This window comes from Mchenga conophoros, linkage group LG7 (assembly GCF_057382185.1).
Source record: "Mchenga conophoros isolate Kocher_MC1m ecotype Shallow Benthic linkage group LG7, M_conophoros_male_GT1.1, whole genome shotgun sequence".
Classification (NCBI taxonomy): Eukaryota; Metazoa; Chordata; class Actinopteri; order Cichliformes; family Cichlidae; genus Mchenga; species Mchenga conophoros.
In genome coordinates, this window is record NC_140532.1 from 43,040,611 (window position 1) to 43,181,473 (window position 140,863).

The following is a 140,863-nucleotide window of genomic DNA, read 5'->3' on the forward strand; positions in this document are numbered from 1 at the left end:
ATTTAAGTAGTGAACAACTTTACTCCAGATTACATGAATGAGACTCATATTAGCCATTTACATCCTCAGAGCCGCACAGGATGCACAGTGAGGCCTTCTAGGAAAGAAATCACGATTTCACACCAGAAATCGCTCTAAACAATAATTAACAATCAAAGACTCTTAATCAAAGAGTACTAATAAGTCTGTTTACTCTGACAAACTTGTTTGTTTACAGTCTGCCTGATGAGATGTTTTTACTTCAGTATAGTGTATTTTTACTGTATTGCCAAAAGTATTCTCTCATCTCACCCTTGAGTGACATCCCATTCTTAATCTGTTGGGTTTAATATGATGTCGGCTCACCAGACTGTCGTTTTGTGCTACCACCTCTCAGCTTCAACTCTTGTGGGAAGGCTCTCCACGGAATTTAGGGGTTTATTTATTTATTTTTTGACCATTTTTCCAGGAGCACATCTGTGAGTTCAGACACTGATGTTGGGTGAGAAGGCCTGGGTCATAATCTCCGTTCTAATTCAGTTCTGTGCAGGCCAGTCAAATTCTTCCACATCAAACTTGCTCGTCCATTTCTTTATGGACCTTGCTGTGTGCAATCCTGTTTTAATAGGAAGGGACAATTCCAAACCTTTCCCACAAAATTGGGAGCATGAAGTTATTCAAAATGTCTCTTTATGCTGAAGCTCTAATAGTTCCTTTCCCTGGAATTAAGCTTGATCCCAACTCCTGAAAAACAATCCCACACCATAATCTCCTGGCAACCGCCAAACCCAGACTCATCCGTCACATTGCCAGATGGAGATGTGTGATTTATCATTCCAGAGAACAAGTCTCCGCTGCTCCAGAGTCCAATGGCAGTGTGCTTCACGACACTGCGTGCTGATGCTTTGCATTGGATTTCATAATTTAAGGCTTGGATGTAGCTACTCGGCCATGAAAACCAATTCCATGACTGCTGTTCTTAATCTGTAGGCCAGATTGGAGGTCTGAAATAAATGACATGGTGGGCCGAGTAAACACTTTTGGCAGTATAGTGTAGCAGATTTATGGAGCTCAACCTGCTTGTAGATGTTCATCCTTTGTTGTGTCCACTGAAGTGCAGAGCAGTTACATTACTTCTTTAGTGTAGAGAGAATCACAGAGAATGTGCGAGTAGATGACTGTAAAGACGAGGAGACAAGCAGATCTGTGGATTAAGCAGTCTCGTGGTGTTTCAAAAACAAGCACTGCAAGTTTTCTCTGAGTACAGACGATGGTTGGACAGCATTTGAAAGATTTCATCTCAGCAAAATATTGCCGTAAATTAAATCCATTATATTTCATGCTCAAGTTTATCCTTCTGTTATTGTGCTATGGGAAAACGTTTCAAGGCCATTCTCTAATAATTTATTTTCTATTTTTCATGCCTTGGTCTCTGATATAGTTTGTTTTTTCTGCAGAATTGTTTAGCCACAGAGGCTGTGAGCAGTCATGTTGGAAACTTCTGCTTGCTTTTCTTTGGATTTTGTGATGACATCTGTCATCTGCAGACAAGGCAACAAAAGAAATGCATTAGATATAATAAGCAACTGTTTAAATATTTGAAATCACCAAAGATTGCACACATAAGGAGTATAAAAGTTTATGTTTTACTGTTACCGTGTTGGTCACTCCAATCATCCAGTAATTTATCAAGGGAGATAATAGTGAATGAAATGCTTCATGAAATTGTCAAGGTTGTGTAGTATTTTTCAAGCCTGGGGTTTAACGTTTAACGTTATTTAGCTGCCCTCTGCTGGACAGATTTTATTGTGGTGATTAATTTGTAAAGAAAACATCCATCCAGTGCATTTAGGTATATGCCAGTATGGACCAAAATCTCAGAAATGTTTTCAGCAATATGTTGAATCTCCACCATGAAGAATTCACACAACTCCCAAAAGGGACCCAATGTGGGACCAGCAAGGTGTACCCAAGGAAGTGGCTGGTGAGTGGGGGGAAAGAGTTTATGAGGAAGGTCTAATAATGATAATAATAAACTGGGATTGCAGACTTTTGTCACACAGAAGCATAAAGCGCTGCTGGGACTTAGCAGATCTGATGGAAACTAGGAGATGGTGTTATTGGCGTTAAACAATCCTATCAGAGTTAAGCCTGCTGCCTAACCGACTATTTCTAACTAACACTGTCCAGACTGGCCTGCCAAACATTCCTCTTACTAATATCCACGATCCCCCGAATCTCTGAGCAAGAAAGACCCAACAACAAAATATTAGAGTCCCTAAAACTCCCTGGTTCTATCTGAGTAAATACATTACTTTCCAGCTTATTGTAGAACACCAACACAATCACTCACCAGCTATAGAAAGCATTTCTGTCTCTGTCATTCTTGAAATTAAAGACGTATTATTATGTTGACAGATGTCTTTCCTCTTTCTCTTGCAGCATTTGATCTAACTTGTATTGTAACTTTACAAAAAAAGAAGGGCACACAGGGTCAGTTGATCTTTGTGGTTGTGAGGCCTAACCTGCTGACACAAACAGTCCAGACAAGAACACTCCTAATTTGATCCATGACCCTAGAGTACCCTCAGCTGAGTTAGTATAACAGGACTAAGATCGCAAAACATTAGTAAGCTCATTACTGCTCGAGTGTATTTTGGCTGCATTTTCGTGGGCTCAGAGAGGATTACCCACTTACTTTACATGGCTGTGTTTTCAAAGCTGGAGCACTGACAAACATTCCCTATGTTTCTGTGGTTCGGTGTGCTACTTAACATCTTATCTTAGTCCGTTTAGGTTGAATTTTCTTCTTTATGGGCCAGATTTTTGAGCAGCATAAAGAAGGATGTTTTTCAGACATATTTTGTTTAGAAAAAACATTTATTTTAGCTTTCACATTCACACGAGACTCTGGAAGACTGATGTTTTCCTTTAACAGACAGTAGATGGATTTGAGAAACAGTGGAAGATCTCAGATATTCCTCTACTTTCATGTGTTCCTCATGCACATTCACTCTCACATTCTCCCACTTCTTGGTGTCAAACCACCTAGACTGCAGCTAGCTGGCACACTCTTCTGCTCCTCACTCTTTCTCTTAATCCCTTTCGATTCAGCAGGCTCCAGACTGCAGGACAGGTTGGAACTCTCCAGCCATGCAGATATCGTCCTGCTTTTGGCGGACGACACGCTGGATGGCGGGAGGAAGGCCACGGGGGTTCCTGGAAAAGACAAGGGCGTAGCCGTCCTCACAGCTGCCGTCTTCTTTCAGGGTACGGCAGGCGTAGGTGATGGCGTAGTTGTCGTAGTCTGTGTCAATCACCCAGTAGTTGTCGCCTGAGTTATAGAAAGGAGGAGTGTGAGGAGGAATGAGGGGATAAAAGAAATATACGGGAGGGTTCAAGTGTGCAGAACCAACCTCCACTGGACAGGTAGCTGGCCAGTCCTTGGTAGTTCATGAACATCTTGCCGGGTGTGGAAGGGTCAGGTACAGAGTACTGTGCAGCCATGTCAGCACACACAACCCAGAAGCTGCGAAACAGTGATACAAACACAAATATGTCTAATACTATATTTTACACTTTCTCTAAACAAAGCCTAGCTCATTGCATGCTTATCTAAGCTTACATTCCTGTATAAAAACCCTCTCTCTAAACTGTGTTTCTTCCTAATCCTTCCTAATCCTGAGAAAGCCAAGCCTGCAGCTAATGCTGTCCAGAATGTTCTTCTAAAAAGTGTATGTGTTTATGTCTTAAAGCTTTACTGGAACTCAAGCACCACGTGTAAGCTTTTCTTAACCGCTGACCTGATAAACTGAAGGTTCAAGTTACCTTCACCTCATCAGGTCTTACAGATAATGAGCAGATAATGAGATAATGAGTGTAATACAGCAATATGGATGCATACATCAACTGTGAGGGCAAAAAATCTGCACCCGACCTTTTAACTTACCCAAACAGAGTGACGCGTCCCTTGGAGGAGGCGGTCATGGAGCCATCGTCATCGATGGTGTACTCTGCTGAGATGTTGTCCTGCAGGAACAGGCCTTCAGGGTCCTTCTTCTGCAGTGCATACCACTTCCCTGCATACTTCAGTGAAAATGAAACGAGAAAAGCAAAGTCAGAAATTATCCTTTTGTTGTTCATCATTGTTGCTGTCTGTGTATTTTAAATTCACTCACCCTCTTGGGGTCAAAGTCCTCTTTCACAGAGAAGCTATCAACAACGCAGGAGGCAGACAGACAGCGTTCCACGCAGGACACCAAGACCAACAGCAGGGCAAGCTTAGAGGATCCCATTCTGTAATGAACTTATATATCAGTGTTTTCAGAGTAATCAAAGATTCAGTACAAGAGAGCCCGCAGTATTCATTGTAATAGGCTGTTAAATACAAATTTGAATGAATAAGTTCCACCGATGAAAGAAAAACATTTCTGGAAAGTTCACGACAACGCCTGGAGTCTGTATACTAAAATCGGAGATACAGTCAGTCAGATCTCATTTTACACTCGAGCACTATGTTCCATTCTATCATTAATGATATCATGTAAGACTATAGGAAAATGACTAATTCACAGCTATATATGTCCAGCTCACCACTCTCAATAATTAAACCTAACGGGAGCTGAAGGAACATAAATCACACAATTTCTGATCATCACGACTGACAGAATTAAAAGAAATTCCCGAAAAGTAGCTGAAAGGATATTTTTTTCAAATAAATATTTCAATGTCATACCTGTTTTGGGTTAAATTAGCAATAGGAGTTAAAAATAAGTTTTCTGTGTGCAGTTATCCACCAGGCTGGGTCTTGTGTCAGAAGCTGCCTTTATATACATGCACCACAGACAAGCTTATGGCTGATTTTCATTGCCTGGGACTAAATAAGGTGCTTAAATCTAGAGCTAATCCTGTTCGTCTGAAATCCTTAACGTAATCTGGCTTTTACCTTCAAACCTGCCCAAGACTTACTATAAAAACAATTAGACCATTATGTAAGTGACTGGAAGAGCTGTAAAACAAGACACATGCTGCCAACAGATGGCAAGTGAAATGTGTCTGACTGTGTGCAAAATACAAGCAGTGGTTGATTTTTAAACTTAGAGATTTGATAATAGTAATGAAAATGCATGTCTGAAATCCAAACAATGAGGTCAATTGTTTGGATTGTTTTGTCCATTTTATTAAAACCAGGAATCTTTATTGGGAGTTTAATTAAAGGACAAAACGCCAGGCTACACAATGAAGACAGAGGGAGACTAAAATCACTGTGTGACACCACATTGAAAAATTGAAAATTCCAAAATTTACTGGATTTTGATAAACCCAAAAAGGTATTTTATGAGGAAGCAGGTTAGTCTTTTCTTTTTAGTAGATAAAATAATGGCAAAAACAAAAGAGTTTGGGGTCAAAAAAGGGTCAAGAGGTCAAAAGTCAATTTCAGCAATGGAAAAGTGCTGTGTTAGCATAGTACAAATTCACCTGAGAAACTTCCGTGTCTGTTTAGGATGAGAAAACAAACAGGAAAGAATGAGTACATGCTCCCTTTTCCGACATGCATTTCTTGAAAAACAGCCATGCAGTAAGGAAATAAGCTCTATCTTAGATCCCACATGCAACATTTGTGTGTGAAGTGAGAGAAAAAGAACAACTTGGAGCTCAAACCACCAAAAAACCTATGTTTTTATCAGCTGCATAATAAAAATGTGGTCAGAAAACACTGATTTGAGATGTGAGCTGTATTCTGTTTTGCTTTGATACTTTGGCAAGTCTGGAAAGTGTTGTAAACAACTGAGATGCACTTCATTGATAAGCACAATTTAATGGACACTAGCTCAGGCCACCAGGCAGGAGAGGGTGAATAAAAGTAGACAATCTAGTTATGTCATCTTGTTTTGGCTGAACAATCAAGGTGTAATGCTCTTTAAAAAAGTCCAAAAATACTGATAGATGAGTAAAATAAGAAAATGTGCCCCACCTGTTAAAAAATATATATATTTTAAAGAATTTTGGTAATTTCAGAGAATTGGCCTCACAAGAGTACAAACTAAGCCCACAAGAACATACCGGACATCGCATTGTTATTCATAAACTTACACACAGACCCCTGTTTGTGATTTCTACTTTCCTGGATTGACCTTGGTCACCTGAGATTACTGCTGGCATTTTACATCATGTAATAATATCCACAGGTGTCTGTTTTAAAATTTACCTTAGTGTCTGTTTGTTTATATTCGACTTACTACTGTTACAAATCCTGTTTAATCCGATATCCGGTGAAAAATTAAGCAATCGGTGTAAACTAGTGCAGCTCCGAAAGTAAACAGCGTCTTCAGTGAGGACACACACAGACAAGTCAGTCAAGACAGCAGCTCTATTTTCTCCACTGACTGGAGGAATACAGTTTAATCCTGCTTGTAAGAACAGAAATAGATCCCTGATAAAAATACGTACTCTACACCATCGTTAAATTCCTATGTGAAGAAATACAGTTAGTTCCCTTATAATACTGTTGTATTTTCATTTAACCTTGAAAAAATCTAAGCGTGGTATATGTGTATGTAAAGGTTATGAAACTGGCCACAGTAATTACTAACAGTTAAAAAAAAAAACTGGTGTCATTGTTTGACCTTCAACTACTTTAAATCTCAAGAATGATCTTCAGGTAATTTTTTTTTACACTTCTGGCGTTTTGGTCTGTGAGCCTTTCTTTAGAGTGTGTAGGTCTTAGGCTTTAAGAGCTCTAACTAAAAATATGTTTTCTATCCTTAATGCAAGATGTTCTTTGTATAAATCTGAGGTTCCTTGTTTGAACAAAATGTTTTGATGTGACCGTAAATGGAAACAACATGGTGGCAATCTGGTATCGGTCATTTTGCTAATTTGCTACGATATGTATCAAAGGCGAAAGCCCCAAAATGTAAAAAAAAAAAGTAAATTTTTTTTAAAGTACTGGCAGCTTTGTAAAAATACTTTCAGTAGCCTGCAAAAAAATACAAATAAAAAATAAAAATGCAAAAAAGTGGAATAAACCCAAATCACCAAGCCTCAAACAATGGATGGATGCTGTCAATGATATCTACAGTATGTAGTGGAAAGTTCACTTTTAGCCCAAGAGGAGAAATCTTTATGAGAAAATACACTTCTTTTTTTCAGTGAACTCATTATGAACAATCCAGATTCATAATTCATTGAGGCAGAGTTGTATTGACTGATGTGCCCCAATATGTATGCTTAATAAAGACTAATAAAAAAAAAAGGAAACCCCCCAAAATAAAGAACAAAGTGAAAAGTATGGGGAAGTCTGTTAATCCTTTTCGGCAGCACATACTTTGTAACATATGCTTAGATAACCACTGCATGTGCCCACACAGAAGGAAAAATAGGAGACTTGCAGATCATGGATCACTCAACATCTTTCTAGCCTGCGTCTGTTGCCATCGTGTGGTGCATGGCAGGATTGCAATATAAGAAAGCTAATATGTGAGTAAATCTTTCAGTTTATTTTCATTTTTTCATGTACTAAACTAAAAGTCTACATCTTTGGTTTCATCTCTGTTATTGTAGAGTCTTTAGGTCACAATATAAAGCACATTGAGATGACTCTTGTTGTGATTTGGTGCTACATAAATACTATTGAATTGAACTGAATTGAATAGCTCGACAAATACTGAAATAGTAGTAACATTAATGACCATATGGCTTTTCATCCAGACCCATAATTAGGTAACATTTTCTATTACTTGGTTCATGATCAACACATGCAAAACAAATGACACTGACATCGGCTTTATATGTGCTTTGTTTTGCTAACAGTGCTAATGAAAAAATGTTCACATGCTAACAGAAGGTGAAAACAGTAGACATTACTATTCATTAGCATGTTGAACAATGTCATTGATTCAGTTCAATTTGTCTCTATTCAAATTAACAATTAGATTTATTTCAAGGAACTTTACATTATAAGCTGTTTTACTTGCTATGATTAGTGCTGTAGCATGCTGATTGCAGCTGTTAGCTTTAAGTGTTTGCTCAAGTACCGTATTAGAGACCACTGATTAGGCACAAGGAAACAAGTTTATCTGACCTAAAAAAGTTAAGAATAAACTTTGGGCTTTTACAAGAGGTCAGCTAAAAAGAACTAAATTCAGGATTTATCTGAAGTAAATTGGGACATACCTAAAAATAACACTGCTAGCTAATGTCTAAAAAATACTTGACCAAAACTAAACAAAGAATCATGGGAAACGACAAACAAGAACAACAAAAAAACAGTTAGTGTAACAGTTACTTTTAACTTAACATTAATCAAATCCAAACCAACCACATACAGAACATCAAAACCAATGAATTAAATCAAGGTATTTTGACAAAACAATTCCATTCCACCCCTGTGATGTGGCAACACTTGGTATATTCCAATTACCACTTCCTGTATTTATAGGAGCTCCATCCACTTCATTCAGAATATACCACCAGAAGCATTAACAGAGCCAGAAAACAAAATTATATATGTGTAATTTAGCCAGACTAAAAACTAAGATGATTCAAATGCGTGTTCAAGTGTTTTTAGGTGACTTATACTATACTATTATACACTATAGTTGTGTGGCTGATAATGTGGCCGTCTCAGTACTTCACAGAGCTGCTAACATGGTGATGGTGGGACGCTTTAGTTTGCTGGTCACTGTGTAAGATTTAAGCATTCATTCATATTAGGTAAACTAAAGCACTAAGAAGAGGAAATATGCTGGTGCACAAGTGAGCATGCATAGTGAGGCTCAGGTGAGTGCGTACATGATTCCTGTGTAGATGATACATGGAGTAACACAACCGGTGCACATCATACACATCCTTATCAAACTAAATCAATAAACACCTCCTGACCCTATCATGAATGTGCACAGATACGCACTCACACAGACACACACAGTACCAGTAATCTATTGTAGTGGAAGGAGATTATGTATTTGACCTTTTGTTTAAGATGTTTATGAAACCTTATTATAGACAGGACCTCAGTGCACTGAATCAAAGGATTAATTTTCCCACAGAAGCACACAGCGTCTCATTTTCCACTGTCTATATGTGCATTACAGGTTTAAAGACTACATGAGGAGAAAGCCAGAGTTTGGGTGCTGACCTCATCAGGCAGCGTTTTAACTAAACAGAGCTTATAAAGAGGAGGTCGAGATTAATGAGGAACTAAAGAGCTTTCACAGGTAGACCTAGGAGAGAGAGACAGAGAGAGGGAGAGAGAGGCAGAACTGGCATACTGTAACTGAAAAATATAACATATACAGTAGACATGAAAAGCAAAGGGTGTGTATGTAATACAAATATATATTTTATAATTTTGTAGATTTTATAATCATTTAGATTTAATAATGCAACAAATTTTTCATTCACAGCAGTGCAGAAATATGGAGACAAATAATATTTTATTTACTGATTTTATGTTTCATTAAAGTTTTCAGTAATCAGTCAGCTAATTAATTTGTTTTTTTCATATTTGTTTTTCTTACTAGTCATTTTTACTGTGGATCCATTGCTATATCAGCATTTACAAGTAAATTTACACATTTACAAATTGTGTTTATCAGTGGTGCACATCAATTTTGTATTAGCTAAATATTCCTAGTAAAATTGAGTAAAATTGTATTATTGTTATTATTTATATTTTGGACTAGCACAAAAGAGATAGAAAATATATTTATACTAATGATTATTAGTGGAGAATTTAAAAAATGTTAATAAAATAATAAAATTGCTATTTTAAACATCTGTATTGACCCAGAAATTTAAAAACAGGACCATCATTTCTGTTTATTGGTTTCAGAGCCTTTAAACCTATATCTGTATATCTATAATGCTTATATATTTAAACAAATGTTTAAATGTTTAAAACACCTCAATAAAAAAAACAGTCTGAGACCAACGAAGAAGACTCGCTGTTTTTTCATTGGTTTTTAAGCTTTTTATTATATTCTCCCCTCAGAATTTTAAAGAAAAGTTATAGTTATTGTGTATTAAGTTATTGTGCCACGATGCTTAAATGCGTACATCAACAAAATCAGTAATTAACAGCAAAAAATGAGCCAAGTTGAATTTGTAGTGCAATGCCAGCAGAAAACCTAAAAAATAATTATTCCTTTAGGGACCTGACAGTATATATTTTACTTTTGTTTTGGACAAAAGCACAATGGTGTCTGGATCCTTTGGCCTACATATCCCTTACTACATGATCAGCTGATGAGTTTAGTGTAGGCAGATCCCCACTAACCTTCAGCACTATCTGCTGATGACAGAGGGATTGTTGGATTCAGCCCGCTGCCTTCTCCTCAGGGATCTCCCTTTCTCAGTCTGCTTATCCCACTAACAAGAGGGGATTATTTTTTTTATTTTTTTATACCTGCATTTGAATGTGTCCACTTCTGTTTCCCACCTTTGTGTGTAGTATCTGGGTAAGATTTCTTTCTTTCTTGGGGGGTAAAGTTTAGAAAGTTGTCACTATGCAAGTGTTTCCTTTCTTATTTTGTCTTTGATTTCTAGGTGGGGAAGTTGGAGGAGCAGTGTTGGACGTAGTGGGAGCTCGATCACTGAGCTGAAGAGGGAGAAGACAGGGACACTTGGAAGAGGACAAGGAAGAAGCAATCATGGGTGTACAAAAGGAAGACGTGGAAAAGTTCCTGAACGGGAATCCTGATTTTGCTAAGAAGTACTTTGCCAAGAAGATGAACACCTCCACCATATCGAAGGTTTCAGGACTCCCAGAGAAACAGATCGACTTCAGCCAGTTTCAAGAGCTCAGTCAGGTAAGTTACAGTTTTATTTTTTGTTTATTATTAATATTATTTTTGATCTTTAGTGATTTTTCTGTCCTTTTCAAGATCGAGGAAAGCAAAATCATGTATGACCTGATCAAAGACATGCAAGAGAACATCAACATGGAAAAGGTGGTTTTCAAGATCCTGAGAAGAGTCAGCGCACTCTTGCACGCCGACCGCTGCAGCTTGTTCATGTACCGCCAGCGCAATGGCGTGGGAGAGCTCGCCACACGACTCTTCAACGTGAGCAAAGACTCCGAGTTTGACGATTGCATTGTGCCACCAGACTCTGAGATCGTGTATCCGCTGGACATGGGAATAGTTGGCAATGTGGCTCTGACCAAGAAGTCAGTTAATGTGAAAAACGTCAAGGAGGTAAGGAGGAGGGAGGGCTAATTAATTAGAGGGAAAGCTTAGATGATGAAGGTGTGATTCATATTAGATCACCACCAGGTGACACACAGTGGCTAGAATTAAGAATTAAATCAGTTATAAATATATCACAATAACAGTTTTGATTTATATTCTCATTTATTCTCTCCAATGGAAGGTAAAGGTGGTGGCAAGTTACCCATGATCTGTTCAGTTCTGTTGGATAATCTCATTGGTTGCACATGAAAGAGGCAAGAATGTCAAGATTTGTTACAGTCTCTTTAAAATCAGCCTCTTTAAAATCAAACAGCAGGAGCTGCCGCTGCTCTTTTCCTCACAGAGTAACAACAAAGTAACATTTTTGCACGTTTGCTTTCGTAAATATTCACATATATTAGATATCATACCCTAAAGCCTCATGGTTATAGGGCGAGTAAAAGAAAAGCTAGTCACACACTACACTTGACCACCTGAAGGTGTAAATCCCCTTGTCAGACATAATCCATTTATTTTCAGATCCCATGAGGCTCTGCTCTAGCTGTGGATTAGACACCTCTGGCATTTAGTCAGCAGGAATCTAAAACAGATCATTTCACTTTGATAGCTTACTTTTATATCCCTGTATAAACCTTATATTGTTATTTACACTGTTATATTTTAAAGGAACAGTAGCGTGCATCATACGTTTTGTAGTTTCATAATTAAATTGAGTTGACAAACTAATAAAAATGTGGGATTTGTGGGCCATATCATGCGTTCTTACCTACACACTTACCTCTTATTATAGACTCTATTTATTCTCTAATAAATCTACTCTTGGCTCCTGCAGAACTCTGCTGTATAAAAGTTGTTCATTGTCTCTATGTCACCGTGTTAAGTTGGAGTATTTACTATAAGTGTACACACATTAACTGTAGTACATTGTAAAAGTCTTCTGTCTTCAAAACAATAATCTTAAATGAATTTTTCTAGCGATGTATTCGGCTTTCAGTAAGGCCTTATGAAAGCCTTTGCGGTGTTATATTAATAATGTTTTCTGGATGAGCAATTACATGTCTATGTGCTCTGAAGGCATCTTTCCTGCATTTTAGAACCAGCACTTCAGCTCATTTGTTGACGAGCTCACAGACTACGAGACCAGGAATATTCTGGCTACACCCATCCTCAACGGCAAAGACATGGTGGCAGTGGTCATGGCTGTGAACAAGACCACAGGACCACATTTCACTGCTGAAGATGAAGATGTGAGTCCAAACCACAAAAGCACACGTGCTTGAACCACTCACAGTTGAAACTAATGTGCACAATTCTGTAAACAATGTTTTTCTGCTTTAAGGTAAAGACAATCAGCTTTAGACAGTCAGTCAGCCTTAAGATTGTAATTAAAGACAATTAGTTTCTTATTACAACTGATAAGTATTGCATGAAATATGGGCAAGGTCAGTATGTTCTCTGTTTAAAAAAAGGCACAATAATAAATATAATAATAATAATAATGTGATGTTGCTGATTATATTTATAGTACATTATCTTCATCACCCCTCGACCTTCATTTACAGCATTTTTTTTGTACCACAAATTTAATTCTGCCACTTATTTTTTATGTTATTTTGACCCCGTTTCCTCCATCCTCACAGCTTTTTTTGAAGTATATGAGAGTTGCCACTTTGAACTTGAAGATCTACTACCTGAGTTACCTCCACAGCTGTGAGACGCGTAAAGGACAGGTACAGCAATTTTAATGTGCTGTCTTTGATGTAGATACAGAAATATTACTGCAGTGTTACACTTGCACCATGTATTAACCTAATTTTCACCCTTCTTTAATGTATATTTTGCATGTTTTGTAGCTGCTGCTATGGTCAGCCAACAAGGTATTCGAAGAGCTGACAGACATCGAGCGACAGTTTCACAAAGCCTTGTACACAGTCCGAGCCTACCTCAACTGTGACCGCTACTCTGTTGGTTTACTAGACATGACGAAGGAAAAGGTGTGGCTTCTTTCTGTATCTTTGTGTGTGTTAAGCCGTATTTTTGTACCACCGTGAAGTTACTGACTCGTTCTCTGCTTCCAGGAGTTCTTTGACATCTGGCCAGTTTTGATGGGAGAGCAGGCACCTTACTCTGGCCCTGTAACCCCTGATGGCAGGGTATGTTCTTTTATTTTATTTATCTAACATTATTACCAGCACTGCCTTTGCTAGTAAATGTCTACACACTGCTTCCTCTTTCTTCCTGTTTTATTTTGATTTTAGGAGGTAATCTTCTACAAAGTGATTGATTATATTTTACACGGAAAGGAAGACATCAAAGTAATACCGTAAGTGGTTAGATGAAAAAATAAAAGAGATTAATAAAGTTTTAGTGAGAGATAACATCTGTTGATTTACTGCCTGTGTGTCTTATAGCAATCCTCCCGCAGATCACTGGGCTTTGAGTAGTGGCCTTCCCACTTATGTTGCTGAGAGCGGCTTTGTAAGTTTCTTTTTAATTACTTGCAGAAAGCTGTCAAACCAGTTTAACCTAATAAATATTTCCAAACTGATCAGGTTGTTCTCTTCCCTCTCGTAGATTTGTAACATTATGAATGCAGGCGCTGATGAGACGTTCAATTTTCAGGTAAGATATTGTAGACGTCACTGTGTAGAGAGGACGCTACTTTATTAAAAATAAACAGACAAAAAACAAGCAAAAAACAGTGCAGAGTACTTTCAGAGCAGTGGCAGTCACAGTGGTATCCGGGAACGCCCAGGGGTCTGTGACCCATAGCCAAGGTTTGTCGTAATTTTAAAACGTTAATATCTAAAACTTCAGTCGGGGTTTATCAAACCTGTGCTGCTTCTTCCTGGTTTATTATCCAGGTGACTAGTGGGCAAGAGGGATATCTGAATCAGTTATCATCTTTAAGTTATTCCAGGAACAAACTGGTTAAACAGAGAAAATATGCAGACAATCATACTAAGCTTGAATTTTTTTGAAAACACCAAAATGCATCATTAAACCAGACAGAATGATTTACTGGAAAATTAACATGATTAAAATGAAACCTGTTTCTTCATTATTATTAAGACCCCCTGAAGTATTTGGGCTACAATGTTTTAGATTGTATTTACAGTTCTAAGCTTAAACAGGCCACGCAAGATGTTCTGCTTGTAAAAAAAGCTAAAGAACCTTTTGCATGTAGACATATGTTATGAGGTCTGCTTGTTTCTTGTGTGTTGCAGAAAGAGCCATTGGACAGCAGTGGCTGGACAATAAAAAATGTTCTCTCGCTGCCAATCGTCAACAAAAAGGAAGAGATAGTTGGCGTAGCCACGTTTTACAACAGAAAAGATGGAAAGCCTTTTGATGATCAGGATGAGCAGCTCATGGAGGTAACAGTAATCTTCACAAAATCATTTAGTGCAAATAAAGACAAATACAGTCCCACCAATGTAATCTGGGAAGATAAAGTGTCTATATCTGTTTTATGTTTATGTGTGGAGTCCACTGCCGACACTGTTTGTGGTGAAGGCTGTACGTGTAACATAGATGGCCATCTTCTGATGATTTTCCTGTTTCTCAGGCTTTGACTCAGTTCCTGGGATGGTCAGCGTTGAACACAGACACCTACGACAAGATGAATAAGCTTGAGAACCGCAAAGACATCGCTCAGGACATGGTGCTCTACCACGTCAAATGTCGAGATGATGAGATTCAGAACATCCTGGTTTGTCCTGTTTAAATGTGTTTTCTCTCCCAGCTGTTAACTGACTGTAAACATTAGAGTATTTAGATGAATGACAATAGAAAAGGTTTCCAGCCTCATTTGAACTCCCACCTCACCAAAAGACATTGCAAACCATCCAAAAAGAACCAAAAAAAGCTTTTCTTTTTTGACAAGATTCACTAATTTTTCTCTTTGTAGGAGACCAAACTAACACTTGCCATCTTTGTACTTGGCGTTGTTGCCTCAGTTTAAACCTATAACATCAATGGTTTTTGTAATTTCTCCCAGTACACCAGAGAGCTCTATGACTGTGAACCCAGAGACTGTGAAGAGGACGAGCTCCTAGCTATCCTGGTATGTCCAACATGCGTATTCTGATGTCCAGCACATGAATTTGTCCCTCAATTTGGCATATGTTACCAGAAAAGTTTGACATTTTCCATATATGTCTCTTTTTCATTCATTTCCCTCACAGAAAAAAGACCTTCCTCCACTAATTAAGAAGTTTGAGATCTATGAGTTCCGCTTTTCAGATTTTAATTGCACAGAGATGGAGTTGGTGAAGTGCGGGATCCAGATGTACTATGAAGTCGGTGTGGTCAAGAAGTTCCAGATTCCACAAGAGGTAATGCAGATAAACACAAGTGTGCATCTTTATCTTCAGTTTGTGAACAGCCTTTTGGAGCTGTGTCGTTTTTAAATAGATTTAATGATTTGCTGCTCTCCTCTCAGGTGCTGGTTCGATTCATGTATTCAGTCAGCAAAGGGTACAGAAGGATCACCTACCACAACTGGCGTCACGGCTTTAATGTTGGACAGACGATGTTTACGCTACTGACGGTATTTCTTTAATTTTATTAACCTCCATTTACCTCAGCTTAAATGTATATCTTTATACACAGCAGGGCAATGTCTTGTGTGTCTCTGTGTGCTCAGACAGGAATGCTGAAGCGATACTACACTGACTTGGAGGTAATGGCGATGATAACCGCAGGATTCCTTCACGATATTGATCACAGAGGGACAAATAACTTGTACCAGGTCAAGTAAGTGCTTATGGGAACTTTTTGATTTCTCACAACAAAATAAAGAAAACTGCTTAAGGTTTGCAGCATTATATAGCATTTAGCAATATATTGTACAGTACCTTGTGCAATATAATTACAATACCTTGTAATCCGAGTAAAGAGATTCTCCTCTTTCTGAAACAGTTTGAATTTTGTCTCTAACACAAACAATTACAGAGTTATGGTCATTTAAAGAGTGCTTGTAAAGTGGGCCTGCTGGCAGGTCGATGATAAAAAGAAAAGTTAAGGAAGGAATTTTTGACATAGTCACTATATTAGGTTTATTTTGAAAGGGGGAAATGATGAGGTAAATTCTCATTTACTTTCCAGCAACGTGTTCTATAAAGTAATTAGCAACATGCCCTAAAAAGGAAAAAAACTACTGGCCGTTTAGCTTCGATGCTACTCTGCTGCATGTGCTGCAGATGTCACTGAAATGGCTGCAAATGGTGAAATCTAAGGCACAAATCAAGTAATTACACGATTTCTGAATTATGCCAAGCAATCAGCTTGTAAACAGAAACAGTGAGTCGTCATTGTTCTGTTCATTTGATGAACCATAGCTACACATATACACACACAGGATATAGTGATCCACAGTCATTACTACAGTGATTATGCATTCGCTTGTAGTTCAGAATGAGCATTAGATCATCTTAAAAGTTCACCTGCACATTTTAACCTTTCAGGAGATCTTTTGAAAACAAAAGGGGAAAAATGTGGTAATAAACTGAATGATGTTTTAAAAAGCCTGTAAATTCTTTTAAAATCTTTCATATATAGTAACTATTATGATAACCGACTTCAGTCCCATTTGAAATCTTGCTGGTATCTGAGGATTTTTATTTTCATTCAACAGATCTGGTAATCCTCTGGCCAAGTTACACGGCTCTTCCATTTTGGAACGGCACCATCTAGAGTTTGGAAAGTTCCTCTTGGCTGACGAGGTGAGTAACAAGACGCTAACGAGAGATTAGCTTAGGTTACTTGTATTCTTTATTCGGTCACTAATGACATTTCTTTGCTCCTCTCCTATGCAGACACTGAATATCTATCAGAACCTTAACAGGCGACAGGTTGACCACGTGATCCATCTCATGGACATCGCCATCATCGCCACTGACCTGGCTCTTTATTTCAAGTCAGTACTACTTTTCATTTGCCTGCCCTTGCTCCCTGACGATAAATGTCTTATTTTTCTAATGTTTTTACTGTCAAACTACATTAAAAAGTAGACAAACAGTAAGTAAATGATTCTTCTCCTTGCACCTTTCTAGGAAGAGAACCATGTTCCAAAAGATTGTGGACCTCTCACATACGTATGAGGATGAAAAGAAATGGGTCGACTTCATGTCACTAGAAACAACCAGAAAAGAGATTGTCATGTGAGTGCAGCTAACATGCACAGTGTTACTTGCTCCTGCACATTTCTCTGAGGCTGCAAACTGTTTTCTGTTTCAGGGCCATGATGATGACCGCATGTGACCTGTCCGCAATCACAAAGCCTTGGGAAGTTCAGAGCAAGGTGAGAAGCACAGAAATTATTGGTGTTGATAGTAAGCTGAGTCACAAATGAGTAAATAATGATTTTTGCATTATTTAAGAGCATAACCACGTTTGTATGTCTTCCAGGTCGCCTTGTCTGTGGCAGCAGAGTTTTGGGAACAGGGTGACTTGGAGAGGACTGTACTGGAGCAGCAACCCATTGTGAGTTTATTTACTGCTGGAGTGTATTTGTGCTCATAAAAACAGACTTATTTGTTTCACATTTAAATGTATAATTATTCATTTGTTGTTGTTTTTTTCATGATACTGCCAGCTAGATACAATGTCCAGCACTATATTTCCTAGCTTATTACAGATGTGTAAAGGGCAGAATAAAGTTGTAGTGTCTCTTCAGCAGCCCACACACGTCACTTTAGGGATCGCACTCATTATGTAGCTGAGCAGAAACCCACCTGAGGAAAGGTGAACTACTCGTACAGAGGCAAAGGACGTCATAAGACAAGTTTCAAGTAAAAAAATAAAGCTTTTTCAGACAAAGTGAAGTGACTGGGGGCGATCGTGGCTCAAGAGTTGGCAGTTCGTCTTCTAATCGGAAGGTTGCCAGCTCGAGCCCCGGCTCCGACAGTCTCCATCGTTGTGTCCTTGGGCAAGACACTTCACCCGTTGCCTACTGGTGGTGGTCAGAGGGCCCGGTGGCGCCTGTGTCCGGCAGCCTCGCCTCTGTCAGTGCGCCCCAGGGTGGCTGTGGCTACAATGTAGCTTTCCATCACCAGTGTGTGAATGTGTGCGTGAATGGGTGGATGACTGAATGTGTAAAGCGCTTTGGGGTCTTTAGGGACTAAGTAAAGCGCTATACAAATACAGGCCGTTTTTACTATTTTAAAGTAAAAATGTAACCATGTGTGGAAGTGTGTGTGATTAGCTACAGACTTGCACTGATTTCATTAATTATATGACAGTTCTGACTGCGCTAAATGTTTGTCCCTCCCACCAGCCCATGATGGACAGGAACAAGTCAGCTGAGCTTCCAAAGCTTCAGTGTGGTTTCATTGACTTTGTCTGCACGTTTGTCTACAAGGTAATAATGATTATTACATTCTTGCTCACCGAATATGTGCACTGCATGGCTCCTGTCACTGTTTCTGTGCAAAAACTAGGTTAGTCTGAACACATTTAAACCACTGGGTCAATTCTTCTTCTTATTGTTATTTTTTTTTATTATGTATTTGTGTTTTCAATGGAGCATCACCATCTCCTGTACAGCTCCCGTCTTCTGTGCTGCTCCATGCTAATTTTTCATTTCTTCTTTGCATCTTATCTTTAAGGAGTTTTCTCGCTTCCACCCACAAATCCAGCCCATGCTGGATGGCATCTTAAACAACAGGAAGGAGTGGAATGCCAAAAAGGAAGAGTACGAGGCTAAGCTCAAAGCCATTGAAGAAGAAAAAGCTGCTAAAGAGGCAGCGGCAGCCAGCAAAGGTAGGGTGTGTCTTTACAATAATCAGAACCCTACAAGGAACTGTTAAAAAGGTTGTTGACTCAGAGAGGCAGAGCACTGAACCCAAACAGGTGGAACAATGTAAAGTGCAAAAATAAAAGAAATGCAATGATTTGAAAGTTATTAAGTAATCTGAAGGTAGCACAGAGACAACCTTTCACAGTGCTAAAAAAACAAACAACAACAACAACAAAAAACCCCACTTTTAAATCGATACCAATTAGCCCAGTTTGGTGTCTGGACTGTTTAATACATGCAGAATTCAATGGATAGCTGAATATGCTGTGCCCAAACCTTCAAATATCATTCAGCATTAATGGGGCCTTCATAGAAGGGCAAGTTACTCACATCATGTGCACTAATCCATCTCTACACCGTTGAGCTGCATGCTGATAGTAAGCCAGGTTGAATCCTCCGTCTTTAGTGTGGAGGATTCAACATTAAAAAAAAACAAAAAAAAAAACAAGAAATAATGTCAGTTTTCTACTTTTTTTCCACCTCAGTTCATCTTGAATGGGTTCAGGCCCAGAGGAGGTGATAGTGCTTTTAATTTGCTTCACATCTGAAACACCAAACCTCTCTGAGGTCTCTTTTTCTACCTAACTATGTCATTGACTTGTCATGAAACTTTCCACCAGGTTTTCAGCCTTTCTTTGGTCTAACACCAATATTTTTGAAGTGTTGTGTCTATTTTTAGTTAAATATCTCGTTTGGATTGTAGAATGGGTTCATATATTAAAATTAGCCACAACACAAGTGATCATTTGGTTTCTAGTGCTTTAATTGTATACTTACCCTTTTGTTGAATATTTAATTGTTTAACAGCGGCTGCAAACAACCCCAGTGGTGGGTCTGGCTCCAAGACCTGCTCTGTGTGCTAATCAGCCAAAGAACTGCTGACATTCCTGGGGTCTACGAAGACACTCATGACAGACTGAGTCTCACCCCAGCAGAAACAAACAAAAGAAAAAGTCAGGGAGACGGATATATGAATGCACAGCCCTGTAGTAACTCTTCAGAAAAGGGGGTCCAGTCGGAAAAGGAAAAACCTGAACACGGCGAGATCTCCACCAAGAAGAGCAAAGCTTTATTTTTAAGAGGCCAGGTGAGCCAAAAATTAATTCGGATCAAGGAAAGACTGACCACATTTTGAAAAAAGGAAAAAATATCCTGCGATTACATTTGAGGCAAAATTGCTGCTTCCTGTCTTAAAATAATTGTACTTTTATGAATCAAGACTGAAGATGATTTTTGCATCTCGTGTTCCTCTGATCTTAAAAAAGTTTGCTTATCTTTAAAGGATTTGTGTTAGTGACAATGTGTGAATGTGTGTGTGCTTGTTGTGTGTTTCTCATATGTACAACTTTTTTATTTTTTCCCCAATTCTTCCAAGTATTTATTTACATGGCAAACATCTCAGGAGGACACAGCCTACATCTGTGTAGTAAACAATAATCCTGTACAGAAAGGGAGTGCAGTGCTTTTTTTTAAATGCTCGGGCCTCTTTAGATTATTTAAAATGTTTGGGCTTTTAATTTTCCATATATTTACTATTATAGTACTTTAGTTTTCACAGAACATAGAGTTATTGTTTAATCATATTCAAAAGTAATCCACTGTTGACTACTTCCAGTCACTATTTACAAATGAGAGTCTGTTTACTTTGTCTGCAGAGAGCCAAAGGTAAATGTTCGGTCGTGCTACAGGAACAGCTTTTAAAAAGAGTTTTACAGTGAACACTTATGAGTTCACAGTCAGCAAAAGTCTGTAGATGCTTATTCATGATGCCTTTATATTGTAAATATACAGTATGTGGTCTATGAGTGTGAGACGGTAGCCTCGGATATGTATTTTCCAAATATAGAATTATAAATGTCTTATTAAATAAGAGCGGGAAATCAGGTGGTCACACATAAAACTGATTTATTTGGTTGATTTTGTCTGAGATTTAATTAATTTTGCTCTGTTCATATCTGCTACAACATGAGCACAATCAAATACTGGGATCAGAAAGTTTACTCAAACTGCTTTAGAGGGAGTTGTACTACATCAATCCCTGATTGAAAGCTTCTCCCTGCACTGGACTCCTCCCAAATAGGACGAGGAGTCAGTCAGAGCTCACCTGCTCAGCATCAGGAAGAGTAACCATAATGACAAACAACCATGTGGCTTATGTGAAAGGATACAAAAGGAAAAGCAAGAACAAGCAAACGCCACACGACTGGTCAGGTTTCGAGACCCAAACCCAGGACTGTTGTGCTGCGAGGCAGCAGCACTAATCGCTGAGCCATCAGGCTATTCTTATAACAATCCCTGAGTGCAGGCCTCGAAGGCAACAAGGACACAGAGCTGTTTGAGACAGCATGAAGAAGCAACTGAGCTTTGTGTATAGACTTGTACATACCATCGCCCTTCCTGTAAATATAAAGATGCAAATATTTTTCTAGTTTGATGCTAGAGGGCCTTACCTTATTATTTATAAAGCACTAGAAAAAGAGTCATAAAGCTGAATAACAAATGCATTGTGCTAGCTTCAATTTACAAATATTTAAAGTGTTCCAGATATGGCACTGCTATGATAAAAATGCCTGTGTGATAACATTAGGTCCCAAATCAATTTAAATGTGCTTTGGATGTACCGTGGATGTTTTTTTAATAGACTTAAATTACTTTTTGGTCAGCATTTCAAAGCTTGCCTCCTCATGTGCTCCAAATGTACAATGATGACCCCAATAAAAGCAAGTGTATTTTTAACCGAGTGGATTTATTTCCTGTGATGGTGAAACTTACCAAGAGCCAACATTATTGTTGGAATCTGGTCATTTATTCATCTTCCCCTCATCCTGAATGCAGGGGTCAGTTAAGGCGCGTCCTGGCCTTAACTGACCCCCAGCCATTATGATTATAATGCAAGAACATGTTCTATATAATGCTATAATGCAATATGGAGTTCATTATGAAGGTTACAATATTACACAACCCACAAGAGTATTGAGGGATCGCTTCTGTCCACACTGCACTTTCTACTACTGGTCCCTGACCCCAATCCTAGGATTGCTGCTAAACTAGGCCAGGATTACAACCACGCTCCTCCTCCAGACTCAATTCCCACTGAAGGACAGGTGTACACACAAACACAGACTAGCTCGAGTTACGAAATGTGCATGTGTGTTTGTCAAACGCAACTAGAAGGTTCAAAAGGCTTAGTTCAAAATAAGAAGTGACAACTAATACGAGGCAAATTCAAAAAAAGAAAAAAAAGTAAAGGACACTTTATTGATTACATTGGAAATATTTATTGTTCAGCAACATAAGTCAGGAAATGGTTCATTTGAGGATGGTGTCAGAATTTGCTGCAGAGACAGAAAAAGAATGAGGAAACATGAATATGTTGGCATTAAAATAAACAAACCTAATTTCATGTGACAGACAAACAAAGGCTGTGTGTGATTCTGCGTTACCTTCAGAGAGTTGTTTGTAGATGCGTTCCTGCTCCTCTCTGGCCTTCTTCTCCGCTTCCTCAACCCTCCTCTCCTCCTCAGCAATGGGCTTCAGGTAATCTTAACAAAAATTACAGAGCCCATCACTAAGCATTCTTAGAAATCACAGTGGTATTCTTAAGACACATTACATAAGTGTATCTGAGCATAGATAGCCCTCATTTTCTAAGACTTTTGTGACTTCATAAATCCATCCTTTAGTTCCCCCTCCCCATGTGCTAAAGACATCTTCATGGAAATTAAGGGTGCCCTAAAGTACAAATAATCCTTGCAAGCACATATCCCTTCCTCTGTGACATAAATTTATTAATAAGCAACTCCTGGAGTTAGTAGTAGTTTTTGCAACTGTTTTTCCTTCTGTCATACTAGTCTGTGTCTAATTATGTGTGCCTTCTTACATGCTTCATTCTTAATATAATTTTAGTAATTCAAGAATTAAGGCGGCAACGTCCTGAAGCTTTATGACTTTCAAAAGATAAAGAGTTAAATGACTAAAGCAGATAAAATTATCTTAGAATAAAAAGAAAGCTTTCTATGAAAACTTTACTTTAAAGAAAATGTATGTGTTTTAAAAGACCCTGGAAATTTTAGCTAACAAAAGCAAAGTGGCTAAACTACAAGCATGAAGTCTCGGTGTTAGCAAAGGAGCTCAAAGCAGCTATGAGCTATGAGCAGCTATGAAACAGAGAAAAACAAATCTGTTGCACCTGCTTTTGAGCAACACCTAATCAGTTGTTTCAGTAAGAGAAGATCCTAGAATTCAGAATCAACCACGAAAACTGCAATTGGTGCATCTCCTGTTTAGGGTATAAATGCTGTGATATGTGGTACAGTAAAAAATAAAATAAAACCCTTGCATCTGTCACAAACAATGTACATTCCTGACTTTCTGTTCCAAGTTTTTCCTTTTACGCACTGACACAAACCAGTTAACGCATGCGCACACATGGACTTACCAAATCGCTGTTTGCCGTAGATCACGCCGAGTAGCAGGGCAGACCATCTGGCCGTCTGAAATGGAAAACATATGGTGTTAACAAACATGTTATCAAGCGAAACATGTGTGAATAACCAGCTAACCATGCGTGATTCATATGTCGCAGCTCACGCACGGTTATCTTGTTCATCTTATCATCTTGTTCATATCACATGAACAAGATGAACTTAATTTCCACAGCCTGTTCTGTCGTTACTGTCAATCGCTGATATATAACTACCATTTTATGCTTAATTCTGTAATTTCATATTTAAAAACATCGTGTGTGGTCACGATACCGTACAAAAACCTAAACGAAGTGCGCCAAATGAGCCGTGACAAGGGACGAAGTCCAGTTTTTCTCTGACCTTTCAGCATACGTAGTGAACAACAACCACAACACTATTAACTATTACTCAGCCTAACAACATGGCATGGGTATTACTAGTCATAATACCTGCCTCTGTCAGATGTGAAAGATGCCGCAGAAAGCAACCGTTTGCGAGGAAGCATTCACCTCTCAATGTCACTGCTAGCAAACACTAGCTAAGATGCTAATACATTAACTTCCATTAACGCGAGTCTGCGTGTATTAGGGACAGACTGTGGCTTAGACATATTTGTCCATTTACATTTACAGTAATAAAAGCTATACAAGCTACAAAATTAATGTTTTACCTTGATGAGCGGCGACACTGCAACGGGGGGAACCATGTTGAAGCTAGGATGTGACTTCCGGTCGAAGCGGAAATAGTTTTTTTTCCCTTGAAGCAGTGCAAAATTGGACTTTTAGCGGAACATGAAATGATAATAATAATAATAATAATAATAATAATAATAATAATCATCATCATCATCATCAACATCATCATACGTCAATGCAAACAGTGGGCTAACACAACAGATATAAAGCTGCAATGTCGTGCCAACTTACCACACGGACAAGGTAGAGTGCTTTAACAAGTTAGAAATAAATAATTATTTGTTGAATATCTGTTGCAAACAATATTTCGTTAGACAACACGGTTTAATTCAAGTTTTTCTTCCATTTATATCTAACCTTTTATTAATGGGGCAGTGTTTGTTTGATAAATCTCAGAACTTGCATTATGTATTTTCAGAGGACGTTTCCAAAAATGTGTAAGAGATACTGATTTGGTCCGTTTTAGTGTTTATTTCAGTTCTGTTTAGTTTCATTTAGTTTACACGTTTTTATTTAGTTAGGATTTACTTTATTTAAATGTTCATTTTATTTTTGTTTTGGGCAATATTTGTAAAAGTCAGTATTTATGAATCTTAGAATATACCATATAGAACATACCATAGCAATATACCAATATATCCAGACATGGACAGAAATATGTCAGATTAGTGTGCTTTCTTCAGCATATGAACAGTTATTCAGTGGTAAGCTTGGCTCAGAATGAAGGCCTGATAGTCAGAAATAACAGGAAAATCCAGAGTATCTGATAAACAAAAGTGCATTATACGTGAGTAAAACTAACATTTCTGATGATAAAAGCATCTTTGTTTTTAAAGTTTTTAAAGAGTTTTACAATGAAAACACTTAAATTGTTCACAATTTAGTGTTTCATTCGTAAGTGTTTCAATTGAATCACGTGGTTTAGGTGTTATGTACGTAGTCATGTGTCAGTACTGCCAGGTTTTTATTTGTTTTTGTGATTTGTGTCTCATTGAAGTTTGAATTCGCTGTAGTTTCTAATAGCTGCCACTAGAGGCTACTAATCCCCTTCTCCTAAAAAACAAATAAATAAACAATCCTTTGTTGACTCACCACCATCCATTAACCAGCCAAACTTACATTATTTAAGTTCAGAGGTACATATCGAAAGATGCAGTGCATATTAATTTGGGGTCTTTATTATCTTTCTCAGGTGTTGTCTTATTGCAACAACAGGACAAAATATAATGTGTTGAGAAAAAAATCCAAATAAATCAAAAAAAAAAAAAATACAGGAAGTTCTTCTTAACTTTCTATACAAACAGTACATCATCCGCCGAAAAGACAACAAAAGTACAATCTTTTTATTAGCTGTATACTGCAAATATTCTTAAATTTTTGCAAAATCTTTGAAGCAAATTCATAAATTAAAGCCCAAACGAGGAAGAAATGAAGAAAACAGACAGAGAAATATATTAAAATACTGTTGTTTGAACAAATATTTGACACATAGTTTGATTTAGAGCTTTTTTGGGGGGTGGGGGTTAAAGTATGAGATTGTATGTGGCTAGCCTGGCTCCAGCAGTTGGAGCCACCAACCACACATTTTTTTCTGTCTAATTTCGATGATATAAAGAAAAAAAATAGATTGACACCAAATGGCCATTTTATACCAACTCCCAGTGTATAGCAACAGTAAACATAATAAATAACAAAAGATGCAAATAAGCAATATAAAACAAAAAAGCTGGTGCAGGATGTTCTTTAATCGTTGTCGTAGATGCACTCTGAAATGAAAGCAAAACAATAGTTAAAATGTATTTCCTGTGAGGGTCGTATCCACAGCCAGACAAATAAAATAATTTTTTTAATATTAACCCACACTCAACACACAAATCAGAAGTACAGCTTTTTTGGTTTCACACTCTTCTACTGGTTTCACATTTGTTTGGTTTAGCTGTTTTGGTTATTTTGTTTTAATACACTGACACCGCAAAGTATTCGACATGATGACAAATGGATTTCGTTTACATAGTTTACAATTGATAAGTTGAATGAATTTCTTTTTCTCAGTGTTTTGAGTCATGTGTCTGCTGCTCAGGTCCTTCCCACTTTTGTGAAAGAGGAGGGAATACACAATCTTAACCAACCATCTTAACCATTAATAGTACTGCACTTGTTTTGCAGTCAGAGGACCTGGGCACTGTGCAGTCGTTGAGTCAACCATGAACTCCCAAAGTATTGTGGAGTTAAATATGAGGGTGTGTCAAACACTGTCAAATTCCAGAACTCAACCATATAGAAAGTCTGTGGTGGGACCTCAAGAGAGCTGTGCATAAAGAGCCATACCTGCAAACCTCAATGTACTGAGATTTGTGGGAGGGTTAAAATAAAATCCACTTTTTAAAGACTGCTCTGTCAGCAGTTATACTCCTAAAAGTTCAGCTGCACAGCAATGTATTCAGAACGTACCGTCTCCAATATCATCATAGATATCTCCATCGCTGTAAACAAAAACAAAAACATCAGTACTGCCAGTATGTTGTTTAGTTTCTAGCTTAGCATAAATGTGTGAATGTCTGTAGTACTTACTCCATAGCAATGTGGCTGGTCGATACATAACCAACTGTAAAATGCACATTTTAAGGGTTTAATGGTAAATAGTGCTAGGATTTGTTAATTGGGTAAATGGAGATCTTAAATATATCTATCAATTAATCAATATAATTGAGTAAATAGATACTCACACTTGCCGTCTTCATTTCGACAGATCAGTTTGTTATCCACAGCTTTAGCAATCACATCAAGGGCCTCTCCTGCTTTTACTGGCAGCTCTTTGCCACTCCATTTTTTATTTGTAAGATTGTGGATGACATTCACCTGGTACAGCACCTGTATTTCTCCTTCATACTGAAACAGATTTAAAATTTATATATCTATATATGTGTGTGTATATATAAAAACATGCGAAATAAGATAAAAGATATTGTAAGTGTGGTTGAAACATGTTAGAGTGACAAACCTTAAACTTCTTCCTGAATTCCTTCTCCTCCTTCTCAAACTTTTTCTGCTTCTTAGGGTCCATTTCGTCAACTTTGGTTTTGATTTTCCCAGGTGGAATACTTGATGGGAAAACAAACAGAAATTGGAAAGAAATAACAGCTGTATTAAGACATTTCAGTTCATGGATCTAAACAGGTTGGAGTTGATCTTAAATACAGTCTTTTGTTGTGAGGTTGATCTACCTGCTGATGGGAGGTGGGATAGGTGCATTTTGAGAGTCGACGTCATCATATATTTCCTCATCAATTGCTTGACCCGGCTTATCTGTGTTAACACAAGGAAATGGTCGGTGAGTATTGGATTGGATAGTTTTCACTAAGCCTGAATGAAGCTTTAGTTTGCAAACCTTTCTTAAAGGAACACCGTAGACATTATAATAAATGTTACAAAAGAGTAAATATAACAAGTATAACTCACAGACCATCACTATAGTGTTACAGTGGAAAAATACTACAAGTTAAAGTCAAGAAAGTGGGACAGAAATGGCAACGACACAATAGTATCAATATAAAGTTGAACGATCTTAGAACCGATTAGCCTCAATAAGCCTTTGGGTCCTAAAAGACAAACCAACCTGTACCAGAAAAACTTATGTGTGCATTAACGTCTTGTTATGTTAGAGAAACCGTGCCAAGTTGTGTTATTTTGAAATGGACAGTAAAGTGGTCAAATGAGTCAAATGAGTTATACCTGAATTCCCATCTGCTGTAAATTGGCTGGGTGGAGGCACTCTGGGACAACAGAGGAAAAGATAGTTAAAAAATATTATATCCTTTATATTGCTACAGTATCATCAGTTAAAAGTGTGTTAATGTGACTTAAAGCAGCCCTGATTAACAATCATATTCAACTCTGGTTAAAACATGCTTTTGACAGTGTTAGCTGTTAATACATTGATTTTTCTGATTGAGTTGTACAGCAGTCGCGCACATGCAAATTACTCCCAAAGATTAGTAAAATCACAGGTAGTCAGTGATCAGACACAAACATGTAAACGTGACCGTTAGACTCCAGCTTCTCAGACTGCGGAAGTTAAACTGCAAATTAGGACGTTTCAGTGTTATTCAGACAGAGGTGAAGTGTTTTTTCTGATGCCGATGTCGGGAGAAATCAAAACTGAAATGCGGCGTCACTGATAAAAGAGGAGTGACGGCTGAAAGATTAAGGATTAACAACAGTGGACAGTAGATCTGTGGTCAGTCTTACTACTGAGTGTATTTTACACTTTAGAGCTGGCAGGGCGTCTGTTTCGGTCAAACATCCGCAGGAAGCTGCGGGGCTTCAAAGAAGACCTGGGATCGAAGGGACTGGAAAGCCAACCAAGGATGTAATGATCTGCTCTTCTGTCATGTTTTCTGAATCTTTCCAGAGTGTCTTTACGTTTGCATTTACCCGTTTTTTTAAATAACAAAACCAGTTCTCACCTGACTTCTAAGTTTGGATCGACAACATCATCATATATTTCTCCTTCTTCTCCTCCTGGTAGAGGTGGTAGGACAACTACAAGGCATAAGAGATGTAATCAGCAAGATTTCATTGTGTGAGCAACAATATTATTAATATAATAATATATAATAATAAAATGAAACACAGTATTGTAAAATGTACCTCCTGGTCCTTTTTTAGTGCTGTAGAGAAAAAAAAGAGAGATATTAAATGAGAAGCAGGCCAACTTGGCTAACTTTGTTTTTTCACAGTAAATTGGAGAAGTGCTTCATGGGGTAACAGCAAGAGAGTAACACTGGAGTTGCCATTAGCGTTTCATAACCCTGACTGACTAGCATTTTCAAACGTATTATCTACGTCTGTGTCTGTGAAGAAGTGTTGGGGCCACATTAAGGACTCATCATTTACAGTTGCAATCCCGTACCTGTTATCAACTACATCGATGTCATCGTAGACTTCGGGTTCGTACGCCTGCTGAAGTGAGGCTCCTTGATTCTTCAAGGAGTTAAAGTCAATTTCTACTGAAGTCGTCTTCACGTAGCCAACTGTGAGAGCAAAATGAAGCATTGACGAGATGTTAGTGTTGCTCCTACAGTCAGCTTTGAAGCTAAAATAGTGACTAAAAATGGAAAAAAAGACCATAGATGGTGCATAGAGAGATAGCTGATCCTGTATTTGCTGATACAAGTGACAATTTATCCTGTCAGCAAAGAGTTAGAGTGGAAGGTGACGAGAAACTGAGAAAATTGAGGGGTAGATTGTGAACCTACTGGATCCATCCTGTGCTCTTCCCAACCATTTACCCTCGGGGTTTCCCTGGACTCGAATGATGTCCACGGGGTCTCCCTGCTTCAGACCAAGGTCAGTCTTGCTGCTTCGACAATCTGTGGATGCCTTTCCTTTCTGAAGGACCTCCAGGGGACCAACCAACTAACACACAACCATGCATGCACATGAATTCAAATGTGCACATGACAAATAACTTGGTTTTGATGACTGAGGTGTGACAGTCTTATTGATTCTACCTGAGACGTTCACTCACTTTGAATCTTTTCCGGGCCTCTTGTTCCTTCTTCTCTCGTTCCTTCTGCTCCTTCTTCTCAGCCTCCTGACGTTTTTTCTCCTCTTTGTCCTCTTTCTCTTTCTTCTTCTCTTGCTTTTGTTCCGCTGCTTCCCTTTAACACCAAAAGTACAAAGCATTTAAAAACAAAAGTTTTGATAGATGGATGGATAAATAGGTTTAAGATTCAGTTTTATTGGGTAAGAAAGGTGAAGAAGAGCTTTCAGACTGGGTGGAGTTTGTGACAGAAAGCTAACAGGAAGCCTTGAAGGGAACGGATTACAAGATGGTAGCGATGTATAGTTTAATGAGCCACACATCAATGCTGAAGATGCTCAGATTCTCACTGGGAGTAACAGGGATTGATTGTACCAATTTAGTCAAAATAAACCTGGTTTATAAATGTATATATTTTATGTTTATGTAAGATATTCTTAGGTTCTATAAAAACAAGAGCTTTATTTGATATCATTACCCAAAATATTCCAAGACTTCTGATGTCCCTTAAAAAGTGAAGTTAGAAAGGAGATTTAATTTACTCTAAGTTTGTCTGCTCCCTTGTTTTAATCGGTTAAAGTGCCACAGACCGAAAAGCAACAACATCTCATAGTGATGCAAAACAACCACTAGATGGTAGTGTTAATAAGGTGTGACGTGGACACAGCTGAACATTTACCGCAGACATTTTGAACTTTGGGTCTAAGCAGACTTATTTCATACGCAGTCCTCAAACATTGTGTATAAAAAGGCCAGTTATTCTTTCACACTTTAAAACCTAGACATCACGAGTGAGGTGTGGGATAAACCAATGGAGGTGTGACAATCTCTCACCATCGTTCATCAAGATCTTCATACATCTCTCCATCATCATCATCGTCGTCATTAATTTCCTCCTGGGAGGAGAGGACATAAAGCAACAGAAATATATAAGGCTATAACCTTAGTCAAGTTAAGACACGTTTAATTTTAGAGTATAAACTTTTCAACTTAATTATTTGAATTCGTTAAAGATATTTAACCTCCAGAAGTTCTGCTTGGACTACAAAAGCCTCTTTGAAGCAGACCTACAATCTGTCAAAAGTCATGTTTTTTTACCCATACGTTCATTTATAATTACTTCCAGGGCTCGTGTTATTTAGTCACTATTCTGTTGCCGTTTCCTTCTGTGGTACCACTGGTGGTGATGTGGTTTATTCTGCACTTTCACCTGCATGGCAATCTGTATTTATATGAGTGAAAGTAATTCAGCATGTCTCACCTTTCCTCTCTGGCTTGGGTGGGCTGCAAAAAGAGAAACAATAAAGCAGCGTTACAATGAGACCCTTTTGAAGCAGATATCACTATCTGAATTCATGTTCATACTGTGAAGTTTAACGTGCTCAATGCTGACTGTCAACTGTACCAAAAACATTTTAAGAATTAGTCTTTTTTTAAGTATGATATGAAAATACATAATATTTAGAAAACTAAATCTCTTTAGCTTCATGCTAACTTTTTCATCTTTCAGCTGCTGCCTTCAAGGGTCGCCACAGCAGATCATCTGGGTCCATCTCACCATATCCCTAGCATCTTCCTCACCATCTTGTAAACTTTCTCTTTCAGTCTAGCTGCTATCCTTCTGTCAAAAATCACTTGTCTCCATCGGCTCCACCCTGCCTGCACTCTCTTCTTCACCTCTCTTGTGCGGGTCTGTTGCTTTGTACGGTAAAGTATTCATGTTCACTGCTTCTGCTCCCTGCATCTTATCCTTATGCTAACTAATGTAGGTAAAGGTAGGTAAACAGTGATGGTGAGGTTGCACTAGAATCCACTGGATTAAAAAAATATTTTGGGATTACTCCAAAATGAAGCATTTAAAATAGTATACTTTATACTTAGGAATAGTTGAAGCCATAACATTTTGAGTTCTAAAAATATTCTTTTCTTCCTTTCATACAACTCCACACATTTTCAATGCCAATAAAATGCATTTTACGTATTTAGAAATTACCACTGTCTCCTAGCACAAAGTTCAGCTTCTTCTGTTTTCCTGTGATGTTAAAAAAAAGTTGTGCAACACTAGTTTTAGAGACTTAGAGACTTTTACTGGACCTGCAGATGGTGGTAGAGGCGGAGGAGAATTGGTCACGTGATCGACATCGTCGTAAGTGTCTTCTTGCTGGTTCCTAAACAGCAGGTTAGGATTTAGCTGTTATTAATTCGAGTAGCATTATCCAGATAATACACAGCATGTCCAACATTTATCACCGTGTTTCTGTTCAAACAGGAAAATGAAAAAGTGTGTTTAATGTGTCACTCACATGGCTCCAGGATGTCGTGGGGGCAGATTTGGCAGTGCAGGTGGTGGGGCTTGATTCTGGGCCACATGGTTGCTCGCAGCAATGGGTTTCTTAAAACTGGGACCTGCAGCAGAAACATGCAGTGTTGACGCTGTGTTAGCCGATTACTCTTTAGGTGGTTTTGCTGTACTTTACTTGCTTCCAGTGTAAATTTAGCACTTTTTAGACCAATGCAAATGAATTTCACCAACACTGTCTGACACCATCTCTGATGACCACACAAGACGTGTACATAAATAGATGGGTATCTATGTTTCTAAATGTGAAAAACTTCCATTTTTCTTTGAAATAGGTCTCTCTAATTTCTGTGATGATTATATATGTCAAAGAGTCACATCAGTCTCATCTAGACACATCGAAACTGGCGCAAAGATGGTCCTCTGTACATAATCTTCAGAGACTGTTGACGGTATGTGTTAATAGGACTCTGACTATGATCAAGAATAATATATAAAAAATTTCTGCAATGAGGCATTTGAATCTCCTAGAGTGTTTTTCCTGCTTAAGTAACCCTTGTCTCACAAGATTTCGAGAACAATGACCAATCTTCGTTCACTGTCCACATAAAAAAATGTCCCAGGAACTTTAAAATGTGACTCACGGAGTTTTGAGAGTACTGAAAGTAAAAGTGAAAATGGCTACGTCTTTATGGAGTCTTTTTTGCCATGAAATGTATTCAGGTGTATAATGTGTAATGCACAACAACCAGGAAGTAATTAACAGTAAGTGCTTCAAAATGGTGTGTCTGTAATGTCGGTAAATGTGTTTCTTTGGCCACTAAATTTGAATGATGCACCTAAAAACAAACTCCAGTAATGTAGGCGATGCGAATTATGTAAATCTTTATAACTTTACTCAAGATCAATATAGGATCACAAAAGCCATAAGAAATAAAGGAAAGAAAGTGAGAGTACAGTGTTATTATCCAGAGTTATTACTAGTGGACGCTAGGCAATGTGGTTTGGTGGAATGAATCTCACAAAACTGCAAAACTGTGATCAGAACATTGCTCTCTTGGCCTTTAGAATTCCAGCCAAGACAGCCGACCCGACCTCTGACTGGAATATATTCACGTATGTTTCTATAGACAGAGCCTGTCTTTAAAAAGGCTCGCTGGCTTGCTGGAACTTACTTCCCCATGTGGTGAAACAAACTCGGCTGTCAGAGTGGCGAGTGAAGTGGGGGTAGAAAAGAGAAACTGGACAGGGAACTTGCAAATAGAGGAACCTAGTGTCACTTTAGTCTCTTATGTGAAGCTCGGAAGAACTGCAGCATTTGTGTAAACACACTGAAAATACACAGAGTATCTTATGCAGTGCAATATTTCATGCACAAGCATACTTTGTGTATTTCTTTTAGGTCTTATAAGCTAAAGTATGCTCAATAACTGCTGGCCAAACACTGCCCACGTCACTGAAACCACACTGACTTGTGAAGCAACTTCTATTTCACACTTCAGAAATGCGTTAACAGATCCTGTCCAAAGTAGCATTGCGGGCGATATAGAGGAAATGCACTTCAACCAATAAAATAAGAGGAACACCTTCTTTAGACAGTCACGAGAGCTGCATGCTCTTGAGTGCCCCACATTAACTCTTACACATTTAACCCTTTTCACGGGGGTGGGGAGACTGACTCTGCTTCTATAGAGAGTCCATTACATAAAATGTTGCTGGGGCTTGTTTTCCTGCAAATTCTGCTGTGTTTAATTTGCCATATGTGTTGTATACAGATTGAGATTAGAGAACCAAACACCCATGAGACCAAACTGAAAACAAAGGATGTAAAATCAAACAAAAAGCTGAAGTATTTCTGACTGGGGGGGTGGGGGGGCGCACATGTGCATCCCTGCTGGCTGGCAAAAGTTTACTGCCTGAAGCTGAACTCCCTGTCTCACATATGTAGAGCATATTTTCTACTTTCTTGTACGTTAGGCCATACTGCAAAGCAATAAAATGTTCATTTTCATCTCATTTTGAAAAGCCTATTTTGTGAGTTTGTTAAGCATTTTTTTAGAGTTCTCTTTTGATAGAGATACACATGATCTCATCAAGATTTGTCAGCAACCACAGCGGTCATCCATTTTTTATTAATAAAAAACAAATCCAAGACCTAAGTTTGGGTTTAAATGCTGTTTTCTAGTATTTCTTAGTGTACTCTTTGGATATTCAGCATTTCTTTAAACTAGAAACACTGAACTGTTCATCTATCAAATAAAATAAGTTTTTTTTCTAGTACAAGTGTATTTATTTACTTTCAAATAGTAAGGTTTCTTGTTCTGTATTGAAAAGTACACATTCTAGTCTTGCAACACTTCTGCTGTCATCTTACAGTAATGGGTGATAACAGGTAATTAAAATAAACAACAAATATATTTACATCTATGTATATTTTTTAAAGTAAAATTCTGAACTCTCCTTCGATTCTGAATAAAGGAAGTAGCTAACGTGCTGGGTTAACTTTAGCTTCATGAAGGTGTGATCACACGTGTCTGGGACAACGTTAAACTGTGAAAGCATGCCTCCACTGCATACTTGTGTAGAAAACACCAGACTGCTTTTCATTTAGGTTTAGTATCTTGCCCTAAGATCCTGTGTCATGCAGACTGGAGGAGGGATCAAACCACTGACCTTCAACTTAGTAGAAAACCTGCTTGACCTGCTGAGCCACAGCCACCATAAGTGGTACCATATAAATGAAACTGAATTGAATGATTCAGTAGATGATTACATTTAACTTTTACAAATATGGAAGGCTGTCAGCAGGTTTCTGAATGCGATAACTCGAGAACAAAGCAACATAGGAGTGCCAAATTGATACAATTGTATCTACTAAAACTATTAGGAGTTGTTTAAATCTCAGTGACCTCGGCCTCAAGGTCAGGGGTCAGGGGTCAGAGGATAAGTTTCCTCAAAATCTTGTGAATGTGACAACTTTATCGTGGCTTGCTATACAGGTGGATGTCAGCAACCTGTCTGCTATCCGCCTAACTCAGTAATTCAGTCAATTTATGCTCACGACACCCTAAACAAACCAAAGTTTCAAGGCACACTTGTGTTCATATTTGTGAAAAACAGCATCTCAAACATTTTACATGCTCGTGGTGCTTCTTTTGATTACACTGTCAGATTAAAAGACTTTTGGTCATTTGGACCTGCAATAAGTTCCATTAGTTTATAACTTGCCTCAATAACCTTATCAGACCCTTACACACAGGCCAACAAACGGTCTTGGTTCAGATCCACCACTCTATTGAAGCAGGCCAAGTTTTCTCAAAATATATATTTGGCTTCTACGTGGCTTCCTTCCTTTTGACACCCTGAGCCAGATGAAGCCACAATCCAAAAGGCAATGACCTTTGGCTGAAACGTGGCCCATCTCTTTACTTTTCTTTGGGAGTTGACTCAGGATGAGTACAAACACCACATGTCAGCCACAGGTCTACCAATTATGGGCCAGATGTCAGATGTGTTATAACATTTGGGTCACATCATGTACATGCTTGCCATAACCCATATCGAGCATGGCTCATGACATTTAGCTCAGGGCTGGGCCACATATCACAACTAAAGGTGGGTCTTGATACATCATTTGGTCTCAGTGTTGCTAATTCAAGTCAATAACCTGGACTTATCTATAGCTTGTGTGTCATTGGGGTCTTTTGGGGCATATTTATAACAAGTACAAAATCTCTCAGCTTTGTGGTTATTTGTGGTTAATTATATTAATAGCCTGCCTGTGCAACGGTTTTGGTTGAGCGAAATTATAGTATTTTATTTTTATGTTATCCCTGCATAGTACTACTTTTCAAGTATATGCGTCTGTGCAGTGTACAGATCCAGAGTGTACTATCCGAGATTGCTAGTGTCAGCAGACAATTTAGCATCCAACCAAACTGTTACGCCTCTTGGCTGTATGTATGGCAAAAAGTCAGCATGCCACTGACCAAAATGATAGTGTGGCTTTGCGGTTACACGGACAAATCCAACTTACCCTCGTCAGAGGCCTCTGAGCCTCTTTTAATGTTCTCCAGGTTGACTTTCGGAGGTCGGTTAGGTTTAGCAGGAGGAGGACCCAGAGCCAAGCTGTTGGGGAGAGGGTTACGCTTTGGGCCTGATGAATTATTTCCGTTAACACCACCGCTGGCCAGAGGAGAGGGCTTGACTGGCTTCTTAAAACTGGGCTTCTTACTGGCTGGAGGTTTTGGAGGAGGAATGGAGTTAGTAGCTGTAAGGCCAGGTTTGCTGGTCCCACCACTCTCTGTCTGCTCAGTCTTTTCCTCCTTGTTGAACAGATTCTGAGCAGTCCTGAAGTTTGAAGTGGGCTTAGAAGAAGAGTTGGCCAGCGATGAAGGTTTGATCACATTGTCTTTGTTCCCTCCTGCCTGTTCCTCAGCTTGCTGCCGTAATTTTACAATGCCGCCAATCGGTTTTTGTTGCACACCAGGCAATTTAAGTGGCGCAGGACTGCTGTTTGGTGCTGCATTGTTTTCGTCTTTAACCCAGCTGGGCTTGTTGCTGATTGCTGGTGAAGGTTTAGGAAAGGCAGGTTTGGACTCAGACACGGTGGAGGTAAGAGGAGGTTTGTTGAATGGAGGCTTCTGTGCCAGGCTTTTAACTTCAGGAGCCTGTGATAAGGGTGATTTCAAGGGTGTCTGCTGTTTATTAACAGTAAAGGGTTTGCTGTTCGTGTTGCTATCATCCTGGATGTTGGCAAATCTGCTTGCCAAGGCTTTAGCTTTATTTGGCTCTTGTACCTCTGTGTCACTTTTAGTAGATACTGTGTTTTTTAGGAAACTTGGTTTTGGAGCCGTATTTACTGCACTGCCAGAGAGGCTTTCCAAGACTGGTTTCTTCTGTATAGGTGGGCCAGAGGAGAGGGTCGGGTGCAAGGGTTGTTTGATACGTCCAGGGGGCGCAGAGGAAGTCTCGTCAGTGCTTCCCCCACCTGCTTGGAAGCGAGCCATGATGGCCTTTACATCTGACTTATTGTCCTGAAGGGGAAAAAAAAGACATAAGGGGTTCAGAAAGTGAGTTAATAAGAATCCAACACCACAGTAAGGATCAAACAGATGTTTACTTAAAGAAGAATCTAAGCTAAAGGAAAATAAGACCGTGCTTGCTAGAACATAAATGGCTTCAGCAGAAAATAAAATCCAGACAGAGCAAAAAGGGAATTTAAAAAAATGAGTTGCTCACACTGAGCTGCCATGAAAGTTCAAATAGGAACAGAAAGTTTCATTTCCTCTCATTGTCCAGTCAGTAGAATTTGTGCTTTCTCTTCAGTTTCTCTTTCACTGCTCAATTAAACGGTCTTTTTTTCTCCCCAGTAATTTACCCAAGATCCCTCTCACACTATTTTTTTCTATGCACACATAGAAACTTAATGCACAGAGCTTTGTCTCAAAAGGTTAATCACAGGCTTTGTGGTTCAAACATGTTCAAATGACACTACATCTCAAAGTGTAGTAGTGGTTAGGCCAGCACCTTGATTGCAGCTACGGATTTGCAAAAGTGACCCTGTTTGTTAGTGTCTCTCTGTTAAAGATTTAATGTTTATAACAAAATATCCTCTGTCATGAAAATAAGGGATTTTATGTTCCTTGACTATAAGTATTCTCAGCATTTACAGGATTGTGTAATACAGGAACTTTGCAGATGACTCATGTCATTATTTTTCTATGTTTGGCACTCTTAAGCAATATTTGGAAAAAAAGAGACTATTTTCTGTCTTACAGTATTTTACCTTGAGAATTGCCAGCATTCAAAACACATCTGTTTCTGAGTCTGTTGCATTTGGCAGCATGGTGCAGTGGTTAGTATTGTTGACTCATACCTGGTATGAGTTCTGACCCTTGTGGTCAGGCTTTGTATGTGCATGTTCTGCCTGTGTAGGTTTTCTCCAGGTGCTCTAGCATAATTTCACAGTCTAAAGACATGGATATTTGGCTAACTGGTGGTTGTAAAGTTGTTGTAGGTACACTCTTATGTTGCCCTGTGATAAACTGGCGAGTTATCCCTACTCTCACATGATGTCAGAGTAAATGTGCTACATATGTCTGTACAACAAAAGCATCCTATAGGTTAAGATTAATAAAAGAAAAGATAATCAATCGAAGGATTGAGTGATTTTTCTTTTCTTCAGATGTTTAATATACTTGTCTTACAATCCCACACAATAATGTGGAAGTCTTAACATCAACTACTGCCCAGTTATTGTCTTCACTCCAGGTTTCATCATTTAAAAAACACACAATAACTAAAAACTTCAGACTAAAAAGAAACCCTTCTCTCAAACCACACTCTGTACCAACTTCCTGGTTTGTCACTGTCATAAACACAAGTTTCAAATGGCCCCAGTTTAAAAGCATTTATTACATGGACCTTTGTAATATACCTGTTTCAAGGTAGCTGCAAAATGGTGTTTACACTGGAAATAATTTAGATGGTCTGTGTTTTTAGAGTGGCTTTGAATGAATGAGGAGTTCAAATATGTGAACTGGAACAGTCGGTCTGTGAGTATGTAAAAGTGTGAGGCAGGAATAAGCTGCATTACTAACCTGAGGTACATTATTAACCACACTTTCATCCAGCGTCAGTTTAACAAAGTGTCATATATTTGGCTCGTGACCAACTAGGAGCCACACCTATTCTAATGAAGCTGGCTTGAGCAGGAAGTAGAGATAAGAGCATGAGGACACACAGCTGCAGCTATTCCTATGGAGCAATAAAAGCAAGGGAACACAATGCAATGGAAAGTGCAAATGCGCACCGCTATAAACAGAAACACTTAGCACACAGTGTTAACGTGCACTTATGTGCTGAGACTTAGACACAAAAACACAGAGTGAAGTGGAAGCTGATTTCTCTTGCTGACTTCTCATTGTAATAATGTGATATTGCATATGATGGCTCAGTGAGTTTCATAATCAGCATACAGTCCTGTGAAAAAGGAATATCACCCCATGGTTCAGTAGCTTGTAGAAACACCCTTAGTAACAATAACTAAAAATAGTTCTCTTCTGTATTACGTTGCAACGTTATAGAGGAATTTTAAAACACTGCTTCTGTTCATTGAAATTTGTGGGCATTTTTGCATTTGTATTGGTTTTGGATGCACAGCTCTCTTAAGGTCCCACCACAGCGAGGTTGAGGTCTGGACTCTGACTAGAGCATTGCAGTCCCTTGTGTTTTTTCTTTTTCTATTTTAGTCATTGTATGTGGTTTACTGCTGTGCTTGGCATCATTGATCTGTTTCGTGACCCAATTTCAACCAAGATTTAGCTGAAACTGCACATTTAATTCTAGAACACTTTGGTATACAGAGGACTTCATGGTTGACTCAGTGACTGCAAGGTGCACATGTCCTGTGGCTGCAAAGCAAACCCAAATCATCAGCATCATCCATCAATAAGCTTGAAAGCTAGTGTGAGCCGCTTGTATCAACATGCTGTTTAGTTTTCCCCAAGCATGGTACAGTGTATTATTATTGCCAAACATTTGCTCTTTGGTCTCATCTGTCCAAAAGGCACTGTTCCAGGAGTCTTGTGATTTTTTCAGATGCAACTTTGTAACCTAAGTTGTGCGGCTCTGCTCTTTTTAGAAAGAAGAAGCTTTTTCTTTCAGCCTTTCCAGACATGTCATACTGTAGCGTCTGAGAAATACACTTCCAGTATATTTTACTGATGACATAATGCCCCAGTACTGTACATGGATCTATCTACTCTGGCGACCCTCTCTCTGGAAAGTAAGGGAGTGACAAAAAGTACCAGTCTCAGTCTTTAAGATGATGACTTTAGTCACCACCAGTGACCATGGACCAGACCATGTAGGGAATTTCGAGTCTTTAAAAGCTACACTGTCTAAAGAACTGAATCAGCAGTGGAGAAGTGGATGGTGTTTTATTTGATACATTTGGACACATTTTATTCTGAAATGTGCATTCACTGTTATCAATGAATGCACATCCACTGTCAACAACATGGCTTCAGTGTTGAAGAGAGAAATGTCAGCATATGCTCTTTAACAGCCAATCTCTCAGTAAACTGAGAGAGACAGTGGGTGGAACTTCACTGCAGTGGTGCCAGTAACATAAAGCGTTAAATATGTTAACGCTGAGCCTGAAATGCGGTTGAATATTAAATCGGTAGAAAGAAAAAGAGGAAAGTTCCCTCATAATACTTCTGTTTTTTAACCGCGGTAAGCTATAAATTGCCCAATATGTTATGTACAGGATTATTGCAGTTGCTTCTTCTCGAGATACGGGTGCACTGCAGTTGCAATTTTGTAAAGGACCTGCAAATTTTGTCACATACCAGAAACACCTCTTGATAGGATAGCCATTTATTGCACTACAGCTCAACACAAAGCTGCCATAGTTTGTGTGGCACCTATATACTTCTCTGAGATGGTTCAAAGGTTTGAACCATAAATTTAATGCAAAGCTGTTTAATGTAATTCTAGCTATGAAAATAATTATATGTAAATAATCCATTGTTATGGTGCAGGGTCAATGCACAAATAACATAATAAGCACAGAGTCTTGGATGCTAAACCAGTTACTCCAAACACATTTTCTCTTTTAATGTTTGTTCTTTCACAGAAGCCTTGTGAAAAGTGACCAGCTGAGAAACGACAGAGGAAGAGGAACCACGATTTCTATTTACAGTGTGATGAAAAGTGCAGAGCAAAGGTGCCTTGCTTAATCGAACTGACACAAAACCCAGAACCACCAACCCCAACTGTGAGGTTGAACTTTTCATTTTTTACACAGTACGTGAAAAGAAAATTGGGACAAAAATGCTTTAAATAGCAAACTATTTTTAACGAGTTTAAACACGTGGTTTTAATTCAGCATTTTACTTTACTTAACTTTAACGATCACTGAAATGAATGAAAGCTTATGTTGACTGCTCAGAATACAAATATGACAACTCTGCTTTTGTCAGTGTGTACACATTAACTCGCTCAAGCAAATTAAAATGTACCAGTTTGTAATAATAATCAAGTATGGCTGACTTCTAAAAGATACAAAAGCTCATGCTATCCTGTCACGATAAGCCGTCTATAACACACATAACAACCATTCTGCAGTTTCAAGAGCAAGTTCCTTCTGTTAAACCCACAGTGCCCACTTAGAGTATTTCAATCGTTTAAAATGTGATGATTAATTATTTAAGTGTCTTAAGTTTTACTCACCATCTTGAGGAAGACTTTCCCAGGCAGAGAGCTGGTCAACGACTGGCTGGTGGATAAAGGAGAGTGTTTGTTCAGTGCCTCTGTGCGAGTTTCTGTTTCTGTCACAGAGAGAAAGGCACTGAGATAGTGAGTGTTGATAGTGAATGACAAAGAGTGTGGCTGAGCATTGAGCATGTATGTCTGGGGGGGGATGTATACTCCCGTTCTTTCAGTGACATAAGCATCTGTCTACAACTGACTACTTCCTCTCTTAGTAGTATGTGTGTTTTGTGTGACTGTGGGTGTCACAACTCCTGTTATCTCCGTGTTTTGATCTCATTGATTTGCCTATCCCTGGCAAATTCCCTGCAGTTTCCCACTGTCCTTAACAAATGATGTTCACTCAGTCAGAGGCAGGTCAAAATGAAAAAACAAACCAAAACAGCCACAGTCAAAACTGTTTCATGGCAACTGTGTTAAAGAGGTGTTATAGCTTGTATGATGAAAAGGTTTTTGGTCAGCAGTGCGGGAAGACAACAAGCCATAGCCAATGAACAACATTAGAAGACAGCACAGGAAACATTGTGGTCATATGAGCGGCGCAAAGACAAGACAAGCGTATAAGACCAGCGTACGTCCATGCTAGTGGCTCTTTGAAGCCTTAGAAGTGCTTTGAGCTAAAGCAGAGGTGCCACAGTTCATTTCACAGAGGGGCAAACTGGTAAATGACAATCACATAAAGGGCCAAGCTTATATATTGAATTTATCACATGGCCTCATGTACTTTATGCAATTGTGTTCTCACACACTTATCTTTAAATATGTGAGAACACTTTAGGTTTATCTTATCATGTTTTCAAATGATAAGTCAGTGGTTTTATGGAAGAAAATGGTGTTATTTACATGCACTATTCAGCCTTCTGACATGAAAATTGGCTGCATGTTAGGATTTAAGAATTGCAAATGCGCACAGTTTTTCTGTTGTGAGAAAGTGAGCTTTACAGCTTCACTAAAAGAATACTTATAGTACTAGGCTTCATTTAGAAAACCTCTGTTAACGCTTCATGGCTTAAGTTTTGTTGTGGGTGTGTAGATCAAAAATGGCAATGATGATTACAAATAATCTTGTAGGAAATGCACAAGGGTTGTCATGGTCCTGGGTCGGTGACCCAGCGCTTTAAGTTTATTATTATCATTTTCCAATTTATTATCATGATTATTATTATTGTTTGAGTTCTACGTGTTATATTCGGTCTGCCTCTGAGTCTGCATCTGTATCTCTGTCTGTCTATGGTGTCACCCCGTCTGTTTGTGAATCTGTCTGTTTAGTTCAATGTCTTGTCTGGTTCCATGTGTCTGAGTTTCCTGTTTTATTGTGAAGGTCCGTGTCGTATGTGAGTGTGCTCTGTTTACATTTCCCCTGTCTCGTCAGCTGTGATTTCTCCCCGGTGCGTTCCCCTCCTGTCTCTCATCCCTTGATTACTGCCATCTGTGTATTTAAGCCCTGTGTTTCTCTGTGTCAGTGTCGCATCGTACCCTCAACTTGCTGTGTGTTTGTAATGTCCTGTCCTGTCCTGTCCTACAGCACCTCGGTTTAGAGTTTTGTTTTTGTAAGTTTTATTTCGTGAATCATTCCTCCAGCAATAAAGCTGCGTTTTCAGTTTATTCCCATCTCCAAGAGTCCTGCAATTTTGGGTCCACCACTTCTGCTTGCCTGCCACACAGCCAACCATGACAAGGGTGAAGAAGTAATTTATGTAGTCTGCCACTTCATGAATTGTCTGCCTTCAGCATTAGCATTCTTCTTTTTTTGCCAGTCTTTATTAGCTAGGTTATTACTCTGCATATCCAGTGTCTCATATGTAACTGCAGGCGACAGCTACAGCTGGGTGGACCAAAATTTAATGAGAAGATGTAGTGATAAGTAAAATTTGTAGAGAAGTTTCAGTTTCAGCATGCTAACAGCTAATAAGCTCAATTTAGAACTGAGAACACACTCTGTATAAAGAGCAGAAAATACAAGTGTCAACACAGGCTTTCTATGTGAAAGTTGAGTAACTCCACCAGTTGAGGCTCATTAACCCTAAAGAGAGCTAAGCAGCCCCCTGGTGGACACCAGTATGGCATTTTCTATCTTATTTTGTAGTAACAATTAAAAAAAATTCATGCAACATAGAATTTGTACCCGGAATCAGAACAAGCTGTAAAATCTGGACAGACAGTATTTTTAATGATGGCTACACATATCTTGTTGCATCCTTTCATGTTTTGTAATTTGCTTGTTCCTTTTCTTATCTGTCCCCCTTCCTCCATTGTTTGACATTCTCTGTATTTGTGGTTACAGGCCTGACCAACCTGCTGTGTTTGTCTGTTGTTTCTTTTCGCACCAACTAGTCCGGTTGGTGGTCAGTGGGGTCAGGAGGGGTCACTCCTGGTAAAAGTCTGTTACGCCACTGTCAGTGGAAGCTCAAAGGGACTATTTGGATTTCTCTCCAAGGTCTCTAATCGACCTGGCTTCCTTTTCCTTGGAATTTGTGAGGCACATAATGTCAGCATGCAAATTTGACACAGAGACAGTTTAAAGTGACTTTCTGTCTTACTTCAACCTTCATTCTTCTTCTTCTTACTTATAATTCACATTTTGAGGTGAAGGCCAGAGCTGAATTTAGAGCCAGTTGTGTGATGGATGTGTTTTTCTTTTCACTTTTTTTGCTTTGTTATATTGTACCATGTTTTGATTAGACTTATTGTTCAACTTATTGTACATTCACTTTCTGTTACACATCATAGTTTAGTTACAACTATTCTTCACATCTGTTATATTATGTGGGACTACCTTTAGCATCAACCCTCATTTTTAAAGTAAAAATGCTTTTACTTTCTTTTCTATTTTCTTTTGTGATGTATAACCTCTATGTTAAAGGTTTAATTCACTCTTTTTGCACTTGCAGAGTCAATATTGCAGAGCCATATTATTGCATGTGAGGTGTTTGCTATTTTGGACACTTGCATTTGCTCTGAGCTAAGCCTGCATATCTTCTTCTTGTGTTGATTTTACTAAACATTGCTTCAGGATATATCTGACATGAGTTTCATTGTAAACATTTGCTATTCCCCTTGCTGGATCCCGGTTTGGTTAAGACCGATGGCTTTGTTTGTTAGTATTTGGATGAATGAGTCATATCATGTTCTGGTCACAACTCGATGTTAAACTTTCAGTGTTAGGACTTCTGAATTCAAGAAATCAGTCCATGCAGGCAAGTGAAGAACTCATGTAAAACTTTTGTTAACATCTGTATTACTGACCACGAGGTTTATGCGGCTCTTTAAAAAGTCATGGCTTAAATAAAAGAACTTCTCTTCTATTTCAATACTTTGTTCGTTTTAGTATCAGCATATTTCAGTAGAGAACCTTTCCTTTTTTGTACTTGCACAGTGGATGTGTTTGAAAGGTCTACACAGACATATTAGTAAAAAGCACCGTCTGCTCTGTCTTGAAATTACTTTCTTCCCTTTTTACATATGAAGTCAAAGAGAAAATTGCTTTTTTAAAGGGCAGTTGAAATGCTTGAATAAGACCACGCCATTGTCGTCTGCTTATCTTTTCAAATGTATTTATTTCTTGTAAAATATCCAGCTTATTATTGTACGATCCAGCAGATCATCATCTATACATCGACTTTATCGATTCTTATGAGTCCAGTTTTGAGGTCTCATTGGCTCAAGTCAAATCCACATGTTGATACTTTTTGTTTCATATTAAAAAATTTAGGTAGATAATCGCTTCTTCCTCTTTTTGTCATTATTCCTCGGATTGGCTGTAGAAGTGCATCATCTCTGCCCTCTCTTCATTGTATCCGTGGGAGTGTTCCTGCTCATTGCCTCCTCTTCCTCTGTCCTCCTGGCAGTGAATCCCCAGCCTCTTCTGCAGCTTCGCCTCCTGGAGGCGGAGCTCCATAGAGTCCACCAGGTCGTAGATGTTATCCAGGGACCACATAGGTGATGGAAACCATGTTTTGGGGTCACCATCCTTCCCCACAACCACCATGCTGAAATAGTCCTTATCGATCTTTAGCTGTTCCCTCATATTGTTGACCAAGTCAGGCGTCAATGACTCAACCTCAGTCTGACTGCGACCTGGGGGAAGGAATGGAAGTCATTTAAATTACACAAAACAGTGAAAAGCGAAAGAAACGAAAACTAGGATAACCCAGATACTTTCAGATTAGATAAAATATTATGACAGCTCAACCTTAAAACCACAGTCAAAACAAAACTTTCGAAAGCATTTCCTCTAGGCTCCAAAAGGGAGAGAGTCCCATATACTTCTATGTTGAAATGCTCGACTTTACAGCAAAAATAAACTTTTACTACCTGGAACAGAAACTTTTTCGTCCTCTGCAGCTAAATTTCCCCTTTGTGTCATCTGTGCTGACATTGATTTTATTTTTGCATTTTTAAAGGAAACATACAAAAAGGAGTCAAAAAATTAATCAAAAGCGCGTTTTTGTTTTTGTGCAGCATGTTTTGCTATTTATCCATTGGGATCATTTTTGGTCAGCTGTATAGATCTCTTTGCTATAATGAAGGGGGAACTCCAGGCATCAAGGGCCAGTGTCCTGCAGGTTTTAGATGTGTCCTTGATCCAACACAGCTGATTAAAATGGCTAAATTTCTTCCTTAACATGGCTTGAAGTTCTCCAGAGGCTGGTAACTAACCAATCATTTGATTCAAGTGTGTTGACCCAGGGTGAGATCTAAAACCTGCAGGACACTGGCACTTCAGGCCTAGAGTTCCCTACCACTGATGTAGACTACACCTGCCAACTGCATCTCCATCTCTGTGCAGGCCAAACCACATATCTACATGTGGCAAAAGGTTAGCAGTAGTGACAGCATGATAGAATATAAATACTGAGTGTGTCTTCCTCAGCTACAGGCTTCCTTTGGTTGACAGATGTAGCCTTTTGCAGTCCACAAAACCTGTGAGATCATGCAAGCCACATCAATCTTTTTTCTTTTTTTTTTAAACAAAGAATGCTCTTAAACCAAAATGTTTATTAAACTACCTACCTTAAAATATACAATATTACTAATGATTTCAAACGTGTATGCTCCATTACGTCTCATACACCTGGAATGCCCCACATTACCATGACGTACCATTTAAGGGAAATAACTCAACAGTTCCTGATGCTTTTTCTTCTGTTCCTATCAGCTTTAGCATGGCAAAGTGACGAATACCTGAGAAAAACACAAGAGAAGGTACATTTAGACTCATTAAAAGGGACACATTCAGCACAGATAATCAAAACGATCCCTTTTTATAAAGACAAAGAAATGATTTTTGTGTCGATGAACCTATTTAGCTAAGTGCCTGTCTAGCTATGGTTATATATTTCAAATAATATGGCTCTTGTACCACACAATTTTATAAATGCATAACATTTTTAATACACTAATATTCATATTATAATATTCATTGTTTGATTCTGTCATGATCCGTACAGTTTTGTTTAATGGTATGCTTTTTCAGGTCCGAATTTCACAACCATGACAAATCTACCCATGTCTGACTTCTGGCTTCCTTGTAACACTTCCTTGTTACCGCGGGTCTTTTAAAACACGTACCCAGGGGACATTCCTGTCCTCTGACAGCAGAGAGCTGCTGCTGAAACAAATAGTCATCCTCAGAGGGAGCAGAGATGAGCAGCAGTCTCCTTTTAGAAATGAACCTAGAAATGAAAAATATAGATTTAAACTTGGATACCTGTCAGTTTCATTCAGTCATTAGACCACCTTCTATAAAATGGAAGACCATAGATTCAATCATACTTTTACTCAGTTTTCAAATTTGAATTATGCTACACTTTATATCATGATTTGTGTTAATAAAATAGAAACAAACATAAACTTACACAGGAATCAATAAAGACAAATATGAAGAATAATTACACGATTTAAGATAAAGGTAGGAGATTGGACTGTGAAAGCTTCAGAGATCCACGCTCCACTAAAAAAAGGTCGCATTAACCACATGGGTTTTTTCACTGTTGATAATTTAAGGTGACGGAGAGGTTAAAATATGCTGACCCTGTTTACAGCAATCTTCAAATTTATTTTGAGCTTGTTTTGTTCTTAGTGGATGGTGCTCACTGCAATAAAAACAGATTAGTTATATTACCTGAGCAGTGGGTTTTCTACTACAGGCTGTCCCATGTCTTTAGAGCACGCTGGTGGATTCTTTCTTTCCTTCTCTTTTTCTCGGTTCCTCGAGGGAAAGTTGTCAATGTAGTCAAACAAAGCCTGGCTTGATGGTGGAGCCTCAAAGACTCTCTGGGGGGGAAGGATAAGAGCAGGTGAGGGATTAGATCTTTAGTCTTTATGGGCATACATAAGCAACTAAACAACAAGGAAAATGTATTGCGATACAACTGTATTATTTACAATTTTTTTCTTTTTTGGTGAATGTCAAAGTTATTATGTGACCAACACTTGGTCACATAATAAAGTTGTTCCCGATTACTTTAAGTGTTGCTGGAGTCATCAGAACTTTGTCTTCTCCATGCACCCTGGAAGTAGGTGAAGTTGTGCCAGAAATATTTGTTGCTATGAACATCAAAGTCCCATCTTTACCTGGTTAAATAATGGGTTCCTCGATGGGTTACTTTAAGTTCAAATATTGCAATGGTTTTGAAATATGAGTGTGTTGTCCTTTTAATCGCTAAACTTATCTGCTATCAGAAAGCCAAATAAGCAAGAAAAGGCCAAACTTGGAAAGCTCAGGTGAGATTTTCTTACACTGGCCTTGATGTCATAATCTGTGACAGTCATTGAAAAGAGGTCGGGCGACGACAGGCCGAGCTCTGCCCTCAGCAGAGAGATGGCCCCTAAATCCAAGAAGTGCTCTGCTTGGCCACTGAGTGGAGGCTCTGAATCTGGAGAACACACATACAAAGGATATAAATCAATGTGTGCACACACAGATGTTAGAGAAAATACCAAGTACACGTTACAGTGCATGCAACAAAAACAGCAATTATAACCACTATATCCCAAATCAGTGTCTCTGAACGATGTGTGAACTTGAAGACAGTGAGTACACAGGGCTTTTGTTTGGCTGTGTATATTCACCAAGTCCTCTTGTGGAAAGGGACTACTGTGTTAACTGTTAAAATGTAACTACTGAAGTATCACAGTGTAAAGGTTAAACTAAACATTTACTACATTCCGCAGTGCAAAATTAAACTGTTACTTCCTGGTACACAAGCTCAGAGAACTATTACATTTTGCTTAGCAGTAAACCTGAGCTGTTTATGTTATTCTGACTAAACCACTTCACTTTATTATTGTGTATTGCTATATGCTTTATTAGATACTATCTGCTTTTTTATGGCTGATGGGAACTGTGTATTGTATGGGTTAGTTCCCTGATGATGAATTCCACTGACTTTGTTGTGCTCTTGATTTTGTATTCAGCGTCATACTGAGGCTGAACTTTGTAGTTTTGAGTTAAATGTCTCAACGCACATTGACTGGATTAGGCTAGCATTAAATTTGGTTCAGTAAGGCGCCCGCTCACACAGGTCTACAGATCAGCCTCCAGATAAAAATGTGCATTCTCTAATCACTTAATGCATGTTTAAATATTCAGTCCTGCAGGTCTATAGATTGACGGTGACCCTCTGGCATATATATTTTTCCTGGGGAAAATATATATTCCCTGACTGGTTGGCAAGTGGTTGCAATCGCTTGGTGACGTTGGTGGCAAAGAGGAATATGGTGCTGCACCAAAACTCTCCTTATGATTTCTTTGGTTGATAACAGTTTGCATTGAAGATGTTGTCATTGCAGCAACTCTACTACCAACCACAGTGATCACAAGGAGGTTTTAGTTTCAGCACCTTCTGTACAACTTCTAGCAACCACTCTCGACCCAATCATGGAATACACATTTTTCCCGGAGGACGGGAGGTTGCTATGCCACGTCTCTAGGCCTATGTGACTGAGGGATAATTTATGTCCCTCTGAAGTTGAACTGCCTTACTTTACCTTCAACCATATGTTATTAATAAATGATATACTGATATGGTGACATATGGGAGTTAGGCTAAAATATTAATCGAAGGCTCAAAACAACAGTTCTTCAAAAACAAGTCCACAAACAATTGTGTTCAAAAGTTTACATACATTCATCATGGCCATGAATGTCATGGCAGTTGAGGGCTTTTCAGCGTAACTGGTGCTGAAGGTTCTACATTGTCTTAACTTGACAAGGCCAAGACCTATTAGGTTCTTGATTGACTACAACTAGTAGTTTCTCTTTTCCAGAATAAAAAGAATTTGTTTGATGCCATTAATTGGATTGACCAATATTCAGAACAATGAGAAAGTCCAACGAACTCAGTCAAGATTAAAGAAAGACAATAGGAGACTTAAATTAAAACCTTTTGAAGCCATTTCTAAACAACTGCAGATTCCAAGATAATTAACTTAAACAACTGTAAGTATGTGCCATCACTATGTGGAAGAAGACCCAAACTGTCACCCTCAATAACTGAAAACATCCATCCATCCATTCGCTTCCGCTTATCCTTTTCAGGGTCGCGGGGGGCGCTGGAGCCTATCCCAGCTGTCATAGGGCGAGAGGCAGGGTACACCCTGGACAGGTCGCCAGTCTGTCGCAGGGCTAACACATAGGGACAGACAACCATTCGCACTCACATTCACTCGCACATTCACACAATGGCAATTTGGATTATCCAATTAACCTATCCCCACAAGTTGCATGTCTTTGGACGGTGGGAGGAAGCCGGAGTACCCGGAGAGAACCCACGCAAACACGGGGAGAACATGCAAACTCCACACAGAAAGACCCCGGCCTGATGGTGGAATTGAACTCAGGACCTTCTTGCTGTGCGGCAACAGTGCTAACCACCATGCCACCGTGCTGCCTTTATCACATGATAAATGTTTTTATTTACACGTAATCCACGTTGAGAAATGGGGACGAGACAAACCAGAAAGAAGCAGACCAACACCAACAACCTCCTGTGAGTTTTGTAGGTTATTCCAGGCCATTCCTCACTTTGTACTCATGAGTGTCTGTGCTGTGCTGTTTGAAGAGCAAGCCCCATAGAAAACAAAAACAAAAAACTGAAATATCAGAATGACTATGACATTCATGCGCAGGGTTAGTGTGTCTAAAAACAGAGGTTAAAATTAAAATTAATTTATTAATAATCCATGTCTGTACACGCATAAGGCGTATACCAAGATGGCTATCTCTTTACTAACAACCTTAAGGCTTATAAACAGTCTGTGTATTTTACCGTTAGCTATTGTTAGCATGCTAAAATAGCTGGCAATAGGTCAACACCCACGGACAATTTTGTTACTGTTCAGTTTCTAGGAAGCACTATATTTGCCTTTGGTTGCATGTTAGTAAAAAACAAAACAAAACCAAATACGTGTTGGTTCAGTGAACCCTGAGAGGATTTGTAGTTTTAAAAGCATTCATGAAGAGAACCTAAACAAATGTTGAAATGCAAATACATAACTGGCAACAAAAGGTAAAAACCCTTCCTACCTAGGTGGTAGTGCTGAATTATAAGTGTGCCATCACTTCCCTGTCCAGTAATGGTTGCCACTGTGATCTTCCTTATAGCGAGTTCACAGCGATACTTCTCATTTTCCTCAGTCTGCTGGATATACAGTGTTGCCTCTCTGTTGGGTGTTGAGATCACCTTGTATGAGGCAAAACAAAAACATGAAAATTGGTTCAGGTACAGCCGTGAAAACACATGATTTAAATTCATTAACAATCTGGAGGCAAAGAGAAGTGCAACGATTAGACAAAAGGTCTTACCATCAACCTTCTTGTCCCCTTTAAACTGTCCAAAAACTCCTTCAGCGCTGTTTTATCCTTCTCACTTGCCTCTCTGTTGGACTTTTTCCCCCTTCCTTTTCTTTTCTTTCCTTTTTTCCCTTTGCCTATTTTCTTAGACCTCTGTTTTTCCTTTTTGTTCCCCTTTCCACTCTGACCAGTTTTATTTCCATTATTTTTCTCTACATTTCTTTTCTTTCCTTCTTCCACAGATGGATGAGTGCTGCAATACAATATATAAAAAAGTCACTTTGATGTCCACCCAGCACTAAAAACAGTATTTATGTGCTGTAAGCAGAAGAGGAGGCAAGAAATACCAGATGTGAACACAAATCAAAACATTCAAAGGCATACTCTTCACTCTGTTTCAAAGTCTAACAAAACATACTAACTTAAAAAGACATTACCTGTTTTTCTTTACTTCCTCATTGCTCCTTGAAACAGATGGAAGACTGCTCACCCTTGTTTTCTCCTGTACTTTAGAATTGATGGGATCATTGTTGCTCGAAGGCTTTCTCATTGTAGACGGCTTACGAATTACAAACCTCGACCGACCACTCAGTATATCCTGGATCTTACTCCTCAGAGCAGCTTTTTTGTCCAAAGGTGGTCTTCTTTGTAATGGCACCACAGAAGTCACATTTCCTCTCCTCTGAGGACTAAGTGTCATCTTTTTTCTTTTTTTCACAATCTTCTTTTTGGTGGTTTTACATCTAAAACATGGCATAGAAAACAAAAAATTCACATGTGTGTTCACTTGGAAAACTATGAAATCTTTATCTGTTTTTAATCATCATTTTTTTTAAACTGATGAACGTAAGTGTCAGGGATTGTAAAAAAAAAAAAATACAATAAAATAAAATGAGGGGGAGTTGTTTAGCAGGAAGTCTGGTGAGCAGATACTGCCCATGGAATAACGTCCTGTTCATGTCATGGTCCTGCGACCATGACTCAGTGACTTTGTGTTTGTGTTCCTTATTGTTATTATTCTCTTTATTATTCTTGGGCTGTTTTGGGATGGTTTGTGTTTTGGGATTTTAGATACTGGGTTCTGGGTTTGTGCTCCCTCTATTGGTCCCTGGTGTTAGTGTTCCCCTGTCTCGTCAGGTTAATCAGGTCCAGCTGTTTCCCCCCACCTGTGTGTGATTTCCCAGTGTCTCTCTGTGTACTTATAGTGTGTGTTTTCCTCTGCTCCTCGTCGCGTCGTCTGTGTTCATACCCTGTGAAATCCTCTGCGTGCTCTCCCTGCTGGTCTCCCTTCATGTTCAGGTTTGCCACTCCTTTGTGTAGTTTCTCCCAGTTTAGTTCGTCCTTAGTTCAGTTTTGCCATCTCCCTTTTATGTTTGGTATTGTCAATAAATCACCCTTCACGTCTGAAATAGTGCTGCGTTTGAGTCCTCCTTCCACTCTTCACACGGCCGCTGACCCGGACCGTGACAGTTCACCAATGAATCGCTTCACTTGTTCCCCATCGCTTTGTCAGTTGCTGCATTTGATATTCAATATTCTGGTTGTGTAGATTAGTCTTGCATATTTTCCAACCTTATTAGTCCATAGTATCCTTCTTTCCCATTGGTAGTTAATTCAGTCTCTCAGAAGTGAGTTTGACTTAAGCTAGTGCCCAACTGCTTATAGGTGAGTTATAGTTTCTGTGTTCTTGAGTCTGCTAGAGACTACTCTGATCTGAGTGACGTCAATTTCATCATCAGACGGTGAAAGCAAGGCGGTCATACACTTAAGTGACCGGATAAACTAATGAGACTTTTCTTTACCTGCATCAACTACTCAGCAGCCTCCAGGTGGAAGGAGGACAACCGTTACTCAGTCTCTGTAACTGCTAGTCTTATTTGTGTGCGTACGCCATATAATGGTCTAAAGGTCTCTGAAACTCTTGTATATAATTGTTTTGCACTGGGTACAAATATCCTTGCACATTTTGTGACTCTTCTGTACTTATTGTTTCTGAATTCACTGCAGGAGCCTGTCTAGGACTGTTTGGCAAACTTCCTGACACGTTCCTCTCAAAGCTCAGAAATATTACATTAATTTAATTTGTGATGTTGACTTGACCATAGATGTGCATGTCAGAGTAAATTGTTGTCTGACTCTCTCTGCTAGCCCTGCAATATACTGGTAACATGTCCAGGGTATATCCTGGCTGTCACTCCATGACCGCTGGGATAGGCTCCAGACCTCTATGACCCTGAACTGTGTAAGTGGAAGAAAATGAATTATTGATGCTAAACAGGACAAACATTTCACGGTGTACAGCTGAAAAGGAAGCATGATCATCATATATAGGACCTTTAAAATTAGTCATCACATAAAAATAAAAGTAAGGTAGTGAAACCTGAGGTGAGATCCTTTTCTGGTCATCTTCTCCAGCTTCCTCATGGGGAACTGATCGATGACCTCCAAAACGGCCTCGACACGCACCGGATAAGGGAAGCGCTCGCTGACCCGTAGGTTCTTCTTTATAACCAGCATGGTGAACTTTTGCTCCTGACATGATTGGTGTTCAACACAAATCAGAAACACATCAACTAGTAAACCACCAAGAAGCATTTCAGTTTAAAAAAGAATTAAAAACGCAATAACTTTTTTATATGTTGCCAAGAGTTTGAAATGAATCACACAGTTTATGGCACACTGGTTACTTGGCTGGTAAGCTCCAGGTAGTGCAGCAGTTTGGTAACCGTGTCGGGGTCCAGGTTCTCGACTGTGGCATCTCCTTGAAAAGTTGTTTTCTGGATCCGTCCCTCCATCATAGCATTCTGAATGATAGTTACAATGTACGTATCTCTTTCTGCTAAATGGCAGTTCAGGCCTTTCTGAGTAAGGCAGAGAAAGAAACAATCAAATAAAACAAGTAAAAATTGATGGATAAGCAGCTAGTTTAAATTTTTTTTTAAATCTGAAAAAAGAGTAAATAATGTGTATGTATCAGAATAAATTGCAGAGAAGTACTTGCTCCATTTCTTCTAGCTGTTTCTCCATCATACGAAGATATTGGTCACTGTGGGATGGAGCTGTTATCACCCACAGACGCTTTTTACCTGCAAGGGAAAATCGGTGACTGTAGGGACATAAGAACAGGAACATCTGCTGGTCAATTAATTCCTCTTACCTGCAAAGTCAGCCAGGAAATCCATCTCTGGAGCCAAGCTTGATGATGACTCTCCAACTTTTCTGTTATATCCATCTTCTCTGCTTTCTTCCAGCCCTAATCCATGTTCAATTCCAGGAGGAAGGTCTGAGTAGTCTCCCCAGTCTCGTACATTTGGGTCCAACAGTTCCTTTGGCTTACCGTCACCGAAGCCCTGCCATGCAGCCAGCAAACCCAGGTTGTTGAGGCTCCACAAAGCTGCAATCAGCAACAGATAGTGTGAGGTAAAAAACTGAGGCATCTTCACTGATGTTGCAAATAAATTGGTCTGGCGATCAGCTGGAACTGCTTAGCAGCTCATAAATCCTCATCTGAAGTAAAAATACATATGTGCAGTGTTGCTTTCACCACTGCTTGTTTAGAAGTGATGTGCAGTTATTTTAAAAAAGGGGAAAAAAAAGTATCCAGTTAATAAAACAATAGCCTGAATCCCAGTTCAACGCTCCACTGAAGGCTTTATGGTGAAAAACAGGTGGATCCAACCTGGAATCTGTAAAGGAAAGGGAAAAGCAAAGACTATCGTGGTGTTAACGTCTCTCTGCAGCAGAGAAACTGACTCGAGAGACACTCCTCTCCTTACACACAGACACACACTCCTGGATCGAATTAAACCCCAGACCCTTTAACAGGAAACTCCTGGAATTTTCTGCAACTTCAAAGCATTTTCTCCCAGAAAACTCTCTCTCCCTCTCTGTCCCACACACTACCATACTATTACACACACACCCCACAAAAAATAGTCATTGTTGCATAATTGGCGCCACACATTGTCTTTGGTTTGAATCTCTTCACCAGATGAAATTTCATTGTATTCAGCATGTTTGATTTACACATATGTCACTATCTGTCAGACAAAAGGATGAACTTTAATCACAAACTTTGTTACCGCACACATGATTTGTGAGAGGTGATTTCCTGGGGTTTTCCCAGGAAAAGGGCAAAGACAGTGAAGGTCATAAACTTTGGGAAGTTCAGGCAGTTCAGACCAAAGCCATTTGTTCAGGAGAGTCAAAGCTTTTAAGTGATGGGAAATGGCAATTACCATAAATAACCAAGACCACACTGCAGATGCCGATGTCTAGAAAAGGTCACACCAGTTCAAAATTGTCAATCTGAGACAAATGTCCTCACAGGGCAAGAGCCTTCTGTCAGGTAAAGGCACTCATCTTTCTCCAACCTCACAAAGCTTAAAAACAACAAAGCTAGATAGCTTACAACCACCTTCCTCTCATTAAAACCTCCAAATCTGACTTGAAATAGCTGCAATTTGAACCTATAAACCCCCAGATCTCTTCAAATGCAAACATAATCACTGAAATGGTGACAGAAATTCTGTTTTGCAGAATATTTAGAGCATTCTTAGTAGTGATCTTAGTAATTATTGTTATGTTCACTAACTGGGCAGTTTTTATTAGGTAAACATTGCTACTACTGGGTTGAACACCTTTTAATTCTTTGTGGTGTAGATTCAACAAGGCGTTGGAGTTTTTTTGGTCCACATTGACATGACTGGCATGCTATTACATGGCCAACAGCTTAAACTGACAGGGTGGATCCATGCTTTTCAGGCTGTTTATGCCAGATTCAGATCCTACCATATGAATGTTCCAGTAGAAATGGAGCCTCATCAGAACAGGTAGTCTTTCCAGTCTTCTGTTGCCTAAATACAGTGATAACCATGTGATGTGACTGGCTGATTAGATATTTGCATTAAAAGAGGTTGAACAGGTTTCCCTAATAAAAGTGACTATAAATGGCTTACTCTAGAATTATTGCCCTTATTCTATAAAACAAGCAAATATTTCATGTTTTGTACGATAAATCAAATGCAATTTTTTATATTATATAAATAAAGTATCCACATAAGTATGAAAACTGCACATTGTTAGTATTTTATATGTAATTTCATTTGTAACAAATCATTAGTGGATCTACTGCACATAGCGAGGAAGTGCAACAGGTAGAATTTTTTGTCAGATGGACTGAAAAACACATGCTTTGAAGAGTTATGACTTTTTAAATATTCTTGCACAAGTTTCTTTGCCTCAAAAATGGAATTTAGTGAGAATAGGGACAAAATAAAGACAATGGAAGAATGCAGGCTGTCAGTGCAATTAGAAGAGCTGTCTGTAGGGTGAAATGAAATACAATGAGAACCAGGTGCAGCCACAATGCATCCCGCTCTGTGGTCCTGATAAAGAGAACCAGATGATCACTGTGTATGAGAAATAGAGGATTTGTTCTGTTTACATGTGCTGTGCTTTAAGTGAATGAATGTGAGAGAAAAGAAGCTAAGAATAGCATAAACAAAGACACATAAAGAAGCTGCTATCTTGTTGTTTAAGTGTCAAAACAGGTCGTGTATCAGTTTTTGTAATAATGATACACAGTTAAAAGGTAAAAACAGTAAGAATTCACCTCCCCGTTAGCACAACAATGTGATTTTTCATAGCAAATACATCATTTAAGAGACAATCATGATGTCAGATTTCATTTCAGACAGTGTACCAGCTTACATTTACCATGATGAGAGATCTTTGGGTTAAGACCAAGAATAACAGAGTGAAAGCCTCCTTCCGCTGACTTCACAGCACCATTCATATTACACTTTGCACGAGAACGCTGAATTTCATACAGCTGTGCAGTCTCCAACATACCAAATGAAGCCCAGGTGTTGAGTTTAGTGTTTTATATGTAAGATTACAATGACATGCTAACATAATCAAATGCACAACAGCCTCAGGTCAGTATGAGGTCGCACATGATGACATCACAAGGGGGAGGACACGTATAACATCAGTCTCCAAATCATAAACACAGACAAAAGATTTAAATTTGTACAAATATATTTGTATGCATAGTAAATTGAGATAACTGACCTGCCACGATGAACAAAAAAACTCCAGGGACCCCCAACCTTCTGGTGACCACAAAAAACTTGTTCTAATCTGAATAGAAGAGTATTTTGGAGTCTGGATTGTGAAAAACATTGTCAGCTAGGTTTACTGAAAAGATAAACAACTCAAGGTAAACACCTTAAAAAAGCCCCTCACTAATATTGACCAAATCCTATGAATTGGACCTCTGTGTCTACCTTTGTGACATCATGAATTTTTTGTTTTGCTTATATGATGCCTAGTAGAGCCACAGAGAGGGTCACCTTAAAGCAAGGACATCCTAGTTATTAACAGTGGGCATGCCAAGTATGCAAAGTGCACAGCTGACTTTGTGACTATGTGAGACTGTTACATGTGCACAAATTAATGCACACAATTAAATCAACCTCAGTGCAAGTCTCAGCCCTGAAAGTTGGCCCTAAGTATATATTTTTTAATCCAGGTCCCCAAGTAAGCATCTGTAGACCCATGCAAAAGTGAATTTTGTAATGTTTACTCCAAATGTAGATGGGGCTTCTCATAGCTCAGAATGAATCTTTCTGGGGTAACCTGAGATATAAGCACATGTGGGTCCTCATACATTGCATTTTTCAGTGCTTTGAAAAAATATCCGACCTCTTCCTGCTTTTTATTTGCAGAAAGGAAGGGGTATATACTTTTTCACAGCACTGAGCATGCATTAATGAAACACAGCTGGCAATAGCCTATTTTTTTGGCTCAGTGCTACTTTGGGGAGACCAAGAATTCCTCTGTGCAGGAACAAAAAGAATGAGAGTATTGGCTGCGGGCTGCTTTATCCACGAAATGAAAGCAAATGCGAATAGCAACACAAAAACTGTACAGTAAACTCTATGAATCAAGCGGAGCCTCATATTTAGTAAACTGTAGTAGAGCGCGCCTCAGTGGGGCCATGCAGAGTTGCACCTTCAACGTTTTTTTATGCATTTTTCAGGTACATTACAGAAATGTGCTCATTAGTCTTTTCCAGCACATGGAAAGGCTTCACCATAACTTTTCGTCTGATTTAAGGCTGTTAAGGCTGTAAATCTGATGACATATAATATGTGGAAAAGTTATCATAAAGCATAAAAGGAAACGTTGACAAGACAGAGAAACGGCACTGACAGTAACAGCGCAACATGCGCCGCCTGATATCCTCTGACGCATCTCCCGTGGTCCAATCACGTCTCTGTGCCGGCCGCTTCTCCTCACTCCTTCCGGGTCGTCGCAAAGTTCGCCTGTGCTGCACAGAGCCGGGGACTGTCTTCAAAGGTCAGTCGAGTTATCAATCGTTAACCTCTCCACTCTCGCTTTCCACCATACATTTGTTTCGGTTTGCATTTCTGCGAGTGTGCGAGGGGCCTTTTTGACTCACACGTCGCCTACATGTATGAATCAGAACCATATGACTTTGTATGCAAGCTAGCGCGCTTTATGTTAGCTCGGGTTAGCTTCCTTACCCCCCCCCCCCCCCTCCCCCCGTTATATATTTTGTCACGGGTATAGACAAAAAGAAGCGAGCAGCCCGCCTGGATTGTGAGCGTGTTGTCTCTTGAGTCGCAGGGGAAGCTGTGTGAGAGCTGGCCCGCCTGAAATGCGTTTAATGCACCAGCTTTTATGCTCCAGATTCTTTGAATGACACCGCTGTGTTGTTGTTATTGTAAGGAAGCCATTGATATGTGGTTTTGTTTTACTGGTGACTCACGAGGTGGTGGAAAGGTTAACGGTGCTCAGAGCGGGTTAAGCATAGAACACAAAGCAGCAGACCCAAGCAGCTTGATGATGATGTTGGTGGTTATTTTTATGTATCTTTAGCTAACTGTTAGCTGAAACTCAATGACGTGGTAGTTACAGGTTAAAAAAAACAAACAAACCCTCAACTACTGCCTTTAAATGATCCACAATTAACTTTTATCGACCTTTATTCGTGTTGTTATTTATTTATTAATTCATACACGTAGTTCAGTTTGCGTTTATGTTGCCACGTTTCATTCAGGCCTGTTTAACTTCAGCCTTGGTTTACTGAGGACTGCTCAGCTTTTGTGCTCCAACTGAATGCCTGAAAAATCAATAATAATGATGATAATAATACTACTAAAAATGTCTAGCATGAATATCCAAACAGTGTATGCACATCCAAGGCTGTACACTGAGAGATCCCATTGTTAATGAGCTTCTTAATTATCAGTAAACATCAAATGACTGTTTTTTGTTTATGAAGTTGTACAGTTTGGTTTTCTTGGGTAGTTTTTGAATATTGTTGGTCATATGTGGCCTGTTACATTTTCACTACTGTTTAACTCTAGATTGAGAGCTTAATTCAATAATGAAATAACAATAAATAACTTAATTTAAAATGTTTGCAGGCATATTCATTAATGTGTCTACGCTATGATTGTATGACTGTATTTAGATTTAATGATGTATTGATTGCTGTTTATAATTTATCACTTGTGTTTTTTGTGTACTAAGACATTGTTATTAGCTCTTTAAACTTTTTACAAAAAAATTACGAACAGCTCAATTAATAGCATTGATTGCAGTTTACACAGTAACTATATTTTCCACTCACAAAGGTGTAGCAGCAAATAATATGATTTTTTTGCTTGACAAATTACTTGAAATATTGAGGATTCCTCAGTTCATTGAGTCCCTTGAACGCCACTCTCTGCACTAATGATTGGTGCATGTTTTTAACCTTTACTCAAGACATAAAAAGTGGCACAGTAGAGCTTGTAGCCAGTGCGGTCTAGTTTGAACCCTTCTGCACCAGCCTCCTCTCCTAGTTTATCCCAGTCATATTATCTTCTTTTAAAGCAAACATACTACGCCACATATGCTGTTTACTGCCTTTGAATCATTTGGTTTGTTGCAATTAAAATAAGTGATTGTAGTTCTCTGTGGCTTTATTAGTGCACAGTTAGGTTGATATGCGATCAAACAACGCACTCATAATAAGGTGCTGAATTTTAGTGCAGCTATGTGACCTGTTGCATAAACAGCGGTCACTTGCATGTCCTTGATGTGCAAGGGAAGGACAGTTTTCTGTGAAAGGATTTGGCATGTGTGTAGTTGGATTCTAGTTCTGGGATCGAGAAAAATATTCAACATGCTTGTTTTTTCCTCTCACTTCACTTCAACATAGTTTCATCCTGCAGTTCTTCTTAACCTCTAACCACCCTCCCCTCTCTCTCTTTTCATGTCTCCTCCCAGGAGGGCTGTTGTCTGTCCTCTATAGCTCCTCCTGCAGTGTGAGTGTCAGGTGTGTGTGCGTGCACCATGGCTAGCCTCCTCCGAGTTGTGGCAGCCAGCTGCTCAGCGCCTGTGTTCAGCGGGGTTTCTGCTGTAAAGCTGCAGAGTGGCCGTACCATCAAGTCAACATGTCTGCGTTTTTTTAGGACCCATCAAGCCCTCGGGCGATGTGCTAGTCCAGGTAAGGCACTGCACAGTGAGGAGCGTAAGTTAAAGAATCATTAATGCTATAATCAGTGTGGTGTGACTCTTTGTTTTATTGACTGTCTTCGTAATCCATAAAATGGGCAAGGTGACCCAGGCCTGGAACAGTGTTTTATTGCTAGGTGTAAGCTTTTGTGACCTAGTGTTCCTATATAAGAATAATGCCATGAAATTCACAATTATGTATGATTGGTCATTCTTTAATAGCAGGCTGGGTTTTTCTGCTGTTTCATTGAGACATGTCTTTGAGATATAGGTAGATATTTAACCGCTGATAGCCACAGGAGCAACACCACCTGTAGCATCCATGTCTTTTCTCAGTGTCAGGTGTACAGCATGAGTGTTACAGGTGTCTGCTACGCATTATATAAAACAGATAGAGGGTTATTCAGTTCACCTTAATCACTGTTGCAGCATTCTATTCATTCATTCTTGCATGCTTGTTTTGAAGGTCAGTGTTATGAAATAGTTAATCCAGAGGACAAACTTCAGTCTCATCCAGCAGTTTTTCAGTTTGGAGTTTTGCTTTAGAGTCGGTGTTGCATACTGTTTAAATATCATATAGTGCATAACCCAGTTTCAGGGACATTCTCAGTTTGAAGGCTCTGAGGCAGCAGGTGTGATGACTGTGAAGCCAGTACCAGCTGGTTAGAGGAGCTTTATGTCTGCGTGTGCTGGTTTCCTTTGCTTCATGGTGACATGGGTTGATTTTCTACAGTTCAGCTCGCTCCAGTAACAGCTGGCAGCGTTTATTCTGGACACACAAGTGTCAGATTATGATCTCATGTAGGAGGGGCACACATGCTTACGTGTGATTATGCTTTGACCTCCAGAGAACCTATATACTCACAGCATAACCTGAAAGCATGTGTTTACGTGAGACGGGTTTTGTTCTTTAAAGTGGACAAGATCAGACTTTGCTGCATGTTGTGTATGGTGTTGGCATAACTTGCAAGCAAGCTTACAGACATAACTGACTGTGGGATTAGAGTTAGCAAATGAGCACAGCATGATGTTTCTGACTTCTTTTGTAAAATTGTCAGAGAACTGCTTCAGCACTAATCTAAAAAAATAAAAATCACCGTAATCTTATTTGTAAGTTTTTATCTCAGCCCAATCAATGATTATAATGTCGCTGTATAATAAAAGGCTGGTTTGCCGTACGTCTAAGCATCCCCTCCTTTGAAACAACCCAGGTCTGTCAGCCTCTCAGCATTTCCTCTTGTCCTCATTTCCAAGAAAATCGGCACAGTGTAAACATGTTTATTTAAAAACAACAATCACGTGCCTCTGAGGGTCTGCCCTTTTCAATGTTTCATTCATAGGGGAAGGTGTCGAGGCTGCAGGCTCAGGGTTTCAGTCGTGGAAGCTTTCATTGCTCTCACAGTAACGTAATAAGTTATCTTCAACTCATAAGACTATCTTCACTTGTCTTGTCTCTTGTGTCTGCACCGGGTCTTCCGAGCACGTCTATGTTGCAAGTGTTGTTGATATGTGAAGGGATTAACACGGATCACTTTGATCATCATCATCGATCTATCCGTATGTTTGCAATCGGACTACATTAGTTTAGTTTGTTGAAAATGTCACGTTACATATGGGGTAATTGATTAGGTCTTTAGCAAAAAAAGGTAATCAACAGCCCTTGGTCACTGCTTTTAGTGAATGGATTTATCTGCTTTTGTCTACTCAGCGTGCTTATTCAGAGCATTTTATTTTGGTAGATAGGGTTCTTATATCAGTACTGACCTTTGATTTATAGACCATATTCACATGGTTGGCTCAGAAAAATAAATTCTGAGCCGTCTTGTGCTGCAACGCTTCCTGTAAAAGTGGCCATAGGATGGGTCACTGCAGCAGCAGGAGCAAAAAAGAGTAAAGGTTCATGTGTATGGGTTGAGGAGGCAGCAGGAAGGAACTGCAGTGGAATTTCCCATAGGAGCCAATAAAGCATGCGCCTGCCTGTCACTTGAAAAAGAAAGTATTATAAAAAGACTCTGACGTTTTCAGTTTGTTCTTTCTGTTGTTTTCTTTTCAGTTTCTCTTTTGCTACTAATTTATCCCTTGTTATTCTCTCATATCATACTCCCCTTTTTATGTCACCATTTGAATCAGTAAATGATTTGATTAGTAAATGAGAGATTCAAAATAACTGCAAAACTGATGAATTTACCAGCAGTCCAAGCTGTAGTTTGTGTTTACTGCTAATTTGCAAATGTCACATGAAGAGAAAAATCTTATCAGGAATGCAAACAAAGGCCGTTATTTATATGTTTATGGTAAACTCAGCTAAGTTGTCCTTTCATGTAGTAGTAGCAAAGATCCATAGCATAAGCAAAATGTTGTGGCTTGTTTATTGTCACTATATCTTTCTGCTGTTTTGGAACATGGCATCTTCAGTCGTACAAACCCAGAAACACACTGCACATTTCTACCATCTTTCTTCATTAAGGATTCAATATTTATTTATTTCACCTTAGCTTTTGTAGCTCATTAAAAAATTTCCTTCAGTTTGTGAGTTTCACCAGATCATTTTCCCCTCTCTAGGTATTCCATACAAACAACTCACAGTCGGCGTTCCCAAAGAAATTTTCCAGAATGAACGCAGAGTGGCGCTATCGCCTGCCGGCGTCCAGGCACTCATTAAACAGGGTTTCAATGTTGTTGTGGAGTCCGGAGCTGGAGAGTCTTCCAAGTTCGGTGATGAACAGTACGCCCAGGCTGGAGCAACAATTAAAGACCTCAAAGATGTCTTAGCCTCTGATGTGGTGGTTAAGGTAAGTCTTAAATAAAGAGAGGGTGTGTTGTGTAGAGAGGGAAGAGGAGGCCACAAAAGGCGGTTGAATGAAACCTGTGCCAGAAATGTATCACTATCTGACTGACTGGTTAAGAAGAGGTAATGAAGGATAATAGAAGGAAGTGGGGGAAAGGAAGGAAGTCATAGTTTTGATGATGACAGCAGCTTTTGGCGTGATGTGTGTCTTGTGGTGTAAGTGTAGGAGGATGTGGAGGGATGACAGAGTATGTGAATGCAGGGAAAAAAACATGTCACTATCCCAAAACAATTAAACTGTCTGTCTTCACGTCAGACATGGTGGTTGAGGATGAGAAAAAGGCAGCGATTCTAAGAAAATGAGAAGCAGCTTCATGCTTTTACAGGTTCTTATTTGATAATCATTTATAATTAAAGGTTTGTTATTTTATAATCTAAACTAATATGAAAGTGGAAAAATGTCAGAGAGAAGTGAAGGTTGCTGTGGATGACTTACTTTAAACACAACCTACTGGATCCTTACTTCCTTGGATACTATACGTACCAGTATGGACCTGAGTTTTAGTACATTGGTCACTCATGAAAGAGCCTTGGTAACTGTAATATACTACTGATGAAACCAGTGGGTGAGTCTGGACTGGAACTGATGGTGTTAACTTCATAGCATAAAAAAAGTCAGAACTAAAAAACACTAAAACTAAAACACTGCACTGTAGTTGGCTGATGTCGAAGAAAAGGTAGAAATATACATATCTATAAAAATATAGGAAACACTTGCAGTACTCTATAGTAGCTTTGATATATACTCTGGGATAAACTGATCTCGATAAGATCTGATCAGTTATTTCTGGTCACACTACGTTCGTTTTGAACTATGTGAGCTTTGTCTGCTTCCAGGTCCGTGCTCCTATTTTCAACCCTGCTCTGGGTGTGCATGAGGTGGATATGATGAAGGATGCATCTACTTTGATCAGCTTCATCTATCCAGCTCAGAACCCTGAGCTGATGGACATGCTGTCCAAGAAGAAAGCAACTGTCCTGGCTATGGACCAGGTGCCCAGAGTCACCATTGCCCAGGGTTACGATGCACTGAGCTCCATGGCAAACATCGCAGGGTATGTTCACGGTGCCTTCAAGGCATGTATTGTTGACTGCTTGCGTCCAGTTGAATGATCTGCTCCTGTCTTCCTGTACTCTTGTCTTATAAACAAAATGTTGAATTACAGACCCAGACCAGAAAAAGGAAAACATTTCTTCAGATGTTTTAGCAACTGCTCAATTTTTCTTTCTTTTTTGCATGTAGCACATCTATATTCATTGTTTTCTTTGTTATGAATTCCCTGTCTTTTCAGGTACAAGGCAGTGGTGCTGGCAGCTAACAGCTTTGGACGGTTTTTCACTGGACAAATTACAGCAGCCGGGAAAGTGCCTCCTGCAAAGGTGTGTAGTCTGAGTCCGTGTACTTTTGGAGGTAGCATTTCTTTTATTTAGAAGGTATGCGTCTGTGAATGTGACTCTGCCAGTTTTAACTTTAAGCATGGGCCATAACTCTGGTCATCCTTAACTAGTATTTGTACGCCTTCTTTAATAGGTGCTCATCATTGGAGGTGGCGTGGCTGGGTTGGCAGCAGCGGGCACCGCCAGAGCCATGGGAGCCATTGTCAGAGGATTTGATACGAGGTTAGAAAAGTTATTGACTGTAAAATATTATTTGTTATTGTTTTTTGTTCACCAGCTAATATAGTCAGTATTATTAATTTAGTGTAGAACTAGCGGCTACAATGGCAACATCTAATATCGCAGTTAATCACAGCGACAAAGGCGTTGTGTCTCCTTTGGCTTTTTCACAATAAAAGCTGTCTTTGGCAGTTGAACACTTTGAAGCAGCAGCAGTAAAAAGCTAAGAGAAAAGTGAAGGAAATGTGCAGTAATGATGTAAAAAATGGGATAAAATTATGACGCATGCCTTCTTTCCTTTGAGTTCCTTATACCTGCTATACATGGAAAATTCAAAGAAAACAAGGGCTTTGTAAATGTAAGGGCCTTCATCCCTTCATATACTATACCGTTCAGTTTTATAAAGTTAATTCTACAGTCATGCTAATTTTCTGTGTGCAGTGAACTTGCTGTCCTATAGATTTTATTTTACAGCAGTTAAAGTCAGCAACCAGATCTCGGACTTGTCTAAGGAGCTTGGAAAGAAAAGCGTCTGGACTTCTTTGAGTTGCTTGAAGAGAAAGAAGTCCAGACGCTTTTCATTCCAAGCTCCTTAGACTACGATGACCTGGATGACTGAAAACAATCACAGACAGATCTCTGACTATTTGCAGACTTTGTAGACCTAACAGATAAAGTCAAAATTAAAGCCACTATTAAGCCAGATTCAGTCTGCAATCTGTCTGCGATTGATTGGGGTCCAGCTGGCATACTCTGTTTGTGATAATATAGTGATTAGCTGTGATAAATTCAGTCACAACCTCATCAATAATGGGGACGTAGTTGGTGCAGTTGGTAACCATCTGAGTCACGTTCCCTACTGCAAAAACATGCCAACGATTGCATCTGAGAATGGCTGAGTTGTGCTCATTAAGGGTGTTGTATGCTTAACGTCTGGTTGACCAGCTTGTCGCCACAGCTACTGCACAAAATTCAGTGCAATCACTAGACAACCACCAATTTTGTTTTTCCTAGTCACAAGGTTGGCTTCCTATTTTTACTCTAGTGTGACTGAGACATTAACACATGTTATTGCTGTAACACAGTATTCACAGTGTGTTTCTCTTCAAGTTTTATGGACATACAGTGTTTCTCATATTGTACCACATAATCATTTTTAGAAGTGATTATTCTTCTGATATTTTCATGATTATTGTTTTTCTTTATTGAATGTAGTGCTTGTTATCTCTCATATCCCAACTTGATATCTTGATTTGGGTGACAGTTACTTTATTTTCATGCACAAAGTGGAAAATAAAGTTCTCTGATTTCAGAAGGCAGAACTGCTAAATGTTTGGGACTTTTTCCTTTAACAGAGCACAGGAAGGATGGTATTTCCTTCAGTAAATGGTTACCAAATAGTTTTCCATTAAATAATATATTAATCTTTGCAGTTTTTATCACACGTGTAATGTGCTCTCATCTGAGATTTCGAAATTACTAGTAACCTCTCATTTTCCTCTCTCCTAGAGCTGCAGCTTTGGAGCAGTTTAAATCTCTGGGTGCAGAACCACTGGAGGTGGACATTAAGGAGTCAGGAGAAGGCCAGGGAGGCTACGCCAAGGAAATGTCTAAGGAGTTTATAGAGGCAGAGATGAAGCTGTTTGCTAAGCAGTGTCAGGACGTGGACATTGTCATCAGCACTGCTCTTATCCCTGGTATGCAGAGAAGCGCAGTGTCAGGCAGAATAAGAATGTTGGCTGTGGCCACGAGCCCTGTCCTCAGCATCAAGGTTGCATAAAGAGATTTCTCTCCATTTGAAATAGGATTTGAGATGTGTATTCTCGTCTCAACTCTTAGAAAAGTGCCCATTAGCTCCAATAATCTTTTGGTTTTAACAATTTTTAAATGTAGTGTGGGCACAGTAAGCTTAACTGCAGTGACTATGAGTTACTTGCTGGGTTATACTTTGAGATTGAGGTTCCATTGAGGCTGATGTGATATGATACTTTGTAAATGTGGGCACATTTTAATCATCTTTCCAGTGATGCATTAATAGCCTAGTCTTTCTGTTTTAACAATGCAGGTAGGCGGGCACCCATCCTAATCACCAAGCCAATGGTAGAAAGTATGAAAGATGGCTCGGTGGTGGTGGACCTGGCTGCTGAGGCAGGTGGAAACATTGAAACCACAGAACCTGGAGAGCTGTCTGTATACAAGGTCAGTGCATACACTCTTCAGACGTTCTCACACTTAAACAAAAGGAAGTTTTTGTTTGGTTTTCTTTAATTGATTGGCTTAGTTTAATTTTTTTAAATATTAATTTTTTTGTTACAGGGCGTGACCCATGTTGGCTACACAGACCTACCCAGCCGTTTACCAACTCAGTCCAGCACTTTGTATTCCAACAACATCACCAAGTTGATCCGGGCGATCAGCCCTGACAAGGAGAACTTTTACTTTAATGTCAAGGACGAGTTCGACTATGGGACCATGGATCACGTTGTCAGAGGATCTGTTGTCATGGAGGTATGAGGTCTTGTGCAGTCCAAAGCCAAACGTGCTGGTATCGCCAATGTGATCTTTGGCTGGGTGGACATTTTCTGCCTTTTCTCTGGCTGTCCTTACCTAATATTTTCTAGCTGTTCTTTACTGGTCCTTTCCATCCATCCATCCATCTGCACATGTTGTAGGATCATGTCTCAGTCACTAGATGTCACTCTTAGCATGCATTCTTCTTGCATCATAGTCTCTATAGAGCTGCAAATGAAGCAGTGTCCTCTCATTACACCAAACCCCAAGGCAAATTAAATCTTTATGCCACATGATATACTCTAATTTCTATGTTATTTAAATATTGCAGTCAGAGGTTCTCATTTTTGCTTTGTCTAATGATTTACAAGCAACGCTACCATCAAGTTTATTTTTCACCTCCTGTTTATGGAATTCTTCTAAGAATTTTAGGTTAAGCAAAGTTAATGCAATAATCAGCTGAAATATTGACTACAATATGGATGTCCGTATGCAAACCACACTACAGCTGCTGCAGATTTCTTCAATCCATGTTTTTTAGCACAGGAAAAGAGAGATAAGAGATTATTTTGCTTATATTAGTCTGTAATCTTATTCACTTCTTCAAAAGAGCAGATTTCAGAGATGAATTAACTCATATAGTAATGGTCTTACAAATGCTGCTGAAACACAGCAATTTTTTATTGTACCTGTCCATTAGCTTGCCTCATTGATCTGAACAGTTAAAAGGGTAAAGATTGACCATTCGTGAGGGGGGTCAGGGTAGAGCTGCTATCCCTCCACATCGAAAGGAGTCAGTTAAGCTGGCCTTGGGCATCTTACTGGGATGCCTCCTGTTATCACCATCAGTGAGGTCTTTGCTTGGACTGCTTTCATGATAAGTGTCATATATTAAATTCATAACTTTGCACCGTTTTTTTTTTTTTTTTTAAATCAGACAAAGATCATCACCAGCTGAGCCATAAAAATGGTTTGCTCTTTTTGTTTCTCTATTTGTCACCTCCAGAAAGGAAAGAACCTGTTCCCCGCTCCTCAGCCTCTCAACGTGCCCGTCGCAGCGCCTCCTAAAACGAAGAGCGTCCAGGAACTGGAGGCAGAGAAGGCTGCACAGATTTCCCCTTTCAGGGCCACACTCACCAGCGCTGGGGTTTACACTGGAGGTTGGTTGTTGCAGATAACTGTGGGTGTACCATTAAATTTAGATTTAGGGTGGAGTAATTCAACTAAAGTGTTCTTTAACACAGTTTACTCTCATATATTTTAACTGTCATCAAAGGGTCTTAGGGGAGGTCGAGGTCTTTCAGCTTTTTGTTAACAGTTGGAATGTGTACAGGAGGCGAGAAGTGACAGAGGCAGGTTACAGATGCACACACCGGCACCCTGTTAGTGTCAGGAAGTGTGCATTGTAAAAACAGCATCACGCTGAGTGTTGGTTTGAAGTAGAGCTGTGGTGAGGTGTTCCTATGGTGCCTCTGTGTCAGTGCAGCACATGTAGTGGATGCGGTTCACACATTGTTTAGGTGCTTGAGTAGTTTCCTACTTAACACCAACACACAACTACTGATGTTAGCTCCTCTTAATCAGTGTGGACTGCCTGTAAATACCCATTTATCTGCAGCCATTTAGATCATCATGGATGTGCATTCAGTGTGTAAAAGAATAGTCGCCAAAGTAATAAAATAAACTTGTCTGCTAAAGTGAAGGGAATTAGGACAACATGGGTGGTCAAGTGCCCACCACATATGCGCCCTTTATTTTTCCAGTTACGTATATTTGAGATTAAAATGAAGACAGAACTGTTTTCTTAGACTTAAGCTCCAACATAAACCAGTCCTGACAGTTTCAGCTCCTTCTATAGAATATTCCAGGAAAAAGAGCCAGCACATTTAAAACACTTTCTCCACCTAATTCTGTGAATAATAAATAGGAGCTTCTCAGTAGGCATACATTTTGCATTTCACTCTTAATGTGTCCTTCAGCTGTGCAGTCAGAGCTACTCTACTTCTTTTATTTCCTTAACTTCTCTTCTCTCTGTGCCAGGCATCGCCACCCTGCTTGGTCTGGGCCTGTCAGCTCCCAACGCTGCCTTCACTCAGATGGTCACCACCTTTGGTCTGGCTGGCATCGTGGGATACCACACAGTGTGGGGAGTCACTCCTGCTTTGCACTCTCCTCTCATGTCTGTCACCAACGCCATCTCAGGTCAGTTATTTGCAATGTGTCTCATTACAGTTTGTGAGTTAAACTTCCCATAACGGAAGTCATTTTTCTGTCTAGTATGAATGAAGTCATCGTTTCTCCCCATCTGTGTAAGCACAAATCACAGATCCACACAGTGCCTGATTTATAGCCGCGTGATACACATTTATCACGTTTACATTTCTAAGAATAATTGTAATTACAGACATGAATATTGATGTTTCCTTATTCAGTCTGAATCACACGAACCGGTAATTTTATGCACTTCTTGACTGGACGCTGGATGTTTTAACTAATAAAAAAAGAACTTTTTTGAAAGTTTGACTTTAAGCTGTTTAACCAAAATTATTAGTCATGTGTACTCACAAGTGTCATTAATCCCCACTGACACCCGTACATCTTTACTGTCCAGCAGAGTAGAATTTACTGAAACACAACATCCTCTACCTCGTGGTATATAGATATAGAATAGCAATACATTAATTAAAAAAAAAAAATAAAATTATATATATATATATATATATATATATATATATAAATATATAAAAATAAAAGCATTAACCTTAATCTTTGATCGATCACACCCAGCTGGCTGCTGTAACCCTGCTGTTGCCTTTTTGCCCTTCGTTCTAAAACTTTCAGGATCGAGTTCTTATTGCGGCTGCTGCTTAACACAGAAGGGTTAAGAGGTTAGAGAGGTAAATGGTACGTGTGTGTTCTCACAGCTTTGATCACTCCACAGCTACACACTGAGGTAGGAAGGAGGTAGGAAGTAACACGCCGTTGGTGATCTCTGAGGGTCAGGGAAGTCTTTTGCTCGTTTACTCGTGTGCACAGCCGGACATCAGAGCTCGCCTGCAGAGCCAAGCAGTGTAATATCTAAGAGATAGTTTTCACTTTCTTTGAAATTTTATTAGCGACACCTATATATCATTTACCCTTCTGTGAAGTTTGTCCAGTGCTGTCTTAAATGAGATGGCTCGAAAAGGCACATGGGGTTCATGGGGTTCGTCGCTTAATATTGGTAGAACTTGATAGATTTCCCGTAACGTTTTTTTGTTTTTTGTTTTTCTTTCCATCTTGTCTGCTCCCTTCACCTCCTTTCCCCTCTCACCTTCCTCTTTGTCCAGGTATTTTTTTCCTCTCATATTTGGCAGTTTTTTAAAAACCTCTGTCACTGACTGTGGTTATGGAAACAGTGAAACCTGCAGAATTGTTGTTGTTGTGCCAGGCATCATAAAGACACACACACACAATAACTTACAGACATTAGGGAATCATGTTGGAATTTAGGGTTGCAATGAGGGACAGTTTTATTCTTTTCAGGACATTATTGTGTTACAGCCAGTAGTGACTCCGACTGGTGGGTCATCTTAGATTCTTCAGATACTGGTTTCACATCCAGTGGCTCATTGAAATGTATCTTCATATCTGGTGACTTATAATAAGGCTTTAATCTACTTGAGAGCCCTGATTTACTGCCTGAAACCTAATGTTTGATACATAGACACACACACAGGGCGTTAGGCCACCCAGTGCAGACATCTGTTGATACCTTACAGTTTGCATGTGTCCACTGATGCCTATTGGCTTGCTTTTGGGCTTATCCGTTCATTAAGTTGGACAGGAATGTCTTTGATCTCCACCTACAAGATGTAACTGCATCTGTTTTCTTTTCTTTAAAAAAGAAAAAATCAAATTCTCATTTTCCCCCCTTTTTCCATTGTTAGTGACTAGTTGCAAGGAGTTAACTAGTTATTTGCTGTCCTCCTAGTGACTGATCAGTTTATTCTGTAGGTCCAGTTTAGTTTTATTTATTTAGAAGTATTTCAGAACAATTAGCTCAAGGTGCTTTCTATATTAGAGAGAAAACCCCAGCAGTCACATGCACAAGCCCTTGGAGATGGTGGGAATGAAGAACTCCCTTTTAATAGGAAATCTCCAACCAAAACAGGCCTAATGGCACTTTTATCCTCGCTGTTAACCCCATCTTGTTTGTTTCTCCTGTGAATACTGCAGCAGCGGCTTGTGTGTCATTGGCGAGCATAAAAAGACGTCGGTTTTATCATAACAGTGGCACACAAGGCGACCAACATGGCGGGTATACTGGAGTCTTAAGGAGGGGCACATTCTTGCCATGACTAATTACAGCATGGACTTTTTTTTTTATTGTGCAGCTCAGTTCCTGTTGACAAGTGGCAACATTGCTTTTGTTTGTTTTTTAGGGTTAGGGTTGCACACATTATTCATTGATCAGGAGCAGAAAGAAGTAAAGACCGTAGTGCCCTAATGTAACTCTTTGTTGAGTCGTCAAGGCTTCTAACATCAACATATATATGTTGACATTAGCTGTAGGTAAAACAAAAACAACACACACAAAAAACCTCCCCTGAGAAAATGCAAAAAAAATCCCATTCAGATTACGTTTAGGAAGTGGGCCCACCTGGTAATTTTATTTAACCATTTAACCATAACAGATACCCATCTATATGGCAAACAAAAGGACAATAAACATTAAAATGAGTATGTGACCTAAAAAAAAAAGTAGAAAGAGGGAAGGAAACTTGAAGAATAAGCTTGAAATAATCAAGGCCATGCTTAATACGCTGCAACTTAAAAGCTAAAAGTTTGTTTGTTATCAAATTTAAAGCAAAGTTGGAATTCTAAGGATATTTTTAGATATTAAAAAAAAGAAAATACAGTTAAAAAAGGCTGTTAGTTAAAAGAGGTGAAAGCCAAAGAAAAATGTAACACACCTACTGGACGTATATACTTGCATCTCAAGAAATTTGCATGTGGTATAAAAAAGTTTAAAACTATTTGGTTGTTAAATTTAAATAGTACCAACTTCAATGTATTATGTAACTGTTGCTTGTTAAAACCTCAGTATTCAAATTTGACTTGCTTACATTGTATTAGTATCTGTCGGTCTAGTTCAGCACACGCAACCACATTCATGCAGAAGACCGCTGACTTGACAGATGATTGTTATCAACGACCAGTGTCGAGGCTGGCTGTTTGCAGAATGCTGTAGTAAGCAAATTAATGGAAAACTGACTGGATCAGCGTGGTTGGAAAATGTGGACAGTTACAGGGATCATCACTAGGTTACATACGTAAATACAGAACATGGATTCAGTTTGTGTGAGATGTATACAGAGTGCATACGGTCACTTTGTTCATGAGAGTGTAACATTAATCATTATTAAAAGAAGATTGATTAGTGGCACCCTGACTCATTTTTTGCTGGTTTCTGTGGGGTGATTAAAAACCAACTTTAAAGTATTAATGCTCCAGGTTATCCTGCAACAGTGGTTTCTATTTGCGACAGCTAATTTAAAATGAGGTTGTATTTACATAAATACAAGTGGCGAAAGAGTGTTTGGCAGCTTTAAAAGTTGAAGCCGACATACAGGCGTGTTTATAAAGCTGCATTTTGTCTGAGAAAAAAGGAGGTCAGACTTCCTTTTTTCCTCATTTGAAAGTCCAATCTAACACTGTTGACTTCAAACACACAAACACACACACTACCTGTTAGTCAACCAAAATAGCACACAGTCACAAGCCCATGTGAATGCAGGCTCCAATGGTAGTTGTGCATTGCATCCTACTGCCTGTAAATCATTACAGGACTGATGTTATCGAGGTTTCCTGAGTCTCTTTTGGTAAAAACGCACACACTCTTTTCCTTTCCATCCATTTTTTTTTATCTCCGTATCTTTTTCCTATCTGGAAAACAAACAGTATTCCGAGGAAACTGTCTGATTAAACCAAATCTAATAAGTGTCAAGATTAACTTTTTATTTTTTCGACAACTGAATTCATGTTTTGAAGTTCTGTGCTGTTTTTGTGACATCTTCACCAAATTTTTTGAACACCCCCCCCCCCCCCCCCCCCCCCCCCCCCACTGTATTATGTGTATTATGAAAGCGTAGGTTCATGAATACTGAAATGTCTGTGGTCTACAGGTCTGACGGCTGTGGGTGGTCTGTCCCTGATGGGAGGGGGCTACGTCCCAACTTCGACTGCTGAGACACTGGCTGTGCTCGCTGCCTTCATCTCTTCGGTCAACATTGCTGGTGAGTCACCCTAACACAGACACCTCACGGTAACCCCTGCCAGTTACAGCAACCCAGAGCCAATAATATATCATCTTGGGCTGAAGATTGAGGTGTTTAATATTGATTGTGCAATAACATCATTTCAAACCCAAGTTTTGCAGCTGCCCTCTCTGCCCACCTGCTCAGCCCAGAGTCGGTGGCTCTCGCTCGGACCACACACATCCATTCCTGCTATTAGCCTCAATAATTTCCATTATAATGACAAACTGTTCCTGGAGTCATTATAATACTCATCGCTCTGTAATAGTCCTGGGAAAAACAGAGTGTTCCTCCAGGGCTGAGCCATGATTTAGTTTTAATTTCTCCTATTAGCTCACTGCTAGACACCAGGACAGACTTTGATGCAAGCAAATAAACAGTTGACTTGCATAACAGATACATTTGGTTTGTTTGTTAAAATATACTGATGCGTCAGTTGAGTGTTAGAGATGCAGAGGGCATTAAGTGGAATCTTACCACAGATCAATCATTGCTTTCAAATGCATCACTGTACAAACAACTTTTTAGCGCTTTCACTTAACTTTGCTCTTTCTTCTGAAATACCACAGCCTTCATTGACATACCTACCAGTTATTTTTTTAATGTTCCCTTTGAGTTGGGTTCCTCAGACATATTTCATAGCAGTATACCACATTACCATAACCCCATGGGAACAAACTTAACACGCCATGGAAACGGACAAACACAATAAAGACAGAGCACAATTAGGTCTATGTAAAATGTGAACATGCTGCCTTATCAATTCCATCTGTTAGCAAAAATCTGAAAAATGCCTGAAAGCTCCAGTGTGGTGGTTGCACTGCAAGAAGGGTAAAAAACCCAGAGCTACGTTTTTCTAAGCTACCGAACTGAAAAAATAAAACCAAAAACATGCAAAACTGGGATTCTGATATCTGCATGTTCAACAGGCACTTTCTTGCTGATAAGTCAAATATTCAAATGCCTCTTTAAAGCTAATATCAACTAATTGGCCAGTTTATTACGTATACCTGTTTTACTGCTCACTAAAAGCAAATTACAGTAATAGAAGCAAGTAGCAAGTAAGTATTAGTAGTAAATAACTACTTGTTACAACCAAAGTACGCAGAAAAGTATCAAGAATGAACAGCACGTCATATCTTGAAACATATGGGCTTTAGCTGCAGAAGATCATACCAGGTGTCACTCCTGTCAGCTAAGAAACAGGAAGCTGAGGCCACACTTAACACAGGCTAATCAAAATTGAACAACTGACAATTGGAAAAACGTTGCCTGGTCTAGTGAGTATAAAAAAGCTCAAACTGGTGTCTTGAACAAGAAAATTGGTTCACTGTACTCCATAGTGAGCAACTGTGTGATGATGTCATGTCAACATGGACTAGAATCTCTGAGGAATCTTTCCAGCACCTTGTTGAATCTGTGGACCAAGGAATTAAGGACCAACCAAGTATTAGCAAGATGTACCTAACAAAGTGGCCATTAAATGTAGTCATGTAAGCGAAGCAAAAGCATTTTGACATTTTAAAGATTGTATAATTGATGTTTTAACATTTTGAGTATTTAATTTGTTTGCTATCACGTGATAGCACGATGAGCTTTTTTAACAGCTAGTTGCCTTTTTCTTAACTTTATTAACGGGTCAAAGTTTTTACTGGTCTTGTGAAATACCTCATCTTTTACTGAAAATAACAGGCTAAAAATGTTGTATGTACATTCTTTGGTTACCGGCAGCATTCCCAGCACAGTATTTAGCAGATGTTATCATGGTGAGGTGCTAAATGAAGTAAGATAAGCAGTGTTTATCAGAATTTCATAACTCTGTTATTGCTTAATCTGACACAGTAAATCAATATTATGCTGTCTGAATGAGTTCAAGCACAACTCTTCCAGCATGAGTGTAAACTCTTAATCTTGTTTATAGGCTGTTTTTCTTGCAAGCTTTCCAAATATAGTGCCACTAGCCCCATTTTTGGTTAAGAATTACCCCCAAAAAGAGACCAATACTGGCTCAGCCCATACACAGACGTTCCTCCATATTAATATACAGTTAGATCCATATATATTTGGGCACTGAAACAAGTTGTTTTTTGTTTTTGTTTTTTTTAAAAACCTGTTTACTGAAACATATTCCAATTATAGTTATATAATGGACATGGATATGATGTGTACACTCAGTTTTCATTTGAGGGTGTCTACGTTCAAGAGGTGTAGGACAAAAAATGAACGACACTCTCCAGGAGGTAGGCGTATCGATATCTAAGTCTACAATAAAGAGAAGACTGCATGAAAGTAAATACAGAGGGTTCACTGCAAGGTGCAAGCCACTCACAAGTCTCAAGAATAGAGAAGTTTGACTGGATGATGCAAAAAATCAAAACAAAAAAATCCCCAGCAGTTCTGGAAAAACATTCTTTGGAAGGATGAAACAAAGATCAACCTCTACCAGAACAATGGCAAGAAGAAAGTATGGAGAAGGCGTGGAACAGCTCATGATCCAAAGCAACCACATCGTCTGTAAAACACAGCAGAGGCAGTGTGATGGCTTGGGCGTGCATGGCTGCCAGTGGCACTGGGACACTAGTGTTTAGTGATGATGTGACACAGGACAGACGCAGCCGAATGAATTCTGAGGCGTTCAGAGACATACTGTCTGCTCAAATCCCGCTAAATGCACTAAAATTGATTGAACAGCGTTCCATAATACAGATGGACAGTGACCAAAACATACAGCCAAAGCAATCCAAGAGTTTATTTGAGCAAGAAGTGGAATATTTTTGATTGACCAAGTCAGTCACGTGATCTTAACCCAGTTGAGACTAAACGTCCATGAGTTCAAGACTTCAGACTGTTATTGCCAGCAAAAGGTTTTCAACCAAGTATTAGAAACGAACGTTTTATTTTCAGTTATTTAATTTGTCCAATTGCATTTGAGCGCCTAAAATGAAGGGATTAGGCTTAAAAAATACTTCAGTTCCTCACATTTTATGCAATCTTTTTGTTCAACCCACTGAATTCAAGCTTAAAGTCTACACTCAAACTGCATCTGAGTTGTTTCATTTAAAATTCATTGTGGTAACGTACAGAACCCAAAATTAGAAAAAAGAAAGTTGTCTCTGTCCAAATATGTAACTGTATTGACCCAGTCTGGTCTGGAATAATAGTCGATTATTAGTACATGTTTTAAATGGGACATTATGTGACTAAAATTACATGTACGGGACAGAAAGAGATGCTAACCTCCGATTCACCCCTCTGTGTATTAGTGCATGTGCATGTACGTGGCTACAGCCATGCCAGAGGGGAAAAGGGAGGCATACATGCAGTAATGTGATCTTGTCCTGTAAAGCAGTAAGACACTGTCTGCTCCCGGTTTGACACTTTTGAGGTTTTCTACTTGAAATATTTACCCTGACATAAAGTAGACTCATTAAATTCCTAACATTGGTTATTGGGCTTGGCAACAAATTTTAGCTATGGCCTATAAAACACCTGTTAGTCTAAAAATGTAGAAACTGTTTTTCAGGTGCGTCAACTATTTTTACTCTTTTTCTTCTTCTTCTTCTTGTTTTTAGTTAAAGTTTTTTGTGTTTTTCTGTATAAATGATTATTTTGTTAATTTTAATTGACTTAGCAGTTGTCAATATAAGTGTCTTCATTTCCTCATCAGGTGGTTTTCTGGTGACTAAGAAGATGTTGGACATGTTCAAACGTCCCACTGATCCCCCAGAGTACAACTACCTCTATTTGCTACCTGGTGGTGTCTTCGTCGGAGGCTACGCTGCTGCCCTGCAGTCTGGATATAACATTGAACAGGTGAAAGAGGACATTTAAGTTGTGTCCGTTAGTTAAAGTGTTTTCATGTTTTCTCACTGAAGCTATTTTCTTTATCCATGTGCATTGATGCAAAACAGCTCATGACTATATAAAAGTCCTTGAGACCTCCAAAATGTATTCTTTGATTCCACAGATGTTGTGCAGGAACTCTAAGTAAAATCACTTGGACTTTTCTTTTTTTTTTCTTATTCATCCTGTGGTTCCTTAATCCTTGTCCACCCTTCTTTTCCATTCTCGCTCTTTCCCTAACCAGATGATGTACTTAGGCTCAGGCTTGTGCTGCGTTGGTGCCCTGGCTGGCCTTTCTAACCAGACCACAGCCCGTCTGGGTAACACTTTAGGTATGATGGGAGTCGCAGGCGGGATTGCAGCCACTCTGGGTGCCCTCAAACCAAGTCCTGAGCTCCTGGCACAAATGAGTGCAGCCATGGCTGTGGGTGGCACTGCTGGTGAGTCTGTTTGCATTTAGAGTTGCAAATAAAAACTTTAAAATTACCAGGATCTCAGTACTGATTACTGATGACATGCAGTCTGATATTCATCTAAGTCACAAATGGAGATAAAAACAGTCTGAGTAAAGCAATGACACAGAGACATTTGTCTTTATTTAACATGGTGAGTAATAAATTACACTGCAAGCTTAAAACCTACTAATGTCTGGTGTTCAGATTTAAGACATGAGATTTGATGCGTGGGCTGCAGGAGGTGCCATTCCTGTAAATAAAGGCATGCAAAGTCTGCTCCTCTTAAGGAAAACCTGCTTGGCATTTAACATGCTTTGATTGCGACAGCTTTCACAAGATCTTAGAAGCATTACTGAGGTAAAAAGAAGTGGGAAAGGCTAGAAAACTACAGGGACCTGAATGTTCATCAGTCTACAATGAGCCAAATTGTTTTAGACGTACTGCAAAGATCATCCCAAGGTTTCAGTGCAAAAAGAGGTAAGCACAAGGGTAGCAGCAAAACACCTGCAGACATCTTCACACACACACACACACACACACACACACACCTTGCAACAATATAATGGATATATATCTAAATGAAATAATGAAGCTAAATTGTATGAAGTAACTTTGTCAAGGCAGCAGTCCATAACCTTGAGATTGGGAGAGGTTGGGTGTTGCAGCAGTATTGATGCAAAGCAACAAGCACACAAGTTAATTAGCACCAGAAGAGCTGGAAGACAATGAAACAAGATTCAGGTTTTGATTAGGTTTGACTCTAATCCAGCTAAGATCCTGAGGTATGACCTTTAGAGGGATTTTTTTGATCTTGACATCCCGGGAGTTTTGTATGAAGGAAGGCTCCACTGTTCCTCGTCAGCATTCTGCATGTTGCAAAAGCACTTACTGGACATTCTCGATTGTTAAAGGATGTTCCACAAGTTACTGAATTCAAGAGTTAATGTTTAACTCTTTTCAGCTTCCACCATAACTACTTAATGTGTTCAATTAAGCAATGAAAAGCACAACTATTTGTGTGTTAATTAGCTTAGTCAGGTTGTATTCAAGTTGATTGAAATCATCGTAACTCCAAATGATTCACAAACTCCCTTCTTGCAGCTGTGCATAGATTTTAAAAGATCGACTTGTCCTTCTCCCCTACACAGAAGTAGGAATGTCTCTTGACTCCAATATATTGAATGCGGCTTTTGCATTGTTTGCATGTATTCTGGCCTTGGCTACATTAGGTTAGCAGGTGTGTTAAGAGCAGTGATATTTACATCATGACTAAATCTCTGCCAGACAAAGCAGATCTGTCAGAATGGTCAGCATCACACATTACTCACTTTCTCTCTCTTTGAGGATTGTTTGATCATTTAAATGCTAATTGTTCCAGCCACAAAGCCGAAACCCAGACTAAACTATCCACACAGACAATAATGCTGTTTTTCTTTTTAACCCCAGATACGGGAATGTATTTCACACACGCACATGTACAGAAAGTGTAGACCAACTCACACACACGGAATTTCCCCAAGCAAGCCTCATCAGCAACACCTGGCTCTTTAGATGAGCCCACTTCCCAGCAGTCCTGAGTGCATGTGCATGTGCTTGTGATTTGCATGTTATTTGTGTGTGGGTCTTTCAGGGCCACTAAACTTTATTTACTTCTTATCTCTCCTTCTCTCTAGGCCTGGCCATTGCTAAGAAGATCCAGATCAGTGACTTGCCCCAGCTGGTGGCTGCTTTCCACAGTTTGGTTGGCTTGGCTGCTGTGCTCACCTGTGTGGCTGAATACATGATTGAGTACCCACACTTCGCCACAGACCCTGCAGCCAACCTCACCAAGATAGTTGCGTATCTTGGAGCCTACATCGGTGGAGTCACTTTTAGCGGCTCTTTGGTAGCATATGGCAAACTGCAAGGTGAGAGCTGCAGTTGCATATACTAAATATTGAATGGAAAAGAAACATTTACACTTGCTGATGTACAGGCACACTTTGGAATAATGCTGACATGTTATTATAAAGCATATTTATTACACTTTTGATCATCCTGGTTGCCAGAGAGGAGGCAGATACAGTCCATCATGAGATGCTACTTTTAGGTGCATGATACATATTAGGAAAACCATGGATCTGGGTCAGCTGTGATCTGTAAAGCTACAGTTAATGTTAATTTTGCAAAGCTCTTTTTAGAAAAATATTTTTTAAGCTCAGATGTGCTCTTTCTTTACTTTCTTTCCAAGAGCCAGATTAGAAGATCACTGCCAATCTCGAGTCTCTGCATTAATTCTTCAACTGGAGCTGGGAGTCATTGAGCTTTGCTTAGCATAAACACTATATAAGCAAAAGTAAACTCCTTGTTTAAGTTAATAAGAAGTCTTAATTATGGGTGGCAACCTCAATGCCTGAAAAATGAAGCTGGTATGGAAGTGCCAAAAAGTACAGTTCTCTTACTGGCCACTTGAGGCTGCTCCTAAACCACCTCAGTCTCCAGAGACTTCCATGTTAAAATGCCCAGCTTACAACAGTTTGGTCCATTATGGATAGTTTCCCGCTTCATAACAACTTTGTACTGAGTGAATCCGTTTAGATACTGTTAAGGCCAAAAGTTAGGGATGTGGTTTCTTTGGCAGATGTGCCAACACAGAGTGTAGATGCAGATAGCTTGAAGCTAGGTTTCACACCTGCTACTCAGATTTACTGAACTAGACTTCTCAGCCATGCTTTTGCTGTTTGGTAGGAACAAGTCATGTGGATTACAGTGTGGTACAGACCATCTAGGAAGTTTGTGTTTTAGCTTCAGTGAGTGAATTCTTGTATTTTGTTATTGCTGTGTTGTTTCAGATAAGCAGACATGTGTGCATTGCAACTTACTAACCATACTTGCTAGATAAGAGAACTTGGAACTGTTTTCTTCAGGTACCTTCTGACTATAAAAGTCCAAAGCGTTACTGTTGAGACCAGGTGCCATCACGGCAGCTCCATCTATCTTTAGTTTCTAGTTCCTGTCTGAATACTGCAATTCGTTTAACTCACTTCTTGTTTTTGTTATAATTGAGATGATTGAGCCACGATCGAGTTGGCAGTTCGTCTTGTAATCGGAAGGTTGCCGGTTTGAGCCCCGGCTCAGACAGTCTCGGTCGTTGTGTCCTTGGGCAAGACACTTCACCTACCTCCCTCGCTTCTGTCAGTCTGCCCCAGGGCAGCTGTGGCTACAACTGTAGCTGCCTCCACCAGTGTGTGAATGTGAGAGTGAATGAATAGTGGAATTGTAAAGCGCTTTGAGGGCCCCGAAAAGTGCTATATAAATGCAATCTATTATTATTATTATTATTATTATTATTATTATATTTCATATGTATGGTAAAGTTTTATTTGCGATTGTTTTTCCTAAACATGACCAGTTAACTGACCTGCAATTATTTTTTGACATTTGGAGGTGAAAAATGATCAAAGAAAAAAAATGTTATCTTTATTGATTAACAAACTTAACTCTAACCTGCATCGACTATATGCACAGACACACATATGCACACTTTGCTGCCAGCTTGATCATACTGTGTTTATCCACATAAGGAAGTCTGCTGCTTCGTGTCACCGCTGCTAGCTGTGAAGCGTTAAAAAAGAAGCCCAGTTCATCAGGTTCATGTGCTGGCTCCAGTCCTTGTAATCACACTGTAATTTCCATGTTGACTGAAAGTGTTTCATAAGGACAAATTATGCATCTACATGGCATTCAGTTAATGACAAGTCTCAAGTGGTGGTTGCGAAGGAAGAAATCTAAAATGATAAATGTCACACATACAAAAAAAAGCTACTGCTAGGAGTTTGAGTGTACACCTAACAGATTTTTTTTTTTTGTTCTCACCACTTTTCTCCACATGCAGGTATGTTGAACAGCGCTCCTCTGATGCTCCCCGGTCGTCACGCCCTGAATGCCACTCTTATGGCAGCAAGTGTCGGTGGGATGATTCCCTACATGCTGGATCCAAGTTACACCACAGGCATCACCTGTCTCGGATCAGTGTCTGCTCTCTCTGCTGTCATGGTATGCTGTGTTTATGTATGAAGTCTGTTTTTTCGCTCTTAAAAATCACAGATTGAGAAGTTATTTCATACCGACAGACTGGACATGATGGTAAAAATTTTCACGAGTGGTGAAAGGGCATAAAGAAGTCAAGAGAAATGATGCCAGAGAGGTGTAGAAAAGAGACAAAACGAAGGGATTTGCTCATAAATGTCAGGAGGCTTTTTGCACAGGAAACCGTAGCTGCCCAGAAATTCAGAATGGAGCAGAGAGTTGGCAGTGGCCAAACTGCTGGGTTAATATTCTCCACTGTCGTTAAGCTTAACGTTTGAAATTCTGTAGAAATCAGAGACAGACATCTTCAATGCAGGCATTTCTCCATAGCAGTGTCAAATGTTAAGCATGTGACAGTGAACAATAACAATAAACAACAACCCCACCTACTTTTAAATCTATTTTTTACTGACAGTCTTTAGATTTACAATTAGCAATAGTTATATTCTATGAAGTTAGACTTAGGATCTATAGAGAAGCGTTTTACAGTGTAAATAATAAAGGAAAGTGATAATTGTTCTCTTTAGAGAGTCTTTAGGCCTTCAAAGTTTCATTTACTGATGCTGAGTACTTTATACATTAAGTGAAGCCAGGCAGTACATGTTAAAAACGGAAGAAATTTTATGCACAGCCGCGTGTTGGAGTTTCAGTTTTTACACGTGCCAATCCCCCTAAAAACATTAGCATGTCCCTGGAGAAGGTTGATGGATATCATTTCACAGTCTGTTTTATATTTCTGTCCTCTAATCAGTCGTTCAAATACAGTATAATGCATCATCTACTGTACATGTGTGCGTTTCTTAACACTTCTGGATCCTGCTGAGGCTTTCGTAACTACAGTTGGCTCTTATTAAACGAAAGCTGTTCAGATGATAGCGGGAATGGAGGACAAGAAAAATTTGATTGTGAAAAATATGTCTAAAACTAGGATGATGTTTTTATCCTTTGAAAATAAAATGTTGTTTATTTAATTATTACAAAACACTAAGTGGACAGGAGTTTCATTCTAGTATATTTAAAAGTTTGTAAGGTTTTGTTTGAATGTGAGTGTCTCAACACTAGAGTGCGACTATTGCATATATTACATTACTTAACCTTAATCCTAACATTGTAACATTCAGACATTAACCTAACAAATTATTAGTTGTATTTTGACAGTCGGATTTTATGGATTAGCACCTACCAAGGGAAGTAAAAGAAAGAAACATTAGTCTTGCTCTGTGTGCACACTGCTGAGGAAGGACAGAGATGTTTTCATTGTGTACCAATCTCTGTATAAACTGTAAAAGTCACACTGGATCCTGCTCTGCTCTGTTTCAATAAAGCACCAAGTTCATGTGCAGTATCACGGAGCAGGAATGTGCAGGGCTCGGCTCTATACACTCAGAGTGAGGACTAAGTGTAGAGTTGACACGACAGAGCCCAAGTTTTGGCACTCACACACGCTACAGGATTGTTTGGTCTGTTGTTCGGTGGCGGCTTATGATGTCATAATATGTCATGCATAATGAAAGTTTTGTGGTTAGAAATTAGATATCATTGCCCTGGAATTAAAATGACACAATGCTTTTTTTCAAGGTGTTACAGGTGTATACACACCACAAATGGGTCATTGTAGCCTGTTGGTATGTGGTTGCTGAGCAACGCATTAAAGCTACTTTCAGCTGCTACTTTGTCACCTCGGTGGGTGGGTCCATATCTGTTCTGGGGTTTTTTTGGTTTTTTATACCAGATGCTCTTCTTAATGCAGTCCCAAAGGGATTTGTGTCTCCTCCCAGAGTCAAACCCGAGATGTTTTGTTTGTTAGGTAAATGTGTAAACCACTACATTATGGAGCTGCTGCACTGGCTTCATAATATCTGATATAGACAAGAAACGTCAGGGGCCTTTGTGCCAGTTTTAGCTACTCAACTCCTGATTGTGTTGGAGGAATTTGCAGTGATGATTTAAGAACTCCGCTGCTGCGCTGCTGTATGTTCGCAGCACAAAGTTCTAATATTGGCACATACTGGACAACATATATGCAAAAATCGCGGCCAATATCATTCGACAACGTCAGCAAACGTGTCTGTCACTTGAGCTCATAGCTGCTCTCAATTTTGCTGCTCTAACGAATACTTAAGATGATCACAGGAGTGGGTTTAACCACACATTTCCTACTCCTTTCTTCCAGGGTGTAACACTGACAGCAGCTATTGGAGGTGCTGACATGCCGGTGGTAATCACCGTACTCAACAGTTACTCAGGCTGGGCCCTGTGTGCCGAGGGCTTCCTTCTCAACAACAACCTGCTGACCATCGTCGGAGCTCTCATCGGGTCATCTGGAGCCATTTTGTCATATATTATGTGTGTGGTGAGTGGAGCACAGACTCAGCATCTCATGTAGCAGATAGTTTAATGTGGTTTTTCCTTATCTGTCCACCAGGAGGGACTCTTAACTTTTCCATTATAGCAAGACTGTGGAGTGGCTTTTCTAAATATTCCGGTCACAAATGTGTGAAATTCATTGCCATGTTTTGTTTTAGACAACAGCGTTTAGTGTAAAGTAAATATGAAAGAAAGTATCTTAATTTCCCCCCCTCCTCTAGGCCATGAATCGCTCACTGGCTAATGTGATCTTGGGAGGCTACGGCACATCTTCCACCGGCACAGGAAAGCCCATGGAGATCACAGGGACACACACAGAAGTCAATGTGGATCAGACTGTCGAGATGATTAAAGAGGCCCAAAACATAATCATCACTCCAGGTAAGACATACACACACAACCCTATACTCACACTGAGGATTTTATGTGAGTGGAAAAATACAGTACTTTGACTTTGCCAGTCTCTTTTTTGCCATCATTAGCACAGTGTGTTCTGTTTATTTAACCTTTTGTTAACCCGTGTTACATCATTTTGCTGGGTTAATTGACAAGTCCTGGTGGAGCGCACGCGCACGAACACACACAAAAGCACATGCACACACACGTAAACCCGCTGTTAGGTTTCTGTGTGGTCGTCAGTGCTCGTAAATAGACATTCTGCAGTGCAGCTTATGTATGCAAGGTCAAAGGGGGAAATTAGATGGAATGAGGCTATGTTGGTTTTTTTGTTGACAATTCAAATACCACACTCCAAATTGGCTTCTAGTTCCTTTTTCAGGGTTAAAGAGTGGGTTCCAGTCTTTGTTCCAGCTATATGATTTTCTTTGTTTCACGTGTTTTCAATATTTGTCTAGATATGTGCCTGAACCTCCCACCTGGACTATAACGATTGTCCTTGGAGCTGCTGCTCTAAACTCATTATTGTGTGGCCCACTGACATTTCGGTCCCCTCGTCTAGACTGTTGTTAACCATTCGCAGTTCCAAAGGGTTGTTTCGCTCACGTGGGTACATGTAAACACAGACCAAAGGCATCTAATCTGCAAACTGGTGATTCCAGTCACAGCGCGGAGTGCCTGTATACAAAAATGAAGTCTTCAGAGGAAACCGCTGCAATTTACAAGAATTGCAAATTAAAGTGGTCACGTGGTCAAGTGAAAAAGAGGTGATCCATGGAGAGAGTGGCATCCAATTTAGGTTAAACCATCCCACCCCCGCTTCTTTTCTGGGAATAATGGCAGATGAACAGGAACACGCCTGACAGCTAAAACCAAAACCAGCCCCCCAAAAACAGATATATTTTCTTAGCCTTTTCTCAAAAATGTTTCACAAACAAATCAACACCAAGACAGGATGAATAATAAAATACCAGACATTTCTTCAGTTGGTCTGTTATTACTTATTTCCTGCTCCATATTTTGAAAGGTTTTGAATGATTTACATTTCAGAGTAATAATCGTTTCTCTTGTACTTGGACCAGCTTCTCGGGTCATTCATTGCTGTCTTGTTTAAACCAGCTTTCTTCTGATTGGCTTCCCCTCAGAAACAGAAGGTTTGAACAACAGGTGGGTGGGGCTTCTGTGCTAATGGCCAGAGATGTGTGCTTGAAATTATCATATGGAGGATATCTCCTCTCTTTGACATCATACAGACTCAAGAGTAGAAAAAACTGGCTGAAACCAGGCATTTTGGGCAGCTTCCAGCTAGTAGGGACACATGCTGGACAATATGAGCTTTTAATAAGTAGCAATCAGGAATAATTAGGAATCAGTCTACTTGAAAAGATTCCAGCGCAAATACGATGATTAAAATCATTATCGTTCGCTTATCTGAAGTTGACTCACCTTGAAAGCAGGCGAGGTGAGTCAAGGGTATTCCAGATGTTCTTCTCCCTCTCACAGTTCTCCATCTCAAACTCTACTCAGGCCATATGATAATATAATCTCACCAGTGAATTCTGGTACTACTTTGGGATCTTCTTCAAGTTTGTCATGCCCAGAAAATCTCCAATTGGAGGCACTGTGACATCCAGATGTCTTGGCTCCTTACTCTCTCTTTAAGGCTGATTCTAACCACCCAGTGGGGGAAATGCATTTCGGCTGCTTGTGTTCTGGTCATTACAAAGATCTCATGATCATGGGTGAGGGTTGGGACGTAGATCGGTTGTTAAATGAAAGCTTTGCCTTTTGGCTTGACTCTCTCTTCACTGTGACACTCTGTTACATCTCCGAAATTACTGCTAAAACCGTCGCCGATCTGCCGGTCCAACTCCATGTGCTCCATGTTCCTATCACTTGTGAATAAGATCCCAGTCCTGGGAACTGAAATCCATTAAAACAAATTATAAAACAATCTGTTGAATAATTGGCCGTTTTAAACAACATCAATCAGCTATCCAGACTTTGTTGCAAAGTCTGGATGTCAGCAAGCTTCTAAAATTCCACTTAGTGTTAAACATTCAAACATTCTTAATCTTAGATTTGTTTTCAACTCTGTAGTTTTATAGTTTTAAGGCCTTTTCACTGCACATGTGCCATTTGTCACCTGTGATGACAGGTAAATGTAAAACTTATACAGCCAGACTGTTTCCACTGGAGACAACGCTTCATATGTCGCTGTACAGAACCCAGTACATTAAAATGTGCAGAACAATCGGAAATTTAATTGCTAAAACATGACAATAGCCAGAGTATAGAAGTAATATTTTTTATGGCTATGCCTGCATAACTCACATCAGCCAAATGCATGGTTTGTTGAGCTGTGTGAGGCAGCAGTAGTTTGGTGTTGTTTCTCTGCAACAGCTTTCAGTCAGTGCCCTTGTTTTCATTTCACCAATTCCCTCTAAATTGAAGCTGTCACAGTCAGTTTGCCTGACATCTGTGGAAATGATTAAGACACTGCCCCGATAAACACGGTGCATTCTTGGCATTCATCCGGCTCGTGTCTTCATGGCCTGGGTCCACTTGTTGTTCTTATACGAGAAGCTCCACTGAGAATTTTGGAAGCGCAGAGGGATACAGTAATTTTGACAGAGGGAGGCAGAGAAGTGAAAAGCGCTACATTTTTCATTTTTGAGCTGGGTGGCAGTGGGTCAACCAATTTTCTGGAGATTTTTTGGGGGGTGGGGTCTCTGTTTGTCTCCAGTAGAACTGTCATTTTGATTGGTGTGCTGTAACATGAAAGTTTTTGACTGGTTGTTGTGACAAGGTTAGTAAACATCACCGGACCGTTTGACATGTGTTTGTGTGTGTGAGCAACAGCGTGAGTTTAAAAAAAGAAAAAGAAAAGAAAAAATCAAGTAGCATACTCCAGAATTATTATCAAACATGAGATAAATCCAAGGCTGGGAGGCAGAAGTACTCTGTGTACTGAGTTTTATGCTACATTGACATTAAATGTCAACATGAATTTATGTAAGAAATCTTAAAATGACAAAAGCAGGATATTACAAGGAAATAAAGTGGGTTAAAAAATACTCTGTTTTTACTCTTTGGTCATTCAGTTCATTTTCAAAATATTTATATTATTGGTGAGTCATTAAAGCAGCGTAATTAGACTGCAGAAATTAGATTTGAAGATTAGAAGATTGTTTCAGTCACAGAGACTGAGTGAGATGAAAGGGATTTTACAAATAAACATTCAGGCGCTGTGTTGGCTGCCTCACTCTAGCTACGCTCCTTTCCTGCATGTGCTTTCTGTAAGCTATATAGCTGTAACCACAAATATGTTTTGGCTAAATGTAAAGGGTTTGTTTGTGCTGGGTATATATAATCATCTAATTTTTGTTGTCTGTTACTGCTTTGAAATCTATTTCAGGTTACGGTCTCTGTGCTGCAAAGGCCCAGTACCCCATTGCGGACTTGGTGAAGATGCTCAAAGAGGCGGGCAAGAGTGTCAGGTAAAGGAATGATAAAGTTGACTTTTTTAAAAGTAGATTTAATTTGTCAAAATAAACTGCTGCCAAACGACAACAAAATATACCATCAATTTTGTTTATGAACAGGATTTTTATGGGTTGTAAATCTTGAGCATCTCTAGGTCATTTTCAACATGGCTGCTACTTTTAGATCTACTTTTCACTTGTGCCTCAGTGAGAGGCACCGAACCTCCTTTAGTGCATCAAAATCAAAATGTCCCATCCTTCTAAGTGATTTCCATTTTTGGAAGTTCCATTGAGGCAAATCAAATGAGCGAAAATTATATTTGTAGCAAAACCCTCCTTTGTTTTGAGTGCACTCTGTGCCACCACATGATGACACACACCACAGTCCAGTTTCTTCAGACACCACCTGGTCTAACTCCTCACCTGATGTGCTGCCTTTGGCATTGGAAACGAAGAACATTTTAACCGAAAGCTGCTGGAGGCTCAGTCCCAGTGATGATCCTCTACGGGAAATTTGGGTCCGTTTCGAGTTAAAGCCGATGTTCGCTGTGCACAAGTTTAAGGTCTGTGGTGATATCACATAACGGGCAGTGCGTGCGTGTGTGGTGGTGAGTGTAAGTGGTCAGATTTGGACTTCAAATGAGCCATCTAAAAATGGTAGCTGCACTGGAAGCTGTTTGGGTATATCGATACTTAATGTAAAAGTTATACTACGAAGGACATGACCAACAAGCGGAGACTGACAAGGGCAACAAGACGTAGTGGGCATGTGTGTGTGGTAAAAAAGGAAATGCGAAAGAGAGGATGCGAAGGACAAGGTACAGTGGAAGCATGTGTAATTGTCCTGCCTCTGTCGTTTGATCGTGGCTCTTGCAGCTGCTATTGCTTAGAGCATTTGTACTTGATTAGAGGAAAGTGGGTGGTCAGAGAAAAACAGAAAAAACCTCCTTCACTCTGATCTCTTTCTTTCATTTTTTTAAACTTTGTTCTGTATTATTAAAACTCTTTTTTTGTCACTTGTTTTCTTACTCTTTGTACCTGCTTTTGTCACCTCTTCCGCTTGTCTTTTTCATCCAGCCTCCTCCTTTTTACAGGGTACTAGCAATATAACACTTGGCCACAACTTCTGCTCATCCAGACCAAAACTACTGTGTTCCCCACTGTCGTCCTGTGCATGCAGACCGTATCGAAATACACAAAAGGCATAAACTGACTTGCTAATTCACCCCAGAATCAGCGGGCCATCTGCTGTCTGTATCCGCCGAAGCTCATCAAACAAAAATAAAAGATCAAACCTCCAAATAGTGGCCAAAGTGATTGGAAGGTTTCAGAAAAGGAGAACCAGCCACCAGTATTCAGTGGCTGGTGCTAATTTCCTACCATGATTACATTACATGGCTAATTGAGTTTGAGAGCTGTGTATGCCCAGAAACACACTCAACACATAACACTGGTGGGGGAGTGCAGTAGGTGTGTTTGTGTGGAACCAGACTGTAATCACACTCATCAACTCCATTTGTCCAATTCTCTTTGATTTAAGGAAGTTGATGGCAGTCAAGAAGAACTACGAACTAAGTTTGTAGTAGGTGGGACTGATTTGAAGTATTCATTTTAATGCATTTTTTTTCACCCTCAGGTTTGGTATTCACCCGGTTGCTGGCCGCATGCCTGGTCAGCTAAATGTGCTGTTGGCTGAAGCTGGTGTCCCGTATGACATTGTCCTGGAAATGGAGGAGATCAATGAGGATTTCCCTGGTGAGAACTAGTTATTTCTGTCATTTAAAATCTGTACATTGTCATTAATTCATCCATAAATGCTGCTGCCTTTTTACAGAGTTTACAATCAGACCCATTTATATTTACGAATGTAGGGTTAAAAGGATAGTTTGACTTCTATTGGAAAACCTTCAAAGGCCTTACATAGGTGAGAACAGAATTATTGGCCCTCTCATGAAAACCAAAAGTATTGCCCACGTGCTGTTACAACAGAGCAAGGAATTTTTAACACAGCTTTCTAAGCATCCCAGTTTTATTTTGGATGCTTACATTAGTTTTAGTTTGCACACAGAAACAAAGTTATTTCATAAAAACTACCAGGGCTAAAAGTATTATTAGCTGTTGGTCAGCTGTGTGTCCTTTTTGGCTGGTAACAGCCTGCAATCGCTTGTTTTCATTTTTAACAAGTCTCACAAATGTCTTCTGAGCAATTCCAGCCCATTTTTATTTAGTGACTCTCTCAAACGCCTTTAAACGTGATGATCTTCAGGAATGGGTCTTGACCTCCAGTTTATCCCACAGATTCCTTCCACACTGATGAGATTCACAGTTCCAGGCACATTAAAGCATCCCCAGAGCATAATAGTCCCATGTTTCAGTATTAAATGAACAAACAAAAATGAGTGGGTAAAGTGTTTGGTATTTTACCTAAAAATAAATAAATTGATGTGAAATAATGGAGATGTGTTCGTACATCCTATCAGAAACTGACCTGGTCCTGGTGATTGGCGCCAATGACACAGTTAACTCAGCGGCCCAAGAAGACCCCAACTCCATCATCGCTGGTATGCCCGTGCTGGAAGTCTGGAAGGCGAAGCAGGTGAGAAATCTGGCGCATGCATGAGTGATAATAAGATTTATCCTGAAGCACAAAAACACGAAGAGGAACAAATGGAAGCGTTAACAGTTCGACTGTCTGCACCTGCAGACCTGCTTCATTTAAAGACGCACACAAACCTAAAGAAGACAAAAACACACATGTATAGACATATAAACCCAGGCTCTTACAGACTGTTGCAGTTCCAGGTGCAGTCCCATCCTGATCTCATTACTGAGACTGTGTCCGTGTGGAATATCAACATTTGGAGCATCCCACTGGCACTGATCAGAGATCTGTGATTTATACAGTGCTCCCACTAGTTTCCACACAGGAAATAAAACAGGACATTCTACCTAACCGCACATGCAGCGACACACATACAGATTTTAAATCACTATTTTTTAAGTGCTCAATTACACTTTCATCACACACCACTTTTATAATTTAAATAATCTTTGGCTTTGACTCAGAGACTCATTCTTACTAGGAATTGCCTACTAAGAAACTAAGGGTAAAAGTTGGAGTGTTTTTAGCGTTTTTCAACCAACATTTCGTTTAATGGACCATTTTGAAATTTCATTGTCTAGACAACTACTTCAGCTTAGTCCTCCAATTTTTTTCTTTGTCATAAAATTCATAGTGGTCGGAAAATAAGAGAGAACACCATCACCACTTTTAAATATCAGTATCAACAGAAATTTCAGTTTCCTTAGATTATTTTGGATTTGACACCTGAGAAATATGAGAGTGAAGTTGAATGAAAATGTGTTTTGTTTGTTGTTTTGTTTCCATAAGCTTGAATATCTGTCAAACCATTCTCCTAATTTGGACTGTTTTAAACGATATTATGTTCCTTGTATATGAGAGGCTGTAAATAAAATATCATCCCCCTGCCTGCAAAAGTTTGCTTTCTGCAGACGTCCAAATCTGCTGTCAGAGATTGGGGATTCAAATATTTCAGAGATTCAAGCATCCATAATTCTGTGTTAATTGGAGCTACAATCCTTTGAGTCCAGAGCCATAGTGCCGTAGATTTACCCTGAAAAAGATTGCATCACACAGAAAGCAACTTTAATCTCTAATGGTTAGATGAGAAGTTTTTTGATCCTCCTTCCCTAGTTGCCAGATTTGATTCACTGTGACGTTCCAAGAAATTCAAGTTGAACCTTTACCATTTTGATCCATGCACGTGGCATGGTGCAGATTTATGCGCTATAAGTCGTGCGGCAGTGCCTCAACCATTGTTAATGGAGGGATTGAATGGAGAAGATGAGGAAAACACTTTTTGCAGATGGTCCTTATAAACTTTTTCTTCTGTTTTGTCATCTGTTTGTTGTCCAATCAGAAGCTTACCAGCCTGTGTGAATTTGTCTCCTTCCATAGGTGATTGTGATGAAACGCTCCCTGGGTGTGGGTTACGCAGCTGTTGACAACCCCATCTTCTACAAACCCAACACTGCAATGTTGTTAGGCGATGCTAAGAAGACTTGCGATGCCCTACAAGCCAAGGTCCGCGAGTCCCAGTAATGTGCCCCCTGCCTCAACCAGGCACCTCCGCTGAGAGCACACACATGGAGAGAGAAAGGACAACAACAATAAGGCTTAGTTTTTCCAAAAGTATTCCAGCATTCAGTTCATCTTTGTCCAATTTGTAACGCAGCCAAGTGAACAAAGATGATTAATAGGGTAAAAGCTTTTCTGCAAACCCTTTCTGTGATCTATAAATAAAAGCAAATTTGCTTTTGCAATCAGAGCTGAATAATGCAGATGATGTAGATTTATCATTTCCTAATGAGGTAATGCACAACTCTTTTATTTCTAGATCTTAAAGAAAGGGTTTGTCAACTTTCTGCATGTCTTCTGTTTAATAAGGGGAGCAGCTGACAGCGAGTCATCTTCATTACAGAGACGTATATTAATGTAAAACAGCCACAAATGTAGATAAGATGTTAGAGATGATGCATTTCACTGTTAAGGTGTTTTAGAAAATAGCCAATAGCTAAAAGAAATATTAGACTTGGATTGGAATTTAAAAAATATGATGGTGAATCACAAGAGGAGGTATGACAGACTTAAGCGCTAACATTTTACCACCCTGTAAAGATTCCTCGCCCCTTTTTCCCCCCAATTTGGTTTTGTTTTAGTCATGTGTTCCCTTTGATAGATCTGCTCTTTTTCTCCCCTGTACAAGTAAAAGGGAAAAAGGCAGAATAGTGCAACATTTCAGTTCCAGTTTTATACTGTATTGGGAGATTTTTTTTGTATTTGGTCTAATAATTATTTTAGAAAATGTCTGTATTTAGTGCTGTTTTGCTTTTTCTCTTTTCACTTGAGTGTATCTCGTGACCTTCCATCAAGAAAACAGCTGAGAAAAAATCCATTCAGACTTCTTCCGTCAGATGAGCAATGCAATAAACCAAAAGGATCTGAACGTTATGTGTGCCACCACAGCTGTGCAGAACGCTAGTGAAGCCCGTCTCACTCTTACAAACACTCTGATAGCCGACTGGATTTTTATGATGTGTTTGAGCCAGATGTGTTTCTTCTTTCTGTGTGGTTCAGATATTACAGTACACTAAATGCTATCCTGCTGGCCTTAATGGTAAAGAAGGTTTAGTTTTTCTCCTTTTAAGTGAATGTGGCTCATCCACTCCAATGCGTGCCCTCATTATTGCTCTGCGGTGAAATGAAGGTTTGTAAAGTAGGGCCATATGTCAGTCGGCCTTGTTGCGTCGAGCCTAAGCAACTAAGCAGTTATTTAATTAAAATTGTTGCCACGATCCAGCAGATATGAGGTGTCCGTTATCATGAAGTACTTCTAAAATCTTTATTTCTTCCTTTCTTTTATTAAAGTCCAAAACACAAAAAAAGTGCCAAATGGCCCCTCGAATTTGGAAAGATTTGCGTTATGAAAAAACACTTGAGTAGATCACAGACCGAAAAAAGATGGCAGCTTCCACTTTCTACCTATTGTGTCACAACTGAGTCACGTTTGAATGTGCTCCATTTATTTTCTGCTGCGGTTGCACTGCTGCAGCAGATCAATTGGCAAGAATGTATATTGTGGCGTAATTTGAACTAATATGTGAGCAGTCTTCATCACTTTGTAATCTACAAGTACTGTATGCATTAGTTGTTATAGTATCATCCTGGGACCTGATATGTTGACAACTGTCCTACCTCTCCATGAAATGGCCAATACCTTTCCACGGGACCTTCACCTGACCAGTCACCTATTACATAATCAAGCACAGGATCAGGACAGACAAATTCCAACCAAACACAGGACCAATAGCCTTCTGTTTTGTGTTTATGTTGCATTTTTTTTAACCACCTGACCTCAGTTTGCTGCCAGCATGTTTGCTTCATTGTGCAAGTGTAGAGCTGCACATGTCACTAGTGCTCATGAGGGCCTATCGTTCTCACGTCTTAGCTTCCACAAGGAAATGCATTCTTTGTCTGATATCGAGCAAATTAAAAGTGATGGAAAATCTTGATAATTCTGCTAGTATCCCTCCCCCCTTATGCCTGTTGTGTTTCTTCTTCTTTTTAAGGAAAGTATTTTTGTAAAGAGGCAGGGCAACAATGAGCTTTTAAAGTTGTACAACGTTTCAGTGCACCATGTTATGGAGACGAACTGATGAAATGTACTGTGAACTTGTTTTTTCCCCTCTTTTGTTTGTCATGGAACATTTTCATCCCTAATAAATCTGTATTTACACAAGTTTCCTGAAAGCGTAATTTCTTCCCTGACGTACACTTAAAGGTGAAAGGTGCAGTTGAATTCCCTTAAAGTAAACATGCTGATCTGCAAGGATTTCCCTGAGGTCCGCCACAGCTGTGAGGCTAATGGTACCAGCCCAATCTTCTATGGCAGAGTTGAAAACTAAAATACTTGCAGCAATTAACTAAATGAAGGATCACAAGCTGGAGGAAGGAGTTTTATCCACACACAGCCATTGTTTTAGATTTAGTTTTAGATTCTGTTACTCCAGCTCACCATGCTGTTATCACTTTTACACTTACAGCACATGTTCATGAGATTACATCGCCTTTGATATTCCATTTGTGACCAAAACAAGGAAACGCTGCATTTTGAAGCTCAGAGTGTAATTAGAGTAAACAAATATGTCATCTTGGAAAAGTTCAAACTTCTGTTGGGTGACATATTAATCAATGCATGCTCTTGTTTTTTGTTTTTTAATCTGTTTTCTCTTGACTAGATAAAAGTCCTGTGCAGAACTAAGTACATGTGATGATTCGGTAGCTGTTAGAACCACCTTTAGAATAAAAATTGAAGTAATCAACAATGTGAGAGATTTTTATCACTCTTGCATTAACATTAAATAATGTGCAACTCTCTTAAGGCCCCATCAGAGCATTTCAACCTTCACTGGGTTTTTGTAACACCTTGTTTTTTTGTTTTTCAGCCTTTCTGTTGTAGATTTGCTGCTGTGCTTGGAATCTGTAGTGTGACCCTGTGTGACCAAGATTTGGTTGTTGGACAGATGGCCTCACATCTGACTCTAGAATCCTGTGGCAGGACTGCGTGAACAAATTGCAAATTGCCCAATTGATAGCAAAGTGTCAGGGTCCCCAAATCGTCACCCCTGTGCTTCACAGATTGTATGAGATGTTTGTGCTGATATGCTTCGTTTTTCACCAAATGTATTCAGTTCGGTCTCATCCGTCCAAATTTGTTTGGACATTTACTTAGAAGTCTTATCCTGTTCGGATGTCTTCTCCTGGGAAGATCAGCAGCTGTCTTGAATGTTTGTGGATAATATTTCTCATCGTAGACTGATGGCTGTCAAATTGTTTGGGATTGGCCTTATAAACCTTCCCAGATTGATGGGCAGCAGCATTTTCTTCTCTAAGATCACTGAAGATATCTTTCCAACTTAGCATTGTGTTAACACACATCTGAATGCTGCACATTAGCAAACAGCTCAAAGCAGTGAAAGGGTTTCCTTTGTATTTATTCATTTATTTATAAAGTATTGCTGAAAAACATGACTAACATTTTTGTGTTATAGATAATAAAAACAGCATGAAAAATTTAGCAGCATTTTTGCTTTGATTTTTAAAGCATGAAAGGAAACTATAAAGACAAATACATGCTTAAGGCAGCGCACTGATCGCTTCAGATGATAAGATGGTAGAGTTCACGATAAGATATGATACATTTCGTGATGATACTAAAAGGAAGACAGCCATAAAAATAAGACACTGAAATACAGCTGGGAAGTGACGTAACTCCGGCCACAAACATGATTCAAATTGTTGTTTTCCTTTAAAAATTAAGGTATAAACAAAGAATAGTCCTGGTTCTCTGAATGGCAGCGGGTAGAAGATGAGCACAATGGGTAGGAAAGCCACTTTAACTCTAACTTCAAGGTGTCCCTCTTTTGCAGAATGGGATTGCATGAGTCTGTGATGAGGGTTTTTACAATGACTGAAATGTAAATATCAGGCTGTGTGATATTTTCACCTACAAGCGGCACTTGATTGCTATTCATCAGCAAAGAGTAAACTAGAGGCACTTAGAAGGGGAGTGGTACCCACATAGATTGAGTTGATTAAACTGTAGATAGATGGACATGGGGATTGCATGTGTGCATGATGAGGGTGGTTTCATCCTGTAACAAGTGCCACTCAGACAGGCTGTTATCTGGTTGCATGCTTGAGGAGATCTAAGGAGAGCTGTCACTCCCAGAGCACAGGCTAACTGCTGTGATAATTATAAAAGAACAGGTTTGGAAATCACTGTCAGGGAATTCCTGCATGTTTATGTTTGTTTGTTTGTTTTCTTCTTGAATGCAAATAGAAAGTATTTTTCATATGTCTGCAACACGCATCAGAAGGACTTCAGGTCATTGTAAAGGTGTGCGTGTGTGAGAGTGTGTGAGAGAGGGAAGATCACTGCAGAGGTGACAGTCTCATCAGCTGAAGTAGGGACACGCTGCCAGTATTTACTCAGAGCGCAGCGTGTTCCAGACACAATAAACCTCCATCCTTCCTCCCAGCAGGGATAGTCTGCCCTCCTTGGAAAAAAACACTCACACACACAGACAATTTGCTTAATTTGTTTTTCTTGGCCTTGCATGCGATTTGATGTGGAAGGTATTTAATTATTTATGACAGGAGTGTGTTTTGATGAGAGAATACTTTTTAATCTTTTATCTGAGAGAAATCGCAGATAAGTAGAAGTATCACAATGTGAATCTCAAAAACATTTAAAATATGGCATGCAGCTGAGATGAAAATAAAATTAGATAAAAGCAGTCATCATAAAGCTTGTCCCTCAACACTCATTGTTTTATCTTGTTTTTTTTAGTCCAACGCTCATTCATTACATATGTATTCATACGAGCGCATGTTTCCACCTTATCTAACACTCTGATGGATACATCAGGGGCAACTCAGGGTTGCCCAAGGATACTTCAACATGCAGACTGGAGATTACTTCCTGAGCCACAGCCCCCTCTGCCCCCAATTTTATGAATAAAATTATAGCTTTGTACTTTTGTTTGTATTTCAGTTTAATGTTTATTAGTTTCAGTTTAAGCCTTTTTCATTGCTATAATATGAAGAATATTTATCAGAGGCATGATTTCAGATGGATACCACAATCACATAGCACTTTTGAAAGCGGCTGACTCACAGTCAAACATCCTGAGTCTCAAGAAAACAAGATGCTCCATGAGCCAAATGTAGTGTAAGTACTGAATTGTCTGTATATAATTATGAATGCATATAGATTAGACTGATTGTGTATACATGCTTGTAAATAAGTATATCCATGCGTGTGTAGAAGTGCTTATTCGTGAGCAGCAATGTTCAAATACTGTTTTATTTCTGTTTTTCTTTTTAGTTTTTACTTTATTTCTTAACTGTGTGAGTTATTATGAAAAAAGTCTCTTGAGGCAGGTTGTTTGACCCAAGTGACAAAAACTACGACTAACAACATCTCCCGTGTTTATCTTTATTTGAACTAGCTGGAAAATATGGTTTCAGTTAGTTCTCATTTTTATAAAGTCTAGTTTTTATTTCAAAAACTTCTTTAAATCATGGGGTATATCGATAGTCACATAACTTACAATCTTCTGGCATCACATTCAAAGTGAATTGATTATATCACGTGGTGAATCTGGCTGATCTTACTGCACAATGGAAACGAAAGGCAGACTGCCTCATGCCCGACAAAAGTTCTCGCAGTGAAAAGGAAGCTTATGCTGCACACAGATCTGAGTTGGCGTGTGTGTCTGTGTGTTTACTTTCCTCTGTGCAATAGACAGATATTCTCTTGAGTAAATGAGGCAATCTTGTTGAAAGGCATGTAAATGTAACTGTGTGACTGAAGGGTTATGTGGATGGGTCCTCCAGCATAAAGTTGGGCTGTGTCATGAAACCTTTCCAGAAAGTGTGTTTGACATGTCTCGCAATGTGGTAATCTACTGATGTGCAAATAAGGACAAATGTGTCACTTGTCCACACCCTAAGCTCACCACAGACAGAATTATTAAACATTTTTAACTGGAATCCCAAATCAGAGCAATATGTTCTAACTGGCTCGTTAATATTACAGCTTTGCTACAGGAGAAAAAAATGAGCTCACATACAACTACCTTTGAAAGCTTTGACACAAAGCTAATTGTGTTAAAGCTTTTATTAACACTTCAAGTGGTAGTTTCTACCAGTGTTATCCTATAGATGAATAAACTCCAACAGCACCGCAATAAATGTACCGAAAAAGAAACTCCAAAAATAGAGCAAACTAATTAAAAATGTCAATGGGAAAAATCCAACATTAAATTAAAGCTACTCATACATGTCCATGCTCAAGTCCTTTTAGATTATGTAATTTCAAATGTTTGTGTCTGTAAATGTGATGTTCTTTTTCATTAAATTAAAACAATAGGATGCTGTCATGTTTTAGGTGCATAAAGGCTAAAATCAGGTTATTTTAGCACGTTGCTAGGTGGTTGCTAGGCATGCTGACCCCATAATGTCTGATTTAGATAAGAACCTTCAGGGGCCTAAGATGTACCTGTGTGACACATTTGGTTGGCCACGTCTTGATGGTCTAAGAAGAGTTTGCAGCCAAAGAAAGCGTGTGTGTGTGTGTGTGTGTGTGTGCGTGTGTGTGTGTGTGTGTGTGTGTGTGTGTGTGTTAGAGCAAAAACAAGGCATTGTGAAGTGAATGGTTGCTTGTAAATTCAAACAGACAAAACAAAACAAAAACAGTAGATATAGTAGATGAAAGACAAAGTTATCTACCATCTTAGCACGCCTTACACTTTAAGTGGCCCTCTCTCGCTAAGGTGTCCTTGTAGAATTAAAAAAAGGTTTCATAAAATATATTCTTCAGAAGCTTTTATTTTTATTTTCAAATGAGATAAGCCACTATCTGTCCAGTACAGGCTGTAAGCTAAATCAAAAAGGAGGTGCACAATGCTACACTATGCAGCACCAGTCTTCTTATATTTACAGATAGAAATGATAACGTGTCATCAGTTGCTGGTAAGATGTACCAGAGGAAGCTCTTTCATCCTTGATCTTGGGCATGTTCCCTCTTCTAATGTCTAATCTGATCGTCCTAACAGCTTGTTTGGAGAAACTGCGCTATTGAGCTGTGTTTTAAAAGCCCCCAAACCCAGGCCTCTTGGATACATCGCCTCATGAACTTACACAAACATACGCCGTGTCTGCCCCAGAATGTCCTAAAGTCGCTTTGACTGTGGCAGCCAGAGATGGATCTACACGCACAAATCTGGCTAGCGACCAAAACAACTGGCCTCTTTACTCTTCAGTTTGATTGCTGTTCAGGGCTGGTTAACATAAACACTGTGGGAGTGTGTCCTTTTAAGCTGCTTTTATTGTCCAGCTGCTTCTCAACTTCTGGATGTAAATTGTTGAGAGGTTGGGATGGAGGGATGAGAGAAGAGGAAAATAAGGTGGGAGTGAAAAGAGGTTCGAACTGGTTACTGTAGTGGCAAAGAAAGAGGGGATTTTCTCATAAGTACGACAGTATTCATTTAGATTGGTGTGTGTGTGTGTCTCTTTGTGTGTGTCTGTGCATCTGTATGTGTGTGCATATGAGCCATTAAAGCATCACAGAGTTCAGAGAAACAAATTGTTTATTGAAACATCTTCCCAGACCGCTTAGCTTCAGTTTGTTATGGTCTTGTGGCTAGTGGAGAGTTGCAGGAGCAAAAAAGAAATTCAAAAAGAAACAAATTGTATTTACAGTGAATGGTGAAGGAAACCCAACCTTTGCAAATTAAGCAGGAATTTACTGAAAAAAAAAGCTTTGCTGAGGTAGCCTCACTGAGTTGGAAATCCTTGAAAGTATGTCTGCTATGCAACTTTCGTATTTTTCACCACGATATTTATCCAACTATCCATTTTTTTTACTGCAGACTTTTCTCTCTTCTGCCACCTACTCCAGTTCTTCCGGGGGGGACACTAAACTGCTCGCAGACCAACCAAGAGACATAATCTCTTCAATGTGTCCTGGGTCTACCTTGGGGCCTGTTCTCTAAGCATGCCTGAAACACCTCACCCAGAAGGCATCCTGATCACATCTCTGAACCACCTCAATTGTCTGCTTTTCATGTGGAAAAGTACTGGCTCTACTCTGATTCCCTCCAAGCTACAAGCTCCTCACCTATCTTTAAAGGAGAGCCCAGGCACTCTTCAAAGAAAACTTTTTTCTGGCGTTTGTGTCTGTGATCTCATTCTTTTGGTCATTACCCAGAGCATAAGTCAGGGTGGAAAGATCAGCCGCTAAATCGACAGGAGTACTCTATGTGCCAATCATGTGTTCTCTTCTCCCCTCGCTTGTGAACAAGACCCTGAGATACTTGAACTTTTCCCCTTGGAACAACAACACATTCCCAACCCAGAGTGGTCACTCCACCCTTTTCCAGCAGAGAGCCATGGCCTCAGACTTCGAGGTGCTAATTCTCATTCCAGCTACTTCACACTTGGCTACAAACTGTCCCAGTGTAACCTGGAGGTCATCGTTAAATGAAGCCACATAAACTACAAAAAGCAGATACACAATCTTAAGATCACTGACACACTAATTGTTTTGACTGAACCTAGAAAGTCTGTCCATAAACATTATGAATAGAATTGGGGACAAAGAGCAGCCCTGGCAGAGTGTAACACCCATCAGGAACAAATATGACTTGTTGCTATCAGTTGTGACAGTTCTTGCTTGACTAAAACATCTGGATTATGATAGACTCTCTGAAACACACTAAGTTAATAAAATGCACTTATAATTGATTGAAGTCACATTTTTCATTGTCTGAATAATAAGACTGTTACTAAAAAGTGTACTAATAAATATAGTTGTGATTTTATATTCGGTTGTTGGGGTTTAATATTTGACTAATTATTTTCAGCTTATTCTTGCATCCCCATTCTTTTTTAACTGATTCTCCATTTAGTTACTTCCTGTTTATTTTGTTTGTAATTTGTCTCTTGAGTCTTGCTGTTGGTTCGACTTCCTTTGTTTTAGTCTAAATTAGTTTCAGCTGCATCTTGTTAAACTGATGTTTCCATTTTCCTTGATTACATCATGTATGTATATAGAGCCCCAGGTTGCCTTTGTCTCTCGTTTGTCATTGTTGGCGTTTCTTTGTTGTTGTGTCCCATGGACTCAACCTTTTTTTTTTTTTTTTACCAACAAGCTTGTGAGTTATTTTGCCTGCTTTGGTGTCCCCTCAATTGGGTCCTTTTGTCCTACAAATACTGACAACCGCTCTGCTGCCATGTCCACTTATGTAAATATGATCAAAGCTAGATTGGCAAAAACCGTGAGCAAAATAGTAAGTTATGTTTATGCTAAACGCATCCTAGTACAGGCCCTAGCTGAGCGACATTTTATTTAGCACATTCCTCCTTTTCTTCAATTTTTAAAATCTACTTATGCATTTATTGTACTTAACTATCCTGCCTCACAGTCATTTGACATTTTGGGTTGAAGAACAAGTCAACAATTTTGCACAGGCTTTACTGCATGGTTAGCTAGCTAGCTAACTCAATACGATAAGCTTGAGTGATGTGAAGGTTTTCACAACAGCGTAAAATATAGGGGTACTTTTAATTTTCTTTTCAACTCTGCATACACAAGACTCAACCCAGCACAAACTCTCTCTTGCTCTTGCTTGGTGGCAATATTCACATGGGTGGTTCATGTCAAGATGATGCCCACAACAAGGCTAGGACCCAAGATGTCCTGGGGAAACATCGCATTGCAATGAGGTGATCTGCCTCTGCGAAGGTATGTGGAGGCTTGTGTGTGAGAGATTTAGTGAATGCTGCTTTAGTCAGTCTTCTCTGTTTTATTCATTTTTGAAACAGCCCATCTCATCTGTCTTTGAGTTTTTACTGATCTGACACCAAAGCAAAGCACAACCACTCAGATCTAGGATTTATACCTGTTTATAAAAATATTTTCTTTACACTAGAGTTCCAGCCATCAGTTGCAATACACCTCTGATCTTGCAACAGACTGTACAGCAGGGGTAATCTACAGATTAATCTACAGGCAGCAAAAAGCCCCAAAATGACCTTGAAGCAGACATGAAGTAAACTGTCTTCTTAAAGTGTCAAAGAAGACATCTACAAGACACTTATATGTGAATAGTTTCTGTACACCTTTCTGTGCAGCTGGGGTGGGGAACTCTTGGCCTCGAGGGCCGGTGTCCTGCAGGTTTTAGATGTGTCCTTGATCCAACACAGCTGATTTTAATGGCTAAATTACCTCCTCAACATGTCTTGAAGTTCTCCAGAGGCTGCTAATGAACTAATCATTTGATTCAAGTGTGTTGACCCAGGGTGAGATCTAAAACCTGCAGGACACCGGCCCTCGAGGCCAAGAGTTCCCCACCCCAGCTGCACAGGAAGGTGTACAGAAACTATTCACATATAAGTGTCTTGTAGATGTTTTCTTTGACACTTGACATCATTATCACATTGCGCTGTGTGGCAAAGAAGAAGACAGTTTACTTCATGTCTGCTTCAAGGTCATTTTGGGGCTTTTAGCTGCCTGTTGATTAATTCAAATCTTCAGCTTTATTAATCTATTCAATTTTATTTACTACAATAATACAAATGTACATGGATTTGGCAATAGAAATCTTTTAAATTTGCCTCACCAATCCAGAACAGTGCACCCTGAAGTAAAATAGTTCCCAGAAGTTCAGTTTTCAAGGGGTTTTAAGTCTCTCTTTCTCAATTTTCAATGAAAATTGAGACCTTTTCTGGAAACGAACATAGAACTTGATTATAAAGCATTGCTTAATTGTTAAAACAAAATCAATCATTAATGTCTGAACCATTGTTACTGTTTGAATCGTTCTTCCAGAAAGTTAATGGTTATTACCACAATTAGTAGTACTACTATTAAAACTGGCTCTATTACTAACACTTTTGTTAATGCATCTTTGATGTATAGCAGTTTGTCTGCGATCTGAGTCATAAGACAGTGGTAATAAAATCAGTTGTAGCTGTAGCTGCAGAAAAATCAGAGTGGCAGATGTGTAATCATCAGGAGAAAGACAATATACAAATCAAGGTTTGAGCTGTAATTGGCTTAAAAGCCTCTGTAGATACTTGTTCCAGAAATTCCTGTCATAATGAGGCCCTTAAGCCTGTTTCTGAACAATCCCGTCCCATCTCATAATATAAAACATGGTTTTCATGTTTTCCACTTTCTGGCATAATTGAAGCAAGATTTTTATCATTTTGTTGTAAGAAATTCCATGTATGTGTAACAGAGTCATAAATAACATTGTTATAATTACACAAAATGTGTTCTAAACCCCCAAACTTCTCCTTTTATACCTGACTTTTAGGACCTCCAAGCCTGTAGTTGTGTTCATTATCAGTTAGAGCCCCTCCTCATTCTTTTCTTCTTCTTTGGTGCAATACTATAAATACAGTGTACCCCTTTTGCCTCTCCCCTTTTTCTACAATTCCCCTGTGGGAGAGGTGGGTGTCATTTCTTTCCAGCACCTTAAAGCACACATAATTCATATTTAACCACCCTGATGTTTATGATTGCGATTTTAATTCAGTTATTGTCATTATTGAGCCTGTTTTTGTAAGATGTTATAAGTGTGTAGTATGTGTGTGTCATAAATGTGTTTTAGGCGCCATAAATGATAGCATGAATATGTATTCCTTGCTAGCTTGGGAGCTGTGGTGGGTTGAGCTAATCCTCTTCCCCACTGTCTGTATTTGGTCGTAGGAGCTGGAGTGGGCAAATTATTTACTTGGAGGTCTTTCTTTCTTTTACCTTTTTTATCAGGTATGTCAGATTTCATGTTGTTTTTGTTTTATCTTATGTCAAATATGTTACGTGTAAATGCATATTTTATGTTTAATGTAAAAATAAATGCCAGCCCTTTTTCTACAATTCCCCTGTGGGAGAGGAGCTGGAGTGGGCAAATTATTTACTTGGAGGTCTTTCTTTCTTTTACCTTTTTTATCAGACACAACGCAGAATCACACCGGTTACATATGCATGAATTACTATCATGATCATTCTTATTCTTATGTGCACTTAAATGTCTTGTTGTATATTGTGGTTATTGATTTAACATGTCACTAATGTTTTTTTTCCAAAAAGGTGTCTGTCATCTAAGATGGCTTTCACCAGAAGGGGAATTTTAGAGTTTTCATTATGAGATGTTCCAAGAAATGAAAGAAAAAAATAAGTTGAGTGTTTGGGAGGTCTCAAGCTTTCATTGGTGGTTTGTTAGAGAGATAGATACAACAAGTAAGACTGGAGAAAAAGAACAGATAACTGGGACCTAAAAAGAGGATATCTTCCTCTGTACACCCCCTCTACTTCCTCACCTTTACCCCCTCTTGACAGTGATGTGTCTTCTGACACTTCTTCTTGGTATCGGCTTCAGCTTAGCTTTGTTGGTGAGTGCAAAGAGGTGACTAAAAGACTTGGAACAAAGAATAAAGGAATAAGTTGAGACAAAGGCTTGTGTGGAGGAAGACTAAAGAAAAGAACACTGTGGATGTGTGCATGTAAGTGTGCACATGTTTGAGAGGAAAAACCTCTTCAATGGGAGTCGGGTAACCTCTTCAGTGTCAAAGGGCCTCATCAGCAATGCACACAAGAGAGGCTGACACAATGGAAGAGGGAACGAAAGCTAGATGGGGTTTCACAGCCGAGGCAGAAAAAGGAAAACATTGTATCTTTTCCCTCCCCGTCTCGTTTTTTTCGCAGTCACTTTCTGTCTCCTTTTTAAGACTACAAAGCCAAAAACACCTGAGTCCCCTATGTGGTTTATTTGCATGTCTGCTCAGTTAGTTGGGTGAGAGAGAAACAGAAGCAGCCAGCATACTTTACTTGCCTACCTTCCAGACTCTCTTTGAATGCTCTCCAGCTGTATGGTGGTCTATTCAGTGATCAGTGGCTCACATGAAATGTTTGATCATCCCAGTCTGAGTGGATATCTGATGAAACCTCTATGTTAGCAAGGAAGAGACCCCGTGTGTTGGCTTGCTGGTATTTTTAGCTCATATTGGTGTTACACATAATTTCAAATAATGGCAACTAAAATGCAACAACATCCTCTTTTTATCTGACCAAATCATCTTAAGATAAAACTTCTGTTAAATATTCAGCACAAAAAGCAAGACAATATGTATTTGGCTGATTATTGTTTTGTTGGAGCAATGCTTCTTGGCAATCCTGGTAATCTTAAACTCTTATACTATAAGCCTTCTAATTTTACACTTGCATGCTGCCACATTTGTAATGAAAATGCATTTGTAGGTTGAGTAGCAGAGTTGAGTATGTGGCTTGGGAAACTGCCAAAAACCTTATTCTGACTAGTTTTGAGCTATTATTGCTTCATATTGACACTGATTTTCCTGCACTTCTGGTGAAAACTGCAGTATTATCACTTGAGGGCAGAACTGCTGACAAAAGATGGTGGACATCGGAACTGCATTTCAGTTCAGTTACCTCACCTTTTGAGGTCAATTTCTATATTATCGAGTTGGTAAGACCATCAAACAAGAAAGCTGGGCAGCTGAATGATATTGCAGCATATGAGCAGCCTGCCTCTAGGGGAACAATATAGGAAGTACTGAAACCAGCAACTAAACTTTTAAAATGCACGATATTGCCAAAAGTATTTGCTCATCTGCCCTCATGCACATATGAACTCGAGTTCATATGCATGCAAAGGGTTTAATATGATGTCGGCACACCCTTTGCTGCTATAACAGCTTCCACTCTTCTGAGAAGGTTGTTTAAAGGTTAAAAGGTTACTCGTGGTGCTTGTGGGCTTTTCATATCCATAGGTTACTAAGCACAGGGTTGACATGAATGATTTAGCCTACTGTAATTAGTGAATGTAAGATAACTTAAATTATATATAATCAACTGTTGCTTGCCTCTTAATACTAGTAGTAAAACATCCTTTGAGTGCTTGTGTAGCAAGTACATAAGCTAAAATAATTTAAGTTGGTTATGAGTAGTTGGGCTAATTCAGAAGATATCAGATTCGGCTCTAGGAGGTGAGTGAAGTACAATAAACATACAACCACAGATATTGTGATTACAGTTATTATTTATAGTGAAAATAAAGTGCAATTACCAAATACCAACATTTACAAAATCTGCAGACAGGAAAAGATAAAACATAATTCAAGCTTGTAAAATATCCGCTGCACAGCGGTGCAGCAACCTCGTCCAACCTCTGGCAAACAATGTCCATAAAGTTTATTTCATGATTGATATAAGTCCAACGCGTATGACAGTCTAGACAGGTTGAAATTGGAAGTATGATGATCAGCACTAAGATTCCAAGACTGAAATCTCGGAAGTGAGATTTAGGGGACTGAAAACCAAGAGGGGAGAGTGTAGGCCGCAGCAGCCTCCTACCAGACCGCAGGAAGTTGTAGCTGGGGTTCTGGCTCGTTGGGCCTAGCTCGCCATCCAAAGTAGTGGTGTCGCTGTGGTCTCTCCAGGGCACCACTAGCCTGCACATTCACTACGTGCGATGTCACATACGAGCCCCCACGCATCTACCCACGGCGGTATCAAAGTACTGTTGCTTCCATCCGCTAACGCCTCTCCCCCGCGTCCTTTTCGAGGCGACAACCCGGAAGGCATATAATAGTGCCTCGCGAATAGGATTGGTCACAACAGGCACGTGCAGCCTCGCGGCGTGGCGTGCGTCATGACGTGCGTCATGACGCGTCGCGATGCCTTCACGGACACACTCCGGTTGGAATTTAAGATTCCGATTTAGTTATAGATTCAGTTCTTTTTATTTTTATGTGGGTTACATCCTCCCCGCCTTAACCATGCACGTCCCGTCGCATGTCAAATGCTAAACAACGTGAACAGACGAAGGACGGCTAGCATTATGGCCCAATGCATCGGAAAGACTATGCAACATCGTTTGGACAACGGAAATCAGAGGATTACCACGAGTGAAATAGTGAAGTCGATCAGGTGGTGCTCTTTGCCGTTGTGAACGTCTTAGCCCGTCACCTATGTCAGTGTCCTGCTCAATAACACTAGACTCTTCAGGAGAATCTTCAACAGCAACGACAGGAATGTTGACAAGTATGTCTCCATTTCCAGGTAAGTTTTCAGGTAAGCTATCTCTGTTTTCAGGGTGACTTTCAACAAGTTCAAGTAGGATGTCTCCCACATCAGAGTCAGATTGCCCACCACCAGACTCCACTGCTGGAGGAAGAACACTAGACACAGAGGCTGGTTCTCCTTGCACTTCCACTTCAACTGAAGGATCCAAAATCAGTGGTCCTAGGCTCCCACCGTCAGATGAATCTGGAAATTGATTCTGTTTTTCCACAGTGAAGTGCAACGTTGGAGGATTAACATACAATGAAACCAAGCTTCCTGTGTCCTCATCCTCAACCAGAGGTTCTGTGAGTGAATTTAAATCCGGGTTCTGCTGCCGAGTTCTTTGTCTGTGAGGAAGTGATTGCTCTGGTGATTCCAAGTTAACCTCACTGTCCGTGAGGAAGCCGCATGGAAGGAGGAGGTCGCGGTGAAGGGTCCGCATAGGTCCATCGCTGTTCTCAGGTTTTACCTTATAGACCGGGAGGTCCCCAGCCCGATGGACAACCACATAAACTTCTTCCTCCCATTTATCTGAAAGTTTATGCTTCCCTCGAAGGCGGACATTCCTCACAAGCACACGATCACCTGGTTCCAATGCTGATGGTATCACACGGTTATCAAAGCGTTTCTTATTTCGGTCGGCAGCCTTTGTAGCGTTACTGGAGGCAATACTGAAACTTTCCTCCAATCTCGATTTGAGTGACTTAATGTACTGTGAGTGACTCTTTTGCTTGGATTCCCGCAGTGGCAGATTGAACGCCAGGTCCACAGGTAGACGAGGTGTTCTACCGAACATGAGTTCGTAAGGAGTAAACCCTGTAACCTCGTTCCTGGTACAATTATAGGCGTGAACCAGCGATTTCACATGCTCTTTCCACCTTGTTTTTTGTTTTGTCTCCAAGGTCCCCAACATTGCCAGCAACGTCCTGTTGAATCGCTCCACTGGATTTCCCCTCGGATGGTAAGGGGTTGTACGGCTCTTCTGAATGCCTGCAAACTCACACAATTCTTTTATTAGTCTTGACTCAAAATCTTGCCCTTGGTCGGTATGGATTCGCTCAGGAATGCCATAATAAATGATATAATTCTCCCATAGACACTTCGCCACAGTTCTTGCCTTTTGATTGGGTGTTGGAATGGCAACAGCGAATTTAGTGAAATGGTCAGTCAGGACTAAGATATCACGAGTGCCACTAGTGTCAGGCTCAAGAGCAAGAAAATCCATGCACAAGAGCTCATTTCATGATTGATATAAGTCCAACGCGTATGACAGTCTAGACAGGTTGAAATTGGAAGTATGATGATCAGCACTAAGATTCCAAGACTGAAATCTCGGAGGTGAGATTTAGGGGACTGAAAACCAAGAGGGGAGAGTGTAGGCCGCAGCAGCCTCCTACCAGACCGCAGGAAGTTGTAGCTGGGGTTCTGGCTCGTTGGGCCTAGCTCGCCATCCAAAGTAGTGGTGTCGCTGTGGTCTCTCCAGGGCACCACTAGCCTGCACATTCACTACGTGCGATGTCACATACGAGCCCCCACGCATCTACCCACGGCGGTATCAAAGTACTGTTGCTTCCATCCGCTAACGCCTCTCCCCCGCGTCCTTTTCGAGGCGACAACCCGGAAGGCATATAATAGTGCCTCGCGAATAGGATTGGTCACAACAGGCACGTGCAGCCTCGCGGCGTGGCGTGCGTCATGACGCGTCGCGATGCCTTCACGGACACACTCCGGTTGGAATTTAAGATTCCGATTTAGTTATAGATTCAGTTCTTTTTATTTTTATGTGGGTTACACTTGGAGTAGAAAAGTACTACGTAACTATCAGCACGTTAAATTTTTATTTAAACTAGTAAAATCTGCTTTAATAGGCTTTTTTTATCAACTAAAAGGTTTCTCTAAGTGAAATTAGGAAAAAATTGAGAAAAAATATTACTAGCACTCTCTAACACGCACACGCACACACCACTTGCACTCTCCTTTGTCCCCTGTCTGTGTATTTTTACTGATTTTATTGTTTTGGTAAAGTAATCACATGCAGAAGGTAATTGTTTTAATAAAACACTGGTTAGCGCATTAGCAAGTGCCTCAGTTTATAGAAGTCTCAGTTGTTTCCATTCTACAAATGCCTTCACATATTTGAAACATAATTATCATCTGGGATTAATCGCGTGAAGTGAGAATTTTAGAAAGTGCTGACAGCAAATATTGCCTCCATGAGCCCAATGCCAGAAAAACTAAAGAGATTTTATTTTGGCAGGAAGGTTGTTTAGTACGTGAACTCTCCCTGCAAAGTTTTGATTAACAGCCATTTGTATTGTATTAAAAAAACAATTTTATTATACCTTCTACTGGAAACAATAATGTAACAGCTCTGCATTTGACTGCTGATTGGGAGAAGAGATGAGCCTTCATTTGATGTGACATTAATTCTCGCTCTGCATGGTGGCAACAGAGAGAGGATATTTGCTCGGTGGGTCATACGTTTTCTTTGACAGTGTAGACTGACTGCAAACAGACAGCATTAATACAAAGCAATCAACATCATGTCAGCGAAGCAGACACGAGTAATATATGACAGACTGCGAGTAAAAAGCGCAGCGGTTACATGGTGCCAGACAACAAAACAAAAAGATGCTGTGCTCTGTTAAATGTTTCCAAAATGTTCATAGGATCCAGCACTGTTGGGCCGTTTCGTTCATCCTCTCCGCTTTTATTATTTGTGCGTACATGTAGAGAACGGATGCACTGATGCCAATTTCTCTCAGACCAGCAGATGTTTCAGTAAATCTGAACCATGTCAGAAGAGGATTTAGCTCATCCCTTGCTCCATAGAGAGCTGTCATCAATGGATCTGGTCTCATCTTGAGATAATTCAGTTTTAAGGTAGTGGATTAACAGGCCAACACCGCTGTCTTTTCTGTGATGTTAGAATACCTAAAAACTCACGGCTAGCCCCTCCTTGTGAACACTGTACCTTTACTGATAGTAAAAATAGAGGTTTTACTGTAAAATTAGCAATGCCTATCAATTTATATTTAGCCGTCCCGTGAAGCTGTGAAGAACTAATGTACATATTAGTCATATTCTGTCATTTTTATACTCATTTGTAGTCTACAGCACTTGCAATTGTAGTTTTATGCCTGTTTGGTTGAATGTGTCTGCACATAAATTAATCTAAATGTAACAGACAGGGAGTCTGAAGTCTCCTAGGAAGTCAGAAATTTTGCATGCTGAGCTACCTCCCCAACTTTTGCAGCTGTTTTGACGTTGTTGTATTTCCTAGCAACTGCTGTTGTTGCAGTTGCACCATGCTTTTGAAACAAATTATCACATTGCGCTGTGTGGCAAAGAAGATGTTGATGATGATAATGATGACTAGGGTAAAGGAAGGCTCAAAAACAGACACACCGGCATGCATAAATAAACAGAAAGGGAGAAAAATGGTATTGAAGTAGGGGAACCCCTCATTAGTGTGACAGTGCAATGAGTCAACTCCCAGGATGGCAATAAAACTTAATCTAGTGAGCTTTTTTTTGTGAAACTCTGATGTGTTTGTGCAGCCAGGCCACACACTGCAGCAGTGCAGCTCAGTCTGCCAAAAAAACACTCCAGAATAGGAAATATTAATAAGAGGCCGTGACCTGACTGTGTGTGTCCGTGCATGTGAGCATGTTTGAAAGTGTGTGCCGGATTGTATTTGTGTAAATGCATTTGCGTGTCTTAGGATTTTGTGTGCGTGTGTGAATGTTACAGCATCTGAATGAGATGTTCCTCAGCTGTTGCAGGGTGCATGAGAAACAGCAGAGCAGCGCTAAACTGTACAAATGAACAGAAGAATAGAGCTTGTTTATTTTACTATGCCTAATTACACTTATCCTTTAGTTGTTTCCTACTTATGGTCCCAACTATGTTCTGTTCAGCTGAGTTTTCTCTTTTGGTCAGTTTTCTGTTTAATCAGTTATATTTCAGTCCAGCAGGTAAAAAAAAAAAAAAAAAAAAGACTGTAGTTAGAACTCTCATTTTGGGTAAAATGATTGTCGACAGAGCACACAATGTGAAGCACACAGGCCTAGAGACAACAACTGTTTGCTAAGGAAACGGTGTATTGCTTTACTGGCTGGTAAGTGGTTGCTTGGTGAAATCAGATGTTAAAGCCATGGAGTCATGGAGGCCTAAAGAGGGATCAGTAATCCAGTGGCAACCAGAGGGAAAAATGTTAATTCTCCAAGCATTTGGCGAGTAGTTGTTGGCAGTCACTGGTTCCAAAGAGGTGTACGGTGGTGCACCAAAAATCTCCTTTTTCCATTTTCTGTTTCTCTCACACTTTTTGAAGTTGCACTAACACTTGTCATCAGTCTTGTTTTGGATTGTTTCCACTTGCCTTTCCACTTATTATTATTATTATTATTATTATTATTATTATTATTATTATTATTATTATTAGGAGATATACGTCTGCTCTTAATTACTATGCTGGTTACTTATTTATCGATATGTCCCACAAAAAATTTCACGATTCCCTCCAGCCCCTACTGGAGTTCTTCCAGTTAAACAGTGATAACACTGAGATTTTCATCTTTGGTTCTTCCAAATCTCCATCAACAGCAAGTTAAGTAATCTCACTTTATATTTTAAGGCTTATGCATGACAAACAAATTTTTATTGTTGTCTTAAATACAGTAAACATACATAAACTCAAATAATTTCTGTCTCTTTTGACATGTTTGCAGATGGTCCAGAATTCAGCAGCAAAATTACTGACCGGCAGAGATGGGCAGCAACGCGTTACTGTAATCTGATTACTTTTTTAAAGTAACGAGTAAAGTAAGGGATTACTGTACTATTACTACAATGTGCAAAAAATAGGTTTAAACGTTAAACTAATTTTTTCAAGTCAGAGAATGGTGCATATAATTTAATTTTTGCTTGATGCATAAAGTTAAAAGATTAAAACTGATAAAACAAGTTTTAAAAAAAAAAGACTTTTTCATTTGATTACATTTTGTATGATGGATTATGCAGAAAAAGTAGAATTGGGCTGAAAGATCTATCGCTTTATCACCTCTTCAGGTTGTAAATCGTGTTTTTAAAAAGTAACTAAGTAACTAAGTAATTACTTTTGAAAATAAGTAATCAGAAAAGTAACAGGATTACTTTTTTGGGGAAGTAATCAGTAATTAGTTACTGATTACTTTTTTCAAGTAACTTGACCAACACTGCTGACCAGTGCTTTAAAAATATATGTATCACTTTAAGATTTTAGTCAGTTTTTTTCAAGGCTCTTAGTACGTATGTCCCAGCATATCCCATTTGTTCACATTCAGCTCCCTGTGCTGTTAGACCTACTGGAAAAACTCTCAAAAGGTCACATCTCAAACAGAAAGGTGACAGTTGTTGCTTCATGTTTGTGGAATCGGTTATAGCTTCACATAAAAAGAGCACCCTCCATCTCTGCTTTTAAGTCCAGGCTCAAAACCTAACTCTCTGGCCTCTCCATCCCATTAGTCTCCTACTTGCTTTGATATCTGTAACTGTTTGTTCCCTGCTGGTTATTGTTATTGATATGTGTCCCATTACTGTTTACTCTCGAGGCCCCTTAATCTGTATGTTTTCACTTAGTATGTGTGCATATAAAGATATAAACATACACATATTTTGTGGCACACACATGTATAAATTGAAGTTTTAAAATTCTCAAATAAGGAGCATTTTCCACCTAAAAGCGCTGATTGACAGCTTGTCTATCAGCTCAAACAGACTTTAGCTTGTTTAATTGATCAATGCAGGTTGGGGGGGGGGGGGGGGATCATGTATACACACAGAGTGTTTTAATGTCACACTTCAGCTGTTTGTTTCTCTGGTGAGGAACAGTCTGAGCAGTTAAAAACAATGAGTCCAAAAAATAGACACTGATAGAGACAAAGAGATACAAGCCTAACCAGCAGCCCTGGTGTTCCAGCTTTGATGTGTTACTTGCAGCAGGTCTAATTTGTTTTTTGAGATATCCTGATAGAACCGAGTTAAAGCATGTAACTCTGCACCTTACAAGGCTAAGAAGCCTGAAAACCTTTATATATTTTTTTCCTGCCTTTGGAGTCTTTCTCAAGAAGAGAAATATTGTTCTAGCAGAAAGTGGTCCATTTGATTTTGATTTTGAGTGTGGTTTGTCTTGCTGCCTGATAAAATATGCATCGAGATGGATTTGTCTCCAGTGTTCTGGTGACAGGCTGAACCCAAAGACCACAATCGATTCTTGTTGGCCTTAAGATAATTCTTGACCAACATTGTTACACTTGTCTTTTAATAACACTTTTAGAGTCAGAGGAATTAAACCGTCAAGCCTGCTTTAGATGCGGTATTCTTCCAAACCTCCAACAATGCACAGCAATGGAGTGAAGTCAGTGCATGCAAACTCGGTCAGATGCAACACAGCCATTGTAAGGCCGAACATGGATGCACGGCTATTCTAATTTTTTCAGTATCAAATCTCAAAAGTTCTGGTGCTGGCTCAAGCAGACTGTTATGAAGGCATAAAGAGGATAGACATAATCAGCATGTGTTATTGCTAAATTTTGGACAATTCTTTCGAGATATGTGAAAATGAGCGAACCTGTCCAAGCACTAGAAATGAGATAGGCATGACTGTGTTGAAAACATTTTTGAGACAGCAGTTTTGAACTTGTGTAACAAGCAGGAATATGATATTTCACAGTATGTGATCATTGAAATGAAGTACAGTATGAGGGCTGACAGAGCCAAAATATGATGAACAGCATGCTGAGCCCCAGGCCCTAAAAACACATTTAAGAATGAAATAATGAGAAAGAATGTCATGTTTTACACTGGCTTACACTCATGTGCTAATATTTCCAGACTTCCAGTCTCTGCTTTACAGAATGCAGTCAGCTGTTTGTCACTGTAAGGACTATCAATAAAATCTAATAACTATTAGGCAAGACCACCGTTTATTATTTGCTGCCAGATAATTTTTCCATCATCCGCTCACATTAGTTCAGGATGTTTATTCCAAATTTTCCACACCTGAAAGCTGATGCCTTTTTCCTCATTGTTTTCCGAAACAGATGTGTGTGTGTGTGTGTGTGTGTGTGTGTGTGTGTGTGTGTGTGTGTGTGTGTGTGTGTCCCTGTAAGGGTACTTTATCTTTGTTTCTGAACAGACTAGGTGGAGTTCCTTTTGATATGTTACCTCTCACACATTAGCCTGCATGTGCATGAATCAGGCTGGGAGTATGAGTGTGTTCAGTGTGTGTGTGCGCACTGATGTGTGGGAGTTCCCTGATTACCATGTAGTCAACAAAGGTATGTTTGCTATCAGTGCAGTATGGGATGAAAGACTACCCAGGAACGTGCATCATCATCAAATCTTAACTAATGACTTCGTGATGGTAGTAATAGAAAATACTGACTTTTAAATTCAGTCTGTATTCATCTGTTTCTCTATTTTCTTTCATGTACTTTACTCAATACAATAAAACCTTTTCTTATTTACAGAGCAGTCAATCTATCTTTACCCGAAGTCATCCATCATCAGTACATCACTGCTCGCATTGCAACCAATTAGCAGCTGGAGGCATAAAATCCTTGTGTTAGTGTATTGCAGGTTATTTCAAATGCAACTAGTTGTAATTAGAAAAAGATGAAAATAGAATGCAGTGCTTTTCAAATCTAATTGACCTCAATTTTATTCACAATTAATACAGATGTTTAAACTGGGAGTGTGTGACCAGTTTAAGTAAAACTCCTTTTGAATTTGATGGCAAAAAATAGGCTGGACAATTAAGTGATACTAAAATAAAAAGATGGAGGAACATTTTGGAGTTAATTAGGTTAACTGGCATCAGGTCAGTAACATGAGTACTTATAAAAGAGAGGCAGAGTTTCTCAGAAGTACAGATTGGTCACCAAACTGCAAAACTTGCATCTTCAGATCTTAAAATTAGGGAACAATTTCACAATAATGTTGCTCAACATAATATTGTAAAGACTTATAGAATATCTCATCATCTACAGTACGTAACATCATCAAAAGATTCAGAAAATGTGGAGAAATCGCAAGGGATAAGGCTGAATATCAAAACTGGTTGCCTGTGATTTTTGGGCCCTCTGGCAGCACTCTGTTAAAACAGGCATGGTTCTGTCATGGGAATCAGTGCATAAGCTTAGTAAAACATCCAGAAATCATTGTCTGTGAACACAGTTCACCATGCAATCCATAAAGACATGTTAAAGCTCTAACATTTAATAAAAGGCCCCAGTCGTGAACAGGATCCTCTCGGCCAAAGCTCATTTAAAATGGACTGAAGCAAAGTGGAAAACTGTTCTGTGGTGGGAACAACAAGGACCATCCAGCTTGTTATCAGAGTATGGGGGTGTGTTGATGCATATGGAGTTGGCATCTTGCACATCTGGAAAAGCATCTTAAAAAACTTAAAGGTATAAACAGGTTTTATATGGGCTCCCATCCAGGTCTCGAATATTTCTGCAAGGCAATGCTAAACCAGATCCTGCATTTATTACAACAGCATGGCTTGATAGTAGAAGGGTCCTGCATCATAAAAATGAAAAATACACCAATGAAGACCCAGGACTGTTGAACAGCTAGAATCGTCTATCCAACAAGAATTAAACGCCATTCCTCTCCAAAGGTCCAGCAGCTGGTCTAGTTAGTCCCCACAGGTTTACAGACTGTTGCTTAAAAAAGAGAGGATGCTACACAGTGGCAAACATGGCCCTGCCCAAACCTTCTGTAGATGTGTCCCTGCATTCAAATTCAAAATGACTTTATTTTTGCTTATAATGGTCCATTTTCTCAGTTTGAACATATGGTATGTTTTCAGTGTTCTGTTTAGGTATCTCTCTCCAACCAACAAACAGTTCTTTAATCAGTGTAGATCTTTTTATGCCTCTGAATCTGTTAAGCAGCAGCCATAATAAGATCTGAACCAGACCTGTGCAGATCTTTGATATTGTGCTGAGCTCTTATAAATGACCAGAACTTAGATATTTTACCCTGAAAGTCAGAGATGCATGTGCCAGCTGTTGGTTTTGCTTGTTTTCATAATTTCTTGTTATTACATTTCAGGATTTCATGATGGACACAATGTACTTTTAGTATTAAAGGCAAGAACCGATGGTATACTTGTTTACCTCTGATTGTTTACTTCCCAGTGTCGAAAGACGTGCTTGTCTCTCCGATCTTAATCTGAAGCTAAACAAGTCGAGACAGAATTTATTACTATCCATAAAGTCAAACAGCAGGTGACCCTAGAGTTTAGGCTGTTAAACCAATGTTTTTGTTTGTGCATGTACTGTGTATGTGTGTGCGATTGTGCGAATCCATACTGCGTGTCCATCCATGTCTGTGTTTCTTTGAACAGCTTTACAGAGTCCCACCTCTAAAACAAATACAACAGGAGGTCATGCTTAAAGATGGGCCAAGAGAGACACCACAAAAGGAAGGAGACCGACACAAATGTCAAATAAACTCGTTCCAACATCATGTTTATCTGTCAGAGTTTACTGTGACTCACACAGGAACTTTTTTGCCGCTTGCATGTGGATGTTTGCATCTGCACGTATACGTCATAAGCAAAAGCTCACATTTTGCATGTAGATCCAAAGTGTTTGGTTATTTTTGTTGCTTTTGTGTACGTGTCAGTGGGTGTCCCACGAATGTAAGTGTAACACTCTGTACACGTGAAACATTTCTGTGGCTAACCTGGGGTGGCCTATCTGCTACTGCTGGCATATATTTCAAGTGTATGTTTGGCTTTGTTTTCTTTGCTTCAGCTACTGTTGCTACCTCAGAGTAGTTGAAAAGCAGATGTTACTGATGCATAGGAGACAAATGCAGTGTCGAGTCTTGGTTTAATGGCCCCGAACCCGGCTCACAATTTACAACTTCAATTTTAAAAAATCCTTTAAACTATATTGTTATATCAGCTCTTATTCAGTGGTTTCCACCATTTTTTACTCATTACTCTTTAAATTACAGTCTGAACATGCTTAACCAAAGCCTGAACCCTCCCACATTTTTTGAATACGTAAATTGTCCAGTAATGGCAAGGAAAAAAAATTAAGGGTAAAAAAATTAGTACAGTTGTTTGTTTACCCAAAGAGTTTTTTATACCTTTCATACCATTATTGTATCCATGGCTTTAGTTTGGGAGTCACTGGAGTACTACAGATACATGAACTACTGTAAGATGTAACATTGTCATGCTATTTGGCATATCTAAATACAGAAGTTAAACTGGACAGAGTGGGTTTTTTACATACTAAATACCAGTAAATAATGGTATTTAGAAATGTTGAAAGTAATGACATGATAGAAACACACAGTTGCTTCAATGTGTTAGCTGCACATCCATGACTTAAATCTCGCCACATCCCAAAGACGCTGATATCTGATGACTGTTGTTCTTAGGGCAGTAAATTCATTTTCATGTTCAATAAACCAGTTTTACATAATCTGAGCTTTGTGACATGGCACATTATCCTGCTGGAAGCAGCCATCAAAAGATATGTACTCTGTGGTCATAGTGGGATGGACATGGTCAGCAACAATTCTCGGGTAGGCGGTGCTCAGCTGACCCAAAGTGCGCCAAGAAAATATTCCCAACAGCGTTACACCACCACACATTCAATCACTGATACAAAGCAGAGCAGATCTTATGCTTATGCCAAAAATCCAGACTCATCAGACCAGGCAACATTTTTCTATTTTCTGTTGTCCAATTTTGGTGAACCTGTGTGAACTGTAGTGTCAGTTTCCTGCTCTTAGCTGACGGGAGTGGCCCCTGGTGTGGTCCTGTGCTTCTGTAGCCCATCAGCTTTAAGGTGGCACATGTTCCTCTATTGCATAGCGTGGTTGTAACAAGTGGTTATTCTAGTTGCTGTCACCTTCCTGTCAGCTAGGGTTAGCGTTTTCAGCATCTCTAACACCATAAAGATGCTGAAATACTCAAACAAGCTTGCCAACCACCAACCACCATACTGACCGTCCTATTCAGATGCTCAGTTTGAACTTCAGGGGATTGTCACACATTCAAGCGTATGTTCTTACATACATGCAGTTTGCCTTTAAAGCATTTGTCAAAACACAGGTTGTTCTCAAGAGCTCACGGAATTCAAGTGTGGTACTGTAGGAGGGATGTCACTGTTCTTCTTTTGGTGCTGAGGTGCATAGTCTGTAAAAATCACCAATGCTCTGCTGACTCACTAACTGCAGAGGTCCATTGGCATTAACACCAACACAAAAACTTTGCACCAGGAGCTTCATGGCGTGGGTTACCCTGAGCAGTTCTAGCTGTAATGTGTGAGTTCCCAGTGTTTTTGTTCATGTAGTGTAGGTTACGATTATGACTGCCACAAATCATTTCAGTTCACCATTGTGTGTCACCATTACCAGAATTTTCTGTTGTAGCAGCTGTGTAACCTCTTAGGCCCAGCAGGTGAGCCATGTTGCATATTAACAAAATATTATAACTGAGTGGCATGGTAGTTGTTTAGTTGTTTAATCGGCGCATCTCTAGCAAGTGAGCACTTTGTTTATTTTTCCTTGCTCACATACAGTCATACAGTATAACCTCTCAAACGCCAAAAAGCTATGATGCTATACAAAACTAAATAGAGCACCAAAGAGTAATCAACTACTTTTCAGTTGAAGTTGTATATGGATCGTTTTAATGCTGATGCTTGAGGAAAAGGTCAGATTGTGGGATTACACTCCTTGTTTCATGCAGTCATAGATACACACTGACACATAGATGCTCATAAGCACATGCTTGATGTCTCGTGTGTTTAACCAACATCATAAAAACCCAAAGGTTAAGCGCTTCGGTGTCCCAAGCATGCTCTTGTACTCTTTTGGTCCATTACTTGTGCGCATGTTATTCTGAGCAGTACAGAGTTACTTTGAGTTACTTTGACTGTGTTAACAAAGGGTGACTCATCCCACCACTGACTGGATGTCTGCTCACCAGGGACTACTGTAAATATTTGAGTGGAACTGTTGACATAAAGATAACACTGACTAATGGATATACAAGCCTGGACTCAGAAAAGCACCGATGGGTTTGTGGGAGTGATGGAGAAAAGGATGGGAGAGGATGGAAACATGGTAAAGGACAAGTGGGTAGATATATGGAGAAGGAAATGGGGAATGTGTGAGAGAGAGAAATTACAGAGGTAACAGGTAAGCAGAACTATAATCCAGCATCATTTCTTTAAAGAAATACTTTTATATTAAAATTTGAGTTAAAAAAATGATCATGTTAGGTCTCTTCTGTTCCATATTCAAAAGTTCCTCCTCCTGTGAGTGTCATTTTTACTGAAACGGGCTAAAAGGGGGAAAAAAATCTTCATTCCAGCACCGTTTAACATGGGATTATATCAATATTAATAAAACTGTCTGTAACACTGATTTCAAGCGTTGCTTGAATAAGAGTGTAAAAGAGATGCCTGCCATCTTAAAACCCACATTATGAAGCTAGTGAAAAGTGAATCTGTCACAAAGTGATTGTCATCTTGATGAATTCAGCAGTTAATGTCAATGAAATCAATTAATTCATGATTTACAAGTCAAGTGCTTTTTGTGGTTGCAGCATGATTAAACAAAACAACAATAAAAAAAATTTTTTTTGTTAAAATTTGAGAAATCTTGTTGATATACGTCGCAAGTTTTAGGTTGAATTCTTTAAAAACAGTTGGCTTGATGCCCAGATTCTCTCAAACTGTGCATGTGTCTGTGCACTCATCCATTTGATAATTTCTCAGCTTCTTGCTGTGGTTCTTTCTTTTCATGCATTTCGATGCTCAACATAAGATGCTATCCAACCCTTCATTTCTATGTACTTAGCTAGCTTTCATTTTTCCCAAGAGGGAAAGCAGGAGAAGGATGGACTCAAAAATCACCTTGATTTTGATTTACTCTGGGCTTATATTACTGAAGGATCCATCTGTTTAGTAAAATGAAAATGGAGCAAATGCAAGAAGATAGATGTGAATTCAACTAAGATCAAGTTAACCTCTCAAACTATGTACAGTGCTACAGGTCACCAGGTGTAACTGTGGGGCCGGCCAGTGGGTGGGACACACTGTAGTCACTGCAAGCGCAGTATGGATGACCCAAGTAAAAATATGTGCATTTGAGCTTTTTCAGGTAACTTTTTTTTTCAGATTAAACATTGGTTAACATATATAACTTATATAACTTGCGGTAGGTGATACTTGCTGTACAGGTACGAAGTCACTACCTACATTAAAAAAAACAAAGCAAAACAAAGTTTTGAGAACTTTTATATACGACCCTATAACTGACTATGTATTTTTCGCTGTAATGAGAAGGGGTGTGGTCTAATGACATCAACACCCTATATCAGGTGTGCATAATTATTAGGCAACGTCCTTTCCTTTGGCAAAATGGGTCAAAAGAAGGACTTGACAGGCTCAGAAAAGTCAAAAATAGTGAGATATCTTGCAGAGGGATGCAGCAGTCTCAAAATTGCAAAGCTTCTGAAGCGTGATCATCGAACAATCAAGCGTTTCATTCAAAATAGTCAACAGGGTCGCAAGAAGCGTGTGGAAAAACCAAGGTGCAAAATAACTGCCCATGAACTGAGAAAAGTCAAGCGTGCAGCTGCCAAGATGCCACTTGCCACCAGTTTGGCCATATTTCAGAGCTGCAACATCACTGGAGTGCCCAAAAGCACAAGGTGTGCAATACTCAGAGACATGGCCAAGGTAAGAAAGGCTGAAAGACGACCACCACTGAACAAGACACACAAGCTGAAACGTCAAGACTGGGCCAAGAAATATCTCAAGACTGGTTTTTCTAAGGTTTTATAGACTGATGAAATGAGAGTGAGTCTTGATGGGCCAGATGGATGGGCCCGTGGCTGGATTGGTAAAGGGAAGAGAGCTCCAGTCCGACTCAGACGCCAGCAAGGTGGAGGTGGAGTACTGGTTTGGGCTGGTATCATCAAAGATGAGCTTGTGGGGCCTTTTCGGGTTGAGGATGGAGTCAAGCTCAACTCCCAGTCCTACTGCCAGTTTCTGGAAGACACCTTCTTCAAGCAGTGGTACAGGAAGAAGTCTGCATCCTTCAAGAAAAACATGATTTCCATGCAGGACAATGCTCCATCACACGCGTCCAAGTACTCCACAGCGTGGCTGGCAAGAAAGGGTATAAAAGAAGAAAAACTAATGACATGGCCTCCTTGTTCACCTGATCTGAACCCCATTGAGAACCTGTGGTCCATCATCAAATGTGAGATTTACAAGGAGGGAAAACAGTACACCTCTCTGAACAGTGTCTGGGAGGCTGTGGTTGCTGCTGCATGCAATGTTGACGGTGAACAGATCAAAACACTGACAGAATCCACCGGGCCCTCTGACCACCACCAGTAGGCAATGGGTGAAGTGTCTTGCTCAAGGACACAACAATGGAGACTGTTGGAGCCGGGGCTCGAACAGGCAACTTTCCGATTACAAGACGAACTGCTAACTCTTGAGCCACATTCGCCCGCTCATTCATTCATATTGTGGAGGTAAACACAGACGACACGAGAGCTCTCGATAAACACTGCTCGTTTATTACTCATCACCACAGAACTGAACACTTTCCCTCCAAAACACAGCAACAACACTTCCTGAGAACTGGGTGTGAGTGGAGCCCTCCAGTGGTCCACCACAATATAAGCTTTTAATACTGTCCAGTATCGTAGAAAGACTGAGAGAGCCTGGGTTGACTTGTTGAGCAGATGAACACATTTGTGTGACTGCTTAACCCAAGTTTAGGGTTAGTGAAGCCAGATAAAGCAAAGATATGCTGGGAATGTTGAACATTGCTGTACAGGGTCTTGACTAAATATGAGCTTTGGCTATAATATAAACGGACAATGCTCTGCTGATGCTATCAAACTTTTACTTCACTTAAATTACCCTTGTGTCCGTGATTGATACAAATTGAAGCTTTCTCTTTGTATTTTTAAGTGCAGCATGATGGAAAAAGCCAGGGAAGCAGATAAGAAGGTCATAACTGTACAACCGTCCCTCGTGGTAGTTTCCAATTAAGAAAAACTGATATATTCTGCCTTTCTTTTTTTTTTTGTTCAGCGTAGCTACAATGGTGCCTGTCAGTCAACACCATAATGCTGCTCAGTCACTAGTTTATAGAAACAGTAGAAAAATTAAACAGCGTTGCTGCCCTGATACAGGATAACACTCATAAGCTGTATAGCCTGAGATTCATGGTACTGGTATATTGCTATATATGGTAAGAAACTAATAGTATTGTTTTTGATTTTGTAGGATTCAGTGTCTTTTCCTATTTATTCCTGTCAGTTTTTATATTTAAAAAGTCACATGTTACATACATGCTAGGGTGTCGTACAGTTTTGCCTTTATCTGTGACACATTCACAAACCTATCTGAAAATATATTAAAATATTTGCCTTAGTCAAACACGAAAACACACATATTTGGTTAGATCTAGTACCAAAGTTGGTTGGGAGAAACAAAGGGGGGATGAAAAAAAGCTTTGATTGGCTCCCTGTGCCAGTGGAAAATGCAATTCTCCAACCATAAAAAGGGTATGTTAAGAATTTAGAATATGAGCAATGCCAAGGCTCAGTTAAATAACCATCATGACAAAGGGGAGACCACAATCCAAGACCTGGAATTTCAACAAGCCATGAGGAATGTAGAAAAGTAACACTATTTAAAAAAAAAAAAAAAAAAGAGAGAGAGAGAGAGAGAGAGAGACTGAAAATCTACGAGGAGAAGGAAAAGAATCTTCAGAAGAGGTCTGAAAGGCACTCTGCCCCATATAACATTGAAAATCTAACACATATGCTGGTTTAGCAAACTTTTGAAAATATTGCAGTGTTTCCCACACAACCTCGGACACATCCCTCAGTTATATTAATGACTCTAAAAGTATATTCTATAATATATTTTAGAATTTTTGTTAATAAATATTCCTTTCTGTCTGAGAGAACAATATTATACACAGATGAGATTCCCAGTAGTCCCCTTGCTCTTTTCTCCAAAGTTCAGGCACTGGCATAGACTGTAAATAAAAGATGCACGTATGTTAGTCATGTTGTTTCAAGCATGCCGTAAAACAAACGACTGAGCACATAACAGAAAGTATAAAAAAGTGACAAGCTCAGTTCATCTATATGTAAATATGACACACAAGATTTTCAGTATTTGGTCAGGTGGTAACAGAGCTCAAAGAGATGTTAGCTGTATGTCCACTAAGCATTGCAGAGGGTGGCCATTATCAGTAGCCATTAACCACAACCACAGTTATTTGAATGACCTCAGGATCAGTTGAAGGAGGAATCCAAACTGTTTGTTAATTCAGGATCACCCGGAATGTGAAGTGTGTGGTTATGCTGAGCCCATCAAGTCTGCAGAACAGGACATGGCCTGCTGTCATCAGTCTTGGAGGTTAGATGCTGCAAAACGATGTTGTAGTCCATCTACAGGACAACCAGCTGATTATTTCTCCCTTATTTATCATCACAAAGTTCCACATATGAGTAAATATACATGATTGTGAATGCATCGCTGCTGCCACAAATATGATCCAGTTCTGTCATAAAATCTGCACTGTTTCAACCTACATGCTACTTATGAATGTTACTTAATTATACTGATGTTTATCCAAGCAAAGAGTCTAACTCAGATTTTCAAGTTTGACTCCAAGGAGTGTTTCTAATAGAAATAGATCCAAAGACTGGCACGAGTAACTGAGTTGCCTCAACCTGCAGCTGCTGATTGTGTTAGGTGGATCAAACTACAAACATTAACTGCTGTTTTGTTTTGTTTTTTAACATACCATGCCTCCATAATAATAATCATACTCATAATCAACGTTCATTTAATCAATTAGACTGGTTTTGGTGTTAATGTAGAATTAACCTTAAGGAACCAAAACATATTGTCTAGAAAACTGTATTCATTAGTTTGAGATAAACACATTTTGGGTTATAAATCTTTAGCTCAATTTCAAAGAAGTGCATATTTTCATTTTATTATATTATTTGAGTATTTTATGGCTTCTTGATTTAATTTCGCTCCAAATTTGATTAAAATCAAAGAAAAATTCACATAATAGCAAAACATAGAAGCTGAGCGGGCCAAGGGAGGGTGTCACTTGCTGCTGTAATTAAATACAGTGTTTGACCTGTTTTCCAACTTGTTTTCTTTAAAGTGTCCGTGTGTGCGTGTGTGTGTGTGTGTGTGTGTGTGTGTGTGTGTGTGTGTGTGTGTGTGTGTGTGTGTGGACACTCATGCATGTGCAATGTTAACTGTTCCAGGAATCAAAGTAAAATGAGAGGGGGGAGAATCTCGAGCTCTAACGAACCTTAAGTATGCCCTGAAGGACAAGCATGCCCATGTCCCCTCCACATGTAGGCACCACTTAGAGCAAAATAACCTGTAGACCATCAGTGAACCACAGAAAGAGAAGAGAAAAACCTGATGCCTGCTCAGGTTTACTGAAAAGTCTTGAGAAAAATTAACTTAACCAAAAAGCTATTGAACTCTGCAAGTAGATCTGGTTCAGAGACACATTGTGCTTTTCATGGTAATTCATATGCATTTTCTGTGCAACCTCTCATGGAAACAGTTAAAATAATCACACACAAGAGCACTAAATCATACAAATATAAAACAACAAAGTTGAACCTTTCCTCCAACAAGTGAGTTTTCTCTTTAACTAAGATAAACTGAAGGTCCAGTTCATGTGTTGCACTTCTTCCTGTAACGTTGGCTGTTGGTAGTGATTGAATGTGAACTGTGGCACTGGAACTGTGGGTTTCCAGTGTCACTGTATACTTATGAATTACTCAAAAATGAAACTTGTGTCTCTTAAAATAATATGTGGAAATCAGGAGATGAATGAAAGTCTTGCATAGTAAAGCTGTAGTGAATCTGAAAAGTGCAACGCAAACTGAAAATAGAGACCAAAATAAAAGTTGTGCCTGTTGAAATGTGATAAAAGGTCAGGTACTGGCAAGAAGAACCACATTTTGTTTCCTGATAGTTAATATTTATTTCACCTACTGGTCATTTGTAGACTTCCTAATGTCTTTTTTTGCACTTGTAAGTTTAATACTATATACACATATAATACATTTCATAGTAGAGGCTTTTCAGTGCAGATCTAATGATGTTTTAATTTATGTACATTCTGCTAAGTCATAACTCTTAACAGCCACTTCTTAAAGCTCTAACAATTCATGGATTTAAATTTAGGCCTTGGTGCATGTTAGGATTCCTAAAACCAAAAGGAATCCTGATGATCGAGGTTGCTTTTTAAAATCTAATAAGTCAGCTTTGCAGTATGAACACCAAATGGGTCACACAGTGGACCTTGTGGTATTATTTAGGATGTTGCAAGGATTTGTAGTCTTGTACAGTCCCAAATGTGCCTTTGAATACGCATGTGTGTGTGCCTTTTGGTCAAGGTAGGAGTGTGTGAGTCACACTGTGTACAGCTGTGGTCCAGATGAAGGCCACCTGCTCCCTCCATTTGCTTAATTTTCCTGTTACCTCCATCATTTATCCGTTCTCCCAGACATGCAAACAACCTTCAATTAGGCCAGTCTTGACTCGCTCCATGCCTTTGCACACATCCCAGCCAGTCTCACAGCGAAATGCATAATAGCAACAGTCCACAGCATGAAACATGTTTTAAAAAATTAAATCAGCTTGAGTTAGAGATGCCAGCATTTTTTTTTTTTATCCTCTTCTATTGTCTCGAGTCGACATCCTGTTTCAGTCGAGTTTCTTTTTCTCACTGCAGATCACAGAAAAAGCCACAAAATTTCCAATAAGTCAAATCCAGGACTTTCACCCAGGAGACTAGGGTGAACATCTACTTGGTTTAAGTTTGATAAAAATACAAATGAAGGGCATAGGCAAGGAGACAAGAGACCGTTTCAGTTCACTGAAAGTGATACATTTGATTTAGGTTTTAATCCAAGCTTCATTGTGCTATTTGACCAAGTCTGAACCCAGGACTTCAAAAGTGATACAGCCCAGACTGAGATCCCAGACATAATTCTCCAAAAAATCATCCGCACCACCCCAGTTGACACCACTGTGGTTTCTGGCAAGGAGTTAAACTTGTGATCCAAGTTATATTAGCACAGACATGCCAAATAGTGGATATTCAACTTGGCAAGGACCTTGTTTGACTAAACTACCCAAGAGAGCTTGCATTTGAGAAAAAAAAGAGCCGAAAGGAAAAATCAAAAAATCGAAAAGCAACTTTAAAAACTGGATTATTAGTCATATTTTGGTCACTTTTAATATACAGCTGTTTGTTCCCTTCATTTATAACGGTTATTAACAACAAAGAAGTGTTTTTACTTCTTAAAATGGTTTTAATTTGTAAGACACCGTAGCTGGTGCCAGTTAACAGTACGTATATTAAGGATTATAAATCAGCCAATCAGCTGTTTCCTATTAAATAATGTCTTTGTGTGTGTGTTCATTTTGAATTTATTGCCAGTGAGATTAATCAGGAAAGTTGAGCTAGGTTGTGTGTTTGTTTGTGTTACAGATGCTGTGCAAGTTATTTTCCTCACAGATCCTGAACTGTGCTCTGAAAACACGCAGGGTGTTCCCCTTGTCTTTAGTGTGGATGGATATGGCTAAAGACAAATTTGGTTTCTCGAACCACAGGACAGTTTGTTTTGTTTACTTTGCCAGATTATTGAGAAGATGATAGTTTTTGGATATCTCAGGCTTCTCTTAATCTTTTAATCATAATATCTGACCTAATGATAAAATTCATAAGAGCTTTGTATGTTGAAAACTGTCTTAACTGTCATGTAAAAGACTAAAGAGTGGCGAACACCTCCCAATTTTTAAAACTACCTACCCTACCTGGGAGGTTTTTTCTTTATACCAAACCATGCTGATGATTAACCTTGTTAACTGTAAGATGACCCGTCACGTGTTATATAAGTATTTTTCAGCTCTTCCCGTGTTTTCATGCTGCTGTCCAAACATTTAGAAATCATTTTACTGGTATTAAATGAAAAATAAGAATATATTAAAAAGGTTAAATAACCATACTCCTCAACATTAGCTTTGATATTTTGTCTTTGTGCTATTTTAAATGGAATTTAGGTTGTAAATTATTTGGAAATCAATATTTTAATTAATTCTGTTAATTTTTTCTACACATGCAAAACAATGCATTTTTATATTTAGAAATCTATTAACAATGTACATTTTTAGCATTAAAAACTAGAAACTTGTTGTCACACATGTTATGCATTCCACCAAATTCAACTTTTCCATGAATGCTTTTCCAGTCAGGAATGACTGGATGCCTGCGGTTTTCTTCTTCTCATTCAGCCACGGTGGTCGCTAAGCGGACCACACTAGGTGTGCATGTTTCTGTGTGTGCCTGAGTTTGGAGAGATCATGCGTTATGTGTTGTTGAGGCATACCGCTTGCGTGCTTACACGTCTTTGTGTGTGTGGTAGAGGATGACATCAACCAGCCATATCAAATCTGAGAGTAAATATCTGGCACTGCTTTGCCTAATTTCCCCTCGTCAACCAACCTTTAGTCTTTGTCCTGATTGGTGGAGGAGATGGGATCTGATTTCCTGTAGGTAATGCTAATTGCCCAGCATGCTGTTTTAATTGGCTTTCATCATAGAATTGGTATTCCTAGATCGAGTCTGTATTTTGATCAACTGTTTTCTGTGCTGGCTCCAGTTATCTGAATAAATGTAAAACATTTTACTGGTCCACGACTTTGCCAATTTTGCTTTTATACAGTTGGTTTAATTCTGCAAAGGAGGCAGGATGCTTTGAGTGCAATTTGCCTTTGTTCTTGCCCGTTCTATCACATTTCACATACTGGTTTAATTATAATGCATTTAACCTTCTATACAGTCATCAGAACTTACAAAACATCCATAAAGCGTGGTTTACAAAAATTATGGTCCCTGTACAAGCCGTGATTCGTTCTGCTTGTTTGGTGTCTTTGGTTTCATGTTTGGCTCAAATTCATTTTATAGTTTTTGATTATGTTTATTCTTAGAGTACAACACATTTCCTTGTGTACATTTCAGTGACATGGATAAAAATCATCCATCAGCTGTTCCAGAAACAATAAGATCTCTTATTATTTGAGACTATTACTTTTTTTTTTAATTTGCATATTTGATTGCATTTATTAGCTGAAAAGAAAAGTTACAGACTGTTGTTTTTTGTAGTAAATGTTTTAATGTTTAATGATTAAACATGGTCTTTAGTGAGGAGAAAAAAATCAATAAAAGTAGCTGCTGTGCGATGCCAAAAGAAAGGCCGAATGACTGGACACATAGTTTTGATGAAAGCATATTAAGGCACCAAGTCTATAAATGGTATTTCTGTGTTTATCCCTGTTCTCCATTTCAGCCTCTGTACATTCCAGTCAAATGAGGCCTCCCATTGGACCCAGTCAGTAATCAGCCCACTGGCTGGCTGCTGCTGTTCTGTAATAATATTCTAATAAGCAGTGACTGGTGCTTTGATGAAGGTCTGCTACTCCTACTACTGATCTACTGAACTCACTCCTACTAAGGCAATTAAACATAGCTGAAAACAAGAAAATGGACCACCGGCTCCTTTTGCCTTTGCTTTCCCTCTGACCCTCTTTATTTTCCGTTATGCTTTTTGACTCAGTCTTCTTCCTTGTTTTACACTTTTAAGCGTGTTTCATCATGCATCGCTGATTTCCAGTTTTTCCCTCTCTTTTTTTTTCTTTCCCTCGTCTCTTTAATTTCATTTTTGTTATTGTTTCTCAAGTCTGATAGAAGCCTGCTGCTGAACTGCTGCTCTGATCTCACTCCTACCCGAGCAATTAAATCAAGAGAGCCAACAGTGGGAACATGGACCACCAGTGGGAGAATGGAAGGACAGATTTCATTTTTTTTAACTGCCTCTATTTCCTTTTAAAGTTTGTGATTAACCATTTTCTACAATTTTGTCTTTATTGTAAGCTACTTTTAAAATGTCTGTCATCCTCTCCCTTGAGCTTTGTTCAGGCTCCTCTCCTTCTCCATCCGTCCGTCTGTCTCCGTTCCCCCTTACTCCACTTGATTGACTTGAGTGGGTGAAAGAGGACAATTTGTTCTCCCGCAGTCTAAAATTACCTGCCTGTCTGTTTGGATGTGGAGAGGCAAAGATGATTTCTCTCTCCCATCAGTGACCGTGGTTCCTGTCGTTCACATGAAATTTAAGTTGGCATTCTCTTCGCACAGGTATTTATCTGAATAAACATTGAACCCTGAAATGATGTTAAAGAGCTCCAAAGATAAAAGGACTCCACCCGCAACCTTAAAAGCACAGATTTAAAATTAAACACTTATATGCAATGTAAGTTACTACCTCATAAAATAAGATTTTAAGTCCATTTGACACATTTCCTTCTTACATTTGCTCATGTAAGGGGTCAGCATGCAGTAGCAGATCATTTGCTTCCTTCTGTGCTCTACATCCTCTGTAACGCCAATAAACCGCACATCCTCTCACATCATACCATTGGAAATTTAGGAAATGCTCTGGCATTCTAAACAATACCATGTCACTATACTATTTCTATACTACATAGTAGTATATCATACCCTATAGTACTATAGAGCATGATATACTACTAAGCCCTTCCTCACTTTCAACTCTGTTCCTTGATCTACTGGGAGTGTGGGAGAGTCAGTAAGAGATAACCAGGGTTATCTTATCATTCATCATCCTTTAATGACTTTTTAGCATTGGACCAGGTGCTTTCACACACATTACTCTCCAGGTGATCATAAGCGAGGGCAGGTGTCATGTGTCTTTTTCTTAATGATTGTATTGCTTGTGGCAAACTGTGTTTCACAGAGTTATTTTTTGTTTCTCTTTTAACGTTGCTGCAGATTCACAGAGGCATGCTAATGAAGACTGATGAAGTGCAGATTGGAGGAAAACCACAATGTTCTTGCATTGTAAGTTGTTCATTTGAAGTGTTTAGAAATGCACAGAAAAAGCTAACTTATCACTTCAGCTTCCATAATACGAACGGCATCTAATTTAAACAGGCAGGATGTCATACTGTGAAGAGGATTTATCCATAGAGAGCTCTGGGAGTGTGTTAGGACATTTCACCAAATAAAGGCCTAGTTAAGGCAAGGTTTATAAAAAATGAATTGTTAAAACAATACAGAGGTAAATGTAACTTTTCTAATTCTGTAATGTTCATTGAATGTTCAGATATTGGTGTATAGGAGTGTTCCTGTTAGCAAATAATTTTTATGTCCTTTTAAACAATCTAACTTGATTTAAACACTTGCCACAGAATGACTGATGGTGCATTTAAGAGCACCAGTAGTCCTCCTCTCTTGCATCCACACATCTGTGCAGAGTCTGGTTACACATAGCTGCTGTTTCGTTGTTATACACTCGCCGACCACTTCATTAGTTGCACATCGTTAGTAGAAGGCAAAAACCCCATGTGGCTCTCCCATCACATCGAATCCCAAAGGTGCACTATTCTAATGAGGTCCTGTTACTACAGAGGACATCTGAGTACAGTGAACTCATTGTCATATTGAATAAGCCAGTATGAGCTTTGTGCCATGGGACATTATACTGCTGGAAGCAGCCATCAGGAGATGGCAGCAGCATCTGCCATCTCCCACAGCAGCACTTTCTGAATTGGCACCAATAATCACGCAGTGCCTTAAATCACCTTTCCTTTCCATTCTGATGCTTTGTTTGTATTTCTCCATCATGTCTACATGCTTTATTTTCACTGTTGCCCACATTTAAGCATCTAGTCGACTGGTTGTGCACATCCCTATTGATGTGCTTGTCGTCACGAGCAACTGTGAGAAAATCATAAAATGATCTCTTCTAACTTTAAAGAGCCCAAGCACAAAGTTCTTTTGGAGAAAGCTCTGCTGTAATAAGGTGTCAGGATTGATGTAAATGTGACAGATGATGCACGTCTCAACTGAGGCTTAGGAAGGTGGGAGTGAGTACGTTTTGGTCTGATTCCCCGGCTGTCTGGCATGTGTTCAGCTCCCGTTTCACTGTTCTGTCAGCCCTCATACTGGGGGTCTGGTATTAAACAAAACAAAACAAACATAGCACAGATTCCATTGTGCATATGTGGTTTTTAAACTTGGCTCTTCAGGATCGTTCTAGATTTAATTGTACACATGCACACACACTCACAAATATTCAATATCCAGATGAAATACCTTTTTTTCATGTTTTAAGGTGTATTAATACTGGCACGGCTTGGATTAGGAAAAAGACAGCAGACGGTCTGATTTTACTACTTTGCATTAAAATGCATCGGGGGCTTATACTTTTTCTAGCCCCCAAAGATCAACAGTTATTGTTTTTTATGTGGTTTTTAAGGCCAGGATTTTGTGGCTACATCTTCCAGTCTCCAGCGTGCCTGGCCTTTTGTGCGGATTCTTCATGTGAAGAATACTTTTCCACCTCACTTGCTGCGCCGCTCGCCTGTTTTCCCAGCTCATTCTTTGGATGGGGAGTGTGTTTTTTCTTTGTCAGCGTGAACATTATTTCATCTCTCCCCCGGCCTGTGGAAACTGTGGCAAAGTGAGGTGACCTGAACTTCAGGCAAACGGAACATGGCCGTGTGTGCTTTTGTGTGGAATTTCACAATTATTGAACCTTTAAGTCAGTGTAAAATTTGCTGTTCTGCTCGATCTGTTGTGTTGTTGCTCATCAGTAATTGTTTCTTGTTAAGTAGAAACTGGGGGAAAGCGTAATATATGAGGTCAGAAAAAAAGATAAAAGAGTTTTACAGTCTCAACAGCCTGTGATTTTATACACATGTCCATATGGGTTAAACTTCCATGGTACAACTGCCACATTTCACAGCTCACTGTTCAAGTAGTTTGCTAATGGTCACACCATGAAATTGCAGCAATTACATTTTGATCAATCGCTGGATTAGAGACAACTCACGATCAGTAAAACTCAGACTTTCCCATAACATATCTAGTGGAATGGACTTGATGACCTGCTACGGTTAGGTGACCATAAATAATGAAAACAACTGGCCACGATTATTCTATAAGGCAAAAACTACTACATTGTTTTTTGTTTCATTAGGATACATTGGGTTTTAGTCATAAACAGTGCAGAATAGAATAGAATAGAATAGAACAGAATAGCCCTTTATTGTCATTGTACATGTACAACGAAATTGTAGGTGCTCCACATCAACTGTAACGGAATAAAATATAAATAGTAGACAGTAGGAATAAATGGCAAACACAAGAAATATATATACAAAAATCAGAGAAAGTCACACACTGGAGAACAAATGTGCACAAATGTGTGATTCATGAATATTATCTTACTTGATTTTGTCTGTAAGAAGCATTCCCCAGACCATATTTATGAACAAATGATTAAGACCTGGCTAGAAAATGTTAACACATCCTTAAACTGAATATTTGTTTCTGTTCTTCTTCGATTATAGTATTAACTTTGCTGAAAGTGAATACAAAGAACACAAAATGCTAACCTGAAAGGCATACTCTTTAACCTTTATAAAACTCATTCTGATAGGCGTTATCTTATCGCTCATTAAGAAAGACTTCCATCCTTGCTGGAGATTATCACTCGCAGTCAAATTTCTTGGCTTCTCATCTTGGGCTGACAGATCTGAGGGCTGCACTACAAAGGAAGTTCAGCACAGTCAGCTTTCTCTGTCAGGCCGGGCTTTCTGGTCTGTGTGTGCTCATGTGACTTTTCTTCCACACAAAACAATCCGTATGAGCCCTCCCTACTCCAATCAGAGAAGTTACCAGATGATGATGACGATGAAATGAAACTATAAAGAACACAAAAAACATCTAAACATAAAATGGAGCACTGCAAATTAAACAAGATTGATGCTGCAGAAAATGATTAATCTTGGGGATTTGGGGAATTAGTGCACAGAACAATAAAATAAACATGTTTCCTTGAAATATTATTTTAACACTGAGCATGAACTTAGAACTCAGTGCTGCACAGTAGAAATCTGAGACTTTAAGTTGGATTCACGTAATTGTTAAATGTTACTGATCTATAACTTAATAAAGGAGGCCTGGAAATTTCTTTAGTTTGGTTCAAAATCAAAATTAAATAAATTTTGATTGATTGATTGGATGGTGTTGGTGATAAATAACCTAATGATCAATTATCTCATCTGTGATCCAGTAGCTGCAGTTCTAACAGTGTAAAAGAGACTTAGAAGTAGACTAGAATCAAGCGTGAAAACATTTCCTGCGCTATCAACTGAATGCATGCAGTGACAATACAATGTAAATTTTAAAAAAATCAGTTGGTTTTAACAGAGTACAGTTCAACCCTGCGACAGACTGGCGACCTGTCCAGGGTGTACCCCGCCTTTCGCCCTATGACAGCTGGGATAGGCTCCAGCACCCCCCGCGACCCTGAAAAGGATAAGCGGAAGCAAATGGATGGATGGATGTTCAGAAACAGTTACCACGGTGATTCAGCCGGGTAAAAAGAGCCACTTTTATGGCAAAGAAAACTGATTTCATCTCGACATAGCTCGCTAATGCAATAACCTCACATTGTAGGTGCTCCTTGTCCTCCACCTGCTCCCCCCCACCATAGTAGTGGGAGAAACAGAGCTGTAAAAAACACCTCCATGTTTTCATAGCTGTGGACTCACTCAGACCAAACGGTGGCTGCTAGGCTAATTAATTTTTAAGCTGACATTTGAAAACCTTTGCTGAGAGTCGGCTCCAGGCTAGCTGACAGCCTGTCAAGGAAGTAGTGAATGTGGCTGCAGCGTAAACTGTTGAACATATCAAAACTGACATGTTTCAGTATGTTTGCTCATGCAGTAGTTTTCTAACGGTCAGTAGACACATCCACACTTAGAACAAGCTCATCTAAATAGACGACTGGCCTGTTGTATATTTATTATGTTTGTTTTTGCAATGCATGCTTTTTATGTGACTGTATGTCATTTAGACTATGAAGGAATTAGTTTAGCTTTATCAGGGAGTAGTTTCATATGCAAGGCAGTTGTAGGCTTTTGCACACTAATCAATCTGCTGTCAGTGCATTTAGGGCTTTAGATGAGGGACATTCAAAAAAATCTATTCTGGTTTTGCTCTTTTGCCAATTTTTTGCTCTATGATGGATCACAACCTAAATGTCACCCATTGGGCAGAATACTGGAAATTCATGGTTTTCCATTAGATTATATACCTTGTGCTTGTTCCAAAGTATCTTTAAATTATAATTTCTTTAAATTTGATGGCCTCCTTATATACTGCAGGGGAAGTGCTCATTATTTTATTATATTTCACATAAATTTTAGATATGTGGTATCTGTTGATTGCAAAACAACTTTGATTACAAAAATCTTTTCCCAGATTCTCAGCTTAAAAGTGTCAGGACATAAAATCTAATCAGATTTATTTATTTAGTATTTATTTAGTAAAAAACGATAAAGCACGAGTGTCGCAATGTGAGTGCTTTCGTGCCTGCGAGTGCATGCGTGTTATCTTAAATGATGTAGCAGGTCCTTGTTGTACTCCAAAAGCAAACACCTCCACACATTTCCCCTGAGGTCCAAATAATAAAGTCACCTGCTAATACTAACTTTATTAGTCCAGAGAGCCGCCGCAGTCTCAGAATCTTTCACGAGTGACGTGTTATTGTTTTTAAAGCTCTGTTTACTCTGCACAGCCCTTCAAACCGAGCCTCTCTCTGGGCTGTGACCCAAAAGGCTTTATTAGGTAGATGAGCGGGTGGCCAAATCCCAGTGTGAGTTTGTGCGGGTGTGTGCATGCAGTGTAAGAAACTGTACAGCATTGCTCACTATCTATATATTTACCCCCCTGCTGCGTGTATTATTATATGTGTGTGTTTTACTGTGTGTTTCTGGCCAGCTGCTGTGGCTGTTGGTGTGATTCAATTCATCTCTTAAAATGTTTGTGGGCAGGTGATTATTGTGTTATTTGTTTGTTTCTTTTACAGAGTCTCCAGTGAAACTAGGCAAGTGTTTATCTCAGCTAGCTATACTTTGACCTGCTGACAGATGCAATGCAGCACTAAACATTTTTTTTTATTATTAGAGCTTTAGGTGTTTTACTTACTTACAACAATATACATTTTAAGAAAAAAACACAATCAGACACTCATCAAAGAGTTGGAGACTTGTGGCGGGCAGTCATGCTGTCTTTTGAACAAGTTAAGGCCTCATTTATTGTTTTTATATAAGACAGTAAGGCATGTATTGACTTTTAAGGGGTTTTGATGAAAACAGTAGCTTGTTGCTGCTGCTTTGTGACATTTCTGCACTGACAAAAATATCTAAAAGCTATTGCTATCCTAGCAACACCCCACCTTTGTTTTTCAGGTTCCCCTTTATTGTTTTTTTTTTTTTTTTTGGCAGTTTCACATCAATACACAAGGAAAATGTGGGTACAACAAATCCTCCAGCTGAATCCCTTCATATTTTGTTTGATTGCACTATGTGATATGACAAATTTTGGAGAAGATGAATACAACAATTCTCACCTTTAAGGAACATCAAAGTTTATGGTAGTCAGTTATTTACATCATTTTCCAGTTTGTCCATAACTTCACCAGATACAGGACATGGATGCTTTTCTGTTTTTGAGTCATCTCCATAATTTCCCTCATAAGCGCTTCGATCCTTTGCTCATACTGAGGCTGCCGGCTTGTGGTTGGCTCTGAACTTGGGATAGCTTCAGCTTTAGCTCCTTTCCCTTTGTTAGCTTCTTTAAAATGTCCATGTTCAGCTGTATGTTGGTTTAAGTGTCTGATTAGGTTTGTTAGTGTGAATGTTTTCGCTCCGATAAAGCAGTTTACTTTGGCTACTTCCACACTAACAACCTTTTAAATGTGCTGCTGTGAGTTGCCTTTGCCATTGTGCTCATGTTGTGTATGCCTGAAAAAGACCGGCTCTTTTGCCGGTATTTTTTTTATGTTTTTATGATCGACGTGTTGCTTGCGTCACACACCGATTTTGACGTAACATCACGTCCCACGTGACACAATCTTTGTGGCAGATCCACCGGTCGCGCATCTCTCTTTTATAACTTGGCACATTGCGCCATTTTACTGATATTGCAGTACAGAAGCTCAAAAAATGTTGCAAAAAGCACTCGACACAAGTCTTGGCTGAGTGGATGGTCACTGGTCAGGGCTAAGAGAACTGACAATCAGCCAGTTCCAGTTGTTACACACCCAAAATTCCTTTACTCATCATACCTGTAAAAATGGACACAAATGCACTATCATGAATCTGTATTTGCTTATTCAAATGCTTCTTTTACTTTAAATTGTTGCTACAGGTCATAACAACAGCTTAAGCAAACAACCTCTGCTGTCATTTGTTGGGGGCGACTGTATCTGTGTTTACTCTGACACATTTGTGTTATCCTGCAAAGAAATGAAGAAAAAGGCTAGTTTGGAGGTAAGCCCAGACGACATTCTTACTGAACTAGTATGGAATGCTTAGATAGAGATGAGGAAAGAGAGCAGGCTTTGGGACACAAGCGGTGACTCAGTATTTGCTGTTATTGTGGCCTCGTCTGCAGTTTCTTCTTTGCAGACTTGTTTGTGACCATGCGGGATTACTTGTTCACATTATACTTGTTCATTACTTCTTAAGTGTCTCATAAACTCAAATTGTTTCTCTGTACACAAACAAATACAACACAGACAAGTAATGCAACATTAAATGTTAAAAGAGAGCGGTTCTGGGATTTCTCCTCCTTCTAAAGTGCGTGCAGCATGTTGGAGCTTTTCTTCACTTAGAGTCGGAGACAAAGGTTAAACACTGAAATCAATTTCTCACAAACCTCTTGTGTGAAATAGGGAGTCAAGACTTGCTAACTTTGCTAAGTCAACATTCGCTCCATTGACAGATAATGAAAAACTGACTTCACAGGCACCCACAGTACCAGAGGAAACTTTAGAGTATGTGGGTACATTTGGGTTCATGTCAACACTGCAGTGAAATAAAGGATGCAAAGTAAAGTTCAAACACAGAAATATTTGGCCTTCAGTTCTTTCTTAATTCATCTGGCTTCAGGCTTTGCAGAAATGTATTCTTGTTGACTATCAGGCCTTTCAGAATAACACACAGTAATTCTGTTTAGAGTGACTTTTCTCTTCAGTATGGAGCACGTCAGGACTGATTAAGCCGACGTCGTGTTGAGTGATTTGTCCACATGTGGTCTGTTTTAAATGCTATAAAATAAATGCCAGATATTTATGATAAGATAGCACACAGTGACCTGCTAGAAACCACCAAACAAATTTAGAATAAGCCTACACCAGATCCAAAGAGCTGTTATTTCTTTCTGTTGTACCTAAGCGATTTTATCTGTCTCTCTTAGGACTTTCTTTCTCTTCTTTTTCATGTCTCTCACCTTCCCTCCATCTTTGCATTTCTCTCTTTCGTGCTCTCTTTCTCTCTGTTTAGTGGGTCAACATGTCCTGCCTCCTCTTCACATTAATTGTTGTCTTGCTGTATCACGCAACCATTCACAGCTGGGATCCATTAAACCTGTGTCTGTACGAGTGTGTGTGTTCACCAGGCCAGGGTAATTCCCCCTCTGTTTCTGATGAACAGGTTGGTCCAAGGCTCCGGGCTGAGTTCTGAAAGATGCTTCACACTTGGTTAACACGCTGGTGTTTGTAGTTTTCCACGCATTGCTTCTGTCTCACAAGCGTCGTGTCAAAGCGGCGGCTGGGAATTCTGGGAACTTGAGGAAACATGAATGTAGGGTTTTTTGATGGCCTGCGGTTTATGTTTAAGTAGTGCACGAAACTAGCCTGTCGTGGGCTGTTTGTCCTAAGGGTAACAGGATAATGTGGAAAACCACATGAAGAGACCACACAAATACATCTGCTATATGTAAAATTTAATGCACTGCATTGTGGAATTGTATGTGCTGAAAATGTCTGCATGTTATTTCATATTTTTCTCTTTGTAATTTCATGCAGCAGGACCTTCTCTGCAGCAGAAATCCAACAAACACAAAACAGAGGAAAACCCAAATCCAGGACAGATTCAAACTCACCCGAGCCAAAAAAAAGACTAATGCCTTTTCCCCACCGGTACTGGCTTGACTGGACTTGACTCCGATTTTAGGGTCTTCCATTATGTGAGAATACCTGGTACCAGGTACTTTTTATTACCCGGTTCATCAGACTTCATCCCACAAACTGGCCAGTCGCTGATGTCACTCGATGAGTGATGAGAGCAACTCCTTTACAGAAATCAAAACCGCCATTTTTGAAACCTGATAATGACGGAAATGGCAACACAAAACACATCAGCATGGTTCATGAGTCTGAGATAAAGCCATAGATTGAGCAGCAGCTATACTGTCACCTAAACGTCCTCCACTGTTGTTTTTGTGTTGCATAACAATGACATCACTAATGTACTAAAAATCGTGTTGAATTGAGTCGAGTGGAAAAGAACTAATGGAATAGAAAAGAAGTCAACTTAAAATTTAGGGTCAATTGTCCGGTTCCACCACTCTATGAACAAAAGTATTAGGCCACATCTTTTAATCTTTGACTTTAGATGCTTTGCCGGGTGTATAAAATCAAGCACGTAGCTTTTCAGTCTGCCTTTACAAACATTTGTGAACGAATGGGTCCTTCTAAAGCACTGACTGAATTCAAGTGTGGTATTGTAGTAAGATGCCACTGACTCAGTATGTGAAATCTTTTCCTTCCTTATTATTCAGCGATCACCTGTAAGTGGTTTTATTGCTAAGTGGAAGCATTTAGCAGCCACAGCAACTCAGCCACAAAGTAGGAGATCATGTAAAGTTACCCTGGGGTTGCTGAGTGCTAAGGCGAATAGTGTGTAAAAGTTGCCAGTGCTGACTCAATGACTGCAGAGCTAAACACTTCCTGTGGCATTAACGTCAGCACAGAAACTGTGCACCGGGAGCTTCAGGGCATGGCTTTCCATGACCAAGCAGCTCTTGTAGGTGTAATACGTGGTCGCATTGCGCTTTTGTATAATGTCCTGCGCCATAACCCAGGTTTTTGAGTTTTTATTTCATTATAGATTTTCAGAAGTGGTTTTGTTCTATTAATGTTTTGGATTATTGTGCTTTTGAGTATTTCAGACCCCTGTATTAGGTTCCTATTGGATTTTTTTATGTCTCTAGTTTAGTTATAAATTCAGGTTTATTAGTTCCTTTCCTGTTCCCTGTAGTTTTTTCTCTGTCTCCCCTAAAAGTTTGTCATGTCTTCTAGTTTCTTTACCTTTCTGTCTTTGTGCCAATTCTGTGTTTCTTTCCCTAAGTTCTGTCTATTCCTGTTTTATTTTGACGTCTGTCTGTTCCTTGTATCTTCTCTCTAGTTCTACTTCCTCTGTCTCGTCATCTGTAATTGGCCCCAGCTGTGCTCCCACCTGTTTCCTTTCCATCATTATCCTGTGTGTATACAGTAGTGTCTTTCCTTGCTCTATGTCGTGTCTCCTTGACCATAGACCTTAAATATAAAGAGTAAAAGTCACAGAGGAAAATGGAGAATTTTACAGTGCATGCAAATTTGTTTGCTTTTACAATAAACTGCTGACTTACCAGTATGACTGATCTACAGCTGGACGTTTGTGAAAATTAAGCTGAAAATGGCCTTTAAAATCTACTTTTTGTACTCAAGTGGCTTCTTGGTTTTAGAGAGACACTGTCTGAGAAAAAAGTTTGGGTTTTTTTAAAGTTTTCTTTTTCAATAACTTTATAATTGCAACAAAAATAGGAAAGTACCAAATAATAACTAAACCAGCCAACTGCAGAACAGTAACATGTGCTATTTCAGTTATTTATACCTACTGCTGTAAGTTTGATAGGTTAAATAGGCTATGTTACTGTCATTAACGTAACACTAGAGAAGATACACTTATCTGATTTGTTACAGCAGGTAAACAAATTAAGCTCAATAAAATAGGCATATAACAAACATGTTTGATAAGTCGGCACTGTAAGGCTCCGTACATATTAATTTTGCCTTAAAATTGGTCTTATGTTAGTAAAGGTTGTCAAACTGTGTCATTTTGT

General features: G+C 39.4%; 6 protein-coding genes across 8 annotated transcripts; 2 read left to right on the forward strand and 4 right to left on the reverse strand.

Annotated features, from left to right (window-relative positions):
- Window positions 1-2,840: 2,840 nt before the first annotated feature.
- On the reverse strand, window positions 2,841-4,834 carry rbp4l (retinol binding protein 4, like). Its single transcript, XM_085279397.1, has 5 exons — window positions 4,715-4,834; window positions 4,158-4,275; window positions 3,929-4,065; window positions 3,396-3,508; window positions 2,841-3,313 (listed from the first exon to the last, which is right to left on the reverse strand). Exons 2-5 carry the CDS (start codon window positions 4,272-4,274, stop codon window positions 3,090-3,092), a joined length of 591 nt encoding a protein of 196 aa, XP_085135523.1. The 5' UTR covers window position 4,275; window positions 4,715-4,834; the 3' UTR covers window positions 2,841-3,089.
- A 5,428-nt stretch (window positions 4,835-10,262) lies between these two features.
- pde6b (phosphodiesterase 6B, cGMP-specific, rod, beta) lies at window positions 10,263-21,708 on the forward strand. Its single transcript, XM_085279398.1, has 24 exons — window positions 10,263-10,439; window positions 10,528-10,790; window positions 10,866-11,177; window positions 12,266-12,418; window positions 12,812-12,901; window positions 13,025-13,165; window positions 13,250-13,324; window positions 13,430-13,494; window positions 13,583-13,649; window positions 13,746-13,793; window positions 14,399-14,548; window positions 14,740-14,883; window positions 15,172-15,237; window positions 15,359-15,508; window positions 15,616-15,723; window positions 15,820-15,929; window positions 16,810-16,897; window positions 16,991-17,091; window positions 17,228-17,335; window positions 17,412-17,475; window positions 17,583-17,657; window positions 18,451-18,534; window positions 18,782-18,935; window positions 19,780-21,708. Exons 2-24 carry the CDS (start codon window positions 10,632-10,634, stop codon window positions 19,833-19,835), a joined length of 2,568 nt encoding a protein of 855 aa, XP_085135524.1. The 5' UTR covers window positions 10,263-10,439; window positions 10,528-10,631; the 3' UTR covers window positions 19,836-21,708.
- Window positions 21,709-22,226: 518 nt separating this feature from the next.
- atp5mea (ATP synthase membrane subunit ea) lies at window positions 22,227-24,235 on the reverse strand. Its single transcript, XM_085279399.1, has 4 exons — window positions 24,109-24,235; window positions 23,411-23,465; window positions 22,416-22,514; window positions 22,227-22,307 (listed from the first exon to the last, which is right to left on the reverse strand). Exons 1-4 carry the CDS (start codon window positions 24,142-24,144, stop codon window positions 22,282-22,284), a joined length of 216 nt encoding a protein of 71 aa, XP_085135525.1. The 5' UTR covers window positions 24,145-24,235; the 3' UTR covers window positions 22,227-22,281.
- Window positions 24,236-25,295: 1,060 nt separating this feature from the next.
- On the reverse strand, window positions 25,296-41,443 carry fyb1b (FYN binding protein 1 b). 3 transcript variants are annotated; one of them, XM_085279400.1, is made up of 19 exons: window positions 41,218-41,439; window positions 36,014-37,013; window positions 31,982-32,084; window positions 31,773-31,846; window positions 30,940-30,962; window positions 30,513-30,574; window positions 29,664-29,796; window positions 29,392-29,551; window positions 29,046-29,166; window positions 28,784-28,803; window positions 28,600-28,675; window positions 28,399-28,482; window positions 27,866-27,906; window positions 27,358-27,439; window positions 27,135-27,234; window positions 26,860-27,022; window positions 26,705-26,738; window positions 26,585-26,616; window positions 25,296-25,899 (listed from the first exon to the last, which is right to left on the reverse strand). In XM_085279400.1, exons 1-19 carry the CDS (start codon window positions 41,389-41,391, stop codon window positions 25,877-25,879), a joined length of 2,505 nt encoding a protein of 834 aa, XP_085135526.1. In that variant the 5' UTR covers window positions 41,392-41,439; the 3' UTR covers window positions 25,296-25,876. The 3 variants fall into 3 exon arrangements, 2 of the variants coding, with proteins under 2 accessions (XP_085135526.1, XP_085135527.1); XM_085279401.1 differs by lacking the exon at window positions 28,399-28,482 and having other exon boundaries at window positions 41,218-41,438; XR_014893027.1 differs by lacking the exons at window positions 25,296-25,899; window positions 26,585-26,616; window positions 26,705-26,738; window positions 26,860-27,022; window positions 27,135-27,234 and having other exon boundaries at window positions 28,382-28,482; window positions 41,218-41,443.
- Window positions 41,444-44,776: 3,333 nt separating this feature from the next.
- ccdc80l2 (coiled-coil domain containing 80 like 2) lies at window positions 44,777-54,781 on the reverse strand. The gene is made up of 12 exons (XM_085279402.1): window positions 54,210-54,781; window positions 54,050-54,138; window positions 53,740-53,913; window positions 53,433-53,584; window positions 51,490-51,795; window positions 51,065-51,305; window positions 50,786-50,942; window positions 47,998-48,134; window positions 47,381-47,532; window positions 46,828-46,931; window positions 46,360-46,440; window positions 44,777-45,333 (listed from the first exon to the last, which is right to left on the reverse strand). Exons 1-12 carry the CDS (start codon window positions 54,487-54,489, stop codon window positions 44,999-45,001), a joined length of 2,208 nt encoding a protein of 735 aa, XP_085135528.1. The 5' UTR covers window positions 54,490-54,781; the 3' UTR covers window positions 44,777-44,998.
- Window positions 54,782-58,292: 3,511 nt separating this feature from the next.
- On the forward strand, window positions 58,293-94,795 carry nnt (nicotinamide nucleotide transhydrogenase). The gene is made up of 22 exons (XM_085279403.1): window positions 58,293-58,417; window positions 60,359-60,578; window positions 63,149-63,378; window positions 64,272-64,489; window positions 64,727-64,814; window positions 64,966-65,054; window positions 66,561-66,748; window positions 67,117-67,250; window positions 67,368-67,559; window positions 68,569-68,722; window positions 69,603-69,764; window positions 73,730-73,840; window positions 77,529-77,674; window positions 77,949-78,144; window positions 79,833-80,066; window positions 82,034-82,194; window positions 84,401-84,580; window positions 84,816-84,975; window positions 88,409-88,490; window positions 90,112-90,230; window positions 90,956-91,071; window positions 92,455-94,795. Exons 2-22 carry the CDS (start codon window positions 60,425-60,427, stop codon window positions 92,596-92,598), a joined length of 3,258 nt encoding a protein of 1,085 aa, XP_085135529.1. The 5' UTR covers window positions 58,293-58,417; window positions 60,359-60,424; the 3' UTR covers window positions 92,599-94,795.
- Window positions 94,796-140,863: the final 46,068 nt, after the last annotated feature.

Bases quoted from the DNA above. Each gene is read 5' to 3' on its own strand.
- ccdc80l2 (XM_085279402.1), bottom strand. From the start codon at position 54,489: ATGCCTCAGTTTTTTACCTCACACTATCTGTTGCTGATTGCAGCTTTG. The intron at 51,306-51,489 runs GTAATGTCTTTT...ATTGTATTGCAG, and splicing joins GAGGAAGTAAAGAAAAACAG to CACTCATCCATCTGTGGAAG. The intron at 45,334-46,359 runs GTACGTCATGGT...TCCTTCCCCCAG, and splicing joins TGAGTTATTTCCCTTAAATG to GTCGCAGTCAGACTGAGGTT.
- fyb1b (XM_085279400.1), bottom strand. From the start codon at position 41,391: ATGCTCAATGCTCAGCCACACTCTTTGTCATTCACTATCAACACTCAC. The intron at 32,085-36,013 runs GTAAGTTGGATT...TTTCTGCTGCAG, and splicing joins CTCAGAGGCCTCTGACGAGG to GTCCCAGTTTTAAGAAACCC. The intron at 28,483-28,599 runs GTGAGAACTGGT...TTGGCTTTCCAG, and splicing joins GATCCAAACTTAGAAGTCAG to TCCCTTCGATCCCAGGTCTT.
- rbp4l (XM_085279397.1), bottom strand. From the start codon at position 4,274: ATGGGATCCTCTAAGCTTGCCCTGCTGTTGGTCTTGGTGTCCTGCGTG. The intron at 4,066-4,157 runs GTGAGTGAATTT...TTTTCACTGAAG, and splicing joins AGGACTTTGACCCCAAGAGG to TATGCAGGGAAGTGGTATGC. The intron at 3,509-3,928 runs GTAAGTTAAAAG...ACTGTTTCGCAG, and splicing joins GGACGCGTCACTCTGTTTGG to CTTCTGGGTTGTGTGTGCTG.
- nnt (XM_085279403.1), top strand. From the start codon at position 60,425: ATGGCTAGCCTCCTCCGAGTTGTGGCAGCCAGCTGCTCAGCGCCTGTG. The intron at 64,490-64,726 runs GTATGTTCACGG...CTGTCTTTTCAG, and splicing joins TCCATGGCAAACATCGCAGG to GTACAAGGCAGTGGTGCTGG. The intron at 80,067-82,033 runs GTGAGAGCTGCA...CTCCACATGCAG, and splicing joins AGCATATGGCAAACTGCAAG to GTATGTTGAACAGCGCTCCT.
- atp5mea (XM_085279399.1), bottom strand. From the start codon at position 24,144: ATGGTTCCCCCCGTTGCAGTGTCGCCGCTCATCAAG. The intron at 22,515-23,410 runs GTAAGTCCATGT...ATTTTTGTTAAG, and splicing joins CTACGGCAAACAGCGATTTG to ATTACCTGAAGCCCATTGCT. The intron at 22,308-22,415 runs GTAACGCAGAAT...CTGTCTCTGCAG, and splicing joins CTACAAACAACTCTCTGAAG to CAAATTCTGACACCATCCTC.
- pde6b (XM_085279398.1), top strand. From the start codon at position 10,632: ATGGGTGTACAAAAGGAAGACGTGGAAAAGTTCCTGAACGGGAATCCT. The intron at 14,549-14,739 runs GTAACAGTAATC...CCTGTTTCTCAG, and splicing joins AGGATGAGCAGCTCATGGAG to GCTTTGACTCAGTTCCTGGG. The intron at 15,930-16,809 runs GTAAGTGCTTAT...TTCATTCAACAG, and splicing joins AATAACTTGTACCAGGTCAA to ATCTGGTAATCCTCTGGCCA.